The sequence below is a fragment of the Nymphaea colorata genome, chromosome 5, assembly GCF_008831285.2.
Source record: "Nymphaea colorata isolate Beijing-Zhang1983 chromosome 5, ASM883128v2, whole genome shotgun sequence".
Lineage (NCBI taxonomy): Eukaryota > Viridiplantae > Streptophyta > Magnoliopsida > Nymphaeales > Nymphaeaceae > Nymphaea > Nymphaea colorata.
Window position 1 is genome coordinate 18,202,594 of NC_045142.1, and position 143,537 is coordinate 18,346,130.

A 143,537-nucleotide genomic window follows, 5' to 3' on the forward strand; every position below is an offset into this window, starting at 1 on the left:
CCATTTTCGCTGTATTGAGGAGCTCCATGCCTAGGATCATCCAGAAATCATCTATCGGGACCACCGAGAAGTTGGCCCTTCCTGACCAACTCTCAATCTTCACAACCGCATCACGGGCCACTCCGTGGATGGGTTTGACCTATGAGTTCACCGCCTTCATGCGTAACTCTCCCCTCTCAAGGGTTAGGCCTAGTCTCCTCACCTCCTCAATTGAGACGAAGTTATGCGTGGCTCCCGTGTCTACCATAGCCAGGGTAGACATTCCATTTACCAGGATTTCCAAGTACATGAGCTCGTTAGAAGGTGTTGCTGTCACCTTCACTTTTTCCTCCCTTTTTATGGTGTTCAGAAGTTGAAGTGCACCCATCTTTGGTCCTTCCCCTTCTTCACCTTGTGCCGCAGTAGCAGATTGCCTTGAAGAGCTTGCTTGATTGTCCCTGTTTACACGCTTTGGACATTGCCTCCCTAAGTGATTGCCATCGCAAAACCAACATTTCAACACTCTATTATGAGAGTTGTCGTTTCTGCGAAAGAAAGTTCTTCTTTCGACTTGGCGCTGAGTTGATGGTTCATCTTTCCGTTCTCTTCGATCCTCTTTCTTTCCTCCATGGTCAGACTTCTTCGACGGCTTGAAGGCGTTAGTGTAGTTCTTGCGCTGAGTATCAGCCAAAATGTTCTGCTACCACATAAGCATCCTTCAAGGTCTCTAGATTACTCATTTCCACTTCGGATTGTGCCCACGACTGAAGTCCCAAAATAAACTAGTTCAATTTATCTTGTTCTTGCATATCTGGCACATCTAACATCAGCCTTTGATAGGCCCTCACGTAATCTCGCAAGGATCCGGTATGTTACGCAAGGATCTGGTATGTTTCAGTTCACCAACCATCCGATAGGCATGGCGTGTCGCATTCGGGGGGCATGAAGTAAGTTTTTATCTCTCGCTGAAAATCATCAAAAGTGTCTATTGTGTAGATCCCCTTCTGAATGTCGAGCCTTTTCCTTCTCCACCATGCCACAACATCGCCCTCTAGCAACATAGCCGCAGTCTTGACTTGAAGGTCGTCCCCCATAACTCCTTGCAAGTGCAGGTAATACTCTACTTAGAATAAAAAGTTGTCGATCACTCGACTATCCCGAGTTCCGTTGTATTTAACTGGTCTCTGAACATCGACCCTCGCTGGCCGATTGTCACCTCCACCTATAGAGATCTGTCGCTGTAGTGTGTGGTTTTTTACCTGAAGTTCATTGACTTCAGCCTGTAACGCGGTCACTGTGTCAGTCAGTGCCCGATTCATGGTCACTAGGTCGGCCACTTGTTCCCGCAGTACCTTCATCTCGTCCTTCATTTTTTCGAAGGACTCAGCTGCATTACCCAATGCTTCTTCATGAGTAGTTATGTCGGTAGCCAGCTTGTTCACCATCTCGGTCAGGTGTTCCTGACCCTGAGATGTACCCATCTCGTCAGAATGGACTACCCCCTTGCCCTTGGCACTTCGCAGATTGTATTGAGTCGTCAGGGCTTCTTTCTCTTCGATCAACGATCGTCGGCGTGTAGTTCTACACCGACTATCCAACCGCTTCTTCAGATTGAGCTGAACCTTGGCTCTGATACCAGTTGTCATGGGCTGACAACTTCGGCCCGTGCGGCGCGACAAGAACCTAATTGTCGCAAGCCTTCAAACCGCTGAACGGTGCACAAAAATAGTTTGAGAAAACGAGTGTATAAAGAATGCTTGTGAATAAAGAAATCTCGCAATGTATTCACTTGAAAAATTAGTACATCACGAGAAAGATAAGAAAGGAGAATGATCTCGACTTTACTTATATAGGATGGTCGAGACCTTTTACACGATTCTCATGCCGACCACCTAAAACAAGAAATCCTAATACTTGACACTTAGATCGGTGGGAGGGTACTCCCTTATAAATAAACATGCACAAACAAATGACTTAAAATAAAGCAAAGACTCTGAAACAGGAGAACATTAAGTTTTGAGAGTAAATTGTGTAGAGCAAATAGAAAATGCCAACCTGTTCGTTCGCTGCGTTGATACCTGATCGGATCCTCGTATGCGATAGAGTCCCAAACATTTGCACCGTGGAACAGAACGCCTCCCACCCCCACTCCCGCCCTCGAGTGCTCCCCCTTCTCGAGTGCTCCCGAACGTCCCCCTTTTCTCTCCCCCTTCTCTCTTCTGAGTCTCCTCCTTTCCATTGCTCTACGCCTCCCCCTTTCCACTGCCCTACGTCTTCCTCCCCTGCTCCGTCTGTTGCTTCTCCCCTTTCCCTTTTTCTCCTTTTTCTCCTGATTTGTCTTCTGGTTTTGTGACGGGTTCCACTGTTTGAGGTAGTTATCTGGTTGTTCGTCTCCTTCTGGAAGGGTTTCCTGTGCATCGGGGCAGGCAGGATTTGAAAGAAAAAAGCAGAGGGCCAGTTTATTTGGCATTCAGTCCAAGTCTCTTATCTGCCTTTTCGGGACAAGCTAAGGCTAGCGCCCAATCCGCTTCATCCTTCTTTTGTGATTGGCATTTGCTCATCATTCCGGTGCAACATCTCGAAAGAAGGAGAGGGGGAGGGATCTTACCGTGGTTTTCTCTGAATTTCATCCTCTCCGAATTGCGGTTTTCTCCCTTTCGTCCTCTCTGAATTGGGGTTTCTCTGTTGCAAGGTAAGATTTTGATGCTTCTCTCCCCTTCCTTTCGTCCAATGTGTCTCTACATGTGTGAAGAATGGGTTGTTTGGGTTTCATGGGTTTCATTCTGATGGGATGATTGTCTACTTTTTCTCTGCGTCCCTTTGTTCTTTCTTGTCTTTCGTTTCGTAAGTTTCTTTCTGTTGTATCCTTCTTCTTTCTTTTTCGTTTCCCCATTCTTGGTAAGCTGCACAGCTTTCTTCTCCAAAGTTTTGAGCTCAGTGGATCTACCGTTGAGTTTTGATTTCTTGCATATACACCTATAGCTTCTACTAGCTGGCGAACACATTGTCTTCCTTATGAAGGTCCCTTTCTTTTCTGCAATAATTCCATTTGAAGGTCTGTCTAAGGTCTTTCTCTGTAGATTCTAACGGGAGAAAATGACTGAAGGAAATGCCCCTTGTCCAATATTCTCTGTAGACTTCCTGCCTTCTCTTTTCGTTTTTTTTGTGTTTAATGTAGCTGAACTTCGATGACATGATAATGGAAATGCTTCTAATTGAAATGGTTATCAGTTTCAGAAATGCTGAACTGTGAATGCAATGTTTCATGGGATATGAAGGAGACGCTAAGGGGAGGAAATAACATACACAAACGCAAACGCAAACGCACATTAATATGAGAGAGAGCGAGAGAGAGAGAGAGAGAGAGAGAGAGAGAGAGAGAGAGAGACTTGGATGGGTTGCAGAAATTTGAATTATTCACCAATGTTCAACCTTGAGTTGTTGGCTCATTTTATCATGAATATTTTTCTCTTTTATAGTATTGGTTCATACCCGTAAGAATTTATGAATTTAAGAATGAGCATCATACGAGTATGAATAACTGAGGACACCAGCTTTGTTCCTTTACGATTTTTTAACCCTTTTGTTCTTCTGATCAACACTTCATTCTTACATTTTTTGCTATATCAACAGTTAATATCCAGCCTCAGTAGTTATTCAAACGACTTGTCCACATTTTCTAGTGATGTGGGACGTGCATCAAATTTCAATGACGGGACTTGTCTTTTTTGTCAAGCAGGAGAGGACCATGTTATTTTATAAAAAGAATCTGAATTTGTGTTGCCCTCTTTCTCTGTCACTAAAAGACAAGTAGGCACAACTGACACTTTTTCTTCCTGTGAACCTATTAACAATAGAATTCATATGCTAGAAATATAGGTGAACTTCATATTAATGCTTTATTTTCTCAGCCAGAATTTTGCTCATATTTGAGATGTTTTTTAAGTTCCTGTGAAACCATCAGCTTGTCCGTGGTAGAGGTACATGTGATTATAAACTCAATCTAGAAAAAACTAATTCGCCAACATTTCATATGTGCTACTTCAATACTGAAAGATGAGATTAGTTTTCTCATAGTGCTACCACAACAATCTAGTCGGGAGTCGTTGGCTGATTGATCATCTAATAAGAAACTTGACTAGAACAATGCCCATTAACCCTTTGATATGCTTAGCATTGAATTATTCACCCATGTACGGTACAAAGAGTGAAAACACATTAGGAAAAAACAAGGGATTGAACAAGAGTGTCAATTGAACAAGAAGGGAGGTTAACATTCCAGATAGATGCTAATGAACAATTAAGTGCCTTGTTTAAGCTTTCTCTTTACTTCTGCTCTCCTTCCAATGCTAAGTAGATAAGATTACCTTCCTCCATTGCTGGCTGAAGGTCTTCTAACACCTTATAAGCGATTAATTTTATCTTCTATTCGCCCATATTTAATCTTATTCTACTGACCCTGTCCTTTTTTTCAGCCCCCACTATTTTCTTAAGTACTCTTAAAAAGTGGGCGGCCTTCGTAGCATCTTATAATTCCGCTTTAATCAGTACTTTAGGCCCCTCTTCTAGGAGTCGACGCTTGAGAAGGAAAATCTCTTTTTCTATATATTGATATGATTAACTAATTCCACGTTGAGGATATGCACCTTGTGGTTTGACGAAGGCGGAGGTTTGGGTTCTAAGTAAGCCTGAGATTACTCTGCTGCAGCCAGAACTGATTATGAATACCCAGACTAACTTGCAGCAATTATTCTCTGTCCCCTTCCTTCTATTTTTCCAGGTATATTTGTTACTAATATCCCTCACCTCCAGAACACCGCAGGACTCTATAAACCTATTGAAATGATAACAACACTGCACGTTAGGAGGTTTTCCAGTTTTATCATTTTTCATCCCTCTTTGGAGCATTCTGTCTTATGCTTTGGCATGAAGCTCTTGTAATTTAACCCCCATTGAAACGCTGATCTTGTAATGTGTAATTCCATTCAATCCTTTTTTGTTTACTTTCTACAGAGATGAGAGAACAGACGTCACTTGTCTTGCTCTGTCCATTCATAATGCGATTCTTTATTTTCTTGTAGGATTTCGAGATAGACAAAACAACAGGTTTTCAGAAGACTGCAATGACTCAAGTGACAAATTGTCTTATGCTCCTGACAATAAAGCTAAAGTCGATACTGTTAAGCAGCACGCTACAGTCGTAGAGGAGGCAATTGCAGGCCAAAATATGTGTTCTAAATTACTCTAGTATATAGATATTTCTTCAAAGTTACTTCAATATATACAACCATCACATTTATTTAGCTTATACATTATACGGATGTTGATGTATTGTATATGAATTTTAAATACAATTCTAATTGCTCCTGTCCCTTTCTTATGAATTTTAAACACAATTTTAATAATTGACACTTCCCCTTGCATGTGATAGAAATGCCTGTGTTGGTAACGTAGGTTTAGCTGACATTTATTTTCTAGCAATAGTACAGAAATCAGGTGCACTTGTAACATAATAAAAAACTTAAGTGTATTTCTTAGAGAAACCTTGAATTGCTTGCAGAAATCAGGTGCACTTGTAACACAATACAAAAATTTGTACTACCTGGTTTCTCGTTTGGAGCATAACATAATGCCCATTTAATTATGAATTGTGTTTTTACAATAGGTAAACTCAGAAGTTCAGAAGGTTAAAAACAAAACAAAAAAAACAAAACTTCGTTTTTTATAAGATCTTGTTAAATTTCTAGATCATGACAAAAGCAAACGTCAGACAGGACAGACTGAACGGACAGAACAGACATATGCGAAACAAATGCTAGACAAAAAGAACGTGGTGTTTTGTTCCTAAAATCATCAAACGATGGACAATGAACATCATTGTCCATAAGAGAACAGGACAATAGTGTAATGGACATGACGTCCTGTCTGTCATGTCCCAATGGACGTTCTGTCCTGTCTATATTTTCTTTGGATGGTCTTATTATTCTACTTTACTTTCATTTCCACTATTATAGGATTATGTTGAGAATACCAAGGCAGACAAAAGTTGATTACTATGTAACTTAAGTTAGCATAACCAAACATTATTTATTTATTTATTTATTTTGATTTGCTTATGGGTCATTCAGGATTCATATTCATCGGAATTTATTCCTTTTGGATAATTGTGTAGTCGAGTCTTTGGTTGAGGTGGCTGACCCACATGACCCTCCTAAGTGCCATCTGAGTTTTTTACTTGTAAATGTTAGCTAGTATGTGTGCATTTTGCTACAAAAAACATGTGACAGAGTGCATGTCTAAGCTTAAATTTCAGTGTTACTTGTGCCACTTTCTTAACTTATGAGTTTAAATTTCAATGTTACTCATGCCACTTTGTTAATTTGAATGTTATATGCTGTTAGATTTTTAATTGTCACAATGAAGTTAGTGATTTAGCTTCATCTTCTGGAATAGGAAGTGACAATATAAATGTGTGCCAGGAAAATTCCTGACACATTGTGTCTTCTACGTTCTCTTCCCTTAACCATCAGAGCCAGGAACCATTACACTCTCCTCCATCCTTTTCTGCTTTCATCGGTGCTGCCAACTGGGATGGCATCTCAGATGCCTCATTTCCAGTCCACTTCATCGTCTACCTCTATTTCAGCCACCAGGAGAAGGTATATCTCATCTCTTCATCTCATTCAAGCTCTGCTCTCCCTGCAGAACTCTACCCTGCCTTCAGTCGATGAACTTCATGGGTGCTCCTTGGATTCTGTGCATTTTGAGCTTTTTTTGTTTTTTTTTCCTTTTTCCCCCTGTTTTTGATGTTGAAGTGGGAGAGGAGGCCGTTCATCTCGTTCTATTGGGGACCTTGATGCCAATCAAGTGGAACCCGATTGGTTGAAAGGGGGCAGGAGGAGCAAGGGAGGTGGTATGGACCGCATTGATGCCCTAGGACGACTCCTGTAAGCAATTTCATTACATAAGGTTTTTCTCATTGAATTGCATCTCTGCCTTTTGATGGATTACCTTTTCCATTTCATAATGCATTATTATTCTACATTATCATTTTCATTTAGTACTATTTTTTCTTTGTTGTAATTTTAGTTGCGGTTTGAGGAAACCATAAAATGCTGGCCAATATGTAAAGAGAAAAACGATTTCAGCTCCCCATTTCAAGTACCATTGATTGATAGGAAACTTTAGATTATTGGTTTTTGTTCATATAAGTAAAATATATTACTGCTTTTTTTACATTGTTTGGTACACATGGGAAAGGTAAGAGAGAGATATAAGTAACATGCTCTCCAAAAAGGCTGCTGCACTCGAGTCAACACGATTTGGGTGCAGCTGTGACAACAAAATGTTGTTTTCCTTTTCACTGAAATGCACTCATACCTTTATTTGTTTTGAAAAATGCCGAACCTGCACTTGCCCCAACCCTGTGTGACATAGGAAGAGATATGTTATATCTGCCAACCTAGTCTCCTGCATTACAAGCGTAAATACAAATAAAAGATTATAGTCTAGACTCAAGATGTTAGATGTAAATGTTTTGGAGTTATGACTGTTTGTTTGCTACTACAATTTGGTATAGTCCATTAATCAAAAGATGTCTCCAATAATAAGCACTTCAAGTGGAACTAACTTTGGGATTTTCCTCAAAGGATTAATCCAGCCCACATTTAGTGTCCTTTCTTCAGCAAAATATAACTGACTTATCCCCGAAAGGCAAGAATAATTGAAAATATTGCTCTAGATCAGTTATACAAAGCAATTCCTATATCCTGCAACTTCTGAATACAATGCAGTCATGAAGAAAAAGTTTCACATACATATCCAATCCAGTCAAGCACAAAGCAGCCACTCAAACAATACAATGGGCAAAAAAATTTGCATCATTAAGATACTTACACGAATATCTGATACATGTGATCTCGATAGATGACAAATGATATCACTTAGTAATAAATATTTAAATGGAGCACTTCAAGACTGGTTGTAATTTATGTTGTCAATGCTCACCTATGCTTTGAGACTTAGTTGATCACCTAGGCTAGCTGGTTTCAGGTGACCTGGCATTTCAAATTATAATATAAGACAATTTTATAGCAATCAATATTAACATGCCCATAATTATGTTGAAAATTTTCATTCCCTTTTTTTTTTTCTTGAAAAAGATTATAATTTTAGGTTTTGTTTTGGGATTTTAGTTTTAGAAGTTAGAACTAGAGATTTAGTAATTTGCATTTAGGAAATGCTAAGGGTTCGCATGCTCTATAACATTGAAAAGCATTGATATTGTAAGTCTTTTTCATGCTACATAGCTTGTCAACTTTAGTTGTCTTCAATTTTGTTATTAATTTTAGCAATTAGTATTACATTTTATTGGTTTCCTTTAGGAGTAGCCCATTTATTATGTGTAGTATGTTTTGGATAACGTAGTGTTTATGTATGTAGTATGTACATTCATGACTGTTTGTTTATTTATTGAATCATTTTGTACTATTTAACAATCTTTATGTGACTTAAGTTGCTTATGTGTTTATAGTTTATACATGTGACAATATGTATAATAGTATTTACTGTTGGCTAACTTATTAGGTACAGCTGCTATAGCTGTTTGGTGTATAATTTTTGTTTTTTTGTTTTTTTTTTCTGTACCACTTAAAGTGCCTGCTTCAGCCTACAGATACGTAGGCTTTAGGCTCTACTCATTACCTAGGCTCCTCCCCACACTTTTAACAACATAGGTTGTAAGCTATGTACAGTTTCCACTTCCTGAGAAAGGATACAAGGATTAGTGAAGGAGAAACATAACATTTATATAATAGAAGGGTCAGTATAGCCTTGTCCTGTTCTATACCAAAATGTCCCATCGTCCATAGATTGGGTCCTTAAGAATTGAAAGGGAACTTATAAGCTCTAAAGCACACCTGGAAGCCTAAAGTCTGAACATGAAAAATTTGACATTGCTGATAAGTAGTTGCAAAATGCTGTGAGGAATGATGCTTAATTGGAAATGTTGTCGACCTGAACAGCTTGCTTACAGTAACCCTTTTTAGCTTTACGAGCACCAGTTAGCTAGTTGAGTGAACACATGTTCAAAATTACATGATTTGTCAATATTCCTATACTTGCAATTGGAGTGTGTATGTATGAACCTGCTGATGGGTCATGTTTATTTTCTTTTTTCCTAACTGATTTTGATCATGTATGCCAAGACAACGAGCCATAATCTATTTGAATTCTTTAAAGTTTTCTGGAATTTCTTATTTATATTTTTTTATTTAGAACACGGATTTTACGACACATGGCATCAGAACTGAATCTGGAAATGGGAACTGATGGATTTGTGCGGGTGAATGATTTGCTAAAGCTGAACATGAAAACTTATGCTAATGTTCCATTAAGATCACATACAGTGGATGAGATACAAGAAGTAAGTTAATACAAATTTCCTTTTCTTTTCCTGCTTCAACCTGTTGAAACTTGAAATGCATTTTATGTTGTTGCTGTCAGTTACTGTGTTTGGTAGTCTCTGTGTTGTTTACATATATGTTATAAGTTATAACACATTGCAGCATAATTTATGATTTTTCTCTACCCATGCCCCAATCCTAATTGCCATAGGCAAAGAAAGCCTATTAATTTCTGTTTTTGGAAACCCTTAACCTGCGAATAACTCTTTTGGGGGCTTAGCCAATAGGTCAGTGGGGAATAAAGGATGTTGGGATAGGACTTGTTGGGACCCGGTTAGGAATTTAACGATTAGGATTAGTGCATTTTAGAAGATATATAGTCTACAAAGGCAGTATTTATTCGAGTTGTGGACCAGCCCCTAATTAATGTATCTAAGCTCTTTCATGTGCTCTAGGGTGGGACATGGCTGAGAAAGGTGAACAGCTGCAGATAAGCCTAACCTCTACTGGGCAGGAATGGAAAATGACATGAAACAGGCTGAGAAGAATGTGCCATTTGCTAATGGTTTGAGTACAAAATCTCACTCCAGGAGGTCCTCTCCAGACTCCAGCCTATTTCAATTCCAGAACAAATTTGGGAGGACATAGCTCTCAATTACTGCATTTGCAAGGAAAATCAGTGATCTAAGATGATGAAGAGCAACATGATGTTGTTACCCATGCATTCTTCTAGTCAGATGGGGAAGACAAAGAGGCCAATATCAGTTAACTGGAGTGTCTTCTTGTACAGGCAGGAGTTGTGGAGACCTGATAGAGTAGTCCAGCCAAAATTCAAAAGGAAGGGGGGCTGGAATTGGTCATTGATTGAGAGCCCAGGCAAAACCCATGCATTGAGATATGAAGCCATGTCCTGAAGGGCCTCAACATTGTTGGAGGGCAGTTGATGGGCATACACTTGCTAGAATTAACATTTTTTGAACGGCAGGATAGAGACTTTACAGAAGCAGTCATGCCTAGTCTGTGGCATGTTGACATTGCAGGGTTCCCTCTCAAAGATCATAATAATAGGGAGGAGAGGCCGCCCTCTGAGAGAGAGAGAGAGAGAGAGTCAGTGTGTGTGTGTGTATAAGAGAGAGAGAGAGTCAGTGTGTGTGTGTGTATAAGAGAGAGAGAGAGAGTCAGTGTGTGTGTGTGTAAGAGAGAGAGAGAGAGAGAGAGAGTCAGTGTGTGTGTGTGTAAGAGAGAGAGAGAGAGAGAGAGAGAGAGAGTCAGTGTGTGTGTGTGTAAGAGAGAGAGAGAGAGAGAGAGAGAGAGAGTTGTTCAGCTAGTGATTATTCAATGTATGGGTATTTTTATCATTTTCCATTGCCTTTTTCTTGTTTAATTTTTATTGGATTGTTTTGCAAGCTTCAGACATAACCTAAATGGGCCTTCCCAGTATGTATGTTAAATAGTCCTTTGCAATTGCTTACATAGAACATGTTTGTATTGCTGTCATGTTTGATGCAGGCTGTGAGGAGAGATAATAAACAGCGATTCAGCCTCCAAGAAAAAAATGGGGAACTTCTTATACGTGCAAACCAAGGCCACACTCTGGCAGTACATTTCTTTCCCCTGTAAATTAACTGAAATCGAGCATGTATCACATCTGCTAATTAGTCGTTTGCATCAACTCTGAGAAGAACATGAAACATGATGAAGCTTCTTCTCTGTGTTTCCTGAAATAGCACTTCCTTAGGGATCAGTAATCATTTATAAAAAGCCGATTAAGTTATTCTTAAGTCTTAACTGCAACTTGATGTGTATATGTATATATTTTTTGTCCTTGATGTCTTCTGAAGATGGTGTTGCTGAAACAGATAGAGAATATCCTACAACCTGTTGATTTAACATTCCTTTGTTTATGGTCCTGGCATATGAGAGATTTGGAAATATGCTAGGTTTATGCATTTGCATGCATAGTCAGGAACTTCATTGCAGCGTACATGGACAAGTCTACTAAATGTTCCACATGTTCGGGCCTTTGGGGTTGTATGGGATCTATTGGAGAAGAAAAAATGAGGACAGAGAATTCCATTCTTTCATATTTTAAAAACTTTGTAGTGTAAAACTTATAACAGTTTGCCTGCACTCAGAGTAATTTTTTTTCTTAGAATTGGTGATAAAGCGAGTTGGAGGATTTCAGATTTTTTTGTTTTTATAAATGGAGAAAAAAGTATCAGTCTATGCATCTGTAGGATGTATAGACTATGGAGTACAAAAAAAAGAATTGGAAGCCTTGAAAGACACCTTACACATGGACAATATAGAAGCAAGCATCACAGGCATGGGATATATACGATACGGGAAGGGAATCATACCGTGATAATTAGTAACCCACTGTATCTTATTTGCGTTAATTGGTGGTCTGATTAAGCGTGTTTTTATGAGATTGCATGTTTCTTTTGAATACATCTTTTGCGTTCCATCGTGCTCTGCTAGTAGCCTGCTTGGATCGTGTTTTGATCCCAAAAGCTAGCAATACTAGTTCTTTTGGTTGACAATTTCCTTACAGAATGTCAAGTCTGAAAGCTTGTTGAAGCCGATATTGTCTGCTGATGAAGTCCCAGGTACAAATTAGAAAGTAAATTCTAAAGTAGGAGGCTGTTAACATGGCAACACTAATCAGTTACTTCCCTTCACGCAGTTTGTGTACATGGAACCTATAAAAAGAATTTGGAGTCCATACTGCAAACGGGTCTGAAAAGAATGACAAGGGTACATGTTCATTTTTCATGTGGCTTGCCAAGCAATGAAGAAGTAATTAGTGGTATGAACTATGAAAATCTGTAGTTTGATTCTCTATTAAGTACCAGCAGGTTTGCTTGTTATCTTCTTTGTTTTATGATCTGTTATCCCCAGTAAGAATTTATTTTTGCCTGCTTCTTAAACTGAAGTTAATGTTATTCTGAGTCATTTCTGTATACATTGGGCTTCTAAACCACTTTGTGTATTGGAAAATTATTGCTAATTAATGTTTTGTTTTCGGTGTATACCGGTGGTATTCTTTTGGAAGTTTGTGCATTTAGATTTTGCAGTACCAATACTGTGTAAAATAGTTTATTAAATATGTAATGTGCAACTCTAAGCTGATTGTGATGAAGGATTCAAGAGTACCTATCTGGTGGTCAAATAGTTGTATGGTTGGTTTAAAATTTAAAGTATATTGCACAATGACATCCTTCCACCCTTCATGGTACTGTGCAGCTCTAATTCGATTATAATGAAGATTACCTGTCTGGTTGGTTTAAAATTTTAAATTACGTCTGACCATTTGATGTCACGACTCCAATTTGTTATTATTTCCTATGAGGAGATTGAAGAGTGATTTAGAAAAACTTCCACCCTTCATGACAGTCCTGTTGATCTGGAGACATCTCATTTACCATATGAAAAGATTTGAAAAATAATGTCGTTAACAATTTGGACTCGGGAACTTCTGCTTTTGTTCTAATCCTGATATTGAACTTTTGAGTTCATCAAGGATTCCAAATTCATCTCTCTTGTTCTTGCAATTGGATGGCTAGTTATGGCTTTGATGGACTGAATTTCTCCATGCAGGCATGAGGCGTGATGTTAATATCTTAATTTTCTTAGACGTTGCAAAGGCTCTAGAAGGTGGTACAAGGCTCAGCTGCATCTTATTGCACATTTGATTTAGTTCTGTTCTTTTGCTTACTTTATTTAATTATGTTGCAGAAGGAATGAAGTTTTACATTTCTGACAACAAAGTGATACTCACAGAGGGTTTTGATGGGGTGGTTCCTGTAAAATACTTCCAAAAGATAGAAACTTGGCCTGGTAGACAACCAATTCCTTTTTAAACAAAGGAAGTTTTGATGGTGAAGGATGACAAATTCTGGTTGTTTAACATTTTTGGAAAAAGGTAGTGGGCATCCATCTTCTGTTCTTTTCACATTCCTGATCTGAAATTGGTGTATAGATATTACTTTTTATTCTCTGACAGTATTTTAGCTGTAAACTACATTTTAGTTGGTACATTATATTTAAGAAGTGATGAAGAAATGATGATAAATTGTTTAATCACAGAGACGTCTCCCTGCAGAAAACGTCATTCCTAAATCTTATAAAAGAACAATTACTGCATTTAAAGCTTGAAGATTAAATTATAAGCTGGATAAACCTTCGAATCAGTGGTGTTGGTTTTCCCTTTAGAATTTAACCATAATCTCCCTACAAAAAACGTTATTCTTAAAATCTCATAAAATAACAATTGGTGCATTTAAAGTTTGAAGACTAAATTATAAGTTGGATAAACCTTCCAATCAGTAGTGTTGGTTTTCGGTTTTCCCTTTAGAATACTTTAAATATTTGTTTTTGTTTTGTTTTGTTTTTTTGTTTTTTTTGCATGTTAGAGGATTGGTGTACTGAATGTCCACTCTCATAAACATGGGACATGACTTTCTCCTTTTCCCTTTATATTGGATGTTAAAAATGGAAGCATTCATCAAAGAGAAATGTCGGAAGTCGGTTGCTCATTTTTATGAGTTTATATACTATTTGCATGAATTTATTTATGCATGTTAAACTTCTTGTGAGTTCTAGATTGTTACAAATTACAATTATTTTCATGAATAAGCTTATATAGTTATATTACCTTTTAAAAGTCATGTTTATGATTTATTTGTTTCATAAGAGAGAGAAAGAGAGAGAGAGAGATTCATTTACTCTATCTTATGCACAATCGACTCTTTAAAACTTGACTCGAGCAAGTGGTTGGTTGGTGGCCAGTCATTAGTTTGAGTGGTATGGGCCTCATTTCTCCGGCACCAATGAAGTGGAGCAAGTGTATTAGCCGACTTATAGTGGGAAATTCTGCACTAGCCACTTCTGCATCCTAGTGGCAAAGGGAAGAGAGGGAGGGAGAGAGAGAGAGAGGGGCTAAGTTCTGGAAAAGAATAAATTTTATATTTATAAAATAAAATGTTTGTTTTGCCCCTGTAAAATTTTTGAAAAATATTGACTCCTGTGATTTTCAGAAATATTATTTAGTGAATTGTAGGATTATTAAATGCAAAATGAAATCCACAAGGTCTTCGTAACAAAACAAAGAATTCAAACCTTCTTCAATATTTGGGTCAGATTCATTAACTCCCACATCACCTTACGTCTTGGATCTCTGAAAAGAAAAAACAATGAATCCAAAATATATGACATAGTTAATGTTCATGTACCCTTCTCAAAAATATTACCAAGGAGGGAAGTACCTAAAACATAATATGATAATGAGATGTTACCAATGTGCAACAAATGGACAGATTCAGTCTCCATTTCGAATACTAGTGATGTCAATTTTTTTTGCTGCAAAAAAAATGACATTAATATGCAAGTTGAAACATAGCGGATGTATCACTCCAAGACACCTAAAGCATAATTAGATCTTGAAAAGAAGGGAGAGGCTTTAGGATTCGCTCAGCGGTGTGACTAGCCTTTCTCTCACCCAAAAGAATGGGGTTTTCACATTACAAGAGGATGTCAGCTATGGTATATGCAAATGAGGACCCTGATTCATATTCGATTACAAATATGCATAACAAATTCAAATTAGAAAAGTAAATGAATCTAGATTTCTTTCCTTGCCATTATATCATAATAAAAAATAACGTTTCTGAGTTTTAAATGATAAGGTTTTCCTCGGATATAATATGATAATGAGAAAAATACGGTAAATTCTTAAAAATTTAAAAACTAAAAATGAAGGAAAAATAAAATAAATGAGAAACTAATAATACAGACATTAAAAAATAAGTAGATTTGCAACAAATCAAAAACAGAAAATGAAAAAAAAAACTGTTTGACATTAAAAAATAAAAAATGAAAAAACACAAAAAAATGCTTTAAAAACGTATTTTTTAACATTTTTTTTGAAAAAGCATGTTTTTTAAAGTTTTAAATGGGAATTTAATTTATCACGTTTTCTTGGTGGTTTTTTTTTTTTTTGAAAACACGTTTTTTGTGACACTGTATTATATCCAACTAAGCAATAAGATATGTAATTGGATATATCTAAGTCGTTTTCATTAGTAAACAAGTTTCAAATAAATGGACCCTCGAGGAGGGGCAGAGCGAAGCGGGTGCTAGCCCCCCCTAAAAATATATATATATATATATATATATATATATATATATATAAAACTAAAAAAAATATTTATCTTAAATAAAAAATTTAAAAAATTATGGTTTAAACTATAACTCGGCCTTTCTAAGTTCTTACTTCTGCCCTTGCCCTAAAGTTTTCCCAGTCTTCGTTCTACACGGCGACACTTTTTTCAAGCAAGAAGTTCAGACCGACCCTGCCGGAATCCAAATCTAAAATCCAAACATCCAATCGAATGTAGCCCTAAATCTAAGATCCAAATCCAAGACATACGTTTCAGAGTTGGACCAAGTCGAGGGAGCACTTTTCCACGATGGTTACGATCTACCAGTTGGTCAAAAAAGCACGATGAAGCCCTTTCTCGTCCACGACCTAAAGCTTTAGGATATAGTAGTAATTTGAAAAAGGAGGCGAAAAGACTCGAAGGCGGACGCGGCAAGCTGCAATTGGACGGAAGACTAATCCTCGCACGTGACACGTGTCGATGTCACGTGACGACGGGTCACGAGACCCTCCTGCCCGCAGGGCCATCGTATTCGTCGCGAACCTGAAAGGACGAAAGTACCCCCAACCATACCTGCGGACGATCAATATTATTGAGATGTGGATCGGTATCTGAATACAGATCCAAGTTGTCGTAGTACGAGAATTTATGGATCAGATAATAGTATATTGGATTTGGATGCCGCTTCCGGCATGTTTTTGATCTCTTGGGTTTGGATTGGCAAGATTGATTACCACAGATTTAAGATCTGTACTGAACTGATATCATATGGAATCACAGGTCCATAATATTGAGGTCTGACCTCAAATCCATATTTTTTTTAACAGATGAAGTGAGGAAGACGACTTGTTCTTTTAAGTCCCTATCAAACTCAAAAGCATTGAACTAACAAAGAGACACATCAAATTAATGAAGGAAGCAAGTGGGAACACAAAAGATGTCTCTATCTTTCATGGAGGTGCAGATACTCCAAAAAAGCTAAAGCTCCTCCCCCGTTATCTATCTTCGGGTTCATACTACATTTTTGTAATTCAAAGGAGCAGCAGCCACGAACGGTTAAAGCCATAAGTGGAGCCGAATTAAAGTTTTGAAATGTTTACTAGGGTTGAAATATAATTTTTCAAAATATTTATATAGAACAAACGATTTTTTTTAAAATTTACATGCAATTTTTTTTTTTTAAATTTACATGCAATTTTTTTTTTTTTTAAATTGAGGTGGGGCCAGAACCCATGCAGGCTACCTTGGCTACGGCCCTGCACCCATGGAAGGAGCCTTTATATACTGGCTAATTAGCTAATCGGCTAATTAGCTAATCAAACTAATGGTTATTGAACTCCATTTGAAAAGGATCCAAAAACGGTGTGCTTTTGCCCTTTAGTCAAGAAAATGGATCTTCTCACCTTAATCTTGACTAGCATTAGGACTTATGTTTGTAATAGCTCGTAAGTTTAGTCTTGTATCGAAAATTATGAGAGATCTTCAAGGACTTATAAAGGGAGGTCATTAATAAGATGATTGTTTTATTCCTAACTTTTTTGAGGTTGACGCCGAAACTGCTAGAGGGCGGTTTGGGATCCGTCGAACCAGGAGCCCAAACCCAAGAGTAGGTCGGGTTGTTATAACGTTAGTCGGTGGTGGACTCAGAAAAAATAGCTTGAGGAGAACATGTTTAGAAACATTTGTAACTGGAGGGCCACCTATATATTTATAAAAGTAAATATATATATTTATAAAAGTAAATATTAAATTTACCAATGTAAAATTGAATGAATTTTAAAAGAGCTGGCAGTTACAAGAACTGTTCTCCCTGAACGTGTCTGGCAAGTCTAAGTTTGTCAGGCCTTTTCATATCCTTTTTACATTACTTAGTCAGACTTCAAATATAAGGTTTTTGCTAACTAGTTTAAATCTGAAATTTACAATGCTGATCTACAAGGAGTTCCATAAACTGTTTCATGTATCCACCCTAAATATTGAGGCAAATTTATAAAACACCATGTTACAAAAACTTGTGAGTCTATTCTAATATTTAAGGCAAATGTATGAAATAGAACCTAATGTTACTGTTACCCACATCACATTGTTACAATTCTACATTAAAATTTGAGGTAGATTTATGAAACACTATGTTATACATAGTCATGAATCTATGCAAATTTTTTTAAGTGGCTTTACTAATTGTTAGTGGTACTAAAGAACCTTTAAAATATGAATTTCGGAACAGCTTTAGATCTAAGACCAGAAATGTCCAATGAAAATACAAAAAAAGCTGCACCAATATCTATGTTAAACTGGGAGAACATATTATTTGGCTTTGTTTGAACCGTATAAATCTCGGAAACCTTTACTTGAAAAAGCACAATGGAGTTGGTTCGTTTTAAAAAGCTACAATCAGCATAGGTTTACAATCACTTTACACAACCATATAAAAGCATTTCTTCGTTTCACTATATATCAAATTGGGGAAATCACTTTAATTTTTATTTAATAGTTAGTTAAACTAAAAAAATAAAAGAAAATGAGAAGGATATTAAAAGTGCCTTCGTCATCTCATATTAAGGAAGGGCAAACAAACATAAGTAGCATCTATATATATATAATCTTTAGATTCCTTTTTTCTGATTTCAACAAAGAAATCTTCTCATCTCTCACAACACAGCTCCTGAATTAAATGGAGATCTGAATGATAAGAATGTTCCACTATATATATATATATATGTATATAGATATAGAAACAAGCAATAAAATTTTGGAAAAAAAAAATAAATTTCAAAAAAAGAGCATTGGGTTCCAGGTAACTGCTGGAGGCTCATTTCTCCTGACCCGATACACCCAGGTCCAAATAAAACACGAGAAAGGGTCTTTTGCAAAGGATATCATCATAAACGTAGGTCAGGTGGAGGACCTGAGCGTCATATTTGAAAAGAATTGGCGGTTAGAGGAAATTGATGAACCATCGTTATCCATCACGTAGTCAAAATTGACGGCTTCTCGGTAGCCTTCCTTCCACTACCACCAGAGACTTTTCGTTCGAAGGCCTACTCTTTTGTCATGATCTCAGAATACTCTCACTTTTTTGAAATATTTTCTTAATACTGTTTCTAGTGATTTTATACAAGGTTGGAAAACTTTGTGAAAACACGTTTAGATTATTGATGGAATAATACAATCGATTTCATTTAACTGTTTAGACCACAAAAAAAAAAGAAAAAGAAGGAAAAACAAAACTTAAAAATGTCTCGTTATGTTATTAAAACTTGAGCTTGATTTTGTAAAAGTACAAATTTGACCACGACTTGTGAGTTTAATTTTTTTTGTCAAAATGTATTTAAGCACTTAAGTAAGAGTCATGTCAATAATGGGATTATCAATTTCAACATTTTCTTAACTTGAGAGATACGTACAGGATGACGCCTATGTATATAAAATTCAATATTCAATTCAATATATATATATATAAATTCATATTAACTTTTTATTGCATTTTGTTAAATAGAAACTATTCGGATTAAACATTGGAGCAGAGGAGAGGCAGAGACGGGTGCCGGCCGGGATGTGTGGGCAATTACTTACGTGGATGGAGCCACAAAAAATATTGTTTATGTGGACATTTTAGAGTATTTTTTTCAATCTACATGTTAATGTTTTTTAAAAATAATTTTTTTTTATTACTAGTACCCCTTAACGAATTTTTTTTTGAAGTTTTCTTAGTAATTAAGTTATTGTACCTCACATATTGAATCAAATAAATAATTGTCGTAGATTTTTAAGAAAATATTATTGTCACGCGTGATCCTGATTACTATATTTTTTTGTCATGGTTGGTGCTGTTTTTTTTTTTTTTCAAATGCCATAATGGCAGGTCGAAAAATTCATTAAAGTAAGTATTCTTCGTCAGTTTTAGACCAAAAAATCATTTTAAACGTTTAAGAGGAGCACCCACAATGATTTAGTTTTATTTTCTATTAAAATTTACAAATTTAAAATGGGAATTGCCTAACATGACTTGAAAGTTGGCATCCTTTGTACCCCACTTTGATTTCATCTAATTTTTTTTTTTCCAATCTTGTTTCTATTTGGTGATGTTTTTTTGTTCAATTCAAATTGGTTTGCTCATGTCACTACTTTGTATTCTTAATTTTAAATTAATTTTAAATATTTTTAACAATTTTATATTAAATAATATAAGGTTGGCTTGTTTCCTACACAGAATTAATTTCTTCGCTCTAACATGGAGATCGTAATATATGATGTCAATGAATCAAAGTACATGTCTTCTTGAATATTGTTGTTCAATTGGACACACAGCAAGTTTCAAATTTCAATTTTGTGAAAATCTGTTTGTAAACTAAATTGGTGGATCGGCCAATTTACCGGTTCACTTGAATCAGTTGTGAATTCAACCGAAAATTTTAAAAAAGGTCAATAATATATTAAAATAATAAAAAGTTTAAAATATTTGAAAATTAAAAAGCCAACACCTGGCACTATACCAGGTCATTTTACCACTGATTCAATTTTCAACGGGCAGATTTGAACCGGGTCAAAGATTTTCTGGTAAAATTTAACTATTCGAATCGAATTTTAGTCAAATATCCAATTGTATCTAAAAATCCCTATTCTTTTTATATCCGTCGGCTGCTCATATTTTTTATTTTAAAAAAATTACATAAAGTTTCATTCAGATTCTACTAAAAAGTGTTTTTTTTTTTAATCGAAAACATTTGGCCAGTTATTTATTAGCCAGATACAAAAAGCATGGCGCTATAGAAGAAACTGAAAATTATAGTATCTTTCTTGACATTATGAAAGAACTAGGGATCCATAAGTAAAAATCTCTTCTCCTTATATTGAGCTGCTCTGCTCGACAGAAACCCTCAACGAGGCGACGAGTCATTAAGAGCGAGAGAGAAGGGTTGCTCTGGTGCGGAGAGGAAGTGCGAAGAGAAGAAGATCACAAAAATCTTCACTCGTCCTTCCTCTTTCTTCGCATTATTTCCCTTCTCCGATCGTCTTCATCGAAGGAAGTTCGGTAGTTCTTCAAAAGATTTCAGCAGGAATGGCGAGCGGAAGGTTCTTCTCTGCAGCTTCCGAGCTTTCCGCCGCCTTCATCAGCCGGTGAGAAGAATCCCTCCTTGCCCTCCTTTGTATTGGCTCTCGGCTTTCAGCTGGCGGTGTTTCCGGTCGAGAGCCATTGTTCTCGTACGCTCTGTTTTGCAATATCCAGGAATATCCCGCTTTTCTTGTCTAGAGGGGTTTTCCTGTCATTCATGCTGCGACCATCGTTTTATTTTCCTCATCTTTTGTTGAGTTTTAGCTACCATTGCCTAATCTGTGTGTGTGGGTTTTGTATGAAACACGAATCTGCTCCTGTTAGGAGAAATGGAAAAGTTTTTGACAGGATCTGAAGATCAATAGCTTGTATTTTCTTAAGTTTTTTTTAATTTTATACATTTGAATAAAATAAATGTGTTCTCACTTCCTTCTGCCTGTCTGATTTGGTAATATTTTTGCAGTGCTGTAAAACTGCTTTAATTTGTTGTCCTTAAAAGCTCTGGTTCATAAGAATTTGTTCGATACGTTTAGCTTGAAGACTCATTGAGTAGTTTTTATATAATAATGAGAGAGACGACGTTGGTCGGACCTGAACATTAATTTTCTTTTAGTTTCTTACTCATAAATATTTATTTTGATTCTGCACATTTTCTGACGCCGAGGAACGTAGACTTTGGTCTCCGCGTCTTTATTCTTCTCTCGATGTCTTTATTCTTCTTGATTTGGAAGGAAAAGCCAAAATGAAAAATTCAAGTCAAGCAAGCTTTTAGATTTTATTCAGAAAAAAATGTAAAAAGGTTTTAATAATGATTTTTTAAAGTCCGAAAAATTTCGCCATTGATTTTTAAACAATTATAAAACTTAATAAGTATGATTAAATGTTCATATCACATCCGGATGCTTAGATTTCATAAAAAATTACCATCGATTTTATTATATATCAGAGGAATCCGTCTGGGAGTCCCTGAATTAGCAGAACTATGGATTGTAGATATGGGGAGGAAATCCTGTAGATGGTGTTTGCCTGTTTTGCAAGTTCTTACTTTTGGTAACGATTTTTTCACGATTTCAGGCGGAATTTCTCTGCAGCTTCATCCGGCGCGGTGGCTAATGCAGTGAGAGCCGGCAGCCGGCAGGTGCTGCAGAGGATGGAGGACAAGTCGAAGGCCGTCGTCTCCGGCGACAAGACGTCGTGGATGCCGGATCCCGTCACCGGATACTTCATTCCGGAGGACCAGTTTGGCCAGATCGACGCTGCGCAGCTGAGGCAGGTCCTCTTGAGCCAGAGATCCGACGGTGCAAGGAAGCCATGAAGCAAAATAAAGTTAGAGCTATAGAGAGAGAGAGAGAGAGAGAGAGAGAGAGAGAGATCTGTCTTTTCTTTTGATATAGAGTTCTAAGCGGAGAGAGAGAGAGATCTGTCTTTTTCTTTTGATATAGAGTTCTAAGCGTCTTAACGCTGAACGAACCATGGCTTATGTAGGTTCTTGCATTTACGGCGAAATGGAAGAAAAAAATTATATACTTTTTGGGTTATATTTTCTGTTTGAAAAATTTTAAAAATATGTTCACAATTATGTTGTACAAAATATCGGGAAATACAGGTCTGAACGGGTCATATACAGGCCATCATCCCTTGGGATGGCCCACTGCCCACTGAACATTCTATGTCGACGGCGAGTCGCAACTATAGAAAATAAAAATCGATCGCGCCAGGGCTGCACACAAAGTTGGGCCAGTTTGAGCATATCAACTTTATTAGAAACTAAACTTGTGCTTAGGGGTAAACACCAGTCGAGTCAAGCCTGAGTTCAGTCAACTCGGCTTGACTAATAAAACATCGAGCTCGACTAATCTAGAACTTGAGAATAGCGCGATGGAAGCAGCTCGAGTCGGCAGTTACGTGTTGAGTTCGATCTCAACAAACTCGTTTGAATAGAATTGATATTCATCCTTACGTGTTACGTGTTGAGCTCGACTCGATTAAGGCCCGACAAACTTGTAAACTCGTTTGAATATATCAACTTGATTAAGGTTCGACAAACTCAATTAAAACACAAATTCGACTCAATAGTTACATGGTGAGCTCGAACTCAACTTGGTTATTTGAACGAGTCAACTCATGGACTGCAGCTCGAGCTTGTTAAGCAAATGACTCGGCTCGAACTTGTTCATAAGCTGAGCTTTAACGAGTCGAGCTCGAGTAGCGCGACTCGTTGTTTACCCCTACTTGTGCTCGATCGAGTTTGGCTCAAACTTGAATCGAGCTTCATATAACAATCTCAAACTCAACTAGATGATACATCACTTGAGCTTCACTCACTTAACTGGATTAACTTGTTTTGTTAAGTTTGTCATGTTTCTTTTAACTTGCTCAATTGCTGCTTGTTTAATTATTCTTTCATTATATTTCAGCATTGATTATACGGTTGAGCCGTGTTGAGTTTAAACTAGTTGAATTCTATCAACTCGAATTTGACTTTACTATTTAGAGCATACAAACTAGCTCAACTCACTTAAACTAGTTGAGCTTGATTTGAATTTTTGAGAGCAAGTTTGAGTCAAGCCCGAGTTGTGCCGCCTAATGATCATCATATATTAACACCTCCCTAATGATCATCATATATTAACACCTCCTTTGGAAGAAACCCTAGCCTACAAATGAAATTACGTTATAATTAATCAGATATTGTTCAAGGATGGGGTGCAGACCAAACCTATTGTTGTAAATTTCTATCCCAATCAAGTGTAGGGAACAATTTTATGATTACTAAAAAAAACCTTGAATTCAAGCTATTTTCATGAAAATTATTGATTTTTTCTCTTACCAAAACACGCGTTGCTTTTTTAATTAATAAAAGAATCATTTAATATAAAAATGACTTACATGTGAGTCTGGTGGTTTAAGTTGTTAAAATCTGGCAGCCATCTTGAGCTATGTCCAATCACAACCAACCACTAGATAACACATCGGCAGATGATATTAAACAATATATTGACGGATGTAATTAAGCACACCGCCTGATGTGGATCTGACGGAGGTCGAAAGATTTATTTGTCCATATCAAGACAGAGAAATCCATAGGTCCTATCAATACATTCACTTTCTCCCTCATTATATATATCTTTTTCCTTACTCAGACAACCGCAGCCGCTAAACCTGAAAGTAGTCTTATTATTTTAAGAGAAGAGCTTGAGGATAAGTGAGGGTTGTACACCGTCAATGAATGGTGCAGTGCATCAAAAGGCCGCGGGTGCAGTGCTTCTTAAGAAGCAATAAAGTATTAGAAGCCATTTGGCCACACTCACGCCCATCAGCCGCAAAGTTCATTAATTATTGGACGAACTTATCTCATAAGAGGAGAATGAGTCGATTAAGTTTCACGTTACTCTAGCCCAAGTGGCTTCATTTTTCAAATCCTGGTCGGTGCCCTTCTATCCAACACCAATCATTTCTTCTTTCTGATGGGCATATCAATCATATCTTCTTTCTAATTATAATTAATATATATATATAAAAGTAAATAATGACTTTGAGCTATTTAATTTAAAAAAGATGAATGATTGAGAAAAAAAAGAGAACAAATATATAAACTAATATTAAATAATGAAAATGTTCGTTTTTACTTTTTTTCTCCTTATTTTTAATATTGGATCGAAAAATGTAAATTAAAAGACTGGGTGACTCTAGACTCACCATTCAATTTTTCTATATATATTTTTGGTAGAAACTATTATAAAGACGAGATATTTAAAGTTTTTTTTTTGGAATCTTTGCAAAATAGATATTAAGTTGGTCATTTTTTTGGGTTTTAATAGTGTTTTTATAGTAGACAAAAGTGAAGGGCTCTCACAAAACCATGTATTAGAGGAAGTTCCAAATTGGAGAAAGAAACACAGTTAACCTTTGTGAGCCATCGATGGTGGATTTAGAAACTTTTTCATTTGAGGGGCACCATGCCTTGTCGGGCCGAGCCCAATAAAGCCCCCATCCAGTAATGCTACACATCAGGCGAGCCCAGCACAACCCAGCCTTATTTAGATTTGGGCTCCGGCCAGCTCGACCATCAAAACCCAAGCCTATGCCTGGTCGACCACCAAGACCCAAATCCAGGCCCAACCCGCCCCTTCTCGGCTCGGCTGTAACAAAATTAGTAGAAAATATTTTACTAATTTGAACCAAACCTAGTCGAGCCCCTGGTACCCTGGCTGGGGACAAACCAACCGGACCCGCTGCAAGTACAGCCTGGGCCCAGCCCATTGTATGCCCCTCGACTATGTGGCCCTGAGCACAAGCTTAATCCTAGGTTCTTCACAAAAATCAATAAAAATAATATGAAAAATAACTTATCGAGCCATAATTTTTGAGCTCAAGGTCGGGTATCCGGTCCGATTCCCTGCTTTATGGGTTACCCACTCCATTTCACAAAATTTATTTTATTTATATATAGATACTTTATTAGTTTTTAAATTTTTTTTAACATATAAATGCCTTTTAAATTTTGAAATTTTAAATAAAGGTGCTCCATGACTGTACTAATTCCAAACCTAAATTTTGAACACCACCAGCTTTGCAGCTTTTCCTGGCACTTTGGTCTTTGCCTACTTTTCAACAGCGGTGCTTGTCACTGTCAATGTCACCAATATGTAAAAGCATGCACCGTGCTGAATGTTGGTCTTAGTGTTAAATCCTTCCTTTTCCTTTGAAGAAACCAGCATAAACACTGTGATTCAAAAGGGCAAGCTCTGCGTTGCACCTTACGATAAGAAAGATGCCACGAAGTGGAAAATAAAATAAACTTTCTCTTTCAATACAAAGGAACTTTCTCTCTCAATGAAACAAATGTTTTTTATTGAATGGTAAAGCAATACTGTAGAAAATGTTCTTGGCACTGCATAGGTTTGCTTCCTGATACGCGTATAGACTAATATGTTTTTATTATATATTGGTATTTTTTTATTATATATCAGCCTGTGTCGCCCTACTTTTTGATGTTATGAATTTATAACAATAACAAAAAAACTCTATATATTATATCAACGGATAGGCTCCTGTGCAAAGATATAACAACAACTTGGTGGTAAAAAACGAAAGATACTCCCAACTTCACTTTACAATGCAATGATGTACTTGGCACCATGTCAACCTCAGGCGCATATGCGTTAGTCTACCTTTCCCCTATTCCAAGTAGCGTTTATCATGTTTGCAGTGTAGAGAAATAGTGCACACAAGAATAACAGATCTCTCACTGGCCTGGCCGGCTAGGGCTATTCTACCCACTTTTCAATTTCTCGAATAGAGAAAGGAATTTATACTAGAGGCGCCCATGGTTCCCATATCTTAATCACATCTCCAGTGAATGAAGACGTGTGATACGTAACCCATGGAACGAGAAAGCCAGAAAGAAAAAGAGTTTGTCTACAAGGTTCTGCATAGGATCAAGTTGTTTTTTACAAATCTAACCATATGAATGTAATCCCCATGATTGATGTGATGTAAACCAAAAGTGCTACATGTTTGGTATCTTCATGGGGGACGATTTTGAAATGATGTAAGATTTTGAACAGATGCCCAATTCCATAATCCAAGGTTTGTCCTTTTGTGATGACGCTAAAACCATGTTAGAAACCTTACTTAATTCTTTCTGAACTAAATTCACGCCAAACCCACCTGGGTTTGGCTCCATCCATACAAGTTGTGAGATTTTGAACATTCAGAGTAAGTGATGGAGCATGGAAACTGTAGATCTGGCCCACAAGCTTATTTAAAAAGAGCAAACCATTTTCACGTGAATTTTGTCAACTAACGGACTGAAAGAATTCACAGGCAAGAACTTGCGGCCTGATTTAGCACCTCCCTCTCTCCCATGTTTATTCGTTATGATTTATAGTACTGATAAGGAAAGAGCCAAATAAAAAGGCTTGGCAATTTCAGCCTTCAATTGAGAGGAAAAAGAACCAAGGGCAGGCCTCTTGCCACGAGTCTGTAATATTACCAGTGTGTTAATAACAACTGATTTAAAGGAGCAGCAGCACAATAGCTAGAAAACACATTGGGACTATAGCTAAAAGGTTCATCCTCAGTTCATGCGGATTATGAGAACTAGAATGAGGAAACGAACCTGGCTAGGGAAGTGTTCTCCTAATCCAAGCACATCAATATCAAGGAAAATAGAAGAGCACATGCAGTGCCACTTTATCAAAATACTGATTTCAGAAAGCATACGAAGTCAGTAAGATATCGGATTGTGAATGCATATGAAAGGGAAGCTCTTTAAGCAGCTGCAGAAGAGTAAGTTTGTGAAATTTCAACCTCAGATCGTCAACTGCATGCTTCTTTTCACTTTGATGCAAATAGGGGAGATCATAACATGGAATTAGCTATCTCAGGTGTGGCCACACTGTGCTTTTGTCTCAGTTTGTGTACAGTTAAGTTTTTTATCAGAACAAACAATGCACACAAATCAAGGCAGCATGTAACGAACACAACTCAAAGTATGTAATTAACAGATATGACTTGCCACTTATGTACATGGGGAACTTGCATTTGAAGTAACTCTAAAACATAAGCATTCAAGGTAGAGGAGGAAACAACCGTGAGTGTGGTGACAGTATGGCCCCTTGAACATATCTGGTACGATCAGCAAGATCAGGGCTCCAAGTGATCTCACTGAGATTTGGGGTTTCAACGAAGAGCATGGTAAACTCCCCAATTTTCTCAATTTTTCCCCTTTTACCAGCTCTGAGCAAAAGCTTGCCCTTATGGAAGGAAAAGATCCCGTTACTGAGACGAATGATATCGCCTTTCTCAAAAGCATCACATTCTCCACCCCAGAACTGGAAGTGGACTGCAGCAGTTTCATCAGCAACAAGTGCTAGGCAAACCCTTTCAGGGCCTTCTATAGTGGGCATTCCTTTGTCCAACAATATAAATTGTGTATTTATGTTGTTGGAGGCAGCTGGAACTAAGTCTTTGATACAGACCATCCTGCTTGCAAATACAGCAGTAAAAATTATATCAATGGAAAGAAGCCTAAGAGGCAGAATGCATACAGCAACTGGTTCAGAAAGTAGGCAAGGAAAATTGTACTATGATTTTGATCAGCTGATAGACCACAAAGTTTGTTTTATTTGATTTATGATAAGCCTACATAGTTTGAATTATTTGACTTATGATAAGTTTAGTAGGAGAATTGATTATCAATCCCATACAAAACAATAGCATGTTATGATCCAAATTCACATTTTAATCACAGGTAAGTACATAAAGCACAGGGTGTAGAAAATTTTTTGAACGTCAAAATTAACACAGTTCCAGTAACATATATAAATAACAGCTAAAACATTATTAACATTACTTATCCAAGAAAGACAAAGAAAAAGACTAACATGTTCTTGCTAACTGGAAAGCAATGAGAAAATAAAGGTCAAGCCCTGCAAGTACTAATGCACAAAGCACATCAAAGAATTCTGTTATATGCAGAGTGCTGCATCATTGCATGCAAGGGATCAGTAACATGGAGACGTTGTAGTAAGTCATATAGAAGGAAATAATCTGCAGCTATATGGAACAAATGATGAGAGTTTTAAAAGATCAGAAAAATCATAATTGTTTAACTGCACTAGAACGCTAAAATTAAAGTTTCTAATTATCAATATGACCATCAATTTCCTTCTTTTTAAACATTTAGGAGGCCTTTGATGGCCTGGAATAAATTTTTCTGAAAACTTACTACAGAAAAATTACTCTGGGATTAAAGTGGCAATGAAAAAGTTTTCCAGAAGAATAACTTTTCCCATTGTTTGATGCTCCACAAAATTATTTCAGAAAAACTTATTTTTCCGCTTGATGAAAATGGGAAGAAAATGCTGGAAACAATTTTTAAGTTACCATTGGTTTCACCTGAAAGTGAAAAAAATTGATGCTGAACTGCTATTTGGTCAGTTGGTGACTGTAACCACTTTCCTCTGAACTGCTATTGGTGACTGCAAGAGCTTTCCTCTGCAATTGCTAGTAATACAACTCAACAATGAGCAACCAACTGCAGAACATAAAAAGGAAAGTTTACCATGTGTGGTGCTTTGTACCATGTCACCATGATGTGCAAGACAAAATAAATACTGGATCATGATAATGAGAACTGTAGAAAACACACGCACCATACACAAACACATGATGTAATGTGGAAAAACCCCTCAAGAACGAGGGTAAAAAACCATGTGAGACGAGAAGGTAGTGGATGGTGCTCACTAGCTGCTGCCACATCATTTCTCTCTCTTAAACTTCATTCATTTCATAAAATTAGGGTGACAAGTAAGGCTGCACAATGAGTCGAGCCAACTTGGGCTTGACTTGAACTTGCTCGAGGAAACTCGACTCGTTTTTTATACGAGTCAAGCTCGAGCTTAAATATAAACTCGAGTATATTAGCGAGTCGAGTTCAAGTTGGTTGGACTCGACTCAACTAAACTCGACTCGGCTCGATTTCTGTTTTGTGTTTTTAATTTTCCCTCTCTTTTTCTCTCTCTTCATCTACATTTCCTTCCACCTTCATCATTACACCCACCTCCCTCTCTTTTTCTCTTTCAACACCCACGCTTCCTCCCACCCTCATCAGTACACCCACCACCCACCCTCATCATTACTCTTTTCAATCAACCAATCAATCTCATTCATTTTCCCTCCCATTTTTCTCTCTCCTCACACACTCCTTTCCTCACCCATGCCTTTCCTCCTCCTCAGTTACAATTTTTTGGGGCAACCATACATAGGATAAACGAGTTTAAACAAGCCGACGAGTCGAGCTCGAACACAGTCTCTCGAGTCAAGCTCGAGTTGGAGTTGTAAAGCTTGTGTCGAGCTCGAGTTGACTAAACATGAGTCGAGCCGAGCTCGAGCTCGACTCGGCTCGTGTGCAGCCCTAGTTACAAGACATATTTAAGGAACACAGTCATGGGTCGGTTCTGGGTCCAGATTCGACCCAGTCATACAAACGTCAATAGGAACTAATGAGATATCTAATATAAAATTTTCCTGCCCGTTTCAAGCTTCAAATCACATCCACCAAGAGAAGGGAGAATGAAATATTATATAACACGTAACCACGTGACATAATTTAATTACCTAAAAGGGGATACTACAGAAAAGAAGCAATGCTTGAAGAAAAATGAAAGAAAAAAAAAGAATAAAAAATAAATATACCATGTTGAAGAGAAAATTCACTCACAATTACAATCATTTTCTTCTCTCTTAAAGACCCAAAGCATGTATAAGAGCAGGATACATTCTTTAGGCACATCAAACAATAATCACTGCCAAAAATGGCGCAAACAACCAGCAATAGCTTCCGTTCATGATCTTGATATCATACAGCAGCACATGAGATTTCTTTTTGGTTAAAATGTAAGATCAACTATACTGCATTGCATGTGCAATGTGGCGTTTTGTAACTGAAATGCATTATCAAACAGACTTATTTATCAAAACAGTAATGAATAACATTTTTGCAAAGCATAAATATCTAATAAAACAATTTAGACAAACATCTACTCCACTTTTCTCATTTCACACGTAATGTTTCAATATAGAGAGAAATTTCAGATTTAACCTACAATGCTTCAGAGTTCTGCTCTAACCTCATTAATGTATCCATCTGCTTAATGACAATTATGGCCATAAAGAAGTAGCGAGTTCCTTTCTGATTTCAAGGTGGAAACATGTTTAAGGTATGTAAGAATAAAATTCGTTCACATGGTTGGTATTCCTAAAACGGGAACTATAATAAGGCCAAATGAAGAATGATAACCGTTGATATAGATAGAGAGAACAGGAATCAATCAATGAAGAGATAATCTGAGGATGAAAGTATTCGACCCAAATCAAGAAAAATACTTGGGCTGCAATAAAATGCTTAATCATGCAAATCTGATTTCTCTACGAGTGATTGTAACATTAATTTCAAGCTCATCAAAGTAACAATAAAAATTTTCTACAGATTTAAATCACCTGATAGAAAGAAAATAACTGAAACTACTAAGAACATAGCTTGTTATTCAAGCTTCAACACCAGAAATAAATAAATAAATTATATATATATATATATATATCATAGTCACAAAAAACACATCTTTTTCTTAAAAACAACACAAAAAAATCGACAAAGTAAATGGCTGTTTAAAACTTAAAAAAAATGTGTTTTTTGAACAAAAACAATTAAAAACGAAAAACCGTGTTTTCAATTTTTTCAAATTTTTAATGCCAAACAGTTTATTTTTTATTTGTTGCAAATATACTTATCTTTTGATGTTTATGTTATCAGTTTTCTCACTTATTTTATTTTTCGGCTATTTTAAATTTTTTAAAATTTTCTCACTTATTTTATTTTTTGGCTATTTTAAATTTTTTAAAATTTTAAAATTTTACCGTATTTTTCTTATTCTTTTCAAGCTTGTCGTATTATACCTCAGAAAAACCCCGCCGTTTAAAACTCAGACACTTTATTTGAGAGAGAGAGAGGGAGAGAGAGGGAGAGAGAGAGAGAGAGAGAGAGAGAGTTCTCTTTTTTGCAGGAACTCCGAATAGCCTCGGGACCCAAGAATCACCAGTCCAGAACACAAATTCTTTAAATCCATTAGCAAGCGAACAACAGACATACAAATCAATAAAACCAGTTGATGATCATCCACCCGAACAAATCAGAGAAAGGCGCCATTCACATTAACAAACAAGCTCAAATAAGGCCCCAGCATGTTCTCGTTGTGAGCAACCACAATTATAAAGCAGCTCATCCTAAACAACGGTAAATATCTAAAACAATACAAAGCAATGAAATCAACTACAAATTGATTCCAACAAATATACTGCTTCATATACCCAATCAGTAAGAGGACTAAAACATAGTTTTCAAGAGTAATTACAGCATGGTCTCTCCCAGTAGACCCTATAGGCCTGGTAAATTTGCCGCCAAAGAGAATAAAGTCTGTAGTCGGCTATTCAAATGAAGCGCGAATGAAATTGTATGGTTAGGAGACGGTCAAGTGTTTTTCACCAAAAAAAGAAAGAAAAAAATATGCATATAACTCATTTCAGACATTTTCACAAATAGTTTACGTGTAGTCAAGGAAATGAACAAATCAAACCGAGAGACAGAAGAGAGAGAGAGAGAGAGAGAGAGAAAGAGGAGTACCAGGATCTTGTCGGAGATGAGAAGGATCTTGATAAGCTTGAGAATGAGAGCCAAAGATATCACGGTTGCCGATAGAGGAAGCCACGGGAGAGGAGGAGAGAAACGGAAGGCAGAAAGCAGGGGTCGAAGTCGAAAGCAGTTCGTTGTGAGAGTTTTGTTCCGAGATCATGGGTGTAACAGTGCGGAAAGGGGCGGACATATATACCATGAGTCCACCCGTTCCGCCTGTCCACCTTGTCCTCCGTCCAACGTTTGTGTCGGATTGCGTTGGGCTGAACAGGTCCGTTCCAGCGTCTGTTCTGCCCATCAGACGGCCTCCAAAGTCCAAATAATTCACTGCTGCCAACCAGTGGCATGGACCATGGGACGTCCTTGTTCCTCGCAAACCTTGACGCCTGGTTGGCGCCTACGTCAGAGATGGATAGCTTCTTGAAGAGTAGAGATTGAACAGAACCCTTCTTTGACGCAGTTTTCTTGCGCTAGAAACCTTGCAAATTCCTCGCGGGAATCCTCTTTTCTTCTCCCGCGGGTTCCCGAATTCTTTCCGTGAACCATTTGTGGAATAGCCCGACTGTTCATCGGCGCCGTCGATCGAGAGGCGGAAACCGTCGATCACGAGGGCGACCAGCGATCGCCGTCGGTCACCTAGTCTCTTACGCGTTGGTCAGACGGTGAGCCGCATTGTCCCTCTCTTTTCACTCTGTCAGAAGGAGGAAGAAGAAGAAGAAGAAGGCGATTACACCCTGTTGCTGCTTTTCATCTGGTTGCTACATCGTTTTTGCTTTTGTCTGAACAGCGAAAGCGTTGTATCGTACGCCGCTGCTTCCTCATCCTTTCGATCAGGTTCGAACGCGCTCTCTTACTATCAATTGCTTACTCTATTAAAAATCTCAGATCGTAATGCAAGTCTACCCACAGGGCCCCGGGGGATCCTGGTGTCTTCGTCCACAAACATTGTTGACCTCTTAAGTGTTTCTGCGATAGGGAGTCCATTGACAAAGTTCAGTTTCTTATGTTATTGCGTTCGTTGTGTAATGTGGTATTGGATGGATATCTTTTGGTATAGGGAATCGTCATCTCTTCCATTAGATGGGTGTCTTTTGCTTTAGGGAATCGTCATCTCTTTTGTTACATTGATGTCTTTTGTCTCAGTATTAAACCGAATGAGTAACTTTGAAGTTTATCAGCATGTGTACGGTTTGGTTTTTTTTACGCTTTCTACCTGTTGTAGTTTTGCTTACAGATGAGGTTGTGAAGTGTATAGTGCATAGGCAATTATCTTTTCTAGATATATATTTCCTTCCTGTTGCATTAATGACATGGGGATTCTTTATATGTACTTCTTTTCCAAGAATGAATGCAGAGCATGATCTGATAGGGACAAGTCTCATTTTTTCAATAATCTCCCAAGGGAAAATCTGCAGAAAAGCTGTAAGGACAGCTCATGATGAATATGAAGAAACACTAGAAGATCTAGGGTTTATATAGGTAGGATGCTGCAAAACAGAGATGCTTGAATTTCCTAAACATAAAGATGCCTAAGTCAACAAATGTCACTGGAAGCATGATTACCAGTAATCACCAAATAATTGAAGAGATTATCAGCTGATCAGGATCCCCAGCAGTTGACAGTTGGTGATAATCCTGGACCCTATGTTCGCAAAAGAACTTCCCTAGGCCAGCTCATTACTCCAACATGGACTCTGCTGCCAACACATTCCATAAACGACAAACACAAAAGCAAGGTTGAAAATAGTGACATACTTGCAGATCATATACAATCTCTGCAATGGAGGAACTTCTGATGTAGCTTGGTATGAGACTCCTGAATCACTCTTGTCCAGCTGTATCCCTGTTCATTCAAGTTATTTGTATGATATAGTTGGAAGGAAGGTTAACACCAGTATAGGTAAAAAGAACGTCAATACATTACGCAGGGATTTCACAAGTCAAAAGCAAATCACAGTATGATAACCAAAGAAAGAAAGTGGGTGAACTAACCAGAAATTCAATAGCATATTTACATATAAATCACCTCAAACTTGGATCTAACCGAAGTACAGAAAGAACAAAAACCTATGCAAATCTTACCATCTAGTTAAGCTATTTCTTTTTATAGATATATAGCTTTTTTGGAACATATTTTCTGATAACATAATTAATGAGTTTACTCAGTAATAAAGATAAATACTGAAAATATGAAGAACATCTATAAAGTGACAAAGCACATGCTTCCAGTATTAGTGAACATTGGGGGTATTTCTGATAAAGTGTCTCCTATGTCTTCAAAAGAAATATTATGTAAGAATGAGGTACTGTAGAAGAAGAGTGTATATGCACTCAACGGTTGCCTTAGCAGTCCTAGTGTTGGGGTTATCAAGAAAAGCTGCATTATGGTCGCAGATATGCTGGAAGTTGCAGCTATATCACTTCCTTCTTATGAGATCTAATATTTGATGGTTCATACATGCATATAATCACTATTACACATATACATAAGCATCCTATTATATATATATATATAAATATATATATATATATATATATATATATATATATATATATATATATATATATATATATATATATATATATATATATATATATATATATATATATATATAAACATGTCATCTTCAAAAGTGTGTGCAATATACTTAGTAGTAGAAGGAGGCAACCAATCTTCACATCACCTGTCTGTACTTAGGTTATTTGAATCTAAACCTTTCTGAGCTGTAATGGTTACAATCCTTTCTAAGGTGGCGTGACCTTGTATCAAAGAGTAAAGTCTTTTGATACAGTAATTTTAAACTTTCTATCTCTCTTTCTTTCTGCCTTTCAATTGATGTTTAGATTGTGCTTATGGGAAGGAAGAGAAGTTTTTGATTTTGTGGGCACTTCTTCTGGTGATCATCTTTGAATTGATTATTCAGAGGTGTGAATCAAAATCAAAGGTGCTTTCAATTGATTGTGGTTATTTAGTTTCATACTTAGAAGGTTTTGGGACATGAGGTATTTTTTGAACAAGGTATTGTTAAGACAAATCGATTGGGGGGGATCCCATGTCCATTGAATTAAAGTAGTTGATTGTGCATTTTTATCTCGTTAAGATAAAAAAATCTGAAACTATAAGAATGGCTAGCCAACTGTAAGAATTGTAATTTGTGATCCCACTAAAAAGAGGTATATACAGATGTCTCTCTCTCTTCATTTTTCATTTTTTTCTTCCCTTTTTCATGGATGAATCTGTGTAATAGAAACCAACTTGTTGAATGCATGTTTCTCATCAGGATCACATGAAAATGTGTTAAGTAATTTAATTTTTTTTGGCTTTAAGACTTGTACAGCCTAATTATGCAAAAAACTGATTAAGTCAATTTGGTAAAAGCTGGATTTAATGATAATCAAACAGTTCACCTGCCCATCTCCTTAGTTTTGGTTTGCTTGTTGAGAAGTTTGCTGATGAGCCACTCATTAATTATTCATAAGTGGTCATTGTATAACGCTGCATTTTCTTGACTATTCATATGGTAATAGATGACTAATAGTGGATTGCCTCAACACGTATCCAACAATCAACAAGTTCAAGCAGATGAAGCCAATACAAGTATGGAGTTATTTCTAACTAAGTATATCTCTACATCTTTAAATGTTTGTTTTTATCTTTTGACTCATCTACAAGTATTTAGGTCAACCACCTCAACTGAAAAGGACAAGGGGCCCTTCGCGTGCTTTAGATACTTTGAAGTTAGGTCCAAAACAAAAATTCAAAGTGGAGATCAACAATCATGGTCAGCCAATCGGTGAAAAGGCACAAAAGCTCAGTTCATTTATTGGTACATTAGCACGAGACCCTGAAGTTACACCACTTACTTACCAAACATGGAAACATTTACCTAAGACATGCAAAGACAATGTCTGGAATTGTGTCTTGGTAATCAGATGTTGTATTTTTTCGTTTGTTTAAATTTTAAATATGTAGATGTTAATAAATATTATTGTTTGTAGGAAAAATATGAAGGCCCTGGAGTTAAGCTTACTTGGGTAATGAAACAATATGCAAAATTATGGAGATGTTGGAGATGTAATTTGAGGAAGTTTTATGAAAAACATAAAACATTAGAGAATTGCATGAAACACTGCAAGGTCGGAATCCCTGAAGATCAATGGAGGTGCTTGATCCAAAACTTTGAAACTAAACGATCAAAGGTCAGTCTAGTTAAATTGATAAAATCTCTCTCCTGACCCTTATCTGTGTTTTATCACGTGATTATGATAATTTTAGTTAGTATACTTTGTTGTACTCTTTTGTTAATTTTCACTCTTTGTTGTAGGAGCAAAGTAAAAGAAATAAAGCGATTCGTGCTATGCAAAAGTTTCCTCATACTACTGGCACAAAAAGTTTTGCCAGATTTCGAGCAGAAAATGTAATCTCATTAACCAAAATGCGCTTGTTTGTCATTATTGACATGAATACTAAGTACCTTCTATTTTATGTAGGTTGCAGAGGACAAACCGGAGCCTTCCCGTGCTGAGGTCTTTATTATGACGCGGACTAGCAGAAAAAGTGACTATCGTAATCAAGTAACAAATGAAGCAATAGTAAGTCATAATAACTCATTATTATCACCAAAGGTTGTAGTTAAAAAAAAAATTCAAGTATATATATTGAAAGTTCACATTGATTTGCAGGCTCAAATTAATGACGCAATGTCTCAACTACCCGAAGGTGCTAAAGATGACCCATCTCCAACTGATATTTTGTCAAGGGTGATGGGGCCAGATAAATATGGGCGAGTGCGTACATATGGGATGGGGGTCAAACCATCAAATTTTTTTGATGCTGCTCCCAGTCGAAGTGAATTAATGGCGCAAAATGTAATCTTGCATGGAGAATTGGATAATCTGCGTAGTAGGGTGAATCAAGTAGAAGCTATTCAAGTTGAAAAAATGCGTGAATTGGAAGCTAGTGCAGAGAAAGTGAATGAATTACAAGCCCAAGTCAACATGTTGATGGAAATGATTAAAAACAAACAAGCATCTAGAAACTGATTGGTAAATATTCGATGAAATAAGTTAGTGCTTGTAAGTATATAATTTGGTTAAAAACTATATGATTCATTAAAACTGATATAATTTTTATTTTCATTATTCTTTGCAGGGGTTTGAAGGTGGACTAATTTTGTAGACCTCATCATACATCTTGTGTAACTGGACAAAGAACCAAGTGTTGTAAAGAACATGTTTTTTTGAAATCTTGACATGTTTGTGTATATTTGTTTTAATGCTGTTGAAAAATTCTAGAAGAATGAAAAAAAACAGATGAACAAGGGGAAAGGTGAGAAATTAAAATGTGATTGCATTTGAAAATGTTGATGCATGCAATCAAATGTTCTTTCGCAAGTTGCATTGTCAGGCTGGATTGCATGATATATTCCTATCTTGACCTGTAAATTGTTTGGAGATTTTACCTGTATCCTAGTGCATACTTGTCCTGGCACCTACATAAGGTAACTTGTATGTAGAGCGTAGTAGCAACTCCAGGAGTGGCAATGCAAATTTACAACACTGTTTCTGAATTAACTTCTGGACAATAACTTTTCTACTCATTATGTAACGTTTTTCATTCTAAGGAAATTTAATTCGCTAATCTTGTGACCTTATGAAGTTGTTAAAAAGTTGTTTTGTTGCTTTTATAGTAATTTTATCCTTTCAATAGCTGTTTCCATTTTAATTGGTATTATTGCTTACAGAATTTATAATTTTTCTGTCATATTGCATTTGTGATTAAATAAGGTCCTTAAGGTGCATATACCATTCGATACTGATGCCTTTCCTAATGAAATTACAGGTACTGTCTCTAATGTACATTGGTCAAGTATACTTAATCATTCGCTTGTCTGCCTTTAGCAGTATTAGTGAATGGAGATGCTGACGTTTTTGAAGCCTGTCCAACACGAGCATTGCAATACATGCTCCAGATATTGTTCCAGGGTGGCCTCTTTGGAGGGATGGACTTGGTTAGCTTGATGGTACTGGCCATGAGATTGATCAGACCTAAATGTGGTCATGGGACTAATTATACATAAAGGTCCACGAAGGTTACTTGATTAAATAAATCTTAAAGTCCTGTAAACTGGTTTTCATATGCTTAGAAATGGTTGTGCATCTTTATTTCCTTTACGAGCCCTATTTAACCTATAGTCAAGCTTCAAAAATATTTGGTTTTAGCTATTTGATTCAGCTTTCATTTGCTTCAAACAGTGCCCCAGTTATCAGTTTCTGGCCTCATGCTCGGAATGTTCCACTACAAGCTTTAAGGATGGTAGCTGATGCCGAGCAGCCTATGTTATTGTCCAAATGCCTTTGTTGATGCAGTTAAAATCTGCAAAAGCAGAAACGAATTGGAAATTTCAGACTTGCTTATGGAAACGTTGTAGTAAATTTCTTTCCGACTATTCATTTTTACCTGACTTATGGAGGCCTTATCATAACAGAGTGCATATGATTCGTATTGGTCCCACCTCGCAATCAGGATCTACAAGTCTTGCCACCTAAAAGTGCATTCAGATTGGCTGTCTGAATTTGCCGGTGCGACTGCTAAGATAATGCAGGTCTTCATGTTTAATATATGAAAGTATCATAATATGAATCTGAATCCTTTGATATTAGTTGGTTGATCGCCTACTGGCTACCAGGACCTTCATTATCCGGGGGAGAACAATTTTAGACTAATCCACAAAGATTCCACAAGTTCGTACCACTAGAACATCACTTCATAGATGAACCACTTTTAAAGGGAAGAAGACCGACGTGAATCAAAGTTTCTGTATGGTGAACAATATTCAAAATTTGTGCAACTACGAACAGTAGGAGATGAAATTGAAAAATGTAATCACATCTGTTCAAAAAATTCCAACAAGCTATAGTCGTGGCCTGACCACGTACCGAAACAAGTTGAGTGAATAACGTGCCACAATGGTTGATCTTAAACAGTAGTTAATCTTATGGCAAACCAACAAATCCAATAAAAGCTAGCATGAAATTTGGACGCATGATGTTTCATATTTCTCAAAGAGTGATTGAAGGGATGGGATTTGATACGATGCTTATGAGATAGATGATATCGATGAGATTGTTTATCCAAATCTTTCTTCCTCAGTGCAAGGTTTTTTGAAAAAACACAAAAAAAAAAAAAAATCGTATACGCTACAATCTAAATTGAATCTTCTACCAAGAATCATTCGTTGAGTTGGAACAACTTCCGCTAATTCAGATCACTAAACTCATGTATGTTCATTATCTACCAAGAATCATTTATTGAGTTGAAGATCCATGCTTATTTATTGATCCTTTTTTCAAAAAATGCAATTTATTTTCATGAGACCACAGGCGATACGACGCACATCGACCGATGCAGAAAACGATGATATCTAATGAACACAGTTTAAAACCAGAAAGTGACATCAAAACTTCAAAAGATGTCCTAAAAGCAGAGACTTGGTACAGAATGAACATGCTGCAGAGAACGAAACTGCAACGACTCGGTCATTCCACAGCTGCGAGAGAAACGCAGTCCAGGCCGCACCCGCACTGCGGACACACTGCAAAATTCGACACCGGGAAGGACGCCGACGCGATTCCGACAGAGAAGTCGAGATCGTCTCCTTCGACGGTGACCTCGACAATGCTGAGCCAGAAGAACAGCACCTTCACGCTGATCCCGCTCAGGCTATAGAGCTTCTTGGAAGAGATGTAGCCGGTGACGGTGGACTTGTACTTGATATCGTACGAGCCTTCCAGGGAGAAGGTGCAGGTCCCGTTGAGGTAGACGGAAAACTTGCCGGTGGAGGAATTGAGCTCGTAGCTCACCACTCCCTCCGGCAGCAGGCCGATGGGGAAGCCGTACTCCTCCAACACTTCGTATGCTGTCAACGTGTCGTTGGACGCCGCCACCGCCACCGACACCAGAACCGCCACTAGAGTGGCCAGGATGGCCCTGGAAGGTGAAATCGCCACCACCATCTTCGTAATTCCTCTTCTTTATCTCAGTTTCTCGTCTCTTTTCACTGGAATCTGGAAAGCGGTAGCCCTCTCTCCTTGTACCAGTGTGTCTTCTATATATGTAGAGTAGCTGTGTGAGAGCGATAGAGAGAGCCACCTTTCTTTTTCCATCACGCCGTTCGCTTGCCAAACCGTCAAAGGCAGTGAGAGCAGACCAACAGATTGAAGGACGAGTGGTTGGACACGTAAAAGGAAGAGATCCAATGTGGATTAGATGGATTTGTCCTTCCTTGCTTGTGAAAGTAGAAATTGACCGATGGGACGAGGATCACTCTCATTCACACGGACTGGGTACCATTTCTCTCTCTCTCTCTTTTTATATATATATTATATATATATACCCTCATCTTTGGCTTTTGCCAAAAGAACAAAAAGTTCTATACGAGAACGATAGCACCTTTGTAAGGATTGGCAGGACTAGAAGCATAGATAAGGCAGGGTTTAACTATGTCAGCTAGTTTTCAAGAACGGGACAAAGAGTTGGATGAAATTGCTTGGAGTCGCATGACAAAGGTTCTAGACAACAAACTTCAAACAATACCAGGTTTTACCTTCAAGGGTATGTTTCTGATGCTCTTTGATTACCCATGTCTGGCATCTCTCTTTCTCTCTCAATATAAATTTTAAGCAACACCAGTTCTGACCTTCAGTAATATGCCTCTGACCCATAAATTTTAATCATGCCAATTCGACACTGATTAACATCACCTATCTCTCTAGCATTTTTTTCCCCCAAAATAATTAGCCTAAGAGACAGCTTAGAAACTATAATGGCAGGTTACTTTTGTTACGTGTGAATTAAAGGAGACGCATTTAAATGACTAAGCAGCTTGAGAATGAATTTGAACCGTGTATCTGTTTAAAAGGATGCTTTACTAGACAACATAAACCCAATAACAATCATGAACAACCCATGTACGTCTCTTTTATGCAGAATTCACAAGACCAAGGGCTGAGATCGGAGAGCTTGTAGTTGTACAGCATAAACTGAGTCTGGAAAAATACAAACTTTTCTCCAAGAAAAAAAAAAGAAGCTTAACCATTCAGCACCCCAATTGACGTAAAAATGACAAAGTTTGGGACAACAAGAAATATCATGCCGCAGGATAATCAGCCGCCATAAAAAAATACCCATCAAATACAAATGTCATTTTCCTTGTGTTCTTACACATAAATGCACAATGGTACAACAAAAACAAACAAAAATGGGAGCACATTCTTCTTTACGTACAAACAAATTAACAACCTGCAATCCTGAGCAGTGAGAAGTACTACCCGCGTCCTCCAGAATTGGGTGCACGCATGAGAGCCCTCCGTTCTAATTCCTTGTCCACGAGATCAAATACTGAATTGCAGAATAAACTCAAATGAACCTAACAGCCAGCTCTTCGAACATTCTTGTTGCCCATGTTTTATTCAAACCAGAGGAAGAATTTCTAGCAATTACATGATTTAATCATCCAATTATTTTACCTCAAGAAGATTGATCAGTGGAAGCAAAAAAATAAACATTGAGGGCATGGAAGAATCAAAATGGAAAAGGTGAAGAAACTAGTCTGCTTTTTCTTCGCATCGGCAGCAATAATGATATGCTCAACAACAGAACAGTTGCATCATGACATACTCCAATACACCTCCAGAAATAGTTTTCCCCATTGAGATACTAGGTGCTCCAAGCAGCCCAAGGTATCTTCCTGCAGCCTTCGAGCACCCAAAATCCCCTTTACAACGTGTCAAATCACATTTAGATCCTTCCTGTTGCAAGAGAAGAACTAAGACTCGGTAAGTACAATAAAGAGCAGATAGAAGATCTGGCACAAAAACACAAGGAATTTACAAACATCTCGAACGAAAGGAATCAATAGGAAAAGAACATGAAAGCGTTCAGCATCCAAAAGATTCACCAATGTCAAAAAGAAGCACCATTGAATAGGCAATCTTGTGCTTTAATGACACCAATTCAAGAACTACCATTAGACTGCACCCTGTGGACAACAAGAAACTTGAAAGGAATCTTCTGAATCCAGCACCAAGGATCCCGTACATCAATTCAAAAAGATGCTTTAGTACATCTGTAAAGAACGAGTCTAAAATACTTTCCATTTCCACTGCACAAGCCACATAACCTGACATGTTCGTGAGCGGCTTAGATTATGCTTCTAACCCGTCTCTTGCTTAGGACTGAAAAGTAAGGCGCTAACCAGCCAAACATGAGCCCCACTCAACTTTGTGATGGTTTCATGAACTCTAAAAACTGCTATTTAAAGTATGATCTAAACACACAGATACTTCAAAACTGCTTGAAAAATCAATTATACCAAAAACTCTAAAAACCACTATTGCCCCAAGATTTGGAAAGATTGAAGAGTCCACACATCGTAGCCTATTTTCTCGCCTTGGTTAAAGGCAAATAGGCTTCACTGAAAGTGTCCTAAAGATGCTTCTGCTATTAAAATCTCCACGTGGCTCTTTTAGTTTAGGCGCAACACATCTTTACGGTAGAAAAAAAAATAATGGCTTTGTTCAAGCTTGCAGTCTATATAACTGGAACAATGATATAAACATGCATATTCCATAACAACAAAGGAGTCCAACAAGGAAACATTTTGTCAAGATGCACAGAACAACATCAAATGCATATCATAATCACAGTCAGTATCCAAGTTCGGTTGATCATGTGTGTACTTTGAATTGTTAATGACCAAGTACTTGTGCATCACCACCAAGGCAATGAGAAAAGATGAGAACATAACACACAACATCAACTACATCTACTTGTCCACACCAAAGACAACCAATGAAATTTTTAAACATTCAGCCATAGGGACCAAGTCAATACAAACTGAGGTTTTCTTGAAGTCAACTACCACTATATTGGTCATATCTATGGACTTTGTATCTCTTATAGAACTAGTGATTGCGAGAGAAAGCTGGTAATGATGTCCACCAGGATATACAAATGAACTAAACCTGTTCCTTTTTTCAATATATGTGAGATCGTATGTTCATATTTGCCATTTTCCTAGCAGGATGAGAATTGTTTAGGGAATGACAATGTCAGCTCTTGGTCCATCACCCAAGCTTTACGCTTTTAAATCCACTCCAACATGGTCCTTGACAATGAAAAAAACATAATATGAAAAGATTAAGCTGAAATGCAATTTTCCATTTTCCCCACAGTACAACCTAAGAATCAGATATTTGAGAGCTAGACCTACTCAAATGCTAATGAAGAAATTACTTGAGGATCTAATTTAGGCCATGAAGCAGCTGGTGCACACATGCAAGAGACTTATCAAAATCCATATACCAGTTAGGAATTGTAATATGCGTGCAATGCAAATCACCTTTTGGACGGCCACAATGGACATGCTAAGCAAACTTCTCCTCATAAGCACAGGTAATATAACGGTTACCAAGATAACTAGCACATGCACATAGCAGAATTGTTACTTAACAAGAATATTATGAATTTCAAATCCTAACTTAATGTTCAGTAAGTTGTTACTTGACAAGAACATTATGAATTTCAAATCCTAAATTAATGTTCAGTATCGAACTTTCATTTTTTTTTTTTTTCACTTTCAATTATTTATCTAAAACTTTAAGATGTCTTCCTTTGATCAAAATTTAATTCAAATGCATGGTCCAGGTTCATAAATTTATGACCTATTGAAGTTTATGCATTATTTTTCAGTGATTTTCCATAATACATCAATCGCATATTGAGATCAATCAGTATTTTTCCTGCATGCTTTAATATACTGATAGAATTTTGTTCATCCAATGCTAAGTAAATGTGAACAAGCCAATTGGGAGATAGTCAGCTACCATCTACTTAATAAGATCCTACGCCCCACAGGTACTTCTAGTTCTAACAGATTCTTGTCCTTGTACCTGCGCCATACTCATTTTGGTACTTATGTATGTCTCACATAGATCATTTGGCATTTCATAGTAAGTATCTAACTTTTACCGCACGTTTTTTAAATGGTAGGCACCTATATATCTGGTATATATGAGGCTTCTTTTTCATTGATAAGAAAAGCAAGTGGGGGGGTTTAGCAAACAATTACCAGATTATGCCTTGACTGAGAAACATCCGCGTACGGAACCTTTAACAGCTCCTTCAACCCCTAGACAATGGACGAAAATCTTATCGGCCACCCTTTCAGTGTTCGGGTTGTTAATATAGCCACAGGCCCACAACCTAGCCCATCTTTGAACCAATTTCGTATTGTACCCCTAGAATCTAAGATGTGAACGTGTACCAACAGCGATATTTCTCTGGAATATGTCAGATAAAAAAAGCCTATAAAACTCATCTAGAAGACATTAAATTAACATGCTTTTTGGTGCACTAAGATGCTTTGATATTTCTAATTTTGTCTTTTGTCAACAAAAACGTACTTCCCTCTTTATGAGTTGGAAGAATGCAATTCAATAAATTTCACAAAAAATTCGTAGGAGAACTCTTATATTCACGTAACTAATTGTATGATGACCTCAGTATTCCGAGCTAAAACCAGAACTAACTCATTAAAAGTCTAAAAACAAACGCTTTCGCAAATACGTGAACCCACTGACAGAAGTTCAAGCTAAAAAGAAAGAGAAAGGAAAAAGAAAGAAACTTACGTGGTGACAACACTCTAAACTTCCTTGAGTCTTTTGATGAGAGCATCCAAAGACTTCTTCTTGGGATTTTGCTTGGCAGCCCTTGTACCAAAAGTGCTGAAGTACCTTTCCGATGGATCTCTCAGCTTCTCCGATATAGTCACCACCTTCCGGTAATCCAGCGCCCCATAGTTCTTCTCTCTTATAACCGGATTCAGGAAGTTCTCAGGGTGACTACTATCCAGCAAATTCACCAATTGCCTTGCCTCCATTAACGACTCCTTCAAAGACGGATCAGAAGAAGAAGGCGAAGTAGACTGTACAGAGCTGTCAGCACCATTCTCCTCCACCTCCTCCCCACCCCTCATGAGCTGCCTATCCTGGGTCTCTGCAAAAGATTCCAATATCTTGAGATCAGCATCCAACCCCGTGACTGCAGTCGCATTAAACCGCTTGACGCCATCTCCGGCAAGAACAGCAACAATGCTGTCTGAGACATGCCTCAAAACGCCTCTCAGGATATTCATTAAGATGTCCGGAGAGAGAATCTGCTGTCCTGTAGAGACGAGGGTCTCAAGGTAGATGACTACCTCATTCACATACTCATTCCCGTTAAACGGGGGATCATCGGCGATCCAGTTCACGTTGTCAAGTAAGGTCATGAACTCGTCAACCTTTGTCTTCACGAGCCTCAACAGAAGGTCGTGGGCAGCCTCCCTTGATGGAGCCAGTGGTGAAACCGGCCGGCGTTTGCGCTCCACCGTCCTAATTGGGATACCAGAAAGCTGAGCTGCATGCCGGACGAAGAACTCGCATGCTCGCTCCAGTATGGCCGTGTTGGCAGCAACCTGCATAGCCTGCGAGACTGTATAGACGCTTCCCGAGCTCATCAATCGAAGAAGCGAACCGTTGAGGACTTCTGCAAGTAGCCGATCGAGATACTTCTTCACCACGTCGTAGAAATCAAGCTGCCCGCTGTAGGAAAGGAAGCTCACCGAGTCCTCCACAAAGGAACGGACAATCCTGCAGCAATCGGGCACCGTCGAGGAGAATGGCGCGATGTAAGGAAATGCAGGGATTATGTCAGAGTTCTGTATGTGGAAGGCGAGCACGTTCATGTTATACTCGTATTCCTTCTTCATCACCATCGGATCAAACTTGTCGCCAGAAATGGCGTCCGACATCTGCTTCTGGCAATCGGCGAGGAGCAGCTCGTGGTACTTGTCGCGGTGCTGGCTGAGCACCACAAGGAGGGGATCGACATGGTAGCCGTACCGTCGGAGGGTCACTCCCAGAAGGCTCACGTAGTCCTTGATAAGGAGGAGGTGGTTCGCCGTCTGCATCCGTGAAAACTGGTCCTCTAATACGGAGCACATCTTTCCTATGGCCATGTCCCACAGGTTGTCCACGTCGTTCCGAAATATGAGGTCACCGGCGGTGCGGAAAATCCGGTCTTCGACAATGAAGAAGCCGGCGATCTGCGCGAAGAAGGTCTGATGCGATTCGAGGAAGGGGCTCATGGAGGAGATCTGGAAGTCCGAGGTGAGCTGCAGCTTGCGGTTCTCCAAGTACTGTTGCCTGAACCGATCCTTGAGCCCCAGGGTCTGGTAGATGTGGTAGCAGCGGTAGAGGGACCGGAGATCGGCTATGTCACCTCCGGCGGCGGAGTTCGAACCTGCGCTTGTGTCGGATCTCCTATCCTCCTCCATATCGTCGTCTTCCTCGGTGTGAAGAGAGTAGACGCAATCACGGAGGCTGACCCTGGTTTGCTCCTCCACCTGACGCTGCTTGACGCGGAGCTCCTCCTCGCGCTGGCGGGCGGAGGAGGCGCGGCCGATGGCAAGCTGGCCGAGCTCACGGCTGGCGACGCGGATCTGGACGAGCCAGTCGCTGAAGTCCTTGGAGACGCGAAGCTCGATGTGGGCGCGGATAGTAGGGATGTGGCAATCCAGCATCCGGCGGAGGGCGGAGGAAGGGGTGCGTGGAAGGAGATCTTGCTCGAGGAGCGAGAGCGATTTCAGGGCAAGATATAAATCATCGCTGGAGAGGTGGCCGTTGACATTGGCGCAGACGGAAGCCGTCCGAGCGCAGAGCGTGGCCGAGCGGAGAGCGAGGCAAAGGTTGGCGCGTACGGTCTCTGCCTCCAGGAGCTCCTCGAGTCGAGAAAGCAGGGGGAGGCCGGCCTCCTGGAGTCGGCAGTTAGTCTCGGAGAGAGCCGATTTCAGAGAGTCGGCATCTGCGAGGAGGGCTCGGAGGTCGTCGACGGCGAGGATGAAGTCCTCGTAATGGGAACGGCAAACATCCTCGATCTCGGCCTCCTTGGAGCGGGCGAAGCGGCGAAGGTGGTGGAGGAGGGCGTCAGGCTTCCCGGCGGCGAAGGCCTTACGGACTAGAGGACCGAGGTCATCCCCATTGCAGATGGAGGACGAGATGAGCATGTAGTCAAGCTTCTCAGCGGACTCATCCCCGTCAGGTCCCGGAGACCCCGCCGGAGCCACCCGCCGGCGCGTCCTCGTCCCCGGATGCATCGTCGCCGCCTTCCTATCCCTCGATCGACGCCTCCTTCTTCTTCGCCTTCTGGGTTCTCGGCGTCCGGTCCAGCGCACAAGGATTTTGGGGGCGGCGCAGAAGTAAAATTACCAAATACTCTTTCAAATAACGGATTAAAGTGGGAGGAAGCACGTCTCTATAGTAACCACGTATAAATGAATACGCCTGTTGCATCCCGCCACGTGTCAGATTATTTCGTATTCCTCCTAAATTAACTTCTGGTGTTAAACATTCCAATTATCGGGAGGTTGGCTTTTCATTTTCGTTTTTACAAACAATCAATTTTAACGGCAATTCAGTATTCCTTTCCTTTCTTCCTTCCTTGGTTTCTCAAGAAACGAGTTTCAATTTGAAGGGAGAACTTCTCCCGGGATGATTTTGCGGAACGAGTTGTCGTTTACTTGCTCATGGTGGAATGGCCTTGCCCTTGAGCCGTCACCGTCAGGGATGGAAGGGTGTTTTGGTAATTGACATTATTTCGAGAATCCAGCTCCAGATAGCTCATACAAAGTGGTCATACGGGTCCGACTCGAATGGTGGAATCCAAATCAGAACATTTTTGGATTTGGACCTTGAACATCTCAATCAACGTATTTAAGATCGAGTGGAAAAGTCCAACTGGATTTGAAATCTTAAGATCTCGATCACCATGGATCTACGGTGAAAGGAGGGCAAAGCAACAAGAAAACAAACTTTTTTGCCTTATAAGGCTTTTGAAAAGGATGAAGTAGCTTTTCAAGTTTGATCCAAAAAAAATTTTCAATCGCGACACTTCGTTTTAAGCGTAATTCGAATTTTTGTCACATTTATCTGATTTTTCTATTACGACCACACACGAGGTCCAGTGAAAATATCTAACGTCCGTTTTAATATAACAAAAAGGTATCGTTTTATTCGTCAATGGAGCCAGAGCTTCATTGAATTGAACGGTTGTCAGCAAGTTTCAAGGCCCCATATAAAGATTTAAGAAAATAGAAGCTTAAATTTGAGATTACCAGTAAACAATAATGGTCTCTCGAAAGAAAATTTTCGTTGACTCATGAAGCTTGCATTTGACGGCATTGTCTTTGTAAGTTGAACGGCAATTTCCAAATTTCTTTATTAACACCAGCCCGGACCAGCTGTTACTAGCTATTCGGACTTCACCAAACTTAGTCACGAGTTAAGATTGGTCCGACTCGGCCCTTGCCCAATGCAAGCCATTTTAAAATTCGATCGATTCGACTCGACGAGTCAGCAGCTTGTTGAACCAATGAGGTCCGGGTAATTTTTGTCGATCCAAGTCCAATTCATGAGTTTGCCAACTATAACTAATTCACTCCACATAAACACTTTGTCCCGACCATTATAACATGTGTGTCTCCTAAGACATACGGAACATGACGACTTGACATCATCGTCACCTTCCTTCCGTGTATCGCTGACATTTAGAGTTTCATAAAATCATTGTTAAAATATTTCATGGGTCTATTTCGGCAAATTCTAGCAATAACAATAACAATATGTTGCTGCTGTCAAACGACCTTCTAAAGTTATATTTTAATAATGCTAAATAAGTAGATGTTTCAATTGTGATATTGGAACTCATAACTTAAAACAAAACACATTTGGAGAACGCCATATTCTCCTTTTTAAAGATGTGTGTAATGTTAATAGTTTGTAAATCTAATAATCAAATGTTAGAAATAATCATAACTTGTTAGCTTCCTTAGAATAAAAGCATAGTTTTTCAAAGGATGTATATGTTAAGTACATGTATTGGAAAAGACCAAAATATTTTCTTATCAAATGCATCCTAAAAATCAACTCAACTTCAGAGGTTGCAATTGCAAATGGTCGGATCATATTTAAAGTTCTCTCTCTCTTTTTTTTTTTTAACTTTTTTCTTTTAATGGTAGAGGTAGTTTGGTAGACGCTTTTTTTTTTCATGTTCTATTTAATAGATCTGATCCAACCCCTACTTTCCCAATTTAATCCATTTGAACCCCCACTTTTTATATTTTTAGGGATGTCAATATATCTGAATTTATTTACCATTCTTATATTTAAATACTAGGCAATACAGCCTGGTAAAAATAAATAAAATGCCTAAACTTCCTCCCTCTATCTTTTTTGTTTTCCCTTTACTCTTGTCTATTGCTAAAGTATCGGAGTAGCATTTACAAAAATTGAACTTTCATCCGAGTCATTTCTTTTAACGATTAGTTTTTTAATCTTGAGGGAGATTTGCATGGGTCAGGCTCTTTAGGATATCGGAGGGGAAGCTCTCCGACGAACAAAACAACAATAGAAATAAAGAAAACACTGGGCATAAGGAACATGATGTTTGTTCCTAAAACTCTCAAACATTAGACAAAAAAACAATATTGGTAGAATGGGCAGAATAATAGTGTGATAGGCCTGTTTTGTTTTATGGTATAACTATCAAAGGACCTCTAGGGTCTGTTAATCTCCACATGTTTCACCTTGCGTGTAGGACTCACCCCTTTTATGGTACAAGAGCATATCCCTCGCAATTCGAACCAGAGTCATGCTGCATAACACACCCCAAGCTTGCCCTTTTGATCTATGCCCCTCGGAGCATGCCAACCATCAACACTCCTGAAAAATAATCGGATCGCGACACATACCGGGTATAGGTAGAATCCAGGGTTCAAGCTCGGAACCAAATCTTGAACTAAACTTTCACTTTTCCAAAATGAGCTGGCTTGTCATCAAGTCGAGGTACATTTTTCTCCAAGTTTTTAATTAAATGGAACTTGTCATATGTTCTTGAATGTGGAACTTTTTTTTTTTTTTTTTGGGTTGCTTTATATATGGGCAGCAGGGTATATGTTAGACCCTGAACATGAAACTTTTGTGTAGCAACTAAAAATGACTAATATACTCTTCATAATAAGTCAAAGACCTCCCTTTGTAGGGGCAAAAGTAGAACTTGAAAAAAGATTTCCTCTAATCCCTACCATTTACCTTTTCTTTCATATAAACACAATGTTAGAATACTCAAACTTGAGTTTGGTGTATAAAAATTAAAAAAAAAACAAAAAAAAACAAAAGCACTTTGTTGGCGAAGTCTGGTTCCAGTCAAATTGAATTTGGATCTTTTGTCTGGTTTATGATTTCAAATTTTCACCAATATTTCAAAACGAAGCGTATATCATATCTTCATCATTGGCTGCAAAAGCTTACAAATTCAAGTCATGTTTTAAAAGTTAATACAATCTTCCACTCGACTCGCTATCATTTGACAACGGCATGTTTGGTAGACTCAGTCGCAAAAGGCTTGCAAAATCTGATCTCTATTTTAAAAAGTCTAATTTTCAACGCAATCGTTTTGGGCTTTGGCCCCAGCAATTTTAAAAAATTTGACTTGTTTTATATAAAAATTTTGAAACATGATATTTCGGCCCTAATCAAAATTTAAAAACTTTAATTTGACCATTTTCATGAAAATTTTTTAGTTCCGCCCCCTCTCTAAAACTAAAAGGGTCTAATATTAAATCATCCTTGGATTTCAAGTCACCTTAAATTAAAACTTTCAAAAAACTAAGATCATTCTGGTCTGGTTGGCTTCATGCAAAGTACCTTAGAAATCAAAGTCCCTAAAATTGGTTATGGACATTATTGATGTAACCTTACACTTGTAAATATCATCTGAAGAATAAATTGATAAAAACGTGCATTAAATTAATTAATTTTTAGTTACTTTTAATAATTAGAATTAATAGCTCTTATGGCATCAAAAAATAATTTGCTTTTCACGAAAACAGTATGAACTAAAATATGTTTTATATGAAGCTACTGTGCATAAACATATTAAAATATTTAGATTTCGTTTAAAATGTTTATGACAAATGCTTAAGGAGTCTCGTCTTTCACTCACACTTGGCTCCTAAGCTCGAGCCACGTTCCAAGCCAATTCGAGCCAGTGGAAAGGAGCTTGATTCAAGTTCAAGGCAAGGCAGTTAGGCTGGTAACTTGTACATGATCTTTATATATATATATATATATAACAGAAGTAATTTGGAATGAAATTTTTCATCATCTTTTGTACCATAATAGTTCATATGTTTTTTCTTTGCATATTATTTACAAATAGTTGAAAATTTTGCAATTATGAAACTGCCATTATCCAGATATTTTTCATAGAATAGGCCTTAAGGTTTTTCAAGTTGAAATTTTGTTTCTTTTATATTTTAAAAATATGTTTATTTATTTTAATTGAAACTCAACCTAAGTCAATGGTCTGTTCGAAGGGCAGGCCTCTGTCATGGAAAAAAAACATATAGGACTTGTGTGGAGTTTGAGATGCCTGATATCTGTTTTTAGGATCAAGATCAAGACAGAGAAACTAATTTTCTGTATTGGATCATAAAAAGAATTAATTGAATTGCCCCCAGTAAGAATCTAAATAAATTTGTTTAAAAATATTGTAGGAAGACATTTAGTGAGAGAGAGAGAGGTTCGATGCAAAGATTTGACTAGAATTACAAACGTGAATAGAAATAAAAAGTATAAAGATCCTTACAAACGTGAATAGAAATAAAAAGTATAAAGATCTTATAGGGGTTGATGCAATGATCATGATGGAGGCAGGTAAGAGACTAGTACATGTTTCAAACTCTTGTGACATCAATCCACTCTGCTGCGAAAGGAAAATACTCATACGTAAGTGACTGTAAAACACCAAAAGCAACTTTGGACCCGAATACACGAATAGACTGTAAAACAAGTAGCAGTAACAAAAATCTTATTAAGAAACAAAGGATTGTAATTCTAAATTTTAAAAAGATGTTTTATATTTGAGAATATGATTGTTGGTAGGGGCAGAGCCAGAAATTTTTTATGAGGGAGTTCGAATTAAATTTTTAAATTTTGACTAGCGCCAAAATTATTATTTTTTTATTTTTTATATAGAACAAGTAAAATTTTTTAAAATTTACATGTAATTTTTTTTTTTAAATTGAGATCGGACCATGAGTTATAGACTGAAAATTACCATAATGCCCTAAGTGGTTAAATGGAAAACCCTCCCTTATAAGGGCAAAAGTGAAACCCAAACACTTGTTTCCCATAAAATTACCAAAATGCTCCTCTGCTGCAATTTTCTCATGTCTAACAAACAATAACATTAGATTAAAAGGTGAATTAATGGAGTTTTGGTTATTTTCAGCTAATAATTTGTGATCTTATAACACACGTATTCGGTCACATTTCGGGAAAGGGCATTTATGAATTTTTAATTTAAAAGGTGAATTTTGTTTGATACTTTTTTTTTAATTAAAAAATAATTTAAATTTAACGGCATGAAAAGAGCATACTTTTTAAATTTAAAAGGTGAATTTTGTTTGATAACTTTTTTTAATGAAAAAATTAATTTAAATTTAACGGCATGAAAAGAACATACTTTTTAAATTTAAATTTCTTTAGTTCCACTCTCTTTTATGTGTAATGCACGCAGCTAAATGAAAAAAAAAATTGAAACCTGAGCAAGCTTTTATTGCTTCATCAAAAGTGAAGTTCTGTTTCTGTAATTTTTACATGCCGATTAAAAAGTTAAGCCTTTAATTAAAAGTTTAATATGTTAAGAGCAGTCCTTGATATGTTGAGGGTTGCTAGAACTGATTTTCTTACATATGGATAACTAGTTTCCACCATATGTAGGAAAAATCTATATATTTATTATTTTTTGCATATACATTTGTAAAAAGAAAGAGAACGAATGAAGTGTAATGCCTTCTAGAAAAAAAACTTATAATAAACACTTCCTTTAAGATCAACTCTAGCCAGTTATGCTAAGCCCTTTAATTTCCATTTTATTGTTATGAATATGGGCAGGGCCATGAGCATGGCGTTTGGAATTGGGTACTCATCTTGTCATGCCCTATTTTGCAGTTGTAACGCCCTAAAATTTTAATCTCATATTGAAAATTGTGAGAGATATTTAAGGGTTTATAATAAGATTATTAAATAAATGGTTTTCCTAATTCTTAACATTTTGAGGGTTGAGGTCGAAACTGTTAGGAGGCGGGTTAAGCCCGAGCTTAGAAGTGGAACAGGTTGTTACAATGATGTTAGGTTCAATTCAATACTCGGACCTAAGGTCTCATACGTGCGGAGATACACATATTGAAGATTGTGAGGGATCTTAAGGGCTTATAGAGAAGGTTATTTATATAGATAGTTGTCATGTTTTGTTTCCTATCCTTTTGAGGGTTGAAGTCGAAAGGTTGGGATTCGTAGGAGTCTGAGCTTAGAAGTGAGTCGAATTGTTACAATGGTTAGGGACAATAGTTGGTTGAGTCGCTGAGTTGGCTCGAGAATGACCCAAGTCAACTCGAATCACTAGAAAACCGGGTTACAAGTCAATGTTGGTCTGGCTTGCCCTTGACTTAGGCCGACTCAGCCCTAACTCGCCTGATTCAGGTTATTTTAAGACTTGATCAAATCAACAATATTTCAATTATTTACAATCTGATTAGCCTCATTCCTCATCAAAATGTTTCAATTCGGATTTCAGTGGCTCCCTGTGCAGAGATGGTGAACTCTTTGCATCACGCTCGTAGACAGCTCATTTTCTATTTTTCTTTCAATCCCGTTGCTAAGGTCATTGAAATGTTGTTTAAGCCTATGCACTAGAGCTAAGGAGACGTTTTGGGACATCTGGAATTGAATTACTGTCAACTTAGTTTAGTTTACTTGCCGATTAATTTTTTACAAGTTTATTTATAAATAACTTAAGGTTTTTATTTTTTTTATGTTTTCTATCATTTTAAAAATGAATAAAATAAATACTTTTTTTCTGATTTATCTGAAAGGTGGAGGAGAGGTAACTGGAAAGTAGACCTGTACAAAAAAGTGAAAAGATGACGCGCGGGTGGCATTTTAAGGGGAGAGAGAGAGAGAGGGAGAGAGAGGGGCCAAACTGAAAAAAGAAAAAAGAGAAGGGCGGTAAAATGGAAGCTTAGTTCCATTTCCCTGCGTCTTGGAAAATGAAAGATTATAGAAAGTAACGGAAATGCTCGTGTAAAGGAGGAAAAAGGGGTAAAGGCCCGGAAAAGGAAAAACGTACGTTGCATAAGATCCGGCAAAAGGTCCCACCGAGATTTGAACTCGGGTTACTGGATTCAGAGTCCAATGTCCTAACCACTAGACCATGGGACCTCTGGCATTCGACCTGCTCAATCTTTTCTATTTGATAAATTAATACTTATCTTTAAAACTTTCGCTCATCTTTAACTTAGTGTTGCAAAAATTAGAAATTCGATCTCGATTCCAGGGTTCATCAATTTGATGTGAAAAAAAAGAGATAAAAGAAAAACGTAGAAGAAACGAGAAAATATAAATGAATAAACGTAAGAAAATACATAAAGTATTATCGTGGGGAGACCAGTTTTAAAAAAAGTTAAAAGTAGAATCGCTAGAGGAAGGGCTTGAACCTTCGACCTTATGGTTAACAGCCATACGCTCTAACCAACTGAGCTACTCCAGCTTCAATGGTGTAGTTTACTCGGTATTAGTGAAAATGATTGGATTTTGAGGTAAAGGGCAATTGAATTTGTAATGAAGAACATCACACAATTGAAAACAAACAAAGACTTTCAAATTTAAAAAAAAGGTTGGGTATAAAATTGGCCAAGATGGTCAGACATACAAAACAAGGCTAGTCGCAAAGGACTGCATACAAACAAAAGGGTTGGCTATTGTCGAAGCACTGACATGTAACTTTTGATGGAGCCAGTGCCAGCTAGATGTGAAAAATGTTGCTCTACAAAGAGACTTAGAATAATCAATAATGTTGTTTATGGAGTTATAACAAAGGCACGATGGAAACCCGTCTTTCTTCAACCGTAGTTCGCTACTTCACTTGTACATCTAGTTTGAAATTGAACTTTTCTTCCTTAACATAGCGAGATCTCCCTCACAGCTCACAGAAAAATTGAGAGGGAGCTTTTAAAGTTTAAACAAAAACTGGGGGTCAGACCCCCCTCTTTTCATGCCTTTCTCATGTCATGGGATGTGAGACGAATTACACTGTATTGTCATGCCTTGTATCATACTATACAGTAAGATACAGTGCATTACACTCTTCTAAGGTGCAAGATGTGTCCAAGTAAAAAGTTAAGATATGTATCGTACAATTTGCATGATATTGGACAAAACCAAATGAAAGGAGGAATCCCCCTTTTCTCAATAGGAATATGAAAGAGTAAAAGGGTTTAGATGCAAGAAGAAGAATGAGATAAGAAGATCCCTGATTTTGAAATATAACAGTTTTGATGCAGCGCAGCAGTAGTCTTGTATGAGGGATTGAGCCTTTATTTCTCTTTATGTTCTTCTTTTCTTAATGAGAGAACCGTACTTAAGAATTTCTCTGTTGACACCCTAAGGCAACATAGTTTCTAGCATGTGTAGACAGCCGTTGATCGCTGAAGATAAATCTATATAAATTTTTTTTCTGCTGCAACTATACTATTGGTGTGAAGCTGCAGATATTGTCGTGGTGTTGCAGATTTAGTATGTTGCAGAAATAGGGTGTTGCAGATCTGAAATCTTCTTTATGTATTGTTGCTGTCAACAGATTTAGTATGTTATCTTTGCTGCATTTGTATTCCTGTCGTGGAGTTCTAAAGTGTGCTGTGACGTTGCAGAAATAGGGGGCTACAAATCAGAATTTTCCATTGTGTTTTAGTGCTGTCGTAGTGGAATTTTGCTGTAGTGGAGGTGCAAAGACAATAGAAACACGAACAAGGAGAGGAAGAAAACAACGATCACGATGTAACGTGGAAAAACCCCTCAACTAGAGAGAAAAAAACCACGGATGAGGAGGAGCCGGTGCCCACTAGCCGCTAGACTCTCTCTCTCTAAGATTTCATTTTTTCATAAGGATTAGGGTTACATGACTTAAGTAGTGCCCAAAACGGGCTACAAGGCGGGTCGGGTATGGATCCGGACCCGAAACATACGATCTATCAACACTCTCCCTCAAGTTGGGCATACATATCAAACATGCCCAACTTGGATACATTCCTTTCAAATGAAGCTGAAGGAAGAGCTTTCGTCAGAACATCAGCAGTTTGGTCTTCAGACTTCATGTAAGGTAAAATCAACTCTTTCGCATCAATTCTTTCCCGAATGAAGTGACGATCAATTTCAACATGTTTTGTTCTGTCATGAAGAACATGATTGTTGGCTAAGTTGACTGCAGACTTGTTATCACAGCACATCTTCATAGGTCCTTCAATCTCTATTCCAATGTCAGTCAGCAATATCTTCAACCATAGTAATTCTGACACTCCCATAGCAACTGCCCTATATTCTGCCTCTGCACTCGATCTAGAGCAAACATCCTGTCTCTTGCTCCTCCATACAACAAGGTTTCCTCCCAAGTAGACACAGTACCCTATAGTAGATCATCTGGTATCACCACAACCTGCCCAATCCGCATCAGAATAACCCTCGATTTCCACAGTCTCTTGTTTCACATACAGGAGTCCCTTGCCAGGATTTTCCTTCAGGTAGCATAACACTATGTCCACAGGCTTCAGATGTGCATCGGTTGGTGTATGCATGAATTGGCTCAAAACATTCACCACAAAGGTGATATCAGGTCTCGTGAGAGTAAGATAAATCAACTTCCCAACCAGACGTTGATATCTTCCCTTGTCTTCTTCACAGAGAGGCTCTTCATATCTAAGGCTCAACTTGTGCCCAGTGTCAAACGGGGTAGGAGTAGGTCTACATCCCAATTTACCAGTTTCTTCCAGCAGATCTAATGTGTATTTCATTTGGTTTAGTACAAGACCAGTACTAGACCTAGCAACCTCCATACCAAGAAAATACCTTAGCTTGCCAAGATCTTTGAGATCGAATTCTATAGCCAGTAACCCTTTTAGCTTGATAATCTCCTCCTCATCATCTCCTGTGACAATCATGTCATCTACGTAGACCAGTAGGAGAGTAACTCTGCTCTCCTTCTTCTTCACAAACAGAGTGTGATCTCCATTTTCTTGTTTGTATCCATCACGTATCATCACTCTTCTCAGTCGTTCGAACCACGCTCTGGGCGATTGCTTAAGGCCATATAAGGCTTTTTTCAGCTTACAACATTTTTCTGGTTCTTCATATCCTGGAGGCATATGCATATATACTTATTCTTCGAGGTCACCATTGAGGAATGCATTCTTAACATCCAGTTGATACATCTTCCACTCCTTCATCACAGCTAGGGATATAACCACCCTCACTGTTTTCATTTTCGCAACAGGAGCAAAGGTTTCCAAGTAATCAATTCCATATTTCTGGCTAAATCCCTTGGCTACAAGTCGAGCTTTATATCTTTCAACACTCCCATCTGGTTTGTACTTGATGGTATACACCCATTTGGATCCAACTAAATGAGCGGCTTCAGGAATCTTCACCACTTCCCATGTCATATTTCTTCTAAGGGCATCTATTTCTTCTTTCATTGCATCAGCCCACTTGGAGTCACTTTGAGCTTCAGCAACAGTCCTGGGGATCACAGCCAAAGAAAGAGTAGAAACAAAACACTTGTAATCTTTTCCAAGTCAGGAATAAGAAACAAAATTATCAATGGGGTGTTGAGTACATGACCTGACACCCTTTCTCAGGGCAATGGAAAGATCTTCATTCTTCTTTTCAACCTCATCATGAGTCTCTACGGTAGGACTTGGTTCATCCAGGGAAGGAGTGGCATTGGGATTGAAAGTAGATCTAGCATCACAAGTCATCATCTCTGTCCGAGTACCTCGTCTAGAGTAAAACTGTCCAAACAACCGAGGGCCTTCCTTCTCAATGCTAGTGTCACACCTTTCCTCCTTCTCAGGCACATCAACAGTAGTAAACAATTCTGCTTTCTTGTAGTCCAAAAAATCTATAAACTGAAGTTCCTGTCTCTGAGAATACTCTTCCCTGCTCACAGACTGCTCCCCCTGAAGAGGATTCTCACCAAAGTAAGAGGCATGTTCCAAGAAGGTAACATCCCTCGTAACATAAACTCGACCAGTAATAGGATCAATACATTTGTATCCTTTTTGCGTAGGAGAGTATCCAACAAAGACACATTTGATAGACCTAGGATCAAGTTTCTTGACATTTGGACTGTGATCATGGATAAAACATACACAACCAAAAACACGAGGAGGAAGAGGGAATGGTGGACGACTGCCAGGAAGCAATGAGTGAGGAGTCCTACCATTCAAAACACGACTGGGCATGCGGTTAATAAGATAGACACTAGTAAGAACAGCATCACCCCAATAGTATTTAGGAAGATTTCTCTGAAATAAAAGAGCCCTGGTGACATTAAGAAGTTGACGATTTTTCCTTTCAGCTACCTCATTTTGAGGGGGGTGTAACTATAAGATGTCTCATGAACAATCCCCCGTTGTCTAAGAAACTCCTCAACAGGCTGACACATGTATTCACGGGCATTATCGGACCGGAAAGTTTTAACATTCGCACCTGATACAAGGAACCTCACTGCGGTCTTTTAACAAGTACACAAACGTAGCACGAGAGAAATCATCAATGAAAGTGATAAAATACTGGAAACCTTGACGGGTATGAATTCCCGAAAGTCCCCATACATCAGAGTGAATCAGGGAAAAAGCGTCATTAACACAACTAGTAGAAAGAGGATACGAAGCCCTCACATGTTTGGCAAACTGACAAACATCACAAGAAATGGAAGACAAATCAAAGGAGGAACACAAGTCTGGAAACAAATGTTTCAAAATTCCAAAAGGTAAATGCCCAAAACGTTCATGGCAGTACATAAAGGACTGAAGACAATCTTCTCTTCTCTTATTTGTCTTGTGGATCGCTATCAACAGAGCAGTAGCCACACGTATGGGAAGACGATATAATCCATCAGAAGCTAAACCAATCCCAATCCTCTTCCCTATCACCAAGTCCTGCAAAACACAACGATTGGCAGAGAAAATAAGTTCACAATTCAATTCTTTAGTAAGTCTACTGACTGACAAGAGATTTAAAGGAAACTGGGGAACATGTAAAGCGCCATGCACATGAAATTTGTCCAACAAGGACAGAGTGCCTTCGCCTGCCACACAGGTAGAGGAACCATCTGTAAGAGAAACACGTTCATTTCCCGAGGACAACTTATACTCATGAAACAATTTTGGATTACCTGTCATGTGATGAGTAGCACCACTATCGACAATCCATTCCCCCACAAAAGAGTTACCTGTATCGCCAATAACTGCAAGAGCTTGATTAGCCTTTTTCTCATCAGGTGTCGCGGCCTGGTTTACATTGATCCGACCCAAGTAGGCCCTCAGTTCACGAAGCTAGTCAGCAGAAATGGAGACTTTTTCTCCACTGGATGTTTGCACCTCAGACACAGGCATCCTCCCAATAGAAGACCTCCCTTTGTTTCCCTTCTTCTCTGAATGAAGATCCCAACAATAATCCACGGTGTGACTAGTTTTCTTGCAGTGAGTGCACCGGCGAAGGGATCTAGACGGGCCAGGACCACGACTCACAAGAGCAGATCTCTCATGATAGGGCACAAGTTCCCTCTTCCCTTCATTTGTAACCAGCCTTCTCTGTTCTTCCGCTTCAACACAGGAGTACACATCTTCAATACTGGACACCTCTCCTGAATTCAGAATCTGGCTTGTAACACCTCCAAACTCATCATTTAAACCTGCTAAAAAGAGGAACACCCTGTTTTCCCATTCATGAGCAACATAAAGTGTCTGATCATGGGGACAACGCCAAGGAATATCAGAATGATAGTCAAGCTCCCACTTGGCTTTCAAAGCCCCATAATACTCTGCAACAGAAGAGTTCCCTTGTCGAATGCCATAGACTGTCTTCATTACTTGGTAAGTACGAATTGCCGTTTTCTTTTGGCCATACATTTGCTCTAGGACCACCCACATGTCTCTAGCAGTCTTCTTCCGAAGGATAAGGGGCTGAATATCGGCAGAGACGGAGTTGACAATCCAAGTTTTCACTTGATTATCCTCAAGAAACCAAGTATGCCACACACCACTTGTTCTTGCTGGTTCGGGGTTGCTCCCGTCGATATAGGCCATCCGACCACGGCCAGCAATCCTCATAGTCATAGCAGGCGACCACGAGAAATAGTTCTCCTTTGTAAGGCGAAGAGTGATGACCTGCATGAGAACATTCTCAGTTCTAAAAGCCCCGATTTCAGTTTGATTTGTATTGACGGTTGACGTGAAAGAAGCTGCCATAATCACAGACCAGTCTAGCAATGGGCACGGGCGACGATAAAACACGAGAGGCACCGGCGGAATACCAAAGGGCGATGTCCGGTCGGCAGCAAGGGCAGCGACAGGGAGAAAGGAAGCATCAGCACAACACAGCACAAAAAATAGCAGATAGGCAGGGAGCAGGCAACGGACAAAACAGAGGAAAACGCCAAAACCTCACCGGCGGTAGAGACAGCAAGAGGGCGGCGCCGGAAAAACGAGAGAGCGGCGCTGGGCGGGTCGTCAGAACCAGGCGGAGACAGACCGCCGGAACCAGGTGGAGGAAGAGGCAGAGCGGCGCTGGGTGGGTTGCAGAACCAGGCGGAAGCAGAGGGCGGCATTAGATCGCCGAAAAACGGGCGGCGCTGGGCGATGCGTCGGGTGATAGAAAACGGAAGAGAGAGACACCGCTGGGCAGGTCGTCGCTAGGCGGAGGCGGCCGGAACTTGAGCGGCGCTGAGCAGGTCGTCGCTGGGCGGAGGCGTCGGTTGCGACGGACGAAGCTCGGGCACAGGCGATGAACAGCGCCAGGTGCGTGCGATGAACAGTGCCGGACGAGACGATGAACAGTGCTGGGTGAGTCGATGAACAGTGCCAGGCGATGAATAGTGTCGGGCGAATCCTCCTCCAACACGAACAAAAGACAAATGACCAACCAGTAACGCCGGAACTTCACGGCTCTGATACCATGTAGAAACACGAACAAGGAGAGGAAGAAAACAACGATCACGATGTAACGTGGAAAAACCCCTCAACTAGAGGGAAAAAAACCACGGATGAGGAGGAGCCGGTGCCCACTAGCCGCCAGACTCTCTCTCCCTAAGATTTCATTTTTTCATAAGGATTAGGGTTACATGACTTAAGTAGTGCCCAAAACGGGCTACAAGGCGGGTCGGGTATGGATCCAGACCCGAAACATACGATCTATCAACAAGAGACAAAGACAACATTATTATTAATATTCAGCCGTGGAGTAGCAGTGTGTATTCTTATTTGAGGCACATTAACTTCACGATATTTTTAAGTTAGATTCAGTCTGCTGTGAACGTCCATATTCGTCTATCTTCAAGGGCTTGTCATGGCTACAAATCTACAACATGACCCTGGAAATCAGCCAACTGAGGCTGGGATATAGTACAAAGCACTCAAATCCTTTTTCTTTTGGATCTACTATCAAATTCGATGAATCTAATTATGATGTTTGGGCTAGAACTTTCATGTTATTAGTTGTTGGACATGGAAAGAAATATATATTAGAAGAAGATGAACCAACAGAAAAAGTTGGCAAGTATGCACGGTGGGAGGAAGAAAACAGTATAATTAGTGCGTGGCTTATGAATAGCACTCAACCTCATATTGCCGCTGGTCTTTGCTATTATAACACAGCTAAAGATATGTGGAATTCGCTTCGGCAGATATACTCTCAAGACAAGAACATCAGCAAAATTCTTCAGGTTCAGCAAGAACTATTACAAATGCAGCAAGGTGACATGGATTTAACTGAATATTTTACCAAATTGAAGTTTAATTATGAAAAGATGAACTCTTTAAAGCCTCCTTGCAAGCATCGTCTCAAATCTCACATGGAGCAAATGATAGTTGTTAAATTTCTTGCTGGACTATCATCTGATTATTCTGCAGCCAAGGCACAAATGCTTACAGGGTCTGATTTTCCGGATCTTGAGGAGGCCTTCAACAGGCTAAATAGACGAGTGGTTACCCTTCCTCCCTCTACAAATAATTCACAGCCTTCTGCACTTGCCTCATTTGGAGGCACTTGCCTCATTTGGAGGAGGCCGAAGTGTACAATACCCTTCTCGTGGTAGAGGAAGAGGTCGTGGCCTAGGAGGACGTGGGAGATTCCAATGCACGTATTGCGGTCGTCTTGGTCACCTAGAGGATATGTGCTGGAACAAAGTGGGTAAACCGAACAAATCTTTGTCCACGACTATGACATCCTCCTCCATACCAGCTTCAAACTCTCAGTCCATTAGTATGGATCCCAAGGTGAATCCCACTGCTGCTTCGGTAGATGCCACGTCTCTCAAGTTAACTCCGGCCGAACTTGAATTAATTATGGAGCATTGATCAAATGTTGCACCATCCACCTCATCGGCTTCTACTGCTATCACAGATTCAGCATTTTCTGCAGGTAGAACTCCCTCTAATGGTTGTTGGATAATTGACTCTGGAGTGTCTAGACATTTTTGTGGAGATGCTAATATTTTGAACTTGCAAAAATTTTATCCCTCCCAATATGTAAGATTAGCTGATGGAAGACTATCTCCGGTGGAAGGTCATGGAGATGTCCGCCTATCTCCATCTTTACATGTTCATGAAGTGCTTTATACTCCTGAATTCCCAAAGAACTTGTTATCTGTAAGCAAAATTATTAAAGAGATGAATTGTCGAGTTATTTTTGACCTTGGCACTTGTGTATTTCAGGACTTATCGACTGGGAGGAAGATTGGTGGAGACCATGAGAGAGATGAAATCTACTTCTTGGATACATTCATTAAAGAGGCGTTCATTTTGGTTGATTCATTTTCAAGTGCATTCCAATGGCATCTCAGACTTGGTCATCCGTCATTTCATAAACTTCGGTAGTTATGTCCTCAGATTTCTTCTTCAACCTCCATCGAGTGTGAAGCTTGTCAATTAGGCAAGCATAGTCGTACATCTTTTCCTTCGAGTCAAAGTCAGTCTAGCCAAAGTCTATTTGATTTAGTTCATGTTGATGCATGAGGGCCTAGTCTGGTTCCGAGTCGGTTGTCGTCCCATTATTATCTTTCCATTGTTGATGATTTTTCTCGTGTTTCTTGGGTGTTCTTGATGAAAGACAGATATGAAGCGTCTTGTATCTTGAAATCTTTCATCTTGGAAATAAAAACTCAATTTAATACTTGTGTTAAGGTTGTTCGCACTGACAATGCTCTCGAGTTTAAATCTACTTCTCTACTTGAATTCTACAAATCCCATGGTATTGTGCCACAATTTACTGCCCTCACACATCTCAACAAAATGGTGTAGTCTAACATTTGTTAGATGTAGCCCGCACTATAATGATTCATTCTCATATGCCTGCCAAATTTTGGGGAGATGCAATCTTAACCGCATGTTACCTAATAAATAGAATGCCTTCCTCTTCAATAGAGGACAAGATACCAATTCAGATCCTTTACCCAAATAAGGCCTTGTTCTCTTTACCTCCCCGGGTATTTGGATGCACATGCTTTGTACATCGACTTGGACCTAATCGAGATAAACTTGCTGCACAAACAACTAAGTATGTCTTTGTAGGATACTCTCGAAATCAAAAAGGGTATCGATGCTTAGATCCTATATCTAATCGAGAGTTCGTCAGTGCTGATGTAACCTTTCACGAGTCTTCTCTGTTCTTTGCTGCTAGCTCTTCACATTCTCAGTATGAGATGCCCTTTTCTGTTCCACTTCCAATTCCTCCTATTCCACTTGAGTCCATTCCGTTTATTTCACCTCCTACTTGTCCCAATTCCTCCAGTCCACGGTTTAAAAACCCTCCTCTTATATATTCAAGAAGGAATCCATCATCTAATGACCTTGCGCCGTCTTGCTCTCGAGAGGTACGTACTTTTGACTTAAACAATATGCTGAGTGTTCCATTGATGCTTCTCATCCTGATGATTTACCTATTGCACTACGTAAAGGGATCAGACAATGTACAATTCATCATCTTTCTAAATTTGTTAGTACATCTCATTTGGGAAATCATATATGCAAATTTATTGATGTCTTGTCAGCTACTTCAGTTCCTACTCATGAACAAGCTCTTTTGGACTCTAAGTGGTACCAAGCGATGATGGAGGAGATGGACTCTCTTGTATCTCGCCATACTTGGGATCTTGTCGAACCTCCATCTGGGGCAAATATTGTCGGCTCAAAATGGGTCTTCACTATCAAGTATAATTCTGACGGTACAGTTGAACGATACAAGGCACGGTTGGTTGCAAAAGGGTACACACAGACGTATGGTATTGATTTCTTTGAAACCTTCTCGCCTGTGGCACATTTGAGTATTATTTGTTGTTCATCATGGATGGAATATGTACCAATTAAATGTCAAAAATGCCTTTCTATATGGGGATTTATCTGAAGTAGTATATATGCAGCAACCGCCAGGTTTTGAAAAACAGGAGGAGTGTACCAAGGTATGTTTATTAAAGAAGGCTATATACGGTTTGAAGCAAAGTCCTAGAGCATGGTTTCAAAAATTGTCTGATGTTGTATCAAAGTTTGGGTTTCCTAGATCTCCTTTAGATCATTCATTGTTTATAAAAAGGTCTTCACGAGGTATGGTGGTTATGGTGATATATATGGATGACATCATTTTAACTAGTGACAGCGAGCAAGAAATACAAGATACAAAAGTGTATCTCCAACAACACTTTGTTACTAAAGATCTTGGCTCCCTACATTACTTCTTGGGGATAGAAGTAGCAAAAAGTAAAGAAGGTTTAGTTCTTTCCAAAAAAAAATATGTTCTTGATTTGCTCCAAGAGACAGGTATGACTGGAACCAAACCTGCATCTATTCCTATAAACTCTCGTATTCACTTATATGATGATAAATATGAACCTGTGGATAGCAAGTCATATAGATCACTGATTGGAAAACTACTATATGTAACCATAACTCGGCCTGATATATCCTTTGCTGTGGGAAAACTGAGCCAGTTTATGGACAAGTCAAGAAAAACACATTGGGATGCAGCCATGCTTCTATTGAAATTTCTGAAAGGTTCTCCTGGAAAAGGTCTATTATTTAAAAAGGGTTCATCACTCCGGATATAAGCTTATTTTGATGCAGATTATGCAGACTCTATTGATGACAGAAAGTCTATTACGGGATTCTGCATTTTTGTTGGAGGCAACTTAGTTTCTTGGCGAAGCAAGAAACAAGCTGTTGTGGCTCGATCTAGTGCAGAGTTAGAATACTGAGCCATGACTCAAACGACAACTGAAATTACTTGGGTGAGAGTCATGTTAGAAGGTCTTGGAATTCAAATAGAACTACCTATTAAAATGCACTGTGACAATAAAGCAGCTACTCATATAGCCAATAATCCTGTCTTTCATGAACGGACCAAACATATCGAGGTAAATTGTCACTATATCAGAGACTTAGTTCAAGCAGAGATTATTTCTACTGAATATGTTGCTTCTAAAGATCAAGCTGTAGCTGCAGATATATTTACTAAAGCTCTTCTTATATCTGATTTCACAAAGTGTTGTAACAAGCTGAGCATGATAGACATCTATGCTCCAGCTTGGGGGGGAGTGTTGAGAAAACGTTATGTTTATGTTTTGAGGTTTTTTGCAGTGTTGAAACTTTTATTAGGTAGTTCTTTGAATTTTTCAATAATTATTGGTCTCTTTATGTAAAGGGTTAAACTTAACCCTAATTACTTCTTTTTATTATATTAGAAGTGTGGGAGCCATAAGAAACTAACGAGCTCTCCTCTCTCTCGTTCTTCTCTCTTGTTCTCTTTTCTCTACGTCTTCAGATTCAACAATGAAGTTCAACAAGGTTCATTGAACCTAGTCAACTTTCACCAAAGGCAAGAGACTTGGCATGATTCTTCGAGATTCCCATCAACCAAACTTGGGAAGATTCTACCTCAATTCTAGGAAGGTGATCCGCACCACAACCAGTAGCTCCCATCCATAGCTCGCTCGAGGAAGGAGGCGTCCACCATTGGAGATCGTGAGAACCAACTAAGGAGCCGAGGAGAAGAAGGAGCATGGCGAGCAGAGTCCGACCAACATACCTCACCGGAGCTTCAACCTTCGCCGTAAAAGGAGGAAAACAAGCGTGCTTAGGCACTTTCTAGGCTTGCATCCCCCTATCTACGTCACTTTCCTAGGGGTTACTCGAAGGTGAAGTCTCATTTATTTATCCAATTGGACTTTGATTGCTATTCTCTTGCATCTTCCAATACATCCATTGAGGAGGAACGTGGTTGGTTCGTGGGAGTAGTAGAGGACGTGAAAGGCGGAGAATGAGCTTAACCTTGAGGGAAGCCTCAACGCTCGCCGGCGACCGGCGATTGCATCTCCCTTTCTCTATAAAAGACCAGGGTTAAATTGGTTCCTCTCCTTGAAGTTAATACATTGTTGACTTCATAGTCTTGATACTTGCTGGATTTTTGCTCTCTTTACTGAATTCCAGCAAGGAACCGCAGGCATCAACCACGACCATAGTTGATGCCAAGAAGGGAAGGAACCGCTTCAGCCAGGCGATATCGGCGACTACTTCCCCCAATCGACACAACATTGATTCTTGGGGTTAACTATCAATTTGGTGACTAGATCTACTTCCCTCTCTTGTGGATTCATCTTGGTAGAACAGTAATCTCTTTCAAATATCTTGTTCTAGCCAATGAGAACTTGCTGCCCGGATCTTGAAGGTAGCGGAATACCAGAGAGCAACATCCTAGTTGCTGGAATCTCATCTCCGGTGAGCACGTGGAGACCCCAAGCGAGGCCTTGGGAGGTATATTCCTGTTCACCCTATAGAACTGTGAGTTGGGTGCAATTTGTTTAAGTCGTCCAAGGACAAAGTGATTGGATGCAGTCCCTTTAAAGCCGTGGGCTGAGGACACGACTCCCGGATTACTAAGCCTACCTAGGGTCAAGGGTGTGGTTTGGCCGCCTAGGGAATGTATGCATGGTTTGGATGATGATGAATGAGTGTACGCTACAGTTGTAATAAGCCTACCTATCATTCCACTTTTGTAGTAGGTCAAAACCGGGCTTGGGAAAGACTCACTTGTACTCTCTTGACCTAGTTTTAAGCCAGGCCAACTGTCCGGCGGGAACCAAATCTTGCATTTAACATTTAAACCCTATTGGCAACAACCTCCTCCTAGATCTTGGAGAAGGATTACATCTTGAGTTCTAGCAGGTCTTTGAAAGCCTTTTGCTGTGCCATTATCATTCCCAATCTCTTATTCATGGATTCTCGGGACTGCTCGATCTTCCCAACCTTCCTTCCCATCGTCTCTATGAACTTGTCCATCATTTGGTGCTCTTCCTCCAATTGCTTGCAGAAGGATTCAAGAACTGCGGGATCCTCATCCTCATCAGCAGACAATGTGAAGAGGTGATTTGGTTTGGTGAAGAAGACGACCGGCTCTGATACCATTTTAGTCACCACCTGCTACAAGAAAACAGTCACCCACACACACTGCCCTAACCCTGTTAGAACAACCCTCACCAGAGGAAAATCCCTAGTTCATCGATAACCTCTGGTGAAATCCCTACTTCATCGATAACCCTAATGACCCCCACAATTCCCTTATTTATAGTGAACTTCTAGATCAGTCCAGTAGAGCCGATTCTTGATCCGAACCCTAGACTGTAATAGTCTCCAACCTGATTCTTGAAATCGAGAGGCATAGTCTCCAACCTGGTTCTTGAAATCGAGAGGCACCTCAACTCGAACCGAGATGTCTCCCCAACTTGGTTCTTGAAAACCGAGTTGCTCCCCGACCCGGTTCGCATTTGTACACAGAAGACATGTGATTAACTGTCACACCCCAACCTTTTGACACTCAAACATTTTTTTCTAACATCCTACATTGAGGTGTGACTACACAATAGTTCAGAAAGGAATGAGCCAAGCAATTCAAAACAATGGGGCAAGCTTTCCATTATATAGCATTTCAATTCAACTGTACATTTGACAAAAATGCCTCAAAATCACAACATCGATGCCTAATAAAAAACAAGGCATCAGTAAAACCATAACCCGACGCGCCGGCACTACAAAAAAAAAACAAAACCCAAAACCTCCCCAGTAGGATGTGAGTGTAGCCATCTGCTCAGCCTGCTGCCCGGGTCCACCAAAACCTGAAAAAAAGAAACAACTGAAGGCTTAGCCTTCGCAGTATGACAACAAGCCAGGAAAAGTCCAAACCCTCTTAGGTCGGGCTCAACACACAAGCAAACATCAGAACAATCTATCATTATGTCGTGTCAAGACATGACATGCAGAGGCCACTCAATGGCTACAATAACATAATTTCAATTATATGCAAGACATCCTCAACATGTCACTTGCATTCATAAGCACAACAGTCACATGCACAACAATCCTATACATTTCAGTTACATTACTATCAGTGAATTTACAGTTCATGTGGGTGCAAACACAGGCACGTGCACACCACGGGCGGCCCACAGCCGAGAGACAACCCCCGTGGTGGCCCAGAACAGTATGGATCCATCTATCCGCTGCAGCGGTAGAGCACTCATCCATGGATGTGTGAATTCCAAGGAGAGATACTCAGCCTTCCCTAGGACACCCAGGTTGGAAAGGCGGGAGCCTACGCTCCAAGCACATCACACAACAGTACCTTGGGGCCTTGCACCGCCTGCGTTCCGAACAGGCGAGACCAGTGGCGAAAGCGGGACAACTCCCATACACATAGTCACATCCCACTGGCCTCTCATCTCTTATTCTTTCATTCTTATACTTATACTTGCACAAACACAATTAACTGGCTAGCTCATGAGGTTGGTTCACTTCACGAGTGAACCCACACCTCCAATTGCCTCCACACGAGGGTTACACATAACCACAACAGTTTTGGCTAGCCGTCATAACAATATGGGTACAACTACCCACTGTGCAAACATTTGCATCATTACCCGCGGCAATGGTATTCAATAAACATAACATTCACATTCATCATCATAACAATCACATCTTTGAAAACTTAGCCAAACCACAGAGAGTAGGCTCAATCTGTGGTGGGCTCGTAGCTGTCCTATGCAGTAGGATGCTTTCTAATGCACAATTGGGGTCGAGGAGACACTCGACTCGATACCCCGCCTCATCTGTCCTAAACAGTTATCAATTCTAGCATGCACATGCAAATACGCAACATTATCAAAACAATTACTATAAGCCTTTCAAAACAATTCATATCATATATCAATTTATGTACATGCATACACACATTCATTCACGGAACACTCAATCAATTCACATCACAAATCCTAGGATCTCATGATCCTAGGAACACACATTCATTCACTTGCCCAGGCAGGGATTTGCCTGGAATGTCGCCATACCTGTGGCGCGTTCACAAGAATCTTCAAAATGCCTCGAGCTTCGAATCCGGTAGCTCAAGGTCGACGGGACGTACCCGGTGTACCTGCAAACACAAACACAAGATAAAATTCCTACTACATACCTCAACAATTCAAACAAAAACAAAACAAAATCATTGAGGCACGTGTCATCGCCTCAAGAGGGTGTCGATGGGTAGTGTCGACCCACAAGTTCTCCAATAGGTCACTTCCCAACTTCTAGCCGTGCCAATAGATGCCAAAACTCAAAGCCCTCAATCCGTCTATCACTAACGCCTTTCTCAAAACTCTCTTTTTCTTAAATCAAGGCGTCTACCCCAAAGATACATCCAACTTATGTACGTTATCCCTATTTAACTCCAAGATGCACCCGTTCACAAAAACGGGTGCTACAAGCTCACTAAAATGGTCCTAAATCTTCCCCACAACCTCACAAATTCTACCATGTTTCCCCTAATGCTTCGAAAATTAATCCATCAAGCTTAAATAATCATCCAATATATAAATCTTCGCTTTCCAACATAATTGCAAGCTTTCCCCCAAAAATGAAATCACTAACATGTGCTCCAAATAATCAATTCTAAGCTCTAGCATGCTCAAACAATAATTATATGTGTTCCCAAGAAAAATATATCATAAAATAGGTTCAATTTCGCCTTGCTCACCCCGATTGAAGGTCTAAACTGTTGTAATCCTCCCGGCAGCTACCTCACGCGTCCAAGTGGTCCCCAAACGGCTAAAATCCTCCAATGCCGCCACTACCAAGGCCTTCTCTAATTGCTGTTACGAGGAGGGAGGACAAATCCCCAAGCTGAAATCGGATCCAACAGTGATAGAATAGTGAAAATCAGTGAGAGAGAGTGCTTGATTGGAGAAAATAGAAAACAAACAGAAAATGGGGAGAGAGCGTGAAGCGTGGACAGAGAGGGAGGTCGAATAGAGGGAGAAAGAGAGAAAAACGGAGGGGGACTGATAGGGGAGAGGGTTCGGTCAAAAGGGAAAAAGAAGGCAGTGAGAGGAGAGGACGGGAGAGAAGAGAGAGACGGTGGAGAGTGAGGAGAGGGATTGTGTGGAGAAGAGGGCACGAGAGAAAAGAGGGAGACGGCCAGAGAGAGGCGTTGGGTGAAGAGGGGAGACGAGAGACAGTGGGAGAGGGAGGAGGGAAAAGAAAACGGGAAGAAGAAGAGAGAAGAGAGGAAGAGGCAGGGGACGACAGGGTTCACCTCAAGTGCCGCCGTCGTTGCCGTCGCCCTCGCCACCGCCGCCGTCGTTGCCATCGCCCTTGCCGCCGCCACCGTCGTCGCCGCCATCGCCGCCGCCGTCGTCTTCTTCCCTGAGTTCCGGTCGTGGGTAAGGAGGAGACGGTAAGAGGAAAACGAAGGAGAAGAGAAAGCGAGGGAGGAGAGACAACGTCGGGCTCCCTCGCGTGGGGCTAGGGTCCGGGTCTGGACCCTGACCCGACCCGCTCTGCCCAAACGCCTCGCGTTACACTAACTGATATATAGGTGAGCTATCCAATCCAGTTGATATCTCATCCATGAATAGTCTTTGTGGCCCCAATCATCTCCCCTGGTAAATAGACCAAGACAAAGTCAATTTGTCAAATTATGCAACTCTTCTAGACTACTAATCATTGTGGAAAATAAATATATAAGCCCACAGTCGCACCTAAATTGGAAAATGGCAGGCTTCAAGAGGATTCAGTTGGTTATAGGACCCTGAGATTTATTTTGCAGGTGTCCACTTGGTAGGAGCACTAAAAGTGCAGCAGAAACTATTCAATGTAATTGGAGTCATTGGACATTAGCAGGTGATTCGGCACAGCATGAGTTCAATACCCAGATTTCAAGTCAAAGTCTGTTTCAAAACCATTAAAACTTCAAAAGCCAATCACAAACAATTCCCAAGACCTGCCCAGGAGGCAGAGACGATGAGTTTCCACACATTTAGTTTACAGATTGCCAAGCCTACCCAATTCTAGCAATGTGCAGAGATGACCTCCTCCATGTCTTGGGTGTGCACAGTAAAACTGTCGCTTAATGCTTTTGAAGCAAACTCCCCACCAAGAAGATTGCATCATTTTTCTGATTACCATGTCAATAGCATCCATATCAACATCATCAACAACAAACAAGGACAACCTGGTTGTCTGGGCCGTGCTCATCCTAAATTTCACAAAACATACAGAAATTGGATTTGTTGTTAGAATGGGCATATTCAACCAATAGCACAACAAAGTGTGAGATATATCTGACAGTAAACAAAAAGGGATATGTTAATGACATCTAAAGCAACAAAAGAAATGATAAAAAGCAAGCACTGAGCAAACATAACCTGAGAGAGCAAATCAGCAGCAATGTGAACAGGGTTAGCATGCTTATCAGCAATAACCAATACTTCTGATGGGCCAGCAGGCATGTCTATGGAAACCATAGCCTCACTCACTATTATGGAGAGAAAAGAACATCATCTGGTTGATGTGTTCTTTTGATATGACAACTACTCGACATGGTAGTGCAGTTATTGAGTTGGAAAGGTCATCTGTAGTGATTCAATCTGTTCATGGATAAATTCTCATGGGAACACAATTTTTTGAAGTTGCATACTTTTCATTTGGGTAGCAATGGGGTAGAATTAAACTTCCAGATTCAATAAAAGGGCTTGTGTGCAATGGGATAGAACTTTATAGGCATCTTACTTCCTTGTTTGATGGTATGGAAGTTTTACCTATGCCTTTTTTTCCTCCACCACCACTACACCAAGCCGTCCCCCCCCCCCCCCCCCCCCTTTCCCCCACCCACTTTGTCAACGTGCCTATTTGATGGCTAGAATTGAACTTCAAAATTTCTCCTTCACATATTTAACAGAAATAAATAGTATTTTCACAAAATAAAAATAAAAATTGTAATCCGAAACATCAAGGGCAACAATCTCATTCATCTTTACAAGAGGAAGCAAATAACCTTCTTATCCAAATGTTTAATTGTACATTTCAATATTCATACATATAGAGCAAAATATAAGTGAAGAAAAGGTTAGCACTTTGCATTTGGTTAGCTGCAAAGTAACTCAATGAATAGAAGAGAAGAGATTACAAAGGACAATTGTGTATAGAGTCAAAGATGTTGCATGACGTAAAAAATTAGCCAAGTAAGCCTAAATTCAATATAACAATTTTTCTCTTGATGCACCCATCAATTTAACTTCCCCTAACTGCATCCTGATGGGCCAGTCAGGCATGTCTATGGAAACCATAACCTCATTTCCACTGGAAACAAAATAGTAGTTCTTGAAGACAATTTGTAGGAAATAAATATCTTAAAACCCAGTAAAAAACATGGAAAAATCAATAAGCTATACTAACATGCAAGATTACTATTATGCTTGCAACGAAGATGAACATGCAACACTCAAGTACACAAGGCAGAAAGGCAGAAATAACATGAAAAACAAATGTATAGAAACTAACCTTCTATAAAATTTGGAACCAAACAGATCAAAAGAATCTATTAGATAATTCAACTTGGCAAAGTATACAGATCACTAAAAAATCTGAACCATCTTAAACTAAAAACCAAACTATCAAAACCAGCAACACCTTAAGAACATAAAAATATACATAAGTTCAGTGAACAAGTGATGAAAATATAATTATGATGCAGATGCAGGGAATCTTAACTATCAAACACAAAAAATGAGAAAACAAATCAGGAATTAATATGTTTGCAAAATAATTCAGCTAACTAACTTGGTTCGTGCCTTTTAGAAAAACAATCAAGAAGCATATGCTCTAATTTCTGACAATCCTAGTGAAGACCAACAAACACACGAAATCAATACCAAGGTTTAACAACTCCAACATTCACAGTTCTTCAACCATACCTCGGTTAGGACATGTGCAACTTAGATACATGGTTTTAAACAGAATCAAATGCTCAATGAAAAGAACACGACAGTTAACAATCAAACTAGAACTACTATAATTAAGATTCAAACAAGCATGAAACCACAACACTACTTTAACCCATGTCCCTACCATGCTAGACTATACACAAAAAGTACTCCAGTCAACTTACGCACTACATAAAACTGATTCAAAATAAGCATGGCTATAAATAAAATAATGAACATGGGTCTCAAAGTCTAAAGACTCTAAACCAGGTTGACACTCAACAATAAGACCAAACCTCAACTAAAATGATCTAAAGAGAATTAGTATTCCCTCGTATACTCACCAATAAGGAATATAACAAAAGACGTCAAGTTTTCTTTGCAAAGAATTGAACTTTGAAATGGCTTTTTATTTTCAAATTTTTGCCCATAGGCTTTTAGTGCATGTTGTGTGAAAAAGACACAACCTTCTTTTACACGAAGCATTCGATGAAGTATTAGGATTTGGAATCGCACCAAAGCTATCAAATCTCACGAAGGGATTTCTTTCCATTTTCAAGGTGTGAGCATAAAGAAATTGTTCTCTGCTTCATAGGAAACCAAAGAAAAGGAGTAGATATTAACCTCGAATCATTCATCCACAAAGGATCTGCAATCAATGCTAGAGACTTCAGCTTTCATGTCCTTCATCCCTTGGCAGACACTTTTTATTTCTTGCTTTCTTTTGCCATTGATTTTATTTTGCTTTTTCTTGCTTTTTTTTTTCTTGTCTTCTTAGTCATTTCGATTTTTTTTTTAGGCCGACCTTCACCTTTGAGGGAAGTACCTCACCACCCCAAAGGCTACTACAGAACGCCATCTCTTTGATGGTTTTGTGTAGCTTTGTCACGTGTCATACCCACTTCAACTTATGAGTTTCAACGAGACAAAATGTTCATAGGTTGTTATCTTCGTGGAATACACATAAATCACCTTTATGCATACTCAGTACTCTCGATTACTAACCCAGAGGAACAACTACACTCGCCCTGAGCCCATCTCTCAACACTCATTTTGCTACTTGCCAAGGTTTCAAAAAACACTCGGGCTTCCACGTCTTCGCACTTTCATGTTTGATTCTTGCATATGTTTGATTGCAAAGGCGAATAACATTTCCTAATCATTCCTTAGAATTACTTATGAAAGCTAATGACAGACTTAACGTACTCCAATGTGAATGAAATACAAAAAAGTGTTGTTGAAGCATACAAAAAACACAGTATACATACACACAAAAATTTCATAAAACAACTTGAGGACTAGCACAACGAAGACAACAAATCAGTGAGAGAGAGAGAACAGGTTAACATAGATGTTTCAGAAAGGACCTCATATGAGAACACCCACCAGCGATTAGGGCTGGACCACCTTCTTTCCGCAGGCCAGGGCTGTAAATCAGAGACAAAGAATGAGTATCTAAGCAGAGAAAGACGTTTTGTCTCGGCCATGGCCTACTCAGAACCTGGATTGAGCGACAAAAAGGGAGAGGGAGTGGAGAAAGAATGTTTAGTGCATACCTTGAAGAAGAACGGGAGCTCGGAGGGAGACGGGTTGCATGGCAGGAGCCTGCGGCTGAGATGTTTCACCGACAGGACATGGAAAGAAGTTGAAGAAGAAGAGGGGAGACGCAGGGCAAGAGCCTGCGGCTGAGAGGTTTCATCGAGAGGAAAGGGAAAGTGTGTGGGATGGAGTTTAGAAGTTCGTCTGGGTTTAAATGTTAGGGAAAGCAAACAATTTCTTGGTGAGAGAGAGAGACGGACGTTGATGTATCCCGTGGGAAATAAGCAGGTCCAAAAAACTGCAAGGTTTCAAAGTGACCCGGTTTTGATTAGGCAATTTCTTGTGAAATCAATCACAGACTTGAATAAACAGGTCCAATTAAGAAACCAGATCTAGAACAGAAAATCTCGTATAAAACTAAGCATTCAATCAAAATATTGATATACTACATACAAAAAGAGAATTTGGTCCAGAAACATAGATTTTCTTGCTTCCCCCACCCCCCTTCTAAAGCTTGATAAGAGAATCAGATGTAGATCTAGTGCGCCGGACCTGGATCACCAACTTTGGTAATATCCTAACCCATCTACACATTTACTTTTGTTTTTCCGCTGGCAGCCTTTCTTTTCTTGCTCAGCCTTTCTTTTCTTGCTCTAATAAGTCCCGCATCTGAATTTTAATGCATGTAATGATATGGTAGCAGCAGATTCAGAACCTCAACAAAATTTAGATCTTTGAGTGCCATTTCTGACTCATTTGATTTTGATTTTGGTTTATTTACTGTTTAGTTTTCGTAATTCAAGGTTTACTATATGGAGCAAATGAAACACTTCTGTAAGAGTTCTTGTGACTCATTGCTGTCCAGTCCAGCCCTCATTGCCTGCATGAATAAGTGACCACATTCAACTTTAAAAATTACGCATCTTGCTATATATATTTATAAATTCTATGTGTAACTTAGATTTTATGTTAAATTCATTGGTTTGAAAAAGATTTTCATGGTTCTAAAATCATGAAAAATTTACGCATTCTTTAAAGATTTTATTCCTATTACTTCCAAACACTTTGTACTTATCTTGGTGCCTACGGTTTATGGAAGTTCAAAGTCCGAGCTCGGAAGGTCGGACTTTTTCTTGCAGACTTTCTTGAGAGCCGTTAGGGCTCTCTCGTTCCCCTCCTTTTCTCTCTGCTTTCCCCTCTGTCGAAGCGCCGATTCCCCTCTCCTCTCTCACTCTCTCGAGCTGCTCTCTCACTCTCTCCTTCCTCTCCTCTCTCGCTGCTCTGTCGTTCCTCTACTCTCTGCTGCTTTCTCGCTCCTGTCCTCTCTCGCTGCTCTCTCGCTCCCTCCTTCTTCTCCTCTTTCCCCAAGGTCGCTCCTTCCTTTCTTCTCGCTGCTCTCTCGCTCCCTCATTCCTTTCCTCTTTCCCCAACCTCGCTCCCTCCTTCCTCTCCTCTTTCCCCAAGGTCTCTCCTTCCTTTCTTCTCGCTGCTCTCTCGCTCTCTCGCTCCCTCTTTCCCCAACCTCGCTCCCTCCTTCCTCTCTCGCTGCTGTCTCGCTCCCTCCTTCCTCTCCTCTTTCCCCAACCTCGCTCCCTTCTTTCCTCTCTCGCTGCTCTCTCGCTCCCTCCTTCCTCTCCTCTTTCCCCAACCTCACTCCCTCCTTCCTCTCTCGCTGCTGTCTCGCTTCCTCCTTCCCCAACGTCGCCTGCTTGCAGCACCAGGTGAGCCCTATGCGTCTCACAGTCGCTCTCTCAAACACACGTCTGTCAATAACCCATCTCTCTCTCTCTTCACACGCAGGACTTAGGCATTATTTTCAACAGGAAATTTGGGTTTATCCCTCTTGGCTGCTGCTTTACTCAGGTATGCCTCTCACTGCATCTTTATTTTGTGCTTTCTGCAATTCAAGCATGTATTATCCTAAGAAACGCCCTTTTTGTTGTAGTTTATAGTCTAGCTGAGTACATAAAATGTCTCTGTTTCTTTGAAGACTTGTATATATGGAGGTAGGTGTTGAATGTCACCATTTTGGGAGCAAGATAATGGAAATCACACATGTTTATGAATAAAGTTGTTAATCCTGATGGAGTTTTTTTATTTATGTTCTTTAACATCAATTGTGGTCCAATTTGCCTATTAGAGGAAATCATATGTTTTATATTACAATTAGTTGCTTCTTTGGTAATTCAACAGGCTCGGGTCTTTGTTTTATTACTCCTTGATGGCAATATGCAAAGAAAAAGACAATGTTTCATTTGGTTTTCTGGCTGTTTTCATGCAGAAAATGGCAGAGCCATACCAGGCTGAAATATTTTTCCCATCCCACCACCTTTTTTAATGGTGGCGGCGGGACTGCAAAAGGAAGAATCAACCCACTCCCTCGACGAACTGAGTTTTGGGAAGGCTGGGTGGTGCCCAAACATGCCATATAACCCAGTTTTATGGCGAAATTGGGTTTGACACCTACAACCTGGTTTTTTACCAAGACCACTTTTGGGTGGCATCCAAAAACCACCCAAGCGTATTACAACCTTTCAAACACGCATACAACTATGGGTTGGTATCGGGCCGGTCCGAGACGGCCCAGCCGGGTAAGGACCGGCAAGGCCGGGTAAGGGCCGGCCCGGACCAGCCCGCTCTCCCGACCCCCTTTCCAAGTTTCCCCTCCTCGACCCCCTTTCCCCCCCCCCTCCCGACGCCCTTTCCCCCTCCCAACCCCCTTTCAATTGTTAGGCACGTCACCGGTTGGGCTAGAAAGTCCGAACCAAGTACGTCCTAGTTCCTAGATCTTCTTGAGGTACTTGTCTAAAACCAAAAATCCTAAGTAATTAAAACAATTAATTTTACCCGGCCGGACAAACCCCGGCGCAAAACCCTTAGGAATGGAATTACAGGTGCGGAATACCCTTTTCCCAATTCCTAACTACGGTCTGAACCTACTACAAAATTTCTACAGTGGGTTATAAGGCCGTACAAGCGCGAGCGATACAAGAGAACTTTCACAGCTCACTCAGGCAAACCATACAAACCACGACTAACGAGCAAACCACGCCCAACGGAAAACAAATGGGACGGTCGGCTCCTTGTGACCGTGTCTCGGGCAAGGGACCCTTGAGGTGCCACAGAGGGGAGCAAGGCCGAAGCCTGGGCTAATGCAGTAAAGAAAGTAAACTAATATGCTTCCTAAAAACACAAGCAAATAACACCCTCCCTCGTCTACAAGGGGAATGAGAAGACTTACTGGCCAAGGAGCTACCTTGGCTGCGCGAACAGGCCACGGGGTGAAAACCGATCCCCGAGCAATTCAGCTCACGGGCCGGCGTGGAGCGCGCGGCCTGGGACAGCCGCCTGCTGTCTGAGATGACTGGCGGGGTGCGCGGGCTGAGACGACCTGCTGCTGCCGATGTAGGGTCGGCGGGTAGCGCACGACTGGGCTGACGCCTGCTGTCGAACGCCGAGAGGACGAGCGACCGTCTGTCGCCTGTGATGCGCCTGCGCGTTGCGGGCGCGGCCGAAGGGGGCGAGGGCCCATAAGGCAATGCCTACCTGCCTGGCTGCGGGATTGGCTCGGCCAAGGCTGCTGACGGATGAGGGCCGTTGGTTGGGAGCTGGCCGAGGTGTTGGCCGGGATCGCTTAGCGCAAGGCTAACGCCGGCTGTGCCTAGTCCCTAACTAAGGCCAGCTTGTTTGGTGTGGCGGGGCTCTAAGGGACGGCTGGTCAAGGTAAGATGGGCTGAGGGCAGGGGTAGGTCGAGAGTGAATGTGGCTTAGGTGGGAAGATAGGTGACCTAGCTACGAGGTAGGTCAAGTGGGTTGGCTTCGGACTAGTGAGCCTAAGCTCGGGTCAAGGTCATTGGAGACCAAGAGGGAGATGGGTCCGACTAGAGGGTGGCTGCTACTGGACCAAGTTGATGGGTTCGGGTGAGCTCGGTTAGAAGGGACACTCGAGGTAGGCTCGAGTCAACTAGGCTAGGTCGAAAAGGGTTAAGGGTTGGACCAGATTACCTAATGGAGCTAAGTGAGGTTAAGTCAATCGGGTCTAGGTCTAAGTCAAGCAAGAGGAGTTGACCTAAGGGGAGAGGTGGCGCGCGAGGTAGCCTACTTGGGTTTGGTTTGACTTGGCTGGTCGAGCCAAGGGTGAGGCGCCAGATCTGTGCCACGTGGCAAGATCAAGGGCTGCAAGAGGGCGCAAGGGTAGACCCTAGCGAAAAGGAAGAGAAGGGATACCTTTTCCTAAAACTAAGGAAAGGTGGACTCGAGCTGGATGCGAGAGAGGAGGACGAGGGGCTAGGTGGCACTTGCGGTTCTCTCAAGCAGGGAGACGGTGACACGTGGAGCTGATGAAGGGCTGGGGTTTCTTGCGATATGAGGTGTCCTAGGAGGTGGAGAAGAATGGGGGACGAGGGCTAGAAACTAGGATCGACTCCTAAAGGTGAGGAGAGAAGAGGGGAAGTGGACTCGGTAGTGGTCTCGCGGTTGCTAGGTGGAAGCGAGGGAGAGGGACACGTGGCTGACTCGGGATCGAGCTAGAGAGCTGGGGCTCGAGCTGGGTGTGACGTGGCTAAGTGAACACACCAGATGGGAACACGTGGCTGGATGGACGCCTAGGATTTCTAGCGACTAGGGATGAGACTCGATCAAAAGCAAGAGAGAAAGTTAAGGAGAAAGACAAGGGACGACTCCTACAAACTTGGGACACGAATTCTCGAGTTGATCTCGAGTGGGACAGGTGGGTGCTGACGTGGAGATGGGGTTGAACTGGCTGGCTGGATGACTGACACCTGGACATGTGGACAGACGAGATGAAAAGCAAGGGGACTTACCCGGAATTGGCTGGCGGCCACGGTGGACTGCTCCAAGCTCGCTGGCGACTAGGGTTCACTCCTTTACCCGGAAGTCCGATTTACCCTTAATGAAACTAAGCGAAAACAAGAAGGTAGAAGGGCAGAACAGTCCTCGACTTCAAGGGCAATGGCGGACGCCAGAATTAGCAGCGCCGACCGGAATTGACCTCTTTTCCGGCGAGGCACCGTACTTGCAATCTAGCCGTCGGATTCCGCCCAAGTTACACCATTTTTCAGCTTTTCTTCGGGCGATCCTTTTAAGCCAGTTGTTACTTTCTTTCCACGGCCAGATCCACGACTTTTGCTTGATTTTATATTTCTGGACCGAGGGTTCAAGGAGGAAGAAGCCGAGCCTTAATTCAATAATTCCTTGGCTCTTCCACCGATTGCTTTTATCTGACGTTCTCGGGTTGGTCTAAGCAATCGCCTAAGTGAAATGAGTCGAGTAAAAGGGCTTCTAGGACTGACTGAACCAGAGATCTCAGCCCTGCTCTTGGGTATGCCAAGAGTAGAACCGGACTTGGAGATTTCGACCTTAGAAATTCCCCAACTCGATTCCCGTTTCACGCTAAGAGATCGTACGAACTAACCTTACGAACGCGTCCCGTTGAAGCCGAGGTCAGACCTGCGCCTTCAACCTTCCCTTCTCTGAAATCAGACTTTCAACTCCTTCGGGTGTAAGGAGAAGGCTCTGATTACAGGTTTAATCAAAACCAGTAGGGGGTACTTACGTGGTCAAGGGTGAATCCGCCGCCGGTGAGGAGGAGATCCGCCCGAGCCGTGCCTTTGGGCCTTCGTCGAAGACGCCGGTGCTCCAAAGCTCTTCAATGGAATAGAGATCGCCACGGGCCAAGGGGGCGCGAGAGGGAGAAGACGCCAAGTTCACACACACGGTGAAGAAGACAGGAGACTATAGAGTGATGGATTTCCACAAGGGAAGATGCTAACCTCGCGAGGAGGAGAGAGAGTGCTTGACTCCAAATGACTTCTATTTCATAATTCTCGATACATTGTACAAGGATCCAAAATTATTTATACTATCCCTATTTGGATCGTCCACAATCTGGACTGTATCCCCTACCCAATGACCCAATTACATTGGCGCCAAGCACAACCCGCTAGGCTAGGTCTAGACTTCAAATCCCTTTATTGACTTAAGCAATTCCGACTAAGACAAACGCTAGAAAGTAAACTCGGGCCTAGCGCCCAACACGTAAACTAAAGTTCAAGCCCTTGAGCCTTGTGAGCTCAAGGGGCGAACCTCGTGAGGGGACCCGCCCTCACTTCGGGTTTTGGGTGTAAGGGTTCGGTCTGGCTTGACCGAGCCATTGCCTAAGACGTTCTAGTCTTGGGGCGCCTCAAGAGCCGTGCGAACTAGACTCACTCGGGTTAGACTTATCTAACTCAACGAGCCCAACATTTGAATCAAGGACACCTTGAGTTTCTTTCAATTCAAGCACCGTTGATACCTAGTTGCTCCTCCCGCTGCAACTATCTCTGGCGCTTCCTTACTCTCCTTGGGACAGGCCTTGATACTTTGGAGAGATCGAGCCCACAGGTCGGAAGCCTTGCGCTTCCTCCGACTGGTCTCTGCTGGCTCGGCCTCTACTGGGTCTAGACCACTAGGCAGGTCCGTAACAGATTCCCCCTCCCAACCTTGCGCTTGTCCTCGAGCGCTAGAAGAGGGGAAGCGATGAACGATGGACCCGAATTCTTCCCAAGAAGTACCCCTGTCGGGTCCTTCCCATTCCACGAGCACCTCGTGCCTATATCTGTGCTTTAGAATGCGATAAGGAGTAGGCAAATTGTCCGGTACTTGTTCTATCAGCGTGGGTACATCCCCTTGATGAGGCTTAAGCCTAGTAACATGGAATACGGGGTGCACCAATGCGGTTCTGGGGAGACCAAGTCTGTAGGAGGCCTTCCCTACCTTCTGCATCACTGGATATGGTCCATAATAACGAGGCGAGGCAGCAGTTTGGAATATGGCTGACCCATCAAGGATTTTTGCTTAAGAGGCAGTCTCTTAAGCCACACATAGTCGCCCACCTTAAATTCCCGGTCCTTCCTACCCTTGTCATAGACTTGCTTCATGCGATTTTGCGCCTTAGCAATATTCTGTTTTAGAGACTCAAAAACCTCTTCTCTTGTGTGCAACTCACAGTCTACTGTATCATCTTCTGCTGTGCCTCCCTCATATCTTGGTATTGATGGAGGAGGAAACCCATAGACGCCCTCGTAAGGGGTCATGCCAGTCGATGAGTGTAGACTCGTGTTGTATGACCATTCTGCCCAAGGCAGATACTTGACCCAAGTAGATGGTCGTTTGCCTGCGAAGCACCGTAAGTAGGCCTCTAAGGACCGGTTGACTATCTCGCTTTGCCCATCAGTTTGAGGGTGGTGGGCGGTACTGAAGTTCAACGTCGTTCCCATGTTCTTCATATATTCTTGCCAGAATGCGCTTAGAAATATGGAGTCCCTGTCACAGACGACGGACTGTGGCATTCCATGCAATTTGCCGACATACTCATGATAGACGTTGGCCACAAGAGGCCCTTGGTACAATCTTGGCAAGGGGGCAAAGTGACTATACTTCGTGAGCCGATCCACGACAACTAACACAACCTCCTTTCCTTCTGAACGGGGCATGGCGTCAATAAAGTACATCGTGACATCAGTCCACGGCCTGGTTGGTATTGGCAGATGGTTCAAATGTCCTGGAGGCTTGATTGCCTCGTACTTTTCCCTCTGGCAAACTACGCACTTCTTGACATAGGCCTGTACTTCAGCCTTGATTCCTCGCCACCAGAATTGGGCCTTTATACGGCTCAGGGTCTTAGCGACCCCTTCATGACCTGCGGCTGGGGTGTCATGAAAATGTTGCAGGAGTTCCTGCTTGAGCCCAGAGTCAGGAGGGACTACTGCCTTGTCCTTCTTGTATAAGATATTTCCCTTGACTGAATAGAAGGGAATGGAAGCGGGGTTCTGCTGAACCGAATCTTGGATTAGCCTAAGAGACTGATCGTTTTACTGGTCAGGGTTAATCGATCCCAGATGTCCGTTTCCACCACTGACAAAGTCATTAATTGTTCAGCCAAGCGGGAAAGAGAATCAGCCGCTTTGTTTTCAGGACCTTTCTTATATTCTATTTCAAAGTCATACCCCAAGAGCTTGGCTAGCCATCTTTGTTGAGTGGGGGTAGACACGCGCTGTTTAAGCATGTATTTCAAACTATTCTGATCGGTCCTGACTTTAAACTTGCGTCCAATCAAGTAGGGACACCATTTTTCCACCGCCATGACTATGGCAAGTAATTCTTTCTCATATGTCGAGAGAGGCTTGGCCCGACTAGTTAAGGCCTTCGACATATAGGCGATGGGGTGGTTGTCCTGCCCAAGCACTGCACCAACTCCGACTTCACATGCATCTGTATCTTCGTAAAATCGAGAAGAGTAAGAACCGGGGCAGTCATTAGAGCTGCCTTTAGCTTCTCAAAGGCGACTCTTGACTTCTCAGTCCACGAGAAAGCTCCTTTTTTCAACATTTGGGTAAGGGGCTGTGCGATGATACCGTACCCCTGAATAAACCTTCTGTAGTACCCAGTCAATCCAAGAAATCCTCGTAGACTTTTGAGGTCCTTAGGCAGTGGCCATTTCTCCATGGCTTGCAATTTTTCAGGGTCTGCCCGAACCCCGTCTTGAGACACAATATGTCCCAGGTATCCGATCGAAGATTGTCCAAACCTGGCTCTGATACCAAATTGGTAGGGTCTTGCCCGTGGCCGACCAAAGTCCTAAGCCGACGGCCGTGCCTACCCCCAAGATCACCTTGGACCAACCTGAAGACTTTCCTAGGACAAATCAAAACAAGGACACTACCCAGTCGGACAGGAACTCCGACTTAAAAACCCAAAGTAGGAAGAGGAATATAAGAACGGCTATCCCAAACCAAAGCAACTCCTACTACATAAAACTAAAAACTGTGAGGCTAGTACAATGCGGAAGCGATACAATTATTAAAACTCTCACAACTCACTCAAGCAAACCATCAATCCAAACCTAATCGAATCAAACCACACCCACCCGTAGGAGGCTAGGTTGGCTAGAGGGCGTGTCTTCGGCTTGGAGCCTCCGAGGTACCTCTTTGCACAACGATGGCCGTAGCCGGGCTGAAAGCAAATACGAAAGCAAATACTACCACCCACGAAACTATAGGGGGAAGAGAGAGTACCGGCTAAGGCAAGCTTGGCGAAAGAAATCCAAAGCCACGAGGTGAGATTCCACACTCGGGCAATAGCAACAACACTAAGGAAGAGGCCGGGCGTGAGTAGGAGCTCCAAGGCTGAAGAGGCTTGCCGGTGGATGTAGTCACTCCAAGAATCGCCCGTATGACAAGAATTGTCTAGGAGCTTCTTGGATGAACGCCGGTTGAAGTGAGGACCTGCTGGAATTCTCGCCGGAGGGTCGTCGGAAAGTATGCAGCAGCGGCCGGAGGTTGCCAGAGATGGCTAGTGCAAGACCCGCCGGTTCCAAGAATCTCAAGGATGCACTAGGCGGACTTCCTTGTGGACTAGGGTTGGAACCAACTAGGTGCATGGGCTTAGGTTGGACCAAGGTGGGCTTGGACAATCTAAGCTAGGCCTGGGCTAGGTGGGTCAACTATTGACTAAGCTTGAATTGGGCTGAGAATTGGACACGAGGTAGGTTAGGTGAGCTAGGTTCAAGGGTCCCAGTCTAGGTTCAAACAAATGTGGGTTCGTGGGTCAAAAGTCAACTCTTATAATGTAGGTAGGGTAGGTTTATAGGCATCTAAGCTAGGAAATGGAAATGGGAAATGAAGGGGAACTAGGGTAAAAACGGATGAGAGGAATGGGGCTGAGGTTTAGGAGGAGATCCCAAGGTGGAATCGGCCTCCTAGATTGTAGGGTGAGGTGGCGGTGAGGTGGAGGCTATCTCCCAAGTAATTAGGAGAGAAGCTAAGGGGATACGATGAGGTGTTAGGGTGAGGTGGCTGCCTGGTGATGAGGTGTGTGGCTGGGAGAGACTCTAGCTAAGGAGGAGGACACTTGGCCGGTTAGGAAGAGGGCTAATCCCTCAAATGTTGGCCACTCCAAGATTTAGGGGATTGAATCCCCAAAAGTATCTCCCAAAAGGAGATCGCCCCCAACAAATGTGGGCCACTTGCAACAATTGTGGAAAGGGGGTGGCTCACTCCACTGGCTTTCTCTCTAATGCTCTAGATGTCCGCCACGTATAAAAGATGAAGGGTGGAGGTGGCGAAAGGCCCAAATGAGAAAACCCACTTACCTCAAGTGTAGGGCCGACCAAATGATCCCCAAATGCACCGGCGGTGAGGTGTACGCGTCTAGGAGGACCACCCTTTTGCCACACGTTTTCCCACTTGTGCCTACGTCAAATGTGGATGATCCTTTGCACGATTGTAGGAGATTAGATCCTCTGGCCGGAGCACCCAAATGTTGGCCGGAAAAAGAGCAGAGGTCACCGGAATTTCAGTTTTCCGGTGAGCCCAAAACTCCTCCGTTTTAAACCGGAATTGCTTCAAACTAGACCAACCATTTCCTTTCTCTTGGGCGATGCTTCTTGTATGGTTTTCCTTACTTTTGCCCGCCCACAACACTGCTTTTAATCACTTTTTTTGATGCTAACCGGCTGGAATATCAGGCCTAAACCGAGGTCTAGACATATGGATTTTGAATAGATTCCGCCGATGGAAATTCACCAAATCGCTAGGGGAAAGCACGCACTCTTCAAGGTTTCCTTGTGATTTGTAAAAACGGGTTTGAAGTAAACTTCCACCGTTAAATTCAACCCCAACTCACGGGTTTATACCGTGGGAAAGAGCTGGTCTCTAAGGCCGAATCTTACCTCAAAACAGTCCAACAAAACTTCACAATTTGCCAAGGAAAGTTGTTGTACTAACCTTTCGCCGCTTGGTTCAATGTCGTCACCTTACACCGCCCGCCTAGTTGCCTAGTCGGAATGAGGTCCTCCCGTGGGCTGGTCTGGCCTTTAATCCTCCTTCATGTTCAAGGGAGATTGTACCTTTGACAGCCGGATGTGGAAGTGGGGAAAATCGTAGGCAAGGAGATCCTTTGCGCCAGGCACTTAGAAATCTTCTAGCCGGTTTACCTTGGGCGAGTGAGTTGAGAAGAGAAGAAGAATATCAAGACAAGGAGGAAGAATACCCTCGGTTTCGTGAGATGAAGGTGGGCGTCCAGGAAGGGGGCGACATTCCCCAAATGTGAGACGAAGTGAGGGAGAAGAGAAACGTGGAAGACAAGAGGCGCCGTGGGGAAGAAGAGACGAGCAATGGAAGTGACAATGAAACATCTTCAGGGTCCGATAATAGTGCAGAATTTTCCAATGATGAGGAATCTCAGTCGTGTAACCAAAGGAACGTCACTTCTAGCACACCACAAGCAGCATCCAATGGGAAAGGGCTACTAAGGATTCTTCGATCCTTAACTTCTGTCAAGAAGGTGAAGGGCAATGATCAGCTAAATACCAACGCTGCTCCATCACCAAGAAGAACAGGCAATACAAGAACGTATAGGCAGCTATATGCAACCAAGTATAGGCAGCTATATGCAACCAAACCGCCTAATCAAACTAAGCCCCACCAAAAGGACACATCCTGCATAAAAGGAGAAACCACAAAGTCTTTAAAAATGGTAGAACCAAATTCTGAAAATGAAAATCAGAAACGAGCAGAGGAAAAGAGGAAAAGGTTGAGAAAGTGGGCACTACAGAGCCCAAAGTGGATAATAAAGCAATGTGTCAGGTTCTATCAAAGGGGTGTGAAGGAAAAGACAATCTAGACACATAACCTCTTGGTAAGACGATGCACCATGCCAAGGACGATGAGTCAATAGCATCATGGACCACCCAAGAAATTTTGGATGAAATTGATCACATATGTCAGGATTTCGATCTAACTTAGGAACCCTCACCTAGTGTGATCCAGTTGGTACCACAAGAAGATCAACTTAAGAGTGTAAGGCAGGAATCCAGTTCTACATCTGCACTAGGCCAAAAACAGGATGAGTCTTTAATGTGTCAAGCTTCACCCATGGGAAAAAAGGAAGAACCTTATGAGCTTGAACCCCTTGAGCACATACTTCCGAATGATGTCAGGTACCAATTACAGGAAGTACTCATTCTAGATGGAAAAGGGCCCCTCGATAATGAAAACATAGGATCCAACTCCGGAGATGCCCCCATGGAGATGGAAGAAATTGGGCATCCCACCGAGGAAGAGAGTATGCGACCACCTCCTCTTCCTATCCAAGATAAAATAGAACCTAAGGAGCGTGGTACGAATTTGAATCTCTCAAAACCTCCCTGTACAAAGGCACGAATGAAGCTCCAACATTGGGAGACCCAAGAAATAGCAAGTGCAATTCCACGACAACCACAAGAGGGCCAAGTTTGTGGGTTGATCCGAACAAAACCTAAAGAGGTCGCCAATTACCAAAGGCAAAAGAAGGGCCCTAGCAAACCCGGACTCGGGCAAAGAACTAAGCCACCCACTATTCGGGAATTGTTAGAAGAAGAAATCTTGGCTACATCAGATGCAATCCTCCCCGAGTCAGAAAGTGATAACATGAGCAGCTCGGAGGACCACCTTGACAGAATGGGCATCTACCCGAACATCAACCCAGGGAAACACCACTTCAACAAGGTAGATCGAGTAACCCTTAGTGCACAATCAGAACCATACGAATTCGAAGGGTATTCACGGGCCACCTTAGTATCTCCACAGCGTCAGATGCATCCTAAGGAGGGTGGCCACCATCCGTTCAGTAAATCAACTCTGGGACACTACATTGAAAAGCTTTACTCGGAGCGGTGGAGAGCTTATCAGTTTCCAGACTCTCCAAACTGCAGCCGAGAGTTGTGGAGTCCTTTCAGCCCACTTGGAACATGCACGTCAGAGTCACCCTTAGCCCAAGACTCTGAAAGAAGAAGCACAGTGAAGGCACATCGGGCTATAGCAAAGGATAAAGAACGATCACTAAGCATGGTGGAGCAAAAAGCTCCACGAACAGGCCGCAGACTGTGGCAAGCCCACGATCGTGGCAAGGTCACCCCACAGTTTGAGGGTACAGAAATGAGCAAACAGCTGCAAGGGCAGCATGGTATTTACATCGGGCAACTGCCTCGTGACTATGGTCCAGGGCAATCGCGACTCAGCCGAATGGAACGAAGAGATAGAATGACTCGGGCGATTACCAAGGTCTACTCTAGAGGCCCGAGAAGGTGTTTCCTCTACCCGAGAAACTCTTTAGAGGTGCTACCTAGAGACTATGGACCAAAGAGGAAACGGAAAAAAGAGAGTGGCTGCGAACAGGCTCACCAAAAGAAATCTTTGTTAAGAGCTTGGGCACAAGCTCCATTTCAGGAGGGTGGATCTGATACGCGTCAGCCTTCGACTTGGCCTAGAGCAGCCACCTTGGACCGACTGATACCAAATCTACCAATTTGGTATCAGAGCCGCCTTGGAGAGCAACATTGGATTTCTGTTTTAGTAGCAGTTTTCGGTTTTCTGGACTGTAACAGCCAGCCGCAGTATAACAGCGTTTCCAGGGCCAAACGAAGTCGGAATTGCCTCAAAATTGGTGGAGAGCTTCGTAATTAAATCCTCTACAAAAGTTGTTTGAACCACCAACGAGATTCGGCCCAGAACTAGTCGTTTTTAACCCGTTATTGGCGAATTAAGCTATGCGGACAGAACCTATCCGTGTGACAGTCCGCCGGGAAGAACGCAAAGTTTCAGAAGCTTCCAGAGGTCAAATTGAGCTGAAATTTTGGGGGTAGTCAGATAACTACTCTAACTTAGTGCTGACCAAATTTGAAGCCAAAATTCCCCCATTTGGTATTTTTGTGCATAGTCTTTTGACTGTCCTGAAAACAGTCTAAGACTGTGGATTGTGCACACCGCACAACCAAGGGTGCTTAAGCTCGAGGTGCGCTATCGAGGCGTCAGGCGGACGCGACAGTTTAGGCCTTAATTTTGGGCCCGGCTGAGAGCGAGAGTTAGCCACCGAGGCGCCAGGCGGGCGCGGTGACAGGCAGGACTAGTTTCTCCTCCCTTAGCACACACTGGACAGTAGCGTGACAGAGGAACCCGGGAACAATTGGGCAGTTCACAGTGTATTTTCGTTGCGATAGTTGGTTTTTATAGCAGTGTTGACAGTGTGGCCGTGTGCTTTATTTCAGCAGTAGCATAGGGTTGCTTTGAAAGTAGGAATTTCTTTCGTAGTTTGGTTTGGTAGGAGTAGATGACGGATAAAGGTGCCCGTCTGGAAGGATCTAATATGGACATGTTTCTAAGCACCTATGAGAATGGAAAGTGTACAGGGAGAATTTGGTTAGTACGAGGGGAGAATTGGAACCAAGGACCAAGACATATTTTCATCAAGGCTGGTAGCTCACCCTACTGTGATTTGGTTATTCAACACCCGAGCGTCGAAGAATACCATTTTATGTTGGGCGTGAATAAGGATACCCGAACGACTTGGGTCACCAATGATACACGAACAGGCAGACTCATTGCGGCAGGAACCAAGGTTAAACCATTCAAAAGAAAGACAATCTCTCTCGGTGAAACTATATATGTGGGAAACATGCAAACGTGTTTGGTGTTGGAAACGAAATCCTCCCAATACGTCCCAAAGCAGAAAAAGGATTTTGGGGAGGCGAGCAATAGAAGTGACAGTGAAACCTCTTCAGGGTCCGATAATAGTGCAGAATTTTCCAATGATGAGGAATCTCAGTGGTTACAACCAAAGGAACGTCACTTCTAGCACACCACGAGCAGCATCCAATGGGAAAGGGCTACTAAGGATTCCTCGATCCTTAACTTCTGTCAAGAAGGTGAAGGGCAATGATCAGCTAAAGACCAACGCTGCTCCATCACCAAAAAGAACAGGCAATACAAGGACGTATAGGCAGCTATATGCAACCAAACCGCCTAATCAAACTAAGCCCCACCAAAAGGACACATCCTACATGAAAGGAGAAACCACAAAGTCTTTAAAAATGGTAGAACCAAATTTTGAAAATGAAAATCAGAAACCAGCAGAGGAAAAGGTTGAGAAAGTGGGCACTACAGAGCCCAAAGTGGGAGCCCAAAGTGGATAATAAAGCAATGTGTCAGGTTCTATCAAAGGGGTGTGAAGGAAAAGACAATCTAGACACATTACCTCTTGGTAAGACGATGCACCATGCCAAGGACGATGAGTCAATAGCATCATGGACCACCCAAGAAATTTTGGATGAAATTGATCGCATATGTCAGGATTTCGATCTAAGTGAGGAACCCTCACCTAGTGTGATCCAGTTGGTACCACAAGAAGATCAACTTAAGAGTGTAAGGCAGGAATCCAGTGCACCAGGCCAAAAACAGGATGAGTCTTTAATGTGTCAAGCTCCACCCATGGGAAAAAAGGAAGAACCTTATGAGCTTGAACCCCTTGAGCACATACTTCCGAATGATGCAGTGGAATTAATCAGATACCAATTACAGGAAGTACTCATTCTAGATGGAAAAGGGCCCCTCGATAATGAAAACCTAGGATCCAACTCCGGAGATGCCCCCATGGAGATGGAAGAAATAGGGCATCCCACCGAGGAAGAGAGTATGCGACCACCTCCTCTTCCTATCCAAGATAAAATAGAACATAAGGAGGGTGGTACGAATTTGAATCTCTCAAAACCTCCCTGTACAAAGGCACGAATGAAGCTCCAACATTGGGCGACCCAAGAAATAGCAAGTGCAATTCCACGACAACCACAAGAGGGCCAAGTTTGTGGGTTGATCCGAACAAAACCTAAAGAGGTCGCCAATTACCAAAGGCAAAAGAAGGGCCCTAGCAAACCCGGACTCGGGCAAAGAACTAAGCCACCCACTACGCGGGAATTGTTAGAAGAAGAAATCTTGGCTACATCAGATGCAATCCTCCCCGAGTCAGAAAGTGATAACATGAGTTCGGAGGACCACCTTGACAGAATGGGCATCTACCCGAACATCAACCCAGGGAAACACCACTTCAACAAGGTAGATCGAGTAACCCTTAGTGCACAATCAGAACCATACGAATTCGAAGGGTACTCACGGGCCACCTTAGTATCTCCACAGCGTCAGATGCATCCTAAGGAGGGTGGCCACCATCCGTTCAGTAAATCAACTCTGGGACACTATATTGAAAAGCTTTACCCAGAGCGGTGGAGAGCTTATCAGTTTCCAGACTCTCCAAACTGCAGCCGAGAGTTGTGGAGTCCTTTCAGCCCACTTGGAACATGCACGTCAGAGTCACCTTTAGCCCAAGACTCTGAAAGAAGAAGCACAGTGAAGGCACATCGGGCTATAGCAAAGGATAAAGAACGAGCACTAAGCATGGTGGAGCAACAAGCTCTACGAACAGGCCGCAGACTGTGGCAAGCCCACGATCGTGGCAAGGTCACCCCACAGTTTGAGGGTACAGAAATGAGCAAACAGCTGCAAGGGCAGCATGGTATTTACATCGGGCAACTGCCTCGTGACTATGGTCCATGGTCCAGGGCAATCGCGACTCAGCCGAATGGAACGAAGAGATAGAATTACTCGGGCGATTACCAAGGTCTACTCTAGAGGCCCGAGAAGGTGTTTCATCTACTTGAGAAACTCTTTAGAGGTGCTACCTAGAGACTATGGACCAAAGAGGAAACGGAAAAAAGAGAGTGGCTGCGAACACCAAAAGAAATCTTTGTTAAGAGCTTGGGGACAAGCTCCATTTCAGGAGGGTAGATTTGATACGAGTCAGCCTTCGACTTGGCCTAGAGCAGCCACTAATAAGGCTGAAAGCAGCCATAAAAGGCGGGGCAAGGCTGCCCTTCATACAGTCGGGGCCCAAGAAGGCCGAGTTGACCCAAGCGCGGGTCAAGAGGGAGGAGTGGGAGGCGTAGATCAAGATCAGACCGATGGTGGGTTCACAAACAAGCTTAGAGCTGAAGCAGAGGGAGGAGCGGGAGGAAGTGCAACGACTCTAAGCCAGGCTCTTGAAGACCAAGGCGTCTAGTCCGGTCCAGGTCAGGTCCAGCCCAGGTCGTGGTTAAAACCCAGTCACTTAGGGTCAGTTTAGGGCGAGCCTAGGCAATTCGAGGTCCAAGTCAAGCCCAAGCACGCGCGGGCTAGAGGAGGACCAGTTTTAGGGATGAGACTTAAGTCTTGAGTTTGCTTTTGTGCGTTTTTGCTTTGGATTTGGAGTGCACCATTTGCTTGAGTTATTTTGATCAAGTTTTAATCTGGATCAAGTGTTAGATCCGTTTTTTTAGTTCACATTTGATTTCGCATGCAAGTAATTTCAAGTAACTAAATAGCATGTACAACAGTTCTCATAAAAGGAACAGTCCTTAAGATTTAAAACATGCACCCTGGCAACAAGAATACACATAACCTCAAGATTAGTAGGGAAGCTAACGGATCGGACCAAGATGTTTAAAGGGGTAAGAATGTCTAAGGCTATTGGACTGCCAAGGGTTCAACTAAAGGAGAAACTGTGAGAGCTCTCTCAGGGGACTAGAAGAAAAATGCAGCATGTCCAACATGGGAAAGACTCCTAACTCTGGGACCACTGGAAAGTCCAACCAAGGTCTTGTCCACTAATTTTTTCACGCCGATGCCCCTATTCATCCGGACTACTTTCTCTCTCCTTTGTGTTCTCTCTCCTTGGTATTGCTGTTTATGAAGGAAGACCCAACACCGATGCCCCTATTCATTCCAAAATTCGTGTTCCAACTGACCATAAGGCCCTTTGGACACAGTACGCAATTAAAAGAAAGAAGTCATCACAACTTTCCTAATCTTCCTTTCCTAGTCTTCCAAGCACATGGTGTCGTCAAAAACAAATTTGAACAATTTTGTTCTTAACGCATAAAAAACCATCATCCATTGACCTGCAAAAATCTCGTTTACTTTCAGTTTCTTATTCAACTTCTTATACTTGAAGTCTCGCTTTCAACTATCGTTCAGTTGATTGGTTGGTTCCGTGTTGCATGACTGATTTTGCTCCTTAAGCCTAATCGCAGATCCCATGTGCAAATAATAGTCAGACGATCAACATATTTGCAGTCAACATTGTAGTATACGACCTTTCTGTCCAGTACCTTTAGAACGGACTGTGCCCCAGGTTCATTGAGATTAAGCAAACCATCAGCAACGGCAGCCAAGATCTCAGCACAAAGCTTCGCAGAAGTGGCTAAAAATTGCTCCGGTGCCATTTGTTTAAGTAATAATGTATAGATATGCACCCTTTGTAATTGTGTTTTGTTATCGCTGCCTCTGTAAGAAGGAAAAACGTTCATTAACAACCCAAATAACTGCAGCAACGAACTGAGAAAGAGAAACCATTCAACGAACTGAGAAAGACGTTGTACCTCGTGCAATTCACTGTGGGCAGCATGGGCCTTGCAACCATTCAGCTTCCGCACCCACTCATTACGAAGCTGCTGAAGAGGAAATCAGCTAGTGTTCGGATCTTCTCTTACTCATCAACCAGAGCGAGAAGAAATCGGTGAAAGAGGGCACCTCTCCACTTAACATATTGTCAACCACGTCAGCAAAAAAGGATTTTAACATTTTAAAGCAACAATGACAGGCTCAGGACTTGAGAGAGCCTTTTGTCTTAGAAGACACTATCAACAAAAGAAATTAAGACATCTTTGCATACCTACTAAGTTATTCCTTACATGTCTGTTTCTTGACGCACTGAGAAAGACGTTGTCCCTGGTGCAATTCACTGTGGGCAGCATGGGCCTTGCAACCATTCAGCAAGAGAATGACTTCAACGAAGCTGTTGTAAGCCAAAAGTGGTGCCTTAGCTGCAAACATGCACAATCCCAAATTCAGAATATATTAGCTTCCGCGATCATCAAAAGCTTCTGCAGATTTATGTAATGATTGGAAGGAGCCAATGTAATGATGATCAGGAAGAACCCACTCAACCTTGATTTTACGGTAGAAAACAAGATCAAACTCCATGCAATAAAGGAAAGTATAGCTTTTTGAAACATGAAGAACAAATTTTTTTTCTTTGATGAAGAATATGATTGAAAACAGCATGTTTCTCAAAGCAATTTTTTTTGTCCTTTTTCAATAAAAACAACAATCGTAAATCGAAATTCTCCACAACAATAAAAAAATATAAAGATTTAAGCTAAATATGCTATGCATGATGTGTGAAACCATAAAGCATGATCACCAATAGTGGATGTTGGGAGTCTTCAAAGAAGTCTCAAAGGGAGGGAATGGTCCCCGTATTATGAGACATGGGAGATGAAAAAGATATAAATCATCACAATGTATTGCGTTTGAAAATGAGTGGATATGTTTGAGAGGCTTCATCCATTATGTGAACGGACTACCAGTTTGGTAATGAAAATGACAACATCCTTCAAGAACAAAAAGGGGTTGGGAGATCGCCTAAGAAGCCGGAAAACATAACAAAAGATGTCAAGTTTTTTACTTTGAAATAGCTTATAAATCATGAATTTAAATCATAGGCTTTAGTGCTCGTGTTGTGCAAATGATATGCCCTTCATTTATCCTCAATACCATACAAGCATCAGGATTCATTTGTCATTAATGTTGTTGAATCTGTAGAAGGGATGTCTTTAAAGTTCCAAAATATGAACATAAAGGAATCATCCTCGACGTCTTAGAAATCAAAAAATATGAGCAGATATTGACCTAATAATTGCACATCCACAAACGATTGTCACATTTAATTCCTATGAGTTCAGCATTCATGCTATTCATTTCTTGGCAGGCACCTTTTTTTTCCTTTTTTCTTTTCATTTTTTTGTAACAGCTTTTTGCCTTTTTTTCTTGCTTTTGATTTTTTTTTTTTTTAGGCCGACCTTCACCTCTGAGGGAATACCTCACCACCCCAGAGGCTACTACAGAGCTCCACCACTTTGGTGGTTATGTGTAGTTTTGTCACGTATCCAACCCGTTTCACCTTGCGGGTTTTCAATATGCCAAAAGTTCATAAGTCATCATCTTCGCAGCATAGACATAAATCACCTTTATGCCTACCCAGTACTCTCGATTACTGACCCAGAGGAACGACTACACAAGCCCCGAGCCCACCCCTCAACTCTCATTTTGCTACCTGCCAAGATTTTAAATGGCATTAGGATATTTTCCTGCTAAATCCTTGTAGACGCTTGATCGGTAGAGTCAATAACCTTTCCTAGTTTTGACTTTCTCAGCTTCATAGAATTTTTTCTCACCGTTCATATCTAGGATTTTTCTAGACTTGCTCTTCTAGTGATTGACAACAAAAATTTGAATCATTTTCCTTTTACTCAGAGAGGAAATAAGAATAAAATAAAGGCATATCATTTGTGTGAGAAGACATTTTTAAAATTCTTTTAATCAAAATTAAAAATTTCCTCATTCAAAAAATGTCCTTGACATCAAATGGTATGTTGCCAAAGTAGGAACTCTCCTCTATCTAAAGAGAGGAGTATTTATCAAACTAGATGGGCCTGTTAGGTAGAGCAACAAACTTCATCAGCTCTCTAGACAAAGTATGGTCTTCTAGACAAAAGGTTGGTTGATGGGTAATGAGTTCCCATAAATGTCATGTCACCAACAGCTTCAAAAGGTGTGCAGTCAGCAAAATCAGCACGGTATTAGTCTCCATGCAAGGGCAGCAGCAACCATTCCTCAAGGCTTAAGTAATTTCACTAAATAGTTGGTGAACACCGTATTTATGAATCAACAAAAAGGTTGTACTCACAATCAGCAAAACAAAGCCCAAACCAGAGCTCTGATACCATGAAAATGTGACTGACAACAGTCACATATATACAGTGAAACTCCATGAAAAGCACCAAGGCCATGTGACCAAAAAAATAGAGAATGAAAAATATTATTGAGTCCTACCAAAAGCTGCAGAAAATGACTTCCTCACAATGGCAAAAACAAGAGCAGTACATACACAACGAAGAACTAAGGAATAAAAAAAGAAAAAATAGAAGATAGAAGAGAACTAGCAGTTGGACTAGGTCCGATTGCTCCAAAAGGAGTCGTTGGGGCTAGCCAACTGAGCTGGACTAGGTTTTGGATGATGCAGTTGAAGCCTCCTGTTTCGGTGGGGATTTCGAGTTAATGGCAGAAGAGCAACCAATATCTGCTTCAACACTAGAAGTTGGCTTCTTCTGCTGCACAGCATCTGAATGTGAAGAACGATGTTTAACAGAACCGGATAACTTCTCAACTCTTACACCATCCTTGTTAACATCTGAATCCTTTGCCAACAGCCTCTGACCGAAATAAAGTTCTAAAGAAATTAAACAAGGAAAAATAAATTGAAAAAAAAAAAAATCAAGACAAACATGTGCAAACACAATCATGCACTTACATTCGGTAATGAGTTTGCATCTACTATAAGCAATTTGGAACCAAAAAAGTTGGCAAGTGCTTTTGCCAATGTCTCCTGATATATGTCTGAACCCAAAAGAGAAATGACAGCATATGGTAACAACATTTGTAGATAAAACTAACCTCCACTTAACACCCACAAATTTCCAAGAAGAGTACCTGAAGGACCCGATAACAAAATTCTTGCACTAACAGTAGGAAGATCTGTGGTAAACTTGGCAAACTCCTTGCGCTTCAAATGTATGTAGATAGGACAAATCAACGCATTTTTTGTGTTTTCACTAAACAAAACAAGGATTATCAAACTGTACCTCAAAGTTTTGATAAATCAATACATATAAGCATATAATATTACTGCTTATCATAACAAGCAACTACAAGAAACGCTAAACATGTTTGCAAAATTAAGAAATATGATGCTACTTTCTCGGAAACATGGGCAAGATAATGTTCAATTGCTGCTATCCAGATAGATACGAAGTCTAGTATAGAATTGTACAATTTCATTAATATTTTGTCTTCAGCTTATGGTTTATAGTACAGTTTCCTTAGCTTTATCTCTACAGTACCAATTCGACCATAACTTTTTCTCTTCATCTCAAGCACCACACTCTAATATGCAAAATACAAACTTCCTTAACTTCCTAAATTTTGTAATTTCAGGTCCATTTTGATCATGCAAAAGAAACAATCTCATACAACTTTACTCCCTAGTACCCTCTTCAAGTAAAGTTGATATGTAAATACTAGATACCAAGGTGCAACCAGATGCCCAATTTGGGGAAGGATACTGGAGATTGATTCTGCCATGCTTTTTACAATGTTGGATGATGGATCCATGAGAGAAATGTTCTTTTTCTTGTCCCTATTCTACTTCGATTATATATAAGCAATAACATTGTATGCATGTAATTCTAGAGACTATATAAAAGAGAGATTAGCTTGGCATATGGTGACTTAGACATAACAGATTCTCATCTCACATTTTGATATACGAAATCTCAAAAGAATAAACCAATTATAATATGTAACAAAACAAGATATGGACACATCTCACATCATGAGACAAAAGCTAGTCTAAAGTCACAAAAAACAAAGGAATTTTTGCAGAAAGCGAATGGATAGAATATGATACCTCAAATAATAAGGGAAGTTGTCAAATGACACTTGAGTGTTTTGACCATCCAGAATTCCCTCGCGCATGTTGTCCTTAAAAGCTTGACATTTAGCAGACATTGGCAAAAGTGTTGATGAATCAGAATCCTTAAACATCTCCTTTCTATCTTCACGTAATTGTTTGAAAAAGGACCCACTTGGATCAATGTCAGCTGTATCCTTCAGCATACGCATAAATTTTTTATGTGAAATGGACTTAAAGTTCCATCTGCCATTATCTGCATTCATACCACGATCCATGTTGCCAACATTAAGATCTACTCTGGATGTTTGTTCAGCTGGTGCGGGTGCATTGTCATCTAGTGGCACATCAGTTCCAGAATTTTGATCAGCACTGTCTTTCCTGGTGCAGGTATTGATATCAAGCACGGGAACAGAATCGTCTGGTACTTCAAAGGCAGTAGATAATGCTGGTCTCCGTATTGCTTGTTGGGCATCCTCATTGCTTTGGGAAGGTGGAGGCAGAAGTGACAGATCATTCCCAAGGTTTGATAGAAACGCCAATATTGATGCCCCTCCCACAGCAAGCAGATGGATCACGAGATCTTGCTTCAACTTGAACCTCATTTTAAAGGGGCACTGTGAGCCTCTGCAATACCGATAGAAGATGCAGCAGTAGGACTCTCAACTGTAAGCTGCTGAAAAATCTAGACGCATTTTAAGGAATACCATGAAGCAAGGAGCAAAGAATGCCTAAAAGCAATGTTGTAAAGGCTTATTGTAACGCATATCGGTCGAGATAACCTATACACCATATCATAAGTCATAACATACCATAGTGTATCATAAATTATTTTTTAACTCACCAAAAAAAAAAACCAGAAAAAATTTCAGAAAATCATGAATATTTGTTCTATATAAAACACTCATCACACACATAAATGAACATACACGATTCATCATTCATAAGCCACAATATGGTAACAACACATTAAAAGATAAAAAAAAATATCTCATAAAACAAACAGAAACTTATGGTAAACTTTAGAAAACAATAGAAATATATATAAACCTTGAAACTGAGAGATCGTATATCTTCTATATAAGAAAAAACACAAAAGACTTCTTTTTCCAAACATGAACGGGTTTCCCACGAGCAAATCTTCCTCTAAAATGACACTTTCTCTCTCAAATTGATGATTTATTTGGCAATTTCTCTCCAAAACCAGCAAAACTCTCTCCCAAAGCTCTCAAATGTGTCAGAAATGGAGAAGGGGTAGTTTTAAAAAAAAAAATCAATCAAAAGGTGCATCGTGCCCCTTTTTTAAAAATTGCACCGTATCATAAGACAAGGCAAGATATGGTCAAAACATATACGACACACATGAAAAATGTGTATGATATATAATCAGCCAGGTTGCCAACCTATATGATATGTATCGTACAACACGCCTCCATATCATATAATGCAGCAGCCTAGAAGAAAGAACCTTAGAATTCAGCTACTTCAGAGCTAACTACATAAAATTATAACCCAGAGATCAGACTATTTTGTGCATACTGCATACACATGTATTTCTATCAATAAACAGATGTGTGGCGAAAAGAAAAACAAAATAAAATTTTGATAAGATATGCAAAATGTTCTGCCACCATGACTAGTTTGTTAGACAGAGACACATGTCCAGTACCAAGTTAATGATAGAGAGAGGCAGAGAGCACCATGAAGTCCCATAGAACCAAATCTTAAGTTTAGTAAGCAACAGTGTGTTCCAGTAGCAAGTAAAGGATACATAAGAATGGTTGCCAGATGAACTAAACACCAGCTCATCCCCAGCCCAAAGGATGACATCTGAGTTCTTTTTGACAGGCTTTCCGTTGACTTCAATGGATCCTTTAGCTCCTGCATTTTCCAATATACTGGTGCATCCTTCCTCCCGCTGTTCCCATCACCAATAATGATTCCAGAGAAAACATGCCAGTCACAAGTTTAAGATAGTATTTGCAGAAAACAAGATAAATATATGCTATCTTGCAAATAATGTCACAAATAAGTTTAAGATAAATTTTAAGATTACCTGTACAAACTTCAGTCGACAAAGAACTGAACTCACAGATGAATCCTTCAAGTACAAGTTGCAGCTACGACTTTGACCAACCGTGAAAACAGGACCATACATGAGCAAATGAGGATTCTGAAAAAATAAAACTTGCAAAATTTCAGACTACATTAAAAAAGCAACACACAATTGACTAATACTTCCACCCTGTGTAATAAATCTGGAATTCTAATTTCTAAATCAACATCTACAGCCCAAAAAGAAATGCGCACTGTAGAAGCATCATAAAGAGGAGGGAATAAACAGACTGAGGCACAATTGATTTCCTAGCTTTTAAAGGAGCAATAACTTTAATCTAATCCTGCAGACAAATGTCTCCAAATCTCACCTTCAGAATATGATATCACACAAAAGTTAGCCAAGTCCCTAAAATCTAGTTGTACTAGTTGGTTTGAATCACTCAAAGTTGGTCAACTAAAACAAAAGAAAACAAAAAGAATGGAAACACAACATTAAAATGCCAAACGTAATAAAGACAAAATACCATTATGTATAAACACATGTTTTTCTGTTATTGTACATATATACATATACAAACACATATCGCGCAATGTTTTAAAACTCAGTGACTCGGGACTCGACTCGTCCATTTACGACTCGTGACTTAACGGGTCAACTTGATGACCCAGAACGGGTCAACTTGATGACCCAGACCGAGTTTCAATCAATGTCAGACCATCAGAGGGGATTCTCTTTTCTGTTTTCTCTTTCTATTTTCCACAATATATATAATCAGTATTATAGTACTAACTCAGTGGAGATTATCTTTTCTCTACATTTCTTCAGATTTCTGTTTAACTACCAGAGTCACCATGTTGGCTCCTTAAACAAAAAACAAACAGCAATGGAAAATGTTATGTGCCAATATGCTGGATAACATCACATCTCAAGCATCAAGGTTATTTAAGAGAAGCAAAAAGGGCAAATTCATTTTGGATATATGGGAGAAAATATCTACCAGACGGACCAAGAAGCCCAACACTAATTAGAAGACTTGAAGTGCCAGCCACTAGGCCACTTGAAGATTGCTTAAATATGAAATAATGCAATAAAAGCAAGGTAATGGAGTTTAAACCATTATACATCAAAACTCCTAAAACCTTCCCACTAATGTGGCAACACTGTATGCATTATCCACTAGTGCATCTCAATACTAATTTTCTAGGTGATTGAACTGTCTCAAGACTCTCAACTCCCAACAGCTTGTGCAATTTACAACAATAAATTACCTTGAGAGCTTCTATGTATGAAGTAACTAACTGGTCAGAATTCGCATATTGAAAGCATTCTCCAACATACTCGGAACCAACCACAACAATAAGTCGCATCCAGTTGCCAGGCTTCCTCTGACATGCCAGGTTTCAGCACAATAGGCTAATGAGGATGCTCTTTTCTACTCAAGTACCTTAGGTCCTTAACCTCATATAAATAACAAAATTGATTGGGAAGATGTACACTACTAAGCGATAACATTATTAGATTAACTATAAAAGACGGTCTCTGACACTGGTTTCTAATCATTCACTTGCCCTCATCCGTTTATATAATTGGCTGACCATGGAAAGATGCCATAAATGAACTTAAAATATATTCTTGACCACAAACTAATACAGCATTAGCAAAACACATCCAAACACAATGTCGTCGTACATGGAGGCATAATGGAATTGACTTCATTTCTGTCATCTACCTACTCCTTACCATGACCTTATGCTGCCCTTCATATGTTGACTTGCGTCCTATTTGAGAGGTCTGTGAAAGGCCTGAACCAAGCTACACCTCTTAGAGAACTCATTTTCATACACTGACGACAAATGATAATCCTAGAGTTTACCTTCTACACTGTGAAATAGGACCAAGCGACAAGGCGAATCTCAAACTCTTGAATCCAGTACAGAGAAAAAAATTATTAAGCTGATAACTGAGGAAACTGCTTCGCCTGAAACAGACATAGACTTCCAAATTTCCCGTCCAGAGCAACAGCATACAAGACTAACGATCTTGACGAGCATGACAGCGTAATTCAAATCAAGGCACCATATTTTATAAACACGGAAATCCCTGAAGGGACCTCAAGTCCATGTTAGTTAATGAATCAGAACAACATGCAACCGACCCAGCCGATGCCTACAACCGAAATCTGACCAAATTGCGGCAGAAAAAACCTCCCTATACATGACCTACAGCCGAAGTCAGGAGAATCAACAAAACAATGTACTCGATCAGCAATGAGGAAGTGGATCGGGGAACATTACATACCTGCGGATACTGTGATATAAGTCTTCCCCATGCAGTCAACGATTCCAAATTAGGCGTCCTTTTCTTCGACCTATTATTCCATGTCGATGGCACTGTCTTCAATTTCTCCACCTCCATCGGCGCAGAACCTACAAGCCCAGGGTAAGCAAAACGGAAAAGGATTAAGGAAAGCAGGTTTTCACAATCATCGTTCTCCCCAAGTGGCACACGCAGAACTCGGGATACAAACCTGGTGAAGGAGGTGGCATCGCAACCGGTTTGTCGACGGAGGCATCTGGATCGGAAGCTGGGGTTTCAGCCGGTGCCGGATCTTCCACAGAACCGGTCGCCGGATCAGAGGGGAGCTGGTATCGTGAAGACGACGACGCCAATTCCTTAGAGTTGAGCACATCGTCCCAGGGTGCTACGGGCACCTCTTTCGGATGCGAGTTCTCCGCCTGATTCCCCCAATTCAAGCCCCAAAGGAAAACAACCCCCCAAGAAAAACACAGAACCCAGACGTTGGGTTTCAGTAGACAACAAACACAAGTATGGGTAAACAATAACGAACAAGAATTGGGAAAGCTTTGCTTCATCCGAATACCTTGAGACGCTTGCCGCTTGGCGCCGGCGACGGCGTAGAAAGCTTCGCCGATGAAGAGCTGCGCCTGGTGGAAACCATGACTCCCTTCTCTGATCGTGTTCCCTTCTCTCCCCTTTCTCCTACCCTTCTCCCCCACTTTCCTCCTCTCTGCGAGGACGAAAGTCGGTCGCTCTTCCTCTTTAAAAGGGAAGACGGGTCAGCCGCTATTTGTAAGCAACAAAGAAGGAAATACCATTTGATATTAAAAAATGACAGTGATGAGTCCTAATCCAATATTACAAGTAATTAATACGGATGAGACGATCGAGATTGAATCGGACGTGGAAATGTGAAAGAAAAAAAAAATCTTCGGCGTGCGCTTGGGCATGGTCGAGTTCGACCCGTTTCTTGGTTTTTCTTTTCCATCGTTTTTCTTTTCCATCGGTTGTGGACTGAAAATGTTTTCTTAGTCGGTTCTTGGAAACTGTTGAAAGGTTTCCTGTTTGCATTTGATATGGAGAAAGCTTCTGATTTGTTTGTCTCATATCAAGGATGGGAATGGAATCCTGGATGACCCTTCCAATGATGTTATTAAAAAGATGTGTCTAGGATGGCGGTCAGTTTCTGGATCTCTCTTTATTGTATCTGGTTTAACAAAGGATTCAACTTAAATCTATGGTTTGAACAAATAGCGGATTTAAGAACCATGGTTTTTTGGATTGTTTGATGAGACGGGAATTTCATAATTCTATAATTAAAAATTTCCCTTTTGAGGAAATGAAAATTGCGTCATCGAACAAAGAATTTTGGTTTTAAAATTATAGTGTCATTCTTGAATCAAAATTTCGGAATAAAATTACAATTTCTGAAATGTATAATTTATTCATCTTTATTTAACGCACATGCCATGGCAATACATCATTTTCAATTTTATAATCAAAGCTCTAGACTATCAAATAAAAAATAAAAATAAAACTGGAGTTTTCATTCTAATTCCAATTTGAAGTGCCGTCAAACACGCCTTTATGGTCACCACTATCTTTTAAATGCATTGATCTCAAGTTAGAAGAGATGAGATTTGATTTGAGATCCATGAACTTTAAGACGCAAGGCTTACAAAGCACATAATATTTGCATCTTTCAAGTATAAGATGTTGGATCATTTTATAACTCAATTGTTTAAAATCCTCGAACTTAATATCCTAAGATCTTGAATTGCCATGGATCTAAGATTCGAGGTAATCAAAATACTCTATACCTTCATATGGTGATGGGGTTTATGACAAGCTATATAATTTACTTTTGTATTAATTTCTTGAGGTTGTGTTTGCTTGATGGCACAAACCATCCCATGATGCCCTATCACAGAACAAGACATGGGCTACTCCTATTCTCTCCTGCACTTACGAGAGTTCATTTAATTTGTTGTCTTTAGAACAACATGTCCTATTATACTGTTTTTCAAAAAAAATGCAATGGTTCCAAGATGAATAGTCTTTGTTTGTCCTTTTCTTTTTCATTTCGATGAAGTAAGACAACATGTACCGACTGTTTATTGTTTGACGCTGCTTGTTATAACAGGTACATAATTGTTGTCTATTGTTTGGATGTGCATAAGACACGTACACATGAATATTTGTTTTGCTAGTTGAGCTTAAAATACAATTAAGAAAATGACGTTGACCTTCTTGCGATGCTTAGTATTGTGTTTGATTGATGTGGTAAAAGAACACTGAATTTCATAACATTGTCTTATCAATTTCCTTTAGCCATTCAAACATGATAGATTGGGGTATTTGTAAGCATGAAAATAGTTGTTCATCAGTAACTTGTATGGTGTGTGAGATCTCCAGGATCTTAAATCCATGGATTTAAGGTGGACCCCCCCTCCCCCCCTTTCCATAAAAGAAAAATCATACATAAATAATATTTCAGATTTTTAAACAGCGAGATTTTTATCAGGTATAATACGGCGAGTTTGAAAAAAAAGAAAAATGATAAAAGTTTAAAAATTTAGAAAACTAAAAATGGGAGAAAAATAAAATAAGTGAGAAATAACACAAACATCAAAAGGTAAGTAGATTTGCAACCAATAAAAATGAAAAAAAAAATTGTTTGACTTAAAAAAACCAAAAAACGCACAAAAAAATGGGTTAAAAATGCATTAAAGACACGTTAAAAGCGCATTAAAAACGTTTTAACGTTTTTCTTTTAAAATGTGATTTTAAAAAATTTTAAACAGCTTGTTAATTTATCGTGTTTTTTTTGCATTTTTTCGAAAAAAAAGCATTTTGTGTGACTATGGACTTAAACTGAACATCTTCCAAAATTCATCTTTTTATAAACTCTCTCGAATTTTAGATTTGAGGCTATCAAACACAATCTAAAACAACAAATATCTTGGGTGGGTAGATAAAAGATAATAGCCTTATTGTTTTTTGTTTTGTTTTATGTGTTTGTAGTGCGGGTAACTTTTGTGGGGGACACGAGCCAAAAAAATCATGTCCCGAACCGATTGAGTAATGCCCCACATTCCACCATTGAATAGTGGTCCTCAAGTCCAACTCTCAATGTCATTATGAGAATAGTGTCCATAAGAATTGAACATGAGACATGTCTAATATGTGCCTCTTGCCCTACCAGTTATAGAGAGAGAGGGAGAGAGATCACTTTGCAAATAAGGGTTCAACTTAGTAAATATAGGTTCACTTCTTCGTTTTTAGGACGTGTTTATTTTCTTATAAACTGTTTTATTTATTTTTGCTTGAATTCTTGATTTATTTAGCATAAGGTGCAAGGAAGGAGTGATTAGAGAGGTGGGGATAGAGTAGAATAGGTGATTTGTATTTGATTTTTGAATTGGATAGTTTGATCTTCCCTACTTATATAAGAGAGCATATGGAGTTCTTCTTCTACCCAACAAATCAGTCTGGTTTCATAAAAACTCATCTTTTGGTAGAAGAGAGTTCCTACTTCCGTGTGATATGTCATTTGATGTCAAGTACTTTTTTGGAAGAGAAAATTTTTTATTGTCCGTAAAAACATTTTAAAAGTGTCTTGTCATGCAATGATATGCCTTCGTTTTGTTCTTACTACCTACCCAAGCAAAATGAAATTTTCAAGTTTTTTTTGTTGTCAATCATTAGAAGAGGAAATCTGGAAAAATCCTATGAAGCTGAGAAGAGATGCTCTTGACTTCAGTGATCAAGTGTCTGTAAGAGTTTAACAGGAAAATATCGTAAGAGAGAAGCCATAATGCCTTGTAAAATATTGGCATGTAGCAAAATAAGAGTTGAGAGATGGGCTCGGGGCTTGTGTAGTTGTTCCTCTGGGTTAATAATCAAGAGTACCGGGTAGGCATATAGGTAATTTATGTCTATGCCATGAAGATAATGACTTACGAACTTTTGGCATGTTGAAAACCCGCAAGGTGAAACGGGTTGATATGTGACAAAACTACACCTGACCGCCAAAGCGATGGAGCTTCGTAGTAGCCTTTGGGGTGGTGAGGTATTCCCTCAAAGGTGAAGGTCGGCCTGAAAAAGAAAACCAAAAGCAAGAAAAAATGAAAAGGCAAAAAACCAAATGCAGAAAAAAAAAGAAAGAAAAAGAAGCAAAACCAAGAAAAACAAAAAAGGTGCATGTCAAAAGATAAATGGCATGAAGGCTCCCCTCTCTCTCGCACTCCATACCCGTGGCGTGTTACTCTCCCCCCTTCGCACTCCCTTCCCGCGTGGTGCTCCCTTCCTCTCGTCATCCCTACGGCGTTCCCAGCGTCACAACGGCAAAGGCGATCATCTTCTCCAACCGGCAACCTCCCCTTCCTTCTCCTAACCTTGTCTTGCATTCTATCTTCAACCCCTTGGCCTAAGGAACGACGACAAGTATTCCCTCGGCGCTCCGGTGACTAGCGACTTCTTGACCACAGACAACCCCACTCAAGCAACAAGTAGATTTCGGTGCCTTCACCCGAGCCCCCACGGGTGTTGAAAGATCGGATTCTCAAAGGGAAGATTGAAGAGGAACGAGAGATCGGTCGGCTTCAATATCAACGTCAAAGGTTAGTCGTTTGATTTTTAAGTCTCCACGAGAGTTGTGTTGAGAAGGCTCTAACGGAGAGATCATCTAAGGGCAAGGTTCTTCCCTCGGCATACCCGAGAGTAGAGTCTTGGAGTTCCATGGTGAAATCTTCATTAGAACTACTCTTACACGACTTGGAGTGGCTTACCAATCGATAGGCTCAACCCAAGAAAGTTTTAGCGAGTTTGGACGGTGAAAAGCCCTTCAAATCCATCAAAAATACATTCGGCTTTTCTCTCTTGACTCTCGGTCCAGCAGCACAAAAGCTCACGGAAATAGCACTCTCAGACGAGATCAGAGCCCACCAATCATACCAGAAGCATCGCCGAGAAGAAAGGGTAAAAATACCAAAACTTGAGCTCAATCGGACCATTGTAAGTTGAGTTTCGACACTTGGCCGGAATTCCGGTTTTCCGGTGGCCGCTGCTACTATTCCGACCACCGCTGCATTTTCCGGTGAAGAAGACAAGTCAGCCCTCACGTCAGCAAAATCTCATTCAAGATCTCCAAGGGCACGGTGGTCTTTTGGTCTTCAAAAATCATCCCTAGCTGCCAACGCGCAAAGGCAAATCCGAGCTCCGGGTGCCAAATCCGGTAAGTCGATCTCTTGCCCTAGCTCAGCCCTTCCCTATCCGTCCATTCATCCACATGTCTCTCATCCGGCCTATCCCCTTGCCACGTCGCCATCCTTCTGAATCCTCCCTTTCCCGCCTAATGCTACCTCAAATCTACGAGATCTCGCAAGATAGCTTATTTCCTATTACGTAGGCAAAAAAATTTCGTTGGACCCTTTCCCATCTTGTCACCTTTCCACGTCACCCAAACCCTAACCCGCACTCTTCCTAATCCCTCCATCATACCACATGTCGGCATCTCCCAGCCTCATCATCCAACTCGTCCGCCACCTCACCAGCTAGGTCCCGTGGTTTGACGCGTCTTCACCACGTGGCTCCCATGCGGCATCCACATGGCTCCACCTCGGCGACACTTGGAGAAAGTTTTCCTCCACGCGTCTTCCCTTTCCTTTTTCTTTCCCCCCGCAATCTTTCCTAACTCTGCTACCTAATCTCACACGCAATCTCTCCCGCCCAATCCACCACGCGTCCTCCATCAGAGCTCGAGAGGATCTCGCGAGTTTTCCCCCTTGATTCCCTCGTCCGATCGCAATCTTCCTTTCCTAATCATTAGGGAGGAAATCAGATCTCTTTCTCCTTTTTCGTTAGCTTCTTCCTAGCAAGACTCTTGTGGCCGTTGGATGTGCCACGTGTTTTGATCTCAGCACACCCACCTAGGCGAGACCAGCCTATCATCACCCGAATCCCTTAGACAAGCCTCGCGCGCCAGCTCATCAACCCGAATAGGCAACTCCCAATCATTAGCCTCCCTCATCCCACAATGGCATGAAGGCTGAACTCGAAGGAATTGAAATGCGACAATCTTTCATGGATGTGTGATCCTTGGGTCAATATCTGCTCTTTCTTTTTGATTTCCTAAGACATTGAGGATGATAACTTTATGTTCATTTTTTTGAAAATTGAAAGGCTTCCCTTCTAGAGATTCAACAACATTGATGCGAAATGAATCCCAATGCTTGTACGGTATTGAGGGTAAATGAAAGGCATATCATTTGCACAACACGAGCACTTTCTGCTTATGATTTAAATTGATGATTTATAAACTATTTAAAAATAAACACTTGATATCTCTTTTGTAATGTTTTTTGACTTCATGGGCATATGAGGAACTCCCAGCCCCTCTCTATTTTTGAAAAATGTTATCCTTTTTATTACCAAACCGCTAGTCCATTCATAGAATAGATGAAACCCCTCAAACATATTCCACTCATGCTGAGTGTAATGAAATGTTCCCATCACAATTTGTTTTCTTGTGAAGGCTAGGCAGTATTTTTGTTGATTTCTCTTTTAAGGTTTGCTTAGGAAAGGGTTTGAAAGAGTCGTTAGCTTTTAAATTTTCTATCATTAGTGCAGCTGATGTCGAAGTTTAAAGCCCAACTCATCAGTGTTCTTGTGGACATACAATGGTTTTGGAAAAGCCGATTCATGTGGCATGAGAGTTTGATCTTGTACTTCAAAATCAAGTTTTTATTGTAGGTTATGATTGTCAAATGTCTTGTTTTACCTAATCATAAATCATGGTACATTTTGGATGTACGTGAAGTTCATCCAACTCTTTGTAGGCACTGGGGGCCAAATTAGAGCTCTATAGATAAGGTTGTTGTCAAGCTTGAATGTTCCAATGAATGGACCAACATGTCACTACTTAGCAATGGCTTGTCTATTGACCATGCTTTTGGTCTCCCTAGAGTATTATGCATGCATTCTTTCTAGTTGGCATGTGTTGTTGCATTTAAGTTTCAGTTGTGCTTTATTATTTATTAACTATATATATTCTTGGTAGGTTTGGAACACATTCTTGAGGTTCTTGGAGTTGCTGCAATAGAAGACCGTCTGCAGGTGATTATCTTTTTCCTTCTCTGGGGGGGTATTGTTTCGTGCGAGAGCTTTCATTATGGTTTGACTTAAGTAGATTGTCTTCATTTTCTTTTGGATGCCATTGCAGGAAGGTGTTCCTGAAACAATCGATATGCTTCGGAAGGCTGAAATCAACTTTTGGATGCTTACTGGTGATAAACAAAATACAGCCATTCAGATAGCGCTCTCTTGCAACCTAATGTCTCCTGGTTAGTCATGCTTCATTCTTCTTTTCTCACGAGCCCAGGTCACTTTGTCTCATTAGCGCAGATTGTCACAAAGAGTGAGCTGAAATGTTTTCTCTTTTTGGCATTTGACAACTTTCGTAAAGAAAATAATAATCTTTTACTATATAAGATCATAAACTTTCTTCTGTGTGCAAGTCTGTGCAAGCTGTATGTGGATGTGATCAAAATGTGGTCTTAGTTCTCTTTTCTTCCTTCATGCAAGATCTTCAGTATGTGGATGAAGGGAAGATGCCCTTGATCTTGTTTTGTGCTGCTGTTGGTGGATACTCAGGCATGCACAGATGGTGTAGGCATACGTGAGAAAGCTAATAAGAAGACTGCCATCCATATCTAAAAGTATGGTTCCTTTTGATAAACTTGTTGATGTTGTTTCTGTTGGACCTGATCCTGTTTATTTCTTGCGCTTTCTATTACAAACTACTTAGTCATGCATAAGCTATCAAATGGTAGTAGAACTTATGTCAGTTAGATCATGCAGAGCCAAAAGGACAGCTTCTGTTAATAAATGGGAGGACAGAAGATGAAGTTGCAAGGAGCTTGGAAAGGGTGTTGCTTGCAATGTGAATAAGCACCTCAGAGCCTAAGGTGCAAACTTTGTCACACAACTTTTTTTTAACTTTAGTTGAGCTGCATGTAGGCCATATCAGCCAATTGTGCCTCATAAAATAAGCTATCGGTTTTATGTCTGCATTTCTTTTGTTGCAGGTTTTGAGGAGTGCTTTCAAAAAAATGCACATCTATGTTCATCAGAAGTACGGTTATTCGTATGAATGGAATGAGTAGTATATACCATGTTGCATGGATACTTATGTTACATTGGTATGGATACGAGTGCCTGGTGTGGGTGTGATTGTTCAATTGAGTGTTTATTTCTGTGTTTTGATGTGCTAATATCATTTGTTTTTATTGGAGAACATTGAACTTTTATTTGTAGGATCGTTTTTGAAGTAGACTAGGAATTGTAGCTGTTGTCTTGTGTTTCTGGTAGAATTTTCACCAAATTAAAAATCGTTTTTAAATATAAAAACGACGTTCAAGTTTGTGCTGAAGTTTGCTAATAACAAGGATCTTTCTTTGTAGAAACACAAGTAGGTTGCAATTGTATGATTGACCTACATCCAACTCAAGCAGCAAATTAGAGAGGCTGCTAACATGTAATAGTCCAAGTAAGGTGGATATATATCTATGATTTCTTTAGTCGTGTATCTATGAGGAGATGGTTGAAATTACAGGCAAGTCTGCTGATAGTCCAAGGTCTGTGGCAAAGAGGTCATTTTTTATATAATCTACTAGTTTTTGATTGAAAGACTGAAGCTGGTTTTTGCTGGGTAATGCCGTCATGGCAACGGCTTTAGTTTCTGTTTTCATTGTCAACCAATACTTCTTTCAATTTTTCATGATTTCCAAGTGCAATACTATGTTATGAGGATTTTTTATCAAAGGTTTTTTATGGCTTAATTGGTTATGTTCTTTCTTTACACCTTCCCCTTCCTGAGTTTTTACTAAAACCTGAATTAAGAGATGCACTTTCATTCTAATTTGAGTGCCTTTTATGTGGTTGTCCAACCATTACATGGTTGGATTTATTGAGTTTCAATTTCATCCGTACTTCAAACATACACTAGATGAAGTTTAAATTGTTTTACAGCCACACAAAATCTTGGGCTAAAAGCATGGACAAAAAAGCACAAAGTCACAAACACACATCTGTCTGGAAACATTCCTCTTTCATTTTCAAGTCTTATGGGAGCTATTGATGTGCATTATCTAATCCAGAACCAAGATACATTAAACTAACTAACTTGGGACCTGTGTTTTTAGGAGCTCCATGGTTAAGTCAAGTCAGGCTCCATGAATGTCAAAGTGGTGAGGAAGGGAGAAATCAAGCTTTATGTTGGACAACCACTAGAGGAAGTTGAGAGAAAATTGCGTTCCCTCTAGACCAACTCTCCAAGATGTAGAAAAGGAAACAGGGAGAAGAAATCAAACAGGTTAACATTTCTTTGTGTTTCCTTGTGGTGGTTTAATTTTACTTATTGACAAAGCACAATCATGGAGAGAAGAAGAATCTGAAAAAAAGCAGAAAGATGGTGATACGTTTACCCATTTCATGGTCAATCTATATGGGGGCTATATAAAAGAACAATCATGCCGTCAAGTGCTTTTTCCATCGTAGCTTTTCATAGCTATATCAACATAGTCTACTTGTGCAAGGTTTCAATACTCTTACCTCTTATTCATCCCTTATAGATTTAGAATATCAGAATGTAATTCTTTCAGATAGTTCATAGCTTTTTTTGTATGTCCAGGAAAGAAAAGGATGTAGCAAGGTTGTAATTGAGATTCTTAATGAGGATCCTCAAAATCCCTAGGTTTGAGGTGATTTACATCATATTTATTTGTAAGCTATCAATTTTGAGAAAATAAGATCCATCATTCAGTTTCTTTGAAGCCACAAAACATGCAAAATTGTTTTTATGACACAAGAATCCCACTAACCTTCATGCCAACATGATATGGAAGTTAGTACGTCAGGTTGTTATCTCATTATCTGTTTTGTAGCTTGTAAGATTTGGGCCTGAATAGGTACTGGGATTTCCGTCTGGAGGTTCTTTTGCGTACTGCAGCTGGTAAAGTACACTAGTTATGGACTGGAAGGGAAATTGTCCCTTAAAAGGGAAATTGTCCCTTACCTGCAACTGCAAGATATTATCTGGTCACCTCTAAATTTGGAATTTCTTTTCTTCTTTGGTTTGTTGTTTGTTTCACGTTTTTCACGTGAAAGGTTTGGATAACAAGGAAGTCTACAAGAACCAGACTACTTAGTGGACCTGCCTGTGGGGAGTAAGCCTCGGTGAGTCTGGACCACCAGGCTTATGAGAATGCAGAAGATTTCTGGGGCGCGGAGTATCATTGGGACTTGAACTTTAGCTTTTTTTTTTACCTCACTACCTTTCTTAACTCTTTACTTTCTACCAGTTTAGAACACGTTGTTCGTATTGGATATCAATCTGCAGAAGGTGCATCAAGTCTATCAATTTTATGATGTCTTATTCATATTAATACGGTTTGAGATTGGTCGGCAGTGGGTAGAACTGAGATCAGTTGTAAGCAAATTAAGCTTCGGTTTCAGCGTTCATCAATTTTGCTCCATACAAGTTTTTAGTGGACGTAAGCTCAGGGTTACTCTATCCAGTAATTTGAGGTACGCTTATTCTTGCCAGTAAAAAACTATGTTGTTAAGCTCAACACTTGTTCGTACATCAGGATCACATGGTTCCCTAGTTAAAGCTTAAAACAAGGCAGAGTAAAGTGGACATTCACTTTTGTCTTAATTATTCCACTATTTACTCCATCGTAACTGATGCAGTATGTACATTTGTGTCGCATGCCAAAACGGTTGGCTTCCAATATGTCAAAGGACTTCTCAGTTGTGAGGTGGTGGCCACAACAGTAAACCTTCAAAGATCTTCCTTCTGCAGTTCATCCATCTACGTCGACGAGTCACCCGCCATGGATAGATGCCTTGCTTTAGATGACATGGAATCTGCACAGTAGTCTCAAAGCTAGTGATACATATTGAATCCAGTTGCAATGACTCTTCAGTGATACTCCAACATATCAACTAGGTTTAAGCACTCTTCAAAACCTAACTTGTTCATCTAATTTCCAGTCACATGCAGTCCGTGCTAGCTACATGAAAGCGACGAAATCTAATTGATGCATTTGTTTAGTCATCTATATAGCTTTGACAAAAATTTTACACTCAGTTTATGACTAGAGACCTATTATGACACGTCTAGACAATTGCATAAATGAAAGGAATTGCATCATGGATACATAAATACATACATCAGTGTCCAGTGAAAGCAGTCTACAACTTTCTATAGATTGAGCGAGAGAGAGACACAGTACAACAATGTTTTGCAGTAAGTACACATGAAAAGTTAGAAAATGCACTCTCAAGGTTTCTGTATGTGATTGTGGTTTTATGAGATACAATGTGCTTTTTGTCTGTAAGAAAGCTAAACATTGCACAGAAATTCATGAGAATGAGGGGAAATGATCTCTCAAGCTTCCCATATGCGATTAATGATCATTAACATCAATGAGGAAACACATAGGTTTCTCTTTAATGAAAGCAGTCTCTTGCACAGAAATTCAAGAGAAATGTTGGACATTGGTGTATCATGGTTCCAATATGTGATTACTAATCATTGTTACCAACAAGGAAAAATGTTTTTCTAGAGCATATCCTTCCCTTAAGTAAAATGTGTACAATCATGGCCAAGCTTGTCTATAGCTGAATATTGAACTTTCCACAAGCTTTACTTGAAAATCATTGTTCATATATGGCACAATCAAAACTAAAGCTGTTTCTATATTTAACAAGGATTTGAACTAACCTTTCTTTCTAAAGACAGAAATGATTTGTCTGCTTTAGTACTTGTGTAAATCAATGATGGGTTTCCTTGGTATTTCAGCACGTGCAAATCAACATTTTCACTTACCAATTTGGGGCATTTATCAGCACCTCGCTTTCCATTGGTCAACGAATTTATGAACTGTTCTATGCCCGCTGCCTGGTTCACCACAGCTTAAGAGTGGCCCTCCACATCAGTATATATGCATTCTTTACCGTCGAAGGTGTGCTCTCCTTGTACGTACCGTCTTGCATTAGGAATGGCCACTAGGACCTTCTCCCTATCAATTTTTGAGAAAGGACCTTTATGAGGCTTTTCCCTTATTCATAGACTTGCCATTGGTAAGAGAATGCCCAACGTTGAACTTGCTCATTTTTGGAACATGATTGCAAATCACCAAGGGAAAAATGTCACCAACTGTAATATCAAATAGTGGTGCCTGAGATCTTCGTTCCCTCGCGTCCCTGCATCTTGCTTTGAGTCGCCAGCCTCACCTCCTCCTTGATCGCCTGACTATTCATGTCATTCCCCCATGGAGGTTTCCATGGCTGCTTTGCACTCCTTCCATTCGCATGTGAGGCCTCCAGCAAAGCGACATGGCGCTCTGCCGATAACTCCACATAAACATAAGAAGAATTATGCGTACCTTGCCGTTTGACTATTGGCGATAATGCAATGGTGCCTTTCTTGGGTGATCAAAAAGAATGTGCCCCCATGGCCTAAATGGTGCTTCCCAATTCCAACTACTTCTTTTTCCAACTTGAATCCACATGAAGTATGAACGAACATCCAAGATTTCATAAAATCTGGCTCGTTCCTTTTTCATCAACATTAACGATTTTATGGCCATTTTCTTGTAGGTTCTCTTCACTTCCTGCAATCTCTTGCTTCATGACCTCAACGCAAGGGAAATTATTGTTGCTACCATAAAAAACGAGTTGATGACAGACCTTAACCGTCTCTTCGTCTTGAGAGGCAGACACTACCTTTGCTATTTGTTCTCCATCCTTGTATGACAACTCTAGAATGTTCTCAGTTCTGATCACCTTACCATCTAAGTTGTTAAGCAATTGTTCCAGCAGGTCTTTGAAAGCCTTTTGCTGTGCCATTATCATTCCCAATCTCTTATCCATGGATTATCGGGACTGCTCGATCTTCCCAACCTTCCTTTCCATCGCCTCTGTGAACTAGTCCATCATTTGGTGCTCTTCCTCCAATTGCTTGCAGAAGGATTCAAGAACTGTAGGATCCTCATCCTCATCAGCAGACAATGTGAAGAGGTGGTTTGGTTTGGTGAATAAGAAGACCGGCTCTGATACCATTGTTAGCCACCACCTGCTACAAAAAAATAGTCACCCACACACACTGCCCTAACCCTGTTAGAGCAACCCTCACCAGAGGAAAATCCTAGTTCATCGAAAACCTCTGGTGAAATCCCTACTTCATCGATAACCCTAATGACCCCCACAATTCCCTTACTTATAGTGAACTTCTGGATCGGTCCAGTAGACCCGATTCTTGATCCGAACCCTAGACTGTAACAGTCTCCAACCTGGTTCTTGAAATCGAGAGGCTCCTCAATTCGAACCGAGATGTCTCCCCAACTTGGTTCTTGAAAACCGAGTTACTCCCCGACCCGGTTCACATTTGTACACAGAAGACATGTGATTAACTGATATATAGGTGAGCTATCCAATCCAGTTGATATCTCATCCATGAATAGTCTTTGTGGCCCCAATCATCTCTCCTAATAAATAGACCAAGACAAAGTCAATTTGTCAAATTGTGCAACTCTTCTAGACTACTAATCATTGTGGAAAATAAATATATAAGCCCACAGTCACACTTAAATTGGAAAATGGCAGGCTTCAAGAGGATTCAGTTGGTTATAGGACCCTGAGATTTATTTTGCAAACAAAAAGGGATATGTTAATGACATCTAAAGCAACAAAAGAAATGATAAAAAGCAAGCACTGAGCAAACATAACCTGAGAGAGCAAATCAGCAGCAGTGTGAACAGGGTTAGCATGCTTATCAGCAATAACCAATACTTCTGATGGGCCAGCAGGCATGTCTATGGAAACCATAGCCTCACTCACTATTATGGAGAAAAAAGAACATCTGGTTGATGTGTTCTTTTGATATGACAACTACTCGACATGGTAGTGCAGTTATTGAGTTGGAAAGGTCATCTTTAGTGATTCAGTCTGTTCATGGATAAAGTCTCATGGGAACACAATTTTTTGAAGTTGCGTACTTTTCATTTGGGTAGCAATGCGGTAGAATTAAACTTCCAGATTTAATAAAAGGGCTTGTGTGCAATGGGATGGAACTTTCTAGGCATCTTACTTCCTTGTTTGATGGTATGGAAGTTTTACCTATGCCGTTTTTTCCTCCACCACCACTACACAAAGCCCCCCCCCCCCCCCACACCCACTTTGTCAACGTGCCTGTTTGATGGCTAGAATTGAACTTCAAAATTTCTCCTTCACATATTTAACAGAAATAAATAGTATTTTCACAAAATAAAAATAAAAATTGTAATCTGAAACATCAAGGGCAACCATCTCATTCATCTTTACAAAAGGAAGAAAATAACCTTCTTATCCAAATGGTTAATTGTACATTTCAATATTCATACATATAGAGCAAAATATGAGTGAAGAAAAGGTTAGCACTTTGCATTCCGTTAGCTGCAAAGTAACTCAATGAATAGAAGAGAAGATATTACAAAGGACAATTGTGTATAGAGTCAAAGATGTTGCATGACGTAAAAAATTAGCCAAGTAAGCCTAAATTCAATATAACAATTTTTCTCTTGATGCACCCATCAATTTAACTTCCCCTAACTGCATCCTGATGGGCCAGTCAGGCATGTCTATGGAAACTAACCTCATTTCCACTGGAAACAGAATAGTAGTTCTTGAAGACAATTTGTAGGAAATAAATATCTTAAAACCCAGTAAAAAATAAGGAAAAATCAATAAGCTATACTAACATGCAAGATGACTATTATGCTTGCAACGAAGATGAACATGCAACTCTCACGAAGGGATTTCTTTCCATTTTCAAGGTGTGAGCATAAAGAAATTATTCTCTGCTTCATAGGAAACCAAAGAAAAGGAGTAGATATTAACCTCGAATCATTCATTCACAAAGGATCTGCAATCAATGCTAGAGACTTCAGCTTTCATGTCCTTCATCCCTTGGCAGACACTTTTTCTTTCTTGCTTTCTTTTGCCATTGATTTTCTTTTGCTTTTTCTTGCTTTTTTTTTCTTGTCTTCTTAGTCATTTCGATTTTTTTTTTTAGGCCGACCTTCACCTTTGAGGGAAATACCTCACCACCCCAAAGGCTACTACAGAACGCCATCTCTTTGATGGTTTTATGTAGCTTTGTCAAGTGTCATACCTACTTCAACTTATTAGCCATCTCTTTGATGGTTTTGTGTAGCTTTGTCACGTGTCATACCCACTTCAACTTATGAGTTTCAACGAGACAAAATGTTCATAGGTTGTTATCTTCGTGAAATACACATAATCACCTTTATGCATACCAAGTACTCTCGCTTACTAACCTAGAGGAACAACTACACTCGCCCTGAGCCCATCTCTCAATACTCATTTTACTACTTGCCAAGGTTACAAAGAACACTCGGGCTTCCACGTCTTCACACTTTCATGTCTGATTCTTGCATATGTTTGATTGCAAAGGCGAATAATAAATCACCTTTATGCATGCCCAGTACTCTCGATTACTAACCTAGAGGAACAACTACACTCGCCCCGAGCCCATCTCTCAATACTCATTTTGCTACTTGCCAAGGTTTCAAAGAACACTCGGGCTTCCACGTCTTCGCACTTTCATGTTTGATTCTTGCATATGTTTGATTGCAAAGGCGAATAACATTTCGTAATCATTGAGCTCCTCGAGATCACTGAACCAATCTTCATCACTCACACAAAGAATCTTTCTAGTCTTCTCCTTCAATTGACTGATAGCAAGGGCTTGAAACTTCCTACTTAACCCTCAAAGGAATACCTAAGACAAATCGAAGGTACATCGTAGTGCAGCAAAATTCCTTTCCAAAAATAGTTGGTTTATTAAAACTTCTTTACGTCAAGTGATATACGTTTTCCCTTTTCCTTCGAGAAGAGTACGTTTATAAAACCAAGTGAGCTATGGTTGGAACAAGAGAAATGACTAGGATGGTTTTTGCAAACTAAACATAACAAGAAATCATTCCCCTTGAACTCACCCTGTAAATATAGGGCTTTGTGATGGAAGGGTTCATAACAAGATGAATTCCTTAGACTTCTCCTATTGTAAGGGTTCCTTGAGAAAAAGGGAAAAAAATGACTAGGAGAAAAGGCTAATTCCAACTCCGTTACCCACTAAAACACCACTGAGGCGAAAGTTGAAGGTTGACAAGATGAAAGGATGGATTCCATGGCCCATGACACATAATAATGTAGGTGTAACTTTGAGGAATGTTAGGAGGGAAAGGTACTCTTTGCCTTCCATTTCATATAAAATAAATTAACTCAGATTATTGAAGAGATATAACACACTAGAAATGAAAAACATGACAGCTCAATCCTCTCAACCTAATCAGCAGCAGCAATATTCAATCTACTTGTTGTCAAAAACCGTAACATATACAACATGTCTTCTAATTGCCACAACAATTGGTACTGAAGCAGATCTTCAAATAAGTCAACAACTAATTCAGAATCAATCAGTAAAATTTATAGCAGTAAACTGTCTCATTTTTTCTTTGAGAAAGAAGCCCCACATTGGCGAACAAAACAAATCACACAAGCTATGATACCATGTGAACAAACTAAATATCTCACAAATAGGCAAATCTATGACACTTCTGAATCGCAAATTAATTTATTAAGAACCTCACAAATAGCCCTTTAAGAACTTGATCGACCAACAAACAGAAAACAACATGAGCTGTTGGGATCTCCAACAGCTTGAAACATAGCCCATGCAGAGTCATCGGCTCTCTACAGCTAAGATATTCAGCTGGTAAAGCAGAAAAAAAAAGAAAATAAAATAAAATAAAAGACCACAAAGATAAGAAAAATAAAAATAAGAGATTACAGAAATAAAACTAAGCATTCAATCAAAATATTGATATACTACATACAAAAAGAGAATTTGGTCCAGGAACATAGATTTTCTTGCTTCCCCCACCCCCCTTCTAAAGATTGATCAGAGAATCAGATGTAGATCTAGTGCGCCGGACCTGGATCACCAACTTTGGTAATATCCTAACCCATCTACACATTTACTTTTGTTTTTCCGCTGGCGGCCTTTCTTTTCTTGCTCTAATAAGTCCCGCATCCTTCCTCTCCTCTTTCCCCAACATCGCTCCTTCCTTTCCTCTCTCGCTGCTCTCTCGCTCCCTCCTTCCTTTCTTCTTTCCCCAACCTCGCTCCCTCCTTCCTCTCTCGCTGCTGTCTCACTCCCTCCTTCCTCTCTCGCTGCTGTCTCGCTCCCTCCTTCCTCTCCCCTTTCCCCAACCTCGCTCCCTTCTTTCCTCTCTCGCTGCTCTCTCGCTCCCTCCTTCCTCTCCTTTTTCCCCAACCTCGCTCCCTCCTTCCTCTCTCGCTCCCTCCTTCATCTCCTCTTTCCCCAACCTCACTCCCTCCTTTCCTCTCTCGCTGCTCTCTCGCTCCCTCCTTCCCCAACGTCGCCCGCTTGCATCCCTAGGTGAGCCCTATGCGTCTCTCTGTCGCTCTCACACACACACGTTCTGTCAATAACCCATCTCTCTCTCTTCACACACAGGACTTAGGCACCATCTTCAACAAGAAATTTGGGTTTATCCCTCTTGGCTGATGCTTTACTCAGGTATGCCTCTCACTGAATCTTTATTTTGTGCTTTCTGCAATTCAAGCATGTATTATCCTGAGAAATGCCCTTTTTGTTGTAGTTTACAGTCCAGTTGATAAAATGTCTCTGTTTCTTTGAGGACTTGTATATATGGAGGTAGGTGTTGAACATCACAACTTTGGGAGCAAGATAATGGCAATCACACATGTTTATGAATAAAGTTGTTAATCCCGATGGAGTTTTTTTATTTATGTTCTTTAACATCAATTGTGGTCCAATTTGCCTATTAGAGGAAATCATATGTTTTATATTACAATTAGTTGCTTCTTTCGTAATTCAACATGCTCGGGTCTTTGTTTTATTACTCCTTGATGGCAATATGAAAAGAAAAAGACAATGTTTCATTTGGTTTTCTGGCTGTTTTCATACATAAAATGGCAGAACATGTTTGACACCTACAACCTGGTTTTTTACCAGGACCAGTTTTTGGGTGGCATCCAAAAAACCACCCAAGCGTATTACAACATTTCAAACACGCATACAACTATGGGTCGGTATCGGGCCGGCCCGGACCGGACCGCTATCCCGACCCCCTTTCCAATTTTTTTCTGGACTAGCACTCTATCAGTTTTCCGCAGTATTATGTTTTCCATATCCATCATCATTAGCCAGAAGAGGAAAGGAAAGATTTGTGCCAAGAAGAGAAGAAGGAGAATAGAAAATCCCTTCACTTGCTCAATCATATCTTGCAACTCTCCAAATCTCAATATTATTCCATCAACAGGACTAACCTATTACCCAAGAACAATAAAGTGATAAACAGTAACTGAGCACTTAGTACACACCCCAGAAAAAGCAAACAGAAAAGAAATGTTACAGGAGACAAGATAGAAGGGCAGGTTACCAGTTACCAGACAATTTGGATCAGGCTCAATAGGCCGTGAGCTTACTTTAAGGGAGTGTATAAAAAACTCTTGTAATGAAGCATATTCCTCCAACAGTAAACCAACTTCTTCAATATCTATAAAAAAGAGATGGTTATTGATACTCTTTCAACCTTAGAATGCATGACAGACAAAATGTAGCATAGCAACAACAATACAGGGTGTCCAATATTACATATTTTATTGGTCAGGCATACACTTTGGAAAATCATATCATTTCAGAAGATGACAACACAAAGTTCACAGTAAACAAACCCAAAATTCAAAGCATTATGACATTTTTAAAAGCAGGATTCTTACGGTTCCAAGTAACTAAATAGCATGTACCACAGTTCTCTGGTCATAAAAGGGACAGTCCTTAAGGTTTAAAACATGCTCCCATATTACGCAACAAGAATACACATAACCTCAAGATTGGTAGGGAAGCTAACGATCAGACACCACAATTCTATTTAAAGATGTTCACATATTCAAATTCGAACTCGAATATGGATGAAGAAGTTTCTATACCATATAGAAATCCAACTTTATAAACTTGTTGAAAAATTTTAACCAGAGCGAGTTTTATGCCCACGCAATCTATCCCCGATTGACTTGACTACGCCCTAGGCAGCATTCGTTGCAGATGCATGATAAAACACAAGGAAACTCGCATTGTGATTCTATTCCTACAGTTCGAGAGGGTCAGGACAAATGAGATGAACAACATGAATCAACAAATAGAGGCGAAGTAATAAGAATGACAGAGATCAGATCGGAGGTCTAACCTGCTCAACCATAGCTGCGGAGAAGGAGATGCCTTTTCCAACCGAACTACCTTCTTGGTGCCCAATTCTCAACCCCAAAATCCATGATGCCTCCTCCCCTACTCTCTCTCTCTCTCTCTTCACTCTCTTGGGTTTTGATGAAGAAGAGATGGAGGGTTGCCCAACGTCTATTTCTCTCCTACCGTGTTTTTAAATTCTAAAATCTAAAAAGGAAGGTGAGAAGATTGCTCTTTAAAAAAATAGACTGTAACAGTCTCCAACCTGGTTCTTGAAATCGAGAGGCTCCTCAACTCGAACCGAGATGTCTCCCCAACTTGGTTCTTGAAACCGAGTTGCTCCCCGACCCGGTTCTTGAAGCTGATACGTCACTCCAACTCGGTTCTTCAAACTGAGATGCCTCCCCAACCTGGTTCTATGAAACGACCCCCACAACTAAACTCTGCTATGCCGAGAGGTAAAACTCCATTTTGGGAGGTCGATGCAAGGGTGAATTCATACCTGGGTTATGTGGAGGATTGGAGGTGTCATGATGAGAGCTGCTAGAGCCAGTCTAGACTATGGAGTACCTGTCACGACATTCCAGTCAACCTGCAGAGTGCTGCCAGACATCTCCTCTCCATCATCAGTCTGTATCCTTGTATACACGTCTGTCAATCTCAATCTCTGCAATTTTTTTTATCATCTGCACATCAATCTCTACTAGTTTCATTGTGTCCTCCAAGCGCTGCGAGTTTCGTCATGTCCTCCAAGCGCTACGAGTACCTACCATTGTTAGCACTGATTCTGGTTCACTTGCAATTAAGCGATTAACCAAGCACCCTCCCAACTCTAAGTTAGGCCAGGAAAAGAGTCTCAGAGAGGTAAGCCTCATTAAGTTTTTGTGTAACCCTAAATTCTTCAAGGGTATCTATGGAGCGTGAAGACTTCTGGGGTCGACAACATCTCCATACGGCTGCGCTCCAATGCATCGCACATGTTCCAATGCATCACACATCCTTGACTGCATGAATCTTTCATCCAAATCTCCTTAAAAATCAACAAGCACATGACTTTGAACTGTATAACATGCATGAAAGCCTACCTGCAAACCATGCAAGACACCAGCTTTGCACAGAACTGCATCAGGTTTTATACTTAGAAGAGCCAATATTTTATCCTTTGTTGAAGAACATCTAGCAGAAATTGACAACCAGCCGTACTTGCTCTGAACAGATGATGGCTTTATACAAAGCTCTCTCCACTTTCGGTGTTGGGGGACAGAAACATGACATCTTATTTGGAGAGGGTAAGAAATTCTATGTTCCCTTGATAATAAAGGAAAGGCTAAGATAATTCTCTCCCTGAACTGTGATTCTAAAAGAGGCCTAGTTTTTTATCATGCTGGGTATAAAGAAAAGCTCACAAACTAAAATAAGAGCGTGCTCTGTTTCCATCAAAGCCACCAAGGAAGTTTGAGTTTTTTTTATTCTAGCCCTTTTCTTGTCTTGATCATCTGTAGCAAAATTAGGAGCACACATGCAAGATATCAAATGAGGCTTTCCTAGAGAAAAAAAAATGACCCAGCTTCTTCCACAATTGCCATGGAAGAGGACGCCCCGATTTTCCCACTTATCATGACATCTATCACAGTCAAAGAGAGAGGTCACCCTTTTTCAATAAAAACAACAACCATAAATCGAAATTCTCCACAATAATAAAAAAATATAAAGATTTAAGCTAAATATGCTATGCATGATGTGTGAAACCATAAAGTTTATCTAAACTAATGCAATGCTACACTTCCTTTGATGAATAAAGTTTTATCTAAACTAATGCAATGTTACACTTCCTTTGATGAATACTCTGCTGCTCACAAACCAGTGAAGTGGATGAAGCATTCCTCATTTGGAATGCACGAGGAAGACTGAATGGATCAGGTTAGGAGGGGACATTGAGAGCATGATCGCCAATAGTGGATGTTGGGAGTTTTCAAAGAAGACTCAAAAGGAGGGAATGGTCCACGTATTTTGAGACAAAGGAGTTGAAATGTGGTTGCCCCTGGTAGCGAATAAATATCAGACCACCCACCCATTAGCGATCTTCTGATGTAATTGAAATATCGTGGTTGATGGACTACGATTACAAACTTCCTGATACGGATCGTGAAAAATTTGGTCACGGACTCTTTTCTATTCAATGAAGCCTCAACGTAGTCCCACCTGAAGAAGGTAACATTCTTCTGTCAAAAGACACTTCAGACAGATTGAACTTGTTTTGTTCATCGATTGGTTGACAACAGGAGTCTGAATTTCAATACTCGCTTTCAAGTAACTCCATAACAATAGAAACAGCCTGACCTTAGTGTTTGAGTGATTGAAGTCAGACAAAATATAGTAGTGCAAAAATTCCTCTTTGTTCCCAAGCCCTGTGCCTGGCTCTGTAAATGTTCGCATTGTGGAAGACTTCTTCCTGTGAACCGAAAAAAAACGAACGGAAGACCTCGTCTGGGTCGAAATCCTCATCAAAGAAGTCGTTCCTGGCTCTTCTTCTTCTCCTCCTCATATGGTGTTGCTGGTTAAACTGAAAATCTTCAACCAGACCTGTTTGGTTCGTACTGCCTCTGCAATTCCTCATCACTCAAGCACTTGAAAGCTTTCGATACTATCTTGAATGCCTCGTCGACACCCGGGGCCTTGTTCTTATCTGGATGAACTTTAAGGGACAATTTCCAGTAGGCTTTCTTGACTTCCTCCACAGAGCAGGTCTTCTCAAGGCAAAGAATTTCATAGTAATCCTTGCTCCTTGAGACTTGCCGTGCCGAATCAATGCAGCATGTTCTCGGTGAAATCACATCTACCATTCGAAGAACCCGCGCGTGCCTTCTTTTCTTGCCGATTCAAATTCCCCTCTCATTCATAGTCTCATTTACCCTGAGATATTTCTTCCTTGGAAACTTCAGAATCACGATTCATTCTCTCACAAGCAGCCAGAAGATCATCAACCTGCAAATTACCATCGAGGCGCCGCGCAATTCGAATGAACTTCAGCGCTCGGGATTCAACACCAGAAGCGAGTGACTCTTTCGCGATACTGATGCATCTCAATGCCTCATCCTTATTACCATCCATGGATGAAACCATGAGTACCTCACACCAAATCCTTCACTCCCCTATTGGTATCGATTTCTACACCTACTATACAAAATTAACCCCCTAATTTTGGTACCAAGATCAGAAAAGAACACCAAAATTCACTGGACACAAACCATGTTCCTCTAAGTAAAGAAGGTCACCAATGGTACGAACAAAAACAATGAATGGTACGAACAAAAACAATGAAGCCCATGAAAAATTGGAGATACCCAGAAAAAGTAACCAAAAAAATTCAATAAAATGAAATAAATTTCCAGAAAACAGAACTCGGGGACGATCTAAAACTCCAAAACTGATAAAAATTCCGATCTGTGAGTCCAATGAAGGCCCAATCCGACAAACCCCCGTGAACTTGACTCTCAGTTTAAATCAAGCCTTAGTTCAATGACGATAACTAGCCAAATTCAACAAATCCTGGAAGGGGGCGGGCATGGAAGAGCTTTGAAGTCAGACAAAATATTAAAAAGCTACTCCTGACAAATAGAGGGCAGGAGCTGGTCATGGCCAGCGAAAATGGAGATCCTCGAGCATCTCGTTAATGTTGTAACCAGCCCTGAATCCTAGACTGATAGATCATCTCCTCCTCATCCTTGTTCTTGTTGGTATGAAAATTTTATAGTTTCCGTCGAATTGAATTGGGTAGTGATTGGAAGTAGACCAGTCTTAACAGACTTTCTTATGAGGATGGAGTTCGGTTTAGGGATGGCGTCGAATCTGAGCCAGAAACTTATGTATTGGGTTTCTGAAAATAATCTTTTCCTGGTTTTGGTGTCCGTGAAGATGGGTTTTCGCTTGTTTTCTATGTGGGGTTACAGTGTGATTTAACATCTTTAATGTGGCGAGGGTTGATGAGCCTTCACTGTCTAAATCAAAAGTCTGTCTTCTCCTCAAGGACTCCAACCTACTAGAGTTTCTTCTAGAGACTGCCTTGACCTTCGGTATGCTCATCGAATCCAGGCGTGGGGTGGGCACCCCATTGCTGACATCCTTAAGTACGGTATTAGCAGATTGGCAGCTATATCAGCCACTGCAGATACCACCCTGCTAGCATCACCACTTCTCAAATGTCCACCAGCACTCCCAGATACAGCTGCAGCTGCAGCAGATTGGCGAGTGAGTGATCTTGGACCACTGCACATTACCCCTGAAACTGCCGACTTAGCCGTGGCTTCTTCATCCTTTTGAAATCGCATTCTGGACCAGGTTCTTCTTTGCTACCTGACTGATTACCTGACCTAGCTGCTACAAGTGTTCCATTGCTGTTCCCTGGTTCTTCGTCCATCTCAGTTGTATCAGCTGCTGCTCCTGAACCTCGATGGGTTGAATCCTCATTTCTTTGCATGCTAGTACTTGTAGAGCATCCTGTCAAGGAAAAGATTTAGCAAGCTGTAGACGATATTGAAGTATTTTAGCACCTTCAGGCACACATTCATAGATTTTAGGTGCTCAATTAAAACTGAAAGAACAAACAGACACCAGATTGGATGTGAATAACCAATTTTTTTGGAAGTGCTCAACTAAGTGCAACTAATGTTCAACTGATCAGTGTGATCATCCACATTACTTTCAGTTGATTGGTTGGTTTCGTGTTGCATGACTGATTTTGCTCCTTAAGCCTAATCGCGGATCCCATGTGCAAATAATAGTCAGACGATCAATATATTTGCAGTCAACATTGTAGTATACGACCTTTCTGTCCAGTACCTTTAGAACGGACTGTGCCCCAGGTTCATTGAGATTAAGCAAACCATCAGCAACGGCAGCCAAGATCTCAGCACAAAGCTTCGCAGAAGTGGCTAAAAGTTGCTCCGGTGCCATTTGTTTAAGTAATAATGTATAGATATGCACCCTTTGTAATTGTGTTTTGTTATCGCTGCCTCTGTAAGAAGGAAAAACGTTCATTAACAACCCAAATAACTGCAGCAACGAACTGAGAAAGAGAAACCATTCAACGAACTGAGAAAGACGTTGTACCTCGTGCAATTCACTGTGGGCAGCATGGGCCATGCAACCATTCAGCAAGAAAATGACTTCAACGAAGCTGTTGTAAGCCAAAAGTGGTGCCTTAGCTGCAAACATGCACAATCCCAAATTCAGAATATATTAGCTTATGCGATCATCAAAAGCTTCTGGAGATTTATGTAATGATTGGAAAGAGCCAATGTAATGATGATCAGGAAGAACCCACTCAACCTTGATTTTACGGTAGAAAACAAGATCAAACTCCATGCAATAGAGGAAAGTATAGCTTTTTGAAACATGAAGAACAAATTTTTTTTCTTTGATGAAGAATATGATTGAAAACAGCATGTTTCTCAAAGCAATTTTTTTTGTCCTTTTTCAATAAAAACAACAATCGTAAATCGAAATTCTCCACAACAATAAAAATATATAAAGATTTAAGCTAAATATGCTATGCATGATGTGTGAAACCATAAAGCATGATCACCAATAGTGGATGTTGGGAGACTTCAAAGAAGTCTGAAAGGGAGGGAATGGTCCCCGTATTATGAGACACGGGAGATGAAAAAGATATAAATCATCACAATGTATTGCGTTTGAAAATGAGCGGATATGTTTGAGAGGCTTCATCCATTATGTGAACGGACTACCAGTTTGGTAATGAAAATGCCAACATCCTTCAAGAACAAAAAGGGGTTGGGACATCGCCTAAGAAGCCGGAAAACATAACAAGAGATGTCAAGTTTTTTACTTTGAAATAGCTTATAAATCATGAATTTAAATCATAGGCTTTAGTGCTCGTGTTGTGCAAATGATATGCCCTTCATTTATCCTCAATACCATACAAGCATCAGGATTCATTTGGCATTAATGTTGTTGAATCTCTAGAAGGGATGTCCTTAAAGTTCCAAAATATGAACATAAAGGAATCATCCTCGACGTCTTAGAAATCAAAAAATATGAGCAGATATTGACCTAATAATTGCACATCCACAAACGATTGTCACATTTAGTTCCTATGAGTTCAGCATTCATTCTATTCATTTCTTGGCAGGCACCTTTTTTTTTCCTTTTTTCTTTTCATTTTTTTGTAGTGGCTTTTTTTGCCTTTTTTTATTGCTTTTGATTTTTTTTTTTTTAGGCCGACCTTTACCTCTGAGAGAATACCGCACCACCCCAGAGGCTGCTACAGAGCTCCACCACTTTGGTGGTTATGTGTAGCTTTGTCACGTATCCAACCCGTTTCACCTTGCGGGTTTTCAATATGCCAAAAGTTCATAAGTCATCATCTTCGCAGCATAGACATAAATCACTTTTATGCCTACCCGGTACTATCGATTACTGACCCAGAGGAACGACTACACAAGCCCCGAGCCCACCTCTCAACTCTCATTTTGCTACCTGCCAAGATTTTAAATGGCATTATGGCCTCTCTCTTAGGATATTTTCCTGCTAAATCCTTGTAGACACTTGATCGATAGAGTCAATAACCTTTCCTAGTTTTGACTTTCTCAGCTTCATAGAATTTTTTCTCACCGTTCATATCTAGGATTTTTCTAGACTTGCTCTTCTAGTGATTGACAACAAAAATTTGAATCATTTTCCTTTTACTCAGAGAGGAAATAAGAATAAAATAAAGGCATATCATTTGTGTGAGAAGACATTTTTAAAATTCTTTTAATCAAAATTAAAAATTTCCTCATTCAAAAAATGTCCTTGACATCAAATGGTATGTTGCCAGAAGTAGGAACTCTCCTCTATCTAAAGAGAGGAGTATTTATCAAACTAGATGGGCCTGTTAGGTAGAGCAACAAACTTCATCAGCTCTCTAGACAAAGTATGGTCTTCGTTGGTTGATGGGTAATGAGTTCCCAAAAATGTCATGTCACCAACAGCTTCAAAAGGTGTGCAGTTAGCAAAATCAGCACGGTATTAGTCTCCATGTAAGGGCAGCAGCAACCATTCCTCAAGGCTTAAGTAATTTCACTAAATAATTGGTGAACACCGTATTTATGAACCAACAAAAAGGTTGTACTCACAATCAGCAAATCAAAGCCACCAGAGCTCTGATACCATGAAAATGTGACTGACAACAGTCACATATATACAGTGAAACTCCATGAAAAGCACCAAGGCCATGTGACCAAAAAAATAGAGAATGAAAAATATTATTGAGTCCTACCAAAAGCTGCAGAAAATGACTTCCTCACAATGGCAAAAACAAGAGCAGTACATACACAACGAAGAACTAAGGAATAAAAAAAGAAAAAATAGAAGATAGAAGAGAACTAGCAGTTGGACTAGGTCCGATTGCTCCAAAAGGAGTCGTTGGGGCTAGCCAACTGAGCTGGACTAGGTTTTGGATGATGCAGTTGAAGCCTCCTGTTTCGGTGGGGATTTCGAGTTAATGGCAGAAGAGCAAACAATATCTGCTTCAACACTAGAAGTTGGCTTCTTCTGCTGCACAGCATCTGAATGTGAAGAACGATGTTTAACAAAACCGGATAACTTCTCAACTCTTACACCATCCTTGTTAACATCTGAATCCTTTGCCAACAGCCTCTGACCGAAATAAAGTTCTAAAGAAATTAAACAAGGAAAAATAAATTGAAAAAAAAAAAAATCAAGACAAACATGTGCAAACACAATCATGCACTTACATTCGGTAATGAGTTTGCATCTACTATAAGCAATTTGGAACCAAAAAAGTTGGCAAGTGCTTTTGCCAATGTCTCCTGATATATGTCTGAACCCAAAAGAGAAATGACAGCATATGGTAACAACATTTGTAGATAAAACTAACCTCCACTTAACACCCACAAATTTCCAAGAAGAGTACCTGAAGGACCCGATAACAATATTCTTGCACTAACAGTAGGAAGATCTGTGGTAAACTTGGCAAAGTCCTTGCGCTTCAAATGTATGTAGATAGGACAAATCAACGCTTTTTTTTTGTTTTCACTAAACAAAACAAGGATTATCAAACTGTAGCTCAAAGTTTTGATAAATCAATACATATAAGCATATAATATTACTGCTTATCATAACAAGCAACTACAAGAAACGCTAAACATGTTTGCAAAATTAAGAAATATGATGCTACTTTCTCGGAAACATGGGCAAGATAATGTTCAATTGCTGCTATCCAGATAGATACGAAGTCTAGTATAGAATTGTACAATTTCATTAATATTTTGTCTTTAGCTTATAGTTTATAGTACAGTTTCCTTAGCTTTATCTCTACGGTACCAATTCGACCATAACTTTTTTTCTTCATCTCAAGCACCACACTATAATATGCAAAATACAAACTTCCTTAACTTCCTAAATTGTGTAAATTCAGGTCCATTTTGATCATGCAAAAGAAACACTCTCATACAACTTTACTCCCTAGTACCCTCTTCAAGTAAAGTTGATATGTAAATACTAGATACCAAGGTGCAACCAGATGCCCAAATTGGGGAAGGATACTGGAGATTGATTCTGCCATGCTTTTTACAATGTTGGATGATGGATCCATGAGAGAAATGTTCTTTTTCTTGTCCCTATTCTACTTTGATTATATATAAGCAATAACATTGTATGCATGTAATTCTAGAGACTATATAAAAGAGAGATTAGCTTGGCATATGGTGACTTAGAGATAACAGATTCTCATCTCACATTTTGATATACGAAATCTCAAAAGAATAAACCAATTATAATATGTAACAAAACAAGACATGGACACATCTCACATCATGAGACAAAAGCTAGTCTAAAACCACAAAAAACAAAGGAATTTTTGCAGAAAGCAAATGGATAGAATATGATACCTCAAATAATAAGGGAAGTTGTCAAATGACACTTGAGTGTTTTGACCATCCCCTCGCACATGTTGTCCTTAAAAGCTTGACATTTAGCAGACATTGGCAAAAGTGTTGATGAATCAGAATCCTCAAACATCTCCTTTCTATCTTCACGTAATTGTTTGAAAAAGGACCCACTTGGATCAATGTCAGCTGTATCCTTCAGCATACGCATAAATTTTTTATGTGAAATGGACTTAAAGTTCCATCTGCCATTATCTGCATTCATACCACGATCCATGTTGCCAACATTAAGATCTACTCTGGATGTTTGTTCAGCTGGTGCGGGTGCATTATCATCTAGTGGCACATCAGTTCCAGAATTTTGATCAGCACTGTCTTTCCTGGTGCAGGTATTGATATCAAGCACGGGAACAGAATCGTCTGGTACTTCAAAGGCAGTAGATAATGCTGGTCTCCCTCTTGCTTGTTGGGCATCCTCATTGCTTTGGGAAGGTGGAGGCAGAAGTGACAGATCATTCCAAAGGTTTGATAGAGACGCCAATATTGATGCCCCTCCCACAGCAAGCAGATGGATCACGAGATCTTGCTTCAACTTGAACCTCATTTTAAAGGGGCACTGTGAGCCTCTGCAATACCGACAGAAGATGCAGCAGTAGGACTCTCAACTGTAAGCTGCTGGAAAATCTAGACACATTTTAAGGAATACCATGAAGCAAGGATGCAAAGAATGCCTAAAATCAATGTTGTAAAGGCTTATTGTAACGCATATCGGTCGAGATAACCTATACACCATATCATAAGTCATAACATACCACAGTGTATCATAAATTATTTTTTAACTCACCAAAAAAAAAAACCAGAAAAAATTTCAGAAAATCATGAATATTTGTTCTATATAAAACACTCATCACACACATAAATGAACATACACGATTCATCATTCATAAGCCACAATATGGTAACAACACATTAAAAGATAAAAATAAAATATCTCATAAAACAAACAGAAACTTATGGTAAACTTTAGAAAACAATAGAAATATATATAAACCTTGAAAGTGAGAGATCGTATATCTTTTATATAAGAAAAAACACAAAAGACTTCTTTTTCCAAACATGAACGGGTTTCCCACGAGCAAATCTTCCTCTAAAATGACACTTTCTCTCTCAAATTGATGATTTATTTGGCAATTTCTCTCCAAAACCAGCAAAACTCTCTCCCAAAGCTCTCAAATGTGTAAGAAATGGAGAAGAGGTAGTTTAAAAAAAAAAAAAATAAATCAAAAGGTGCATCGTGCCCCTTTTTTAAAAATTGCACCGTATCGTAAGACAAGGCAAGATATGGTCAAAACATATACGACACACATGAAAAATGCGTATGATATATAATCAGCCAAGTTGCCAACCTATATGATATGTATCGTACAACACGCCTCCATATCATATAATGCAGCGGCCTAGAAGAAAGAACCTTAGAATTCAGCTACTTCAGAGCTAACTACATAAAATTATAACCCAGAGATCAGACTATTTTGTGCATACTGCATACACATGTATTTCTATCAATAAACAGATGTGTGGCGAAAAGAAAAACAAAATAAAATTTTGATAAGATATGCAAAATGTTCTGCCACCATGACTAGTTTGTTAGACAGAGACACATGTCCAGTACCAAGTTAATGATAGAGAGAGGCAGAGAGCACCATGAAGTCCCATATAACCAAATCTTAAGTTTAGTAAGCAACAGTGTGTTCCAGTAGCAAGTAAAGGATACATAAGAATGGTTGCCAGATGAACTAAACACCAGCTCATCCCCAGCCCGAAGGATGACATCTGAGTTCTTTTTGACAGGCTTTCCGTTGACTTCAATGGATCCTTTAGCTCCTGCATTTTCCAATATACTGGTGCATCCTTCCTCCCACTGTTCCCATCACCAATAATGATTCCAGAGAAAACATGCCAGTCACAAGTTTAAGATAGTATTTGCAGAAAACAAGATAAATATATGCTATCTTGCAAATAATGTCACAAATAAATTTAAGATAAATTTTAAGATTACCTGTACAAACTTCAGTCGACAAAGAACTGAACTCACAGATGAATCCTTCAAGTACAAGTTGCAGCTACGACTTTGACCAACCGTGAAAACAGGACCATACATGAGCAATTGAGGATTCTGAAAAAATAAAACTTGCAAAATTTCAGACTACATTAAAAAAGCAACACACAATTGACTAATACTTCCACCCTGTGTAATAAATCTGGAATTCTAATTTCTAAATCAACTTCTACAGCCCAAAAAGAAATGCGCACTGTTGAAGCGTCATAAAGAGGAGGGAATAAACAGACTGAGGCACAATTGATTTCCTAGCTTTTAAAGGAGCAATAACTTTAATCTAATCCTGCAGACAAATGTCTCCAAATCTCACCTTCAGAATATGATATCACACAAAAGTTAGCCAAGTCCCTAAAATCTAGTTGTACTAATTGGTTTGAATCACTCAAAGTTGGTCAACTAAAACAAAAGAAAACAAAAAGAATGGAAACACAACATTAAAATGCCAAACGTAATAAAGACAAAATACCATTATGTATAAACACATGTTTTTCTGTTATTGTACATATATACATATACAAACACATATCGCGCAATGTTTTAAAACTCAGTGACTCAGGACTCGACTCGTCCATTTACGACTCGTGACTTAACGGGTCAACTTGATGACCCAGAATGGGTCAACTTGATGACCCAGACCGAGTTTCAATCAATGTCAGACCATCAGAGGGGATTCTGTTTTCTGTTTTCTCTTTCTATTTTCCACAATATATATAATCAGTATTTTAGTACTAACTCAGTGGAGATTATCTTTTCTCTACATTTTTTCAGATTTCTGGTTAACTACCAGAGTCACCATGTTGGCTCCTTAAACAAAAAACAAACAGCAATGGAAAATGTTATGTGCCAATGTGCTGGATAACATCACATCTCAAGCATCAAGGTTATTTAAGAGAAGCAAAAAGGGCAAATTCATTTTGGATATATGGGAGAAAATATCTACCAGACGGACCAAGAAGCCCAACACTAATTAGAAGACTTGAAGTGCCTGCCGCTAGGCCACTTGAAGATTGCTTAAATATGAAATAATGCAATAAAATCAAGGGAATGGAGTACCTTGCCGCATGGCTGCTTTGCACTCCTTCCATTCTCATGTGAGGCCTCCAGCAAAGCGACTTGGCGCTCTGCCTATAACTCCACATAAACATAAGAAGAATTATGTGTACCTTGCCGTTTGACTATTGGCGATAGGGCAATGGTGCCTTTCTTGGGTGATCGAACGAATGTGCCCCCATGGCCTAAATGGTGCTTCCCAATTCCAACTACTTCTTTTTCCAACTTTAATCGACATGAAGTATGAACGAACATCCAAGATTTCATAAAATCTGGCTCGTTCCTTTTTCATCAACATTAACGATTTTATGGCCATTTTCTTGTAGGTTCTCTTCACTTCCTGCAATCTCTTGCTTCATGACCTCAACGCAAGGGAAATTATTGTTGCTACCATAAAAAACGAGTTGACGACAGACCTTAACCGTCTCTTCGTCTTGAGAGGCAGACACTACCTTTGCTATTTGTTCTCCATCCTTGTATGACAACTCTAGAATGTTCTCAGTTCCTGATCACCTTACCATCTAAGTTGTTAAGCAATTGTTTCAGCAGGTCTTTGAAAGCCTTTTGCTGTGCCATTATCATTCCCAATCTCTTATCCATGGATTATCGGGACTGTTCGATCTTCCCAACCTTCCTTTCCATCGCCTCCGTGAACTTGTCCCTCCCCCCTTTCCATAAAAGAAAAATCATACATAAATAATATTTCGAAGTTTTAAACAGCGAGATTTTTATCGGATATAATACGGCGAGTTTGAAAAAAAAGAAAAATGATAAAAGTTTAAAAATTTAGAAAACTAAAAATGAGAGAAAAATAAAATAAGTGAGAAATAATACAAACATCAAAAGATAAGTAGATTTTCAGCCAATAAAAATGAAAAAAAAAATTGTTTGACTTAAAAAAACCAAAAAACGCACAAAAAATGGGTTAAAAATGCATTAAAGACATGTTAAAAGCGCATTAAAAACGTTTTAACGTTTTTCTTTTAAAATGTGATTTTTAAAAATTTTAAACAGCCTGTTAATTTATCGTGTTTTTTTTTCATTTTTTCGAAAAAAAAGCGTTTTGTGTGACTATGGACTTAAACTGAACATCTTCCAAAATTTATCTTTTTATAAACTCTCGAATTTTAGATTTGAGGGTATCAAACACAATCTAAAACAACAAATATCTTGGGTGGGTAGATAAAAGATAATAGCCTTATTGTTTTTTGTTTTGTTTTATGTGTTTGTAGTGAGGGTAACTTTTGTGGGGGACACGAGCCAAAAAAATCCTGTCCCGAACCCATTGAGTAATGCTCCACATTCCACCATTGAATAGTGGTCCTCAAGTCCAACTCTCAATGTCATTATGAGATTAGCGTCCATAAGAATCGAACATGAGACATGTCTAATATGTGCCTCTTGCCCTACCAGTTATAGAGAGAGAGGGAGAGAGATCACTTTGCAAATAAGGGTTCAACTTAGTAAATATAGGTTCACTTCTTCATTTTTAGGACGTGTTTATGTTCTTATAAACTGTTTTATTTTTTTTTGCTTGAATTCTTTATTTATTTAGCATAAGGTGCAAGAAAGGAGTGATTAGAGAGGTGGGGATAGAGTAGAATAGGTGATTTGTATTTGATTTTTGAATTCGATAGTTTGATTTTTAAATTGGATAGTTTGATCTTCCCTACTTCTATAGGAGAGCATATGGAGTTCTTCTTCTACCCAACAAATCAGTCTGGTTTCATAAAAACTCCTCTTTTGGTAGAAGAGAGTTCCTACTTCCACGTGATATGTCATTTGATGTCAGGTACTTTTTTGGAAGAGAAAATTTTTTATTGTGCGTAAAAACATTTTAAAAGTGTCTTGTCATGAAATGATATGCCTTCGTTTTGTTCTTACTACATACCCAAGCAAAATGAAATTTTCAAGTTTTTTTGTTGTCAATCATTAGAAGAGGAAATCTGGAAAAATCCTATGAAGCTTAGAAGAGATGCTATTGACTTTAGTGATCAAGTGTCTGTAAGAGTTTAGTAAGAAAATATCCTAAGAGAGAAGCCATAATGCCTTGTAAAATATTGGCATGTAGCAAAATAAGAGTTGAGAGATGGGCTCGGGGCTTATGTAGTTGTTCTTCTTGGTTAATAATCAAGAGTACCGGGTAGGCATATAGGTGATTTACGTCTATGCTATGAAGATAATGACTTACGAACTTTTGGCATGTTTAAAACCCGCAAGGTGAAACGGGTTGATATGTGACAAAACTACACCTGACCACCAAAGCGATGGAGCTTCGTAGTAGCCTTTGGGGTGGTGAGGTATTCCCTCAAAGGTGAAGGTCGGCCTGAAAAAGAAAATCAAAAGCAAGAAAAAATGAAAAGGCAAAACACCAAATGCAGAAAAAAAAGAAAGAAAAAGAAGCAAAAACAAGAAAAACAAAAAAGGTGCATGTCAAAAGATAAATGGCATGAAGGCTCCCCTCTCTCTCGCACTCCATACCCGTGGCGTGTTACTCTCCCCCTTTCGCACTCCCTTCCCGCGTGGTGCTCCCTTCCTCTCGTCATCCCTACGGCGTTCTCGGCATCACAACGGCAAAGGCGATCATCTTCTCCAACCGGCGGCCTCCCCTTCCTTCTCCTAACCTTGTCTTGCATTCTATCTTCAACCCCTTGGCCTAAGGAACAACGGCAAGTATTCCCTCGGCGCTCCGGCGACTAGCGACTTCTTGACCACAAACAACCCCACTCAAGCAACAAGTAGATTTCGGTCCCTTCACCCGAGCCCCCACGGGTGTTGAAAGATCGGATTCTCAAAGGGAAGATTGAAGAGGAACGAGAGATCGGTCGGCTTCAATATCAACGTCAAAGGTTAGTCGTTTGATTTTTAAGTCTCCACGAGAGTTGTGTTGAGAAGGCTCTAACGGAGAGATCATCTAAGGGCAAGGTTCTTCCCTCGGCATACTCGAGAGTAGAGTCTTGGAGTTCCATGGTGAAATCTTCATTAGAACTACTCTTACACGACTTGGAGTGGCTTACCAATCGATAGGCTCAACCCAAGAAAGTTTTAGCGAGTTCGGACGGTGAAAAGCCCTTCAAATCCATCAAAAATACATTCGGCTTTTCTCTCTTGACTCTCGGTCCAGCACCACAAAAGCTCACGGAAATAGCACTCTCGGACGAGATCAGAGCCCACCAATCATACCAGAAGCATCGCCGAGAAGAAAGGGTAAAAATACCAAAACTTGAGCTCAATCGGACCATTGTAAGTTGAGTTTCGACACTTGGCCGGAATTCCGGTTTTCCAGTGGCCGCTGCTACTATTCTGACTACCGCTGCATTTTTCGGTGAAGAAGACAAGTCTGCCCTCGTGTCAGCAAAATCTCATTCAAGATCTCCAAGGGCACGGTGGTCTTTTGGTCTTCGGAAATCATCGCTAGCTGCCAGCCAAATCCGGTAAGTCGATCTCTTGCCCTAGCTCCGCCCTTCCCTATCCGTCCATTCATCCACATGTCTCTCATCCGGCCTATCCCCTTGCCACGTCGCCATCCTTCTGAATCCTCCCTTTCCCGCCTAATGCTACCTCAAATCTACGAGATCTCGCAAGATAGCTTCTTTCCTATTACGTAGGCAAGAAAATCTCGTTGGACCCTTTCCCATCTTGTCACCTTTCCACGTCACCCAAACCCTAACCCGCACTCTTCCTAATCCCTCCATCATACCACGTGTCGTCATCTCCCAGCTTCATCATCCAACTCGTCCGCCACCTCACCAGCTAGGTCCCACGGTTTGACGCGTCTTCACCACGTGGCTCCCATGCGGCATCCACACGGCTCCACCTCGGTGACACTTGGAGAAAGTTTTCCTCCATGCGTCTTCCCTTTCCTTTTTCTTTCCCCTCACAATCTTTCCTAAATCTGCTACCTAATCTCACACGCAATCTCTCCTGCCCAATCCGCCACGCGTTCTCCATCAGAGCTCGAGAGGATCTCGCGAGTTTTCCCCCTTGATTCCCTCGTCTGATCGCAATCTTCCTTTCCTAATCATTAGGGAGGAAATCGGATCTCTTTCTCCTTTTTCGTTAGCTTCTTCCTAGCAAGACTCTTGTGGCCGTTGGATGTGCCACGTGTTTTGATCTCGGCACACCCACCTAGGCGAAACCAGCCTATCATCACCCGAATCCCTTAGACAAGCCTCGCGTGCCACCTCATCAACCCGAATAGGCAACTCCCAATTATTAGCCTCCCTCGTCCCACAATGGCATGAAGGCTGAACTTGAAGCAATTGAAATGCGACAATCTTTCATGGATGTGTGATCCTTGGGTCAATATCTGCTCTTTCTTTTTTATTTCCTAAGACATTGAAGATGATTACTTTATGTTCATTTTTTTGGAAATTTAAAGGCTTCCCTTCTAGAGATTCAACAACATTGATGCGAAATGAGTCCCAATGCTTGTACGGTATTGAGGGTAAATGAAAGGCATATCATTTGCACAACACGAGCACTTTCTGCTTATGATTTAAATTGATGATTTATAAACTATTTAAAAGTAAACACTTGATATCTCTTTTGTAACGTTTTTTGACTTCATGGGCATATGAGGAACTCCCAGCCTCTCTCTATTTTTGAAAAATGTTGTCCTTTTTATTACCAAACCGCTAGTCCATTCATAGAATAGATGAAACCCCTCAAACATATTCCACTCATGCTGAGTGTAATGAAATGTTCCCATCACAATTTGTTTTCTTGTGAAGGCTAGGCAGTATTTTTGTTGATTTCTCTTTTAAGGTTTGCTTAGGAAAGGGTTTGAAAGAGTCGTTAGCTTTTAAATTTTCTATCATTAGTGCAGCTAATGTCGAAGTTTAAAGCCCAACTCATCAGTGTTCTTGTGGACGTACAATGGTTGTGGAAAAGCCGATTCATGTGGCACGAGAGTTTGATCTTGTACTTCAAAATCAAGTTTTTATTGTAGGTTATGATTGTCAAATGTCTTGTTTTACCTAATCATAAATCATGGTACATTTTGGATGTACGTGAAGTTCATCCAACTCTTTGTAGGCACTGGGGGCCAAATTAGAGCTCTATAGATGAGGTTGTTCTCAAGCTTGAATGTTCCAATGAATGGACCAACATGTCGCTACTTAGCAATGGCTTGTCTATTGGCCACGCTTTTGGTCTCCCTAGAGTATTATGCATGCATTCTTTCTAGTTGGCATGTGTTGTTGCATTTAAGTTTCAGTTGTGCTTTATTATTTATTAACTATATATATTCTTGGTAGGTTTGGAACACATTCTTGAGGTTCTTGGAGTTGCTGCAATAGAAGACCGTCTGCAGGTGATTCTCTTTTTCCTTCTCTGGGGGGTATTGTTTCGTGTGAGAGCTTTCATTATGGCTTGACTTAAGTAGATTGTCTTCATTTTCTTTTGGATGCCATTGCATGAAGGTGTTCCTAAAACAATCAATCTGCTTTGGAAGGCTGAAATCAACTTTTGGATGCTTACTGGTGATAAACAAAATACAGCCATTCAGATAGCGCTCTCTTGCAACCTATTGTCTCCTGGTTAGTCATGCTTCATTCTTCTTTTCTCACGAGCCCAGGTCACTTTGTCTCATTAGCGCAGATTGTCACAAAGAGTGAGCTGAAATGTTTTCTCTTTTTGGCTTTTGACAACTTTCGTAAAGAAAATTAATAATCTTTTACTATATAAAATCATAAACTTTCTTCTGTGTGCAAGCTGTATGTGGATGTGATCAGAATGTGGTCTTAGTTCTCTTTTCTTCCTTCATGCAAGATCTTCAGTATGTGGATGAAGGGAAGATGCCCTTGATCTTGTTTTGTGTTGCTGTTGGTGGAGACTCAGGCATGCACAGATGGTGTAGGCATACGTGAGAAAGCTAATAGGAAGACTGCCATCCAGATCTAAAAGTATGGTTCCTTTTGATAAACTTGTTGATGTTGTTTCTGTTGGACCTGATCCTGTTTATTTCTTGTGCTTTCTATTACAAACTACTTAGTCATGCATAAGCTATCAAATGGTAGTAGAACTTATGTCAGTTAGATCATGCAGAGCCAAAAGGACAACTTCTGTTAATAAATGGGAGGACAGAAGATGAAGTTGCAAAGAGCTTGGAAAGGGTGTTGCTTGCAATGCGAATAAGCACCTCAGAGCCTAAGGTGCAAACTTTGTCACACAACTTTTTTTTAACTTTAGTTGAGCTGCATGTAGGCCATATCAGCCAATTATGCCTCATAAAATAAGCTATCGGTTTTATGTCTGCATTTCTTTTGCTGCAGGTTTTGTGGAGTGCTTTCAAAAAAATGCACATCTATGTTCATCAGAAGTACGGTTATTCGTATGAATGGAATGAGTAGTATATACCATGTTGCATGGATACTTATGTTACATTGGTATGGATACGAGTGCCCGGTGTGGGTGTGATTGTTCAATTGAGTGTTTATTTCTGTTTTTTGACGTGCTAATATCATTTGTTTTTACTGGAGAACATTGAACTTTTATTTGTAGGATCGTTTTTGAAGTAGACTAGGAATTGTAGCTGTTGTCTTGTGTTTCTGGTAGAATTTTCACCAAATTAAAAATCGTTTTTAAATATAAAAACGACGTTCAAGTTTGTGCTGAAGTTTGCTAATAACAAGGATCTTTCTTTGTAGAAACACAAGTAGGTTGCAATTGTATGATTGACCTACATCCAACTCAAGCAGCAAATTAGAGAGGCTGCTAACATGTAATAGTCCAAGTAAGGTGGATATATATCTATGATTTCTTTAGTCGTGTATCTATGAGGAGATGGTTGAAATTACAGGCAAGTCTGCTGATAGTCCAGGGTCTGTGGCAAAGAGGTCATTTTTTATATAATCTACTAGTTTCTGATTGAAAGACTGAAGCTGGTTTTTGCTGGGTAATGCCGTCATGGCAACGGCTTTAGTTTCTATTTTCATTGTCAACCAATACTTCTTTTAATTTTTCATGATTTCCAAGTGCAATACTATGTTATGAGGATTTTTATCAAAGGTTTTTTATGGCTTAATTGGTTATGTTCTTTCTTTACACCTTCCCCTTCCTAAGTTTTTACTAAAACCTGAATTAAGAGATGCACTTTCATTCTAATTTGAGTGCCTTTTATGTGGTTGTCCAACCATTACATGGTTGGATTTATTGAGTTTCAATTTCATCCGTACTTCAAACATACACTAGAAGTTTAAATTGTTTTACAGCCACACAAAATCTTGGGCTAAAAGCATGGACAAAAAAGCACAAAGTCACAAACACACATCTGTCTGGAAACATTCCTCTTTCATTTTCAGTCTTATGGGAGCTAATGATGTGCATTATCTAATCCAGAACCAAGATACACTAAACTAACTAACTTGGGACCTGTGTTTTTAGGAGCTCCATGGTTAAGTCAAGTCAGGCTCCATGAATGTCAAAGTGGTGAGGAAGGGAGAACTCAAGCTTTATGTTGGACAACCACTAGAGGAAGTTGAGAGAAAATTGTGTTCCCTCTAGACCAACTCTCCAAGATGTAGAAAAGGAAACAGGGAGAAGAAATCAAACAGGCTAATATTTCTTTGTGTTTCCTTGTGGTGGTTTAATTTTACTTATTGACAAAGCACAATCATGGAGAGAAGAAGAATCTGAAAAAAAGCAGAAAGATGGTGATACGTTTACCCATTTCATGGTCAATCTATATGGGGGCTATATAAAAGAACAATCATGCTGTCAAGTGCTTTTTCGATCGTAGCTTTTCATAGCTATGTCAACATAGTCTACTTGTGCAAGGTTTCAATACTCTTACCTCTTATTCATCCCTTATAGATTTAGAATATCAGAATGTAATTCTTTCAGATAGTTCATATCTTTTTTTGTATGTCCAGGAAAGAAAAGGATGTAGCATGGTTGTAATTGAGATTCTTAATGAGGATCCTCAAAATCCCTAGGTTTGAGGTGATTTACATCATATTTATTTGTAAGCTATCAATTTTGAGAAAATAAGATCCATCATTCAGTTTCTTTGAAGCCACAAAACATGCAAAATTGTTTTTATGACACAAGAATCCCACTAACCTTCATGCCAACATGATATGGAAGTTAGTACGTCAGGTTGTTATCTCATTATTTGTTTTGTAGCTTGTAAGATTTGGGCCTGAATAGGTACTGGGATTTCCGTCTAGAGGTTCTTTTGCGTACTGCAGCTGGTAAAGTACACTAGTTATGGACTGGAAGGGAAATTGTCCCTTACCTGCAACTGGTAAAGTATACTAGTTATGGACTGGAAGGGAAATTGTCCCTTACCTGCAACTGCAAGATATTATCTGGTCACCTCTAAATTTGGAATTTCTTTTCTTCTTTGGTTTGTTGTTTGTTTTTACGTTTTTCACGTGAAAGGTTTGGATAACAAGGAAGTCTACAAGGACCAGACTACTTAGTGGACCTGCCTGTGGGGAGTAAGCCTCGGTGAGTCTAGACCACCAGGCTTATGAGAATGCAGAAGATTTCTGGGGCGCGGAGTATCATTGGGACTTGAACTTTAGCTTTTTTTTTTTACCTCACTACCTTTCTTAACTCTTTACTTTCTGCCAGTTTAGAACACGTTGTTCGTATTGGATATCAATCTGCAGAAGGTGCATCAAGTCTATCAATTTTATGATGTCTTATTCATATTAATACGGTTTGAGATTGGTCGGCAGTGGGTAGAACTGAGATCAGTTGTAAGCAAATTAAGCTTTGGTTTCAGCGTTCATCAGTTTTGCTCCATACAAGTTTTTAGTGGACATAAGCTCAGGGTTACTCTATCCAGATGAAGCAGATGTCCAGTAAAAATTATGAGCATAGATCAACCTTGAACTAGTATCTATGAGAAACATAAGAACTGATTTCCCGATCTATTTCTCAATAAGATGTGGCCTGCTAGAGGCTACATTGTGTTTCTCTTTCCTGTAATTTGTGGTACGCTTATTCTTGCCAGTAAAAAACTATGTTGTTAAGCTCAACGCTTGTTCGTACATCAGGATCACATGGTTCCCTAGTTAAAACTTAAAACAAGGCAGAGTAAAGTGGACATTCACTTTTGTCTTAATTATTCCACTATTTACTCCATCGTAACTGATGCAGTATGTACATTTGTGTCGCATGCCAAAACGGTTGGCTTCCAATATGTCAAAGGACTTCTCAGTTGTGAGGTGGTGGCCACAACAGTAAACCTTCAAAGATCTTCCTGTAAGATCATTTGGTGGGCCGACATATGTCTATGAGGAATTTCAGACATTATGGTTGTCTTAACGTAAATATCCGCTTAAGTGATTGCATTTTTGGATATTACGTCATTTTAGATGGTATGGGGTAATTTTAGAATGTATAGATACCAGTATGCAATTACGGACTCTTTGATTGGTTGAATCTGTAATTGTCCTTATTATATAATGGTAGTGGTCCCTGGGGTCGTGCAAGGGTTGCATGAAACATTGGTTTCTAGGGTTTTCATCTTTCCCATCTGAGAGAGACCTCAAGCGCGCCGCACGTACCCTGGAAGACCGTGCTGCGATCTTCCCGTGCACCAGATCAGATGGATTCAGGTACGCTTCCGCTTCAGTTTAAGGTTTCGTTTATTTCAATGATTTAGCATGAGCATGATCCTGTTTAGGGTATATACATTTGGTTTTGTATATGCGCTATGGGGAGAAATCCCAACATTTGGTATCAGAGCCTATGTTCTTCATTAAATCGTTGAATTTTTGGATGATTTTGTGCGTTCTTCCCTCGGATGTTCCTCATTTGGTTCTTGGGCTGCAAGTTTTTTCAAAAAAAAAAAAAAAAAAAATTGGTTGAGTGCGTGCGACGGAAGCCGTCGGGTTTCCGTTGCAGCCGTATGAGGACTCTAGAGGATCGAAGAACGAGACGCTGGATCGGCGATCGTCGGTTGCCGTTGGGCAACGGCGAGCCTCCGGCGCGTTCCTGTCGGCGGCACTCACGCCGTTGGGTGCCCTCCGTGCCTCCGTCGCAGACACGAAAGAGGAAGAAGAACGAAAAGGGGACGGCTGGGAAGGCGACGGCAGGGAGAAGTGATGGCCGGCAGAGGGCGACCGCCGGCGACTCTGCTGTCGCCGGACGGGCCCGTGCGACCCGCCGCCATCCACCCATAGTCACCGATGGCCTCCTCGCCGTTTCAGGCGCCCAAAATCAGAAAAGGGAAAATCTCAGGCGAGGGCCAAAACCGGCCGATTCCGGCCGGTTTTGGGCGGGCGATGGCCGGCCATCGCAGCGGCGACGGCCGGCCGTCGAGGCGGCACCCGCCGGCAGCCACCCACGCAGTTGGGTGGCCTGCCGGAGGATCACCCCCGCACGCCTGCCGTTCGGCAGGCAAGCGGTGGAGACGACGCCCGCGACCGCTCAAGCGGTCGTGCGGGCGGGTCGACCCGGGTCGGGTCGTGACAGACCCGATCCGGGTCCATCAGATTTAAAAAAAAAAA

General features: G+C 40.3%; 8 protein-coding genes, 2 non-coding genes and 2 pseudogenes across 28 annotated transcripts; 3 read left to right on the forward strand and 9 right to left on the reverse strand.

Moving 5' to 3' along the window:
* Positions 1-2,102: 2,102 nt before the first annotated feature.
* On the forward strand, positions 2,103-13,469 carry LOC116254165 (uncharacterized). Of its 7 annotated transcripts, none has more exons than XM_031629336.2 (10): positions 2,103-2,671; positions 5,061-5,247; positions 6,433-6,638; positions 6,795-6,926; positions 9,256-9,403; positions 10,893-10,982; positions 11,938-11,992; positions 12,070-12,192; positions 12,984-13,040; positions 13,122-13,469. In XM_031629336.2, the coding sequence occupies exons 3-10, from the start codon at positions 6,448-6,450 to the stop codon at positions 13,244-13,246; spliced, it is 921 nt and encodes a 306-aa protein (XP_031485196.1). In that variant the 5' UTR covers positions 2,103-2,671; positions 5,061-5,247; positions 6,433-6,447; the 3' UTR covers positions 13,247-13,469. The 7 variants fall into 7 exon arrangements, with proteins under 7 accessions (XP_031485196.1, XP_031485195.1, XP_031485199.1 ...); XM_031629335.2 differs by having other exon boundaries at positions 5,061-5,226; XM_031629339.2 differs by having other exon boundaries at positions 5,061-5,226; positions 6,459-6,638.
* A 6,960-nt stretch (positions 13,470-20,429) lies between these two features.
* Positions 20,430-22,138, forward strand: LOC116254197 (late embryogenesis abundant protein Lea5-D-like). Its single transcript, XM_031629396.1, has 2 exons — positions 20,430-20,665; positions 21,675-22,138. The coding sequence occupies exons 1-2, from the start codon at positions 20,607-20,609 to the stop codon at positions 21,913-21,915; spliced, it is 300 nt and encodes a 99-aa protein (XP_031485256.1). The 5' UTR covers positions 20,430-20,606; the 3' UTR covers positions 21,916-22,138.
* Positions 22,139-27,079: 4,941 nt separating this feature from the next.
* On the reverse strand, positions 27,080-31,929 carry LOC116254196 (uncharacterized). 4 transcript variants are annotated; one of them, XM_031629392.2, is made up of 3 exons: positions 31,789-31,929; positions 28,506-28,613; positions 27,080-27,590 (listed from the first exon to the last, which is right to left on the reverse strand). In XM_031629392.2, the coding sequence occupies exon 3, from the start codon at positions 27,587-27,589 to the stop codon at positions 27,176-27,178; it is 414 nt and encodes a 137-aa protein (XP_031485252.1). In that variant the 5' UTR covers position 27,590; positions 28,506-28,613; positions 31,789-31,929; the 3' UTR covers positions 27,080-27,175. The 4 variants fall into 4 exon arrangements, with proteins under 4 accessions (XP_031485252.1, XP_031485251.1, XP_049933803.1 ...); XM_031629391.2 differs by having other exon boundaries at positions 28,506-28,644; XM_050077846.1 differs by having other exon boundaries at positions 28,506-28,604; positions 31,789-31,928.
* Positions 31,930-32,490: 561 nt separating this feature from the next.
* On the forward strand, positions 32,491-38,022 carry LOC116254193 (uncharacterized). Of its 5 annotated transcripts, none has more exons than XR_004172646.2 (9): positions 32,491-32,631; positions 35,326-35,395; positions 35,478-35,722; positions 35,797-35,997; positions 36,123-36,215; positions 36,289-36,390; positions 36,481-36,843; positions 36,950-37,126; positions 37,640-37,971. XR_004172646.2 is itself a non-coding variant. In XM_031629387.2 (9 exons), exons 3-8 carry the CDS (start codon positions 35,326-35,328, stop codon positions 36,838-36,840), a joined length of 1,071 nt encoding a protein of 356 aa, XP_031485247.1. In that variant the 5' UTR covers positions 32,491-32,631; positions 32,707-32,788; the 3' UTR covers positions 36,841-36,843; positions 36,950-38,022. The 5 variants fall into 5 exon arrangements, 4 of the variants coding, with proteins under 4 accessions (XP_031485247.1, XP_031485246.1, XP_031485248.1 ...); XM_031629387.2 differs by adding an exon at positions 32,707-32,788 and having other exon boundaries at positions 36,950-38,022; XM_031629386.2 differs by having other exon boundaries at positions 36,950-38,022.
* Positions 38,023-39,203: 1,181 nt separating this feature from the next.
* LOC116254195 (uncharacterized protein At5g01610-like) lies at positions 39,204-39,908 on the reverse strand. Its single transcript, XM_031629389.2, has one exon. The coding sequence runs from the start codon at positions 39,811-39,813 to the stop codon at positions 39,337-39,339; it is 477 nt and encodes a 158-aa protein (XP_031485249.1). The 5' UTR covers positions 39,814-39,908; the 3' UTR covers positions 39,204-39,336.
* Positions 39,909-40,949: 1,041 nt separating this feature from the next.
* LOC116254297 (exocyst complex component SEC15B) lies at positions 40,950-47,111 on the reverse strand. Its single transcript, XM_031629606.2, has 2 exons — positions 44,488-47,111; positions 40,950-41,607 (listed from the first exon to the last, which is right to left on the reverse strand). The coding sequence occupies exon 1, from the start codon at positions 46,992-46,994 to the stop codon at positions 44,502-44,504; it is 2,493 nt and encodes an 830-aa protein (XP_031485466.1). The 5' UTR covers positions 46,995-47,111; the 3' UTR covers positions 40,950-41,607; positions 44,488-44,501.
* Positions 47,112-54,108: 6,997 nt separating this feature from the next.
* TRNAQ-CUG (transfer RNA glutamine (anticodon CUG)) lies at positions 54,109-54,180 on the reverse strand. Its single transcript has one exon. It is a non-coding gene; the product is annotated as a tRNA-Gln (tRNA).
* Positions 54,181-54,434: 254 nt separating this feature from the next.
* Positions 54,435-54,508, reverse strand: TRNAN-GUU (transfer RNA asparagine (anticodon GUU)). The gene has a single exon. It is a non-coding gene; the product is annotated as a tRNA-Asn (tRNA).
* A 16,884-nt stretch (positions 54,509-71,392) lies between these two features.
* On the reverse strand, positions 71,393-81,628 carry LOC126410102 (histidinol dehydrogenase, chloroplastic-like; annotated as a pseudogene).
* A 13,982-nt stretch (positions 81,629-95,610) lies between these two features.
* Positions 95,611-132,069, reverse strand: LOC116254819 (pectinesterase inhibitor 10-like). 6 transcript variants are annotated; one of them, XM_050077816.1, is made up of 7 exons: positions 131,962-132,069; positions 99,048-99,194; positions 97,452-97,961; positions 97,274-97,355; positions 96,298-96,419; positions 96,119-96,204; positions 95,611-96,020 (listed from the first exon to the last, which is right to left on the reverse strand). In XM_050077816.1, the coding sequence occupies exons 3-7, from the start codon at positions 97,879-97,881 to the stop codon at positions 95,811-95,813; spliced, it is 930 nt and encodes a 309-aa protein (XP_049933773.1). In that variant the 5' UTR covers positions 97,882-97,961; positions 99,048-99,194; positions 131,962-132,069; the 3' UTR covers positions 95,611-95,810. The 6 variants fall into 6 exon arrangements, with proteins under 6 accessions (XP_049933773.1, XP_031486275.1, XP_049933772.1 ...); XM_031630415.2 differs by having other exon boundaries at positions 97,274-97,961; XM_031630418.2 differs by having other exon boundaries at positions 95,878-96,037; positions 97,274-97,961.
* LOC116254088 (chaperone protein dnaJ 49-like) lies at positions 112,241-124,693 on the reverse strand (annotated as a pseudogene).
* On the reverse strand, positions 128,243-128,967 carry LOC116254839 (uncharacterized). The gene is made up of 2 exons (XM_031630446.2): positions 128,751-128,967; positions 128,243-128,652 (listed from the first exon to the last, which is right to left on the reverse strand). Exons 1-2 carry the CDS (start codon positions 128,874-128,876, stop codon positions 128,443-128,445), a joined length of 336 nt encoding a protein of 111 aa, XP_031486306.1. The 5' UTR covers positions 128,877-128,967; the 3' UTR covers positions 128,243-128,442.
* Positions 132,070-143,537: the final 11,468 nt, after the last annotated feature.

Excerpts from the sequence above, each read along its gene's own strand:
- LOC116254197 (XM_031629396.1), top strand. The coding sequence starts at position 20,607 with ATGGCGAGCGGAAGGTTCTTCTCTGCAGCTTCCGAGCTTTCCGCCGCC. Across the intron at positions 20,666-21,674 it reads TCCGCCGCCTTCATCAGCCG|GCGGAATTTCTCTGCAGCTT; the intron begins GTGAGAAGAATC and ends TCACGATTTCAG.
- LOC116254196 (XM_031629392.2), bottom strand. The coding sequence starts at position 27,589 with ATGGTCTGTATCAAAGACTTAGTTCCAGCTGCCTCCAACAACATAAAT.
- LOC116254839 (XM_031630446.2), bottom strand. The coding sequence starts at position 128,876 with ATGTTGTTACCATATGCTGTCATTTCTCTTTTGGGTTCAGACATATAT. Across the intron at positions 128,653-128,750 it reads ATGCAAACTCATTACCGAAT|AGGCTGTTGGCAAAGGATTC; the intron begins GTAAGTGCATGA and ends TATTTCGGTCAG.
- LOC116254195 (XM_031629389.2), bottom strand. The coding sequence starts at position 39,813 with ATGGTGGTGGCGATTTCACCTTCCAGGGCCATCCTGGCCACTCTAGTG.
- LOC116254297 (XM_031629606.2), bottom strand. The coding sequence starts at position 46,994 with ATGCATCCGGGGACGAGGACGCGCCGGCGGGTGGCTCCGGCGGGGTCT.
- LOC116254165 (XM_031629336.2), top strand. The coding sequence starts at position 6,448 with ATGTGTGCCAGGAAAATTCCTGACACATTGTGTCTTCTACGTTCTCTT. Across the intron at positions 10,983-11,937 it reads ACCAAGGCCACACTCTGGCA|AATGTCAAGTCTGAAAGCTT; the intron begins GTACATTTCTTT and ends ATTTCCTTACAG. Across the intron at positions 11,993-12,069 it reads GTCTGCTGATGAAGTCCCAG|TTTGTGTACATGGAACCTAT; the intron begins GTACAAATTAGA and ends CCCTTCACGCAG.
- LOC116254193 (XM_031629387.2), top strand. The coding sequence starts at position 35,326 with ATGACTAATAGTGGATTGCCTCAACACGTATCCAACAATCAACAAGTT. Across the intron at positions 35,998-36,122 it reads TTGAAACTAAACGATCAAAG|GAGCAAAGTAAAAGAAATAA; the intron begins GTCAGTCTAGTT and ends TCTTTGTTGTAG. Across the intron at positions 36,391-36,480 it reads AAGTAACAAATGAAGCAATA|GCTCAAATTAATGACGCAAT; the intron begins GTAAGTCATAAT and ends ATTGATTTGCAG.
- LOC116254819 (XM_031630415.2), bottom strand. The coding sequence starts at position 97,881 with ATGAGGTTCAAGTTGAAGCAAGATCTCGTGATCCATCTGCTTGCTGTG. Across the intron at positions 96,420-97,273 it reads AACTTCCCTTATTATTTGAG|TGAAAACACAAAAAATGCGT; the intron begins GTATCATATTCT and ends TGTTTTGTTTAG. Across the intron at positions 96,205-96,297 it reads TTTGTTATCGGGTCCTTCAG|ACATATATCAGGAGACATTG; the intron begins GTACTCTTCTTG and ends TTTTGGGTTCAG.